This window comes from Carassius auratus, unplaced genomic scaffold (genome assembly GCF_003368295.1).
Source record: "Carassius auratus strain Wakin unplaced genomic scaffold, ASM336829v1 scaf_tig00216514, whole genome shotgun sequence".
Taxonomy (NCBI): Eukaryota; Metazoa; Chordata; class Actinopteri; order Cypriniformes; family Cyprinidae; genus Carassius; species Carassius auratus.
This window is the reverse complement of record NW_020528609.1, coordinates 131032-275210: the sequence shown is the minus strand read 5'-3', so window position 1 is coordinate 275210 and position 144179 is coordinate 131032. Positions and strand designations below refer to the sequence as shown.

At 38.9% G+C, this 144179-nt stretch overlaps 4 protein-coding genes across 5 annotated transcripts; 3 read left to right on the top strand and 1 right to left on the bottom strand.

Annotated features, from left to right (window-relative positions):
* Window positions 1–53296: 53296 nt before the first annotated feature.
* On the top strand, window positions 53297–109108 carry LOC113098318 (uncharacterized). The gene is made up of 7 exons (XM_026263347.1): window positions 53297–53975; window positions 54218–54547; window positions 54651–54953; window positions 60567–60584; window positions 72719–72745; window positions 108887–108967; window positions 109056–109108. Exons 1-7 carry the CDS (start codon window positions 53915–53917, stop codon window positions 109106–109108), a joined length of 873 nt encoding a protein of 290 aa, XP_026119132.1. The 5' UTR covers window positions 53297–53914.
* On the top strand, window positions 60254–64288 carry LOC113098317 (uncharacterized protein K02A2.6-like). The gene is made up of 2 exons (XM_026263346.1): window positions 60254–63211; window positions 63818–64288. The coding sequence occupies exon 1, from the start codon at window positions 61043–61045 to the stop codon at window positions 62888–62890; it is 1848 nt and encodes a 615-aa protein (XP_026119131.1). The 5' UTR covers window positions 60254–61042; the 3' UTR covers window positions 62891–63211; window positions 63818–64288.
* A 7087-nt stretch (window positions 109109–116195) lies between the features above and the next one.
* Window positions 116196–120083, top strand: LOC113098327 (uncharacterized). Of its 2 annotated transcripts, XM_026263355.1 has the most exons (11): window positions 116196–116355; window positions 116593–116716; window positions 116948–117179; window positions 117290–117566; window positions 117694–117871; window positions 117988–118064; window positions 118159–118339; window positions 118626–118874; window positions 118990–119161; window positions 119244–119392; window positions 119525–120083. In XM_026263355.1, exons 2-11 carry the CDS (start codon window positions 116683–116685, stop codon window positions 119692–119694), a joined length of 1719 nt encoding a protein of 572 aa, XP_026119140.1. In that variant the 5' UTR covers window positions 116196–116355; window positions 116593–116682; the 3' UTR covers window positions 119695–120083. The 2 variants fall into 2 exon arrangements, with proteins under 2 accessions (XP_026119140.1, XP_026119141.1); XM_026263356.1 differs by having other exon boundaries at window positions 116219–116716.
* Window positions 119684–121153, bottom strand: LOC113098328 (P2X purinoceptor 7-like). The gene is made up of 4 exons (XM_026263357.1): window positions 120757–121153; window positions 120492–120561; window positions 120255–120409; window positions 119684–119846 (listed from the first exon to the last, which is right to left on the bottom strand). The coding sequence occupies exons 1-4, from the start codon at window positions 120888–120890 to the stop codon at window positions 119684–119686; spliced, it is 522 nt and encodes a 173-aa protein (XP_026119142.1). The 5' UTR covers window positions 120891–121153.
* Window positions 121154–144179: the final 23026 nt, after the last annotated feature.

Here is a 144179-nt window from a genome sequence, read left to right as displayed (position 1 = left end):
AAACAAAAGTGCTGGAGGAGAGCCACACAGCTACCAACATAAAAGAGTGACTCAGTGAAGTGATGGAAGAATTTAAAATACCTGCAGAAAAGAGGGTAGCAGTCGATGACAATGCCACTAATATGGTGTTGTGCACAGAACTGATTTCTGATGACCCATCCTGGGGTAATGCGAAGGGTGTCCGTTGTGCAGGGCACACGTTACAGTTATGCATAAACGTGGCTCTTAAAACTGACCCCATATGTCGATGCATCGCTGCTGCTAGACGCCTTGTGGGGCATTTACCGCGCGGATGTTAGATATATTTGCTTAGCGGCAAATAAATAATAATAAAAAAATAATACAAATAATAAAATCAAGAGCAAGATCGCTTAAACTGTTAATACTGGCTATTGTAATATCAGCATCAGGTAAGATTACTCACGTTCATTTATGTACTCAGTTACATGTTTTAATTACATTTAATAAAAAAAAAAAGAAGGAAAACAAGTTAAACTAAAGGAACCACACATTAATATGGTTTTGTTATACTAGCCATTTAGTATTTATTGTGTAATAATACTAAGGCAATCATTCTGAATGAATGCAATGCACGCATACAGAGCGCGTGATCTCTGTGACGCCCAGATGCACAAATCAGACCCTCCTGTTAGTCCCGTCCGAATTGATACATGAAAATCACTTACATCAGGTGATAAGAATCGAAACTCAAACGTAGTTTAGAAAACTAGTCCCGTCCGAATAGTGCTTTAGACCCACGTTTTAAGAGCTTGTCATTCTTTGACCAACACGAACGAGAAGATGCGTACTCCACAGTGTTGGATCTGGCAGAAAGTTTATCTACAGAAGCTGCGCCAGAAAGTGATCATGACAGCATTAGCCCTGCAGAGGAGGGTGAGCCCGAACCGAAAAAGGAAAAGCAGGCTGAGATATCCATGCTGATGGCCATTGATGAGGAAGAGCATGCAGAAGAGAAGGATGAAATAAAAATGTACTTGGCAGATAAAACAAAGGTTGATTTGGGACCATTGGCATGGTGGCAAAAAAATGACCATAGATATCCAAAGCTCGCTAAAGCAGCTAAACGCCCCCACTGTATCCCTTCCACATCCACTCCATCAGAGCGCATCTTTTCAAAGGCCGGCTTCATTGTGAACAAGTCGAGAAGCTCCCTTCTTCCCAACAATGTGGACAAGCTGGTGTTCCTCTCACATAATATGAAAAAATTAAAATCGAATTGAAAGGTTAGGTAAGAATGCTTAATTTCCTTTTTGTAGTGTTTCTGTTTGCTATCTGTTAGGCTATTTAAAAAAAAAAAAACGGGTATTTTTTTATAACGGATAGGCTTTACAAATAAATAAATACATATTATTTTTATTTATTCGTTTTTATATAATGCAGAAGTTGTTTTTTATTCTGTAAGAAAATTTAGTCTGATGTTTGCAATTTGTTGTTTCAGGTCAAGACTGAGGTTCAGGTCCGTCGTCTTAATGGCAGTTTGCGGCTTTGCTCTGATATTTTTGACTTGTATTAGTGTTCTTTAAATTATTTGTTCCACTTTTTTTTTTAAATATAGTTGTTCTAAAGAATTTAATCAAATACTTAGGCTGTTGATTTGTTTGCTGCCTTCTTTTTTATTCTAAGTTTTGGCGTTGTGCGATGTGCCATGTGCATTTATTAAATTGTTCGTTGTAGTTAATTTTCCTTTTGAACAATATAAAAATTATATTAATTTTCCACTGTATTTTTATACCAAACAGCGTTTTTGCTACAGTATTTTATTTATTTATTTTTTTATTTATTTTTGCCTTGATTTGTACTAGGCCTAAGTTACTAATAAGTTTATTTATTTTAAAGAACGAATTTTAGTTTATTTTATTCAAAACAGTTTTTTTGTTTTTTTTTTACATGTAACTGTTACAGTTTGTATTTTTGATAATAAATTATTAAAATGCACAGGAAGTCTGATTGCTGTTTTTGTGTTATAATTAGCCTATAACGTTCTGGCCACTGATTTTTGTGTCAGTAAGCGCTGGATACTTGAAATGCTTTACTATTCTGTTTTAAGCGATTCATTTTCATTCGTTTAACGTTCATTTAGCATTTTCTGTCATATGGAAGTGTTAAACTTCAACTTGGACTATACCTTTCCTTGTATATACGCAAGTTTTTATATTAATATCATAAATGAACGATTATTCGACTAATCGCTAAAATGCAGGAGTGTTAGTCGACTAGGAATATCTTTAGTCGGGGGCAGCCCTAAAAAGAAACACATTTGTACCATTCCAATTTGTACCTTAATGGACATGATTTGTACTATGGGGAAACAAAATGTATCTTTTTCTTTGTAAAACTTGTTGGAATATAATATTGTTCTTTCATTAAAGATACACATCTTCTTGTTCTTTAAGGACAAGCCAAGACAAATATGTTCCTTCAAGAACTATTAAAGGCCATTTCCTGTTGAATAACATTCACATTCAACACCTGAACATTTTAATATCACTAACTGCAAATATATATCATATTCATAAAAGTGGCTTAACAGTAAAATATTTCTTAGTGTAAATGCTTCTTTCTAGATTACAGTAAAGACTTAAATTAACAGTATCACTTAAAAAAAGATTTCACAATACAATTAAATTAAAATGTTACAACACATAAAATCTAATTACACTAAAATGTTACATTATATCACAAAAAAAAAAAAAAAAACTTTCCCCACTTTCTACACAACATCCCTGCATTTATTTAACATATTCAAAAAACACCACCCTCCACCGCTCGGCAAACTTCAGATCCATTACACACACACACACACACACACAACACACACACAGGGCATCACCACGTCTTCCCTCAAGACTTGTGTTCAGACATTCCCAAAATTTGCATGGTGGGATCTTCCTGAACTAAAATGAAGAGTCAGTATTAGAAAAGACAGAAGTTAATTAATTACATTTATATCTCCACTGATTAGTTACAACTGTATCCTGAATATGTTTATCTTACTAGCGATTCTTTGTATGTAAAACCTCTCTGATTGTGACAGTTGTTCACTTTCTCCCGGAATATCACCAGATATAAACCAGAACAGCATAAAAAATCCACATCTAAAATTACATTAAGCATCTATGAAGCAAAAACTTTATTCGTTCCATACTCTGAAAGCAAGCAAAATCTAGAGATGCACTTACATATTCAGGATCCAGAACAGTAGTCTTTCCTCGTTAAAGTACTTCATGTGACTCCAGAGCTTTAACCTCAGTCTGATGAAGTGATGTGAGGGCTACGTTTGCACAAAACAAAAACATAATTTACTATTTTATTACTGAAACTTTGATCTTCAATGCACTTTCACAAGAGCGCCACACTGCATTCATGTTGTGTTCACACAAGAGACGAAACTGTCATGTTAATGCACTTTGGATAAATTATTTTGTAAGCAGGTGGTTAATAGTGTTAAAGCACTCACATCTCTTCATCAAACTGAGGTTAAGCCACAGAAGAGAGTGACGTGTATTACTCTGATGCCTTTCTTACAGTTCTGGACCTTGAATGTGTAAGTTGTGTTGGAGGAACAGAAAGCTTTCAGATTTCATCAAAAATATCTTCATGAAGATGAACTCCGCGCACGCGGAACAGCTGCGGGATCTCGATCTGCTACAGAGGCCTTCACCATCACCGACCCCCATTACTGCATCTCGCCCACAGCGGAGGCGCCACAAGCGGTGTGAGAGGAAGCAGAAGGGGAGATGCGCGGAGGTATCCGGGCTAGGCTAACGGCTAACCCACACAAGCCATCTATCCCCACCATCGTACTGGCTAATGTACGCTCATTGGATAATAAACTGGACTACATTCGTTTACTACGATCAACTCAGAGGACTGTAAGAGACTGTTGTGTTCACGGAAACATGGCTCAGCAACAGCGTTCCAGATGGTGCTATTCAGCTCGACCAGCTGACGTGCTATCGAGCGGACAGAGCTCTCATCGCGGGAGGAAAAACCCGCGGCGGCGGGCTTTGTGTTTACATCAATGACGTGTGGTGCCGCGATACTGTTGTGATCAGCAAACACTGCTCACCCCTGGTGGAGTTTATGATTATTAAGTGCCGGCTGTTCTATCTGCCGAGGGAATATACTGCTGTACTGCTCATTTCGGTGTACATTCCCCCATTCAAAATCAGCAGCAACAGGAACGACGCACTAAATGAACTGTACCAGCACATCAGTGAGCAGCAGACAGCACACCCCGATGCTTTTCTCATCATAGCTGGGGATTTCAACCATGCTGACCTTAAAGAGTGTTTCCAAAAATGCACCAGCACATCAACTTTCCAACACGAGGTAATAACATTTTGGACTTTGTTTACACCACACAGAGAGGACCTTACAAAGACCTCCCCTTCCCCCACCTCGGAGCCTCAGATCACATCACTGTTATGCTAATGCCTGCATACAGACCACACATTAAAGTCGCCAAACCAGTTTACAAACAGATTAAAGTGTGGCCAGAAGGATCATCAGAGATTCTTCAGGACTGCTTCAATACAACTGACTGGGACATGTTTAAACAGGCTGCCACATGCAATAACACCACTGACCTCCAGGAGTACTCAGAGACTGTAACTGCCTACATCAATAAGTGTATTGATGATGTAACGGTCACAAAAACCATCACTGTCCTGGCCAATCAGACCTCAGGCAGTACGGGTCGGCAGCAACACATCCAGCACCATCACACTGAACACTGGGGTCCCCCAAGGATGTGTGCTGAGCCCCCTCCTCTTCACTCTGCTGACCCATGACTGCACACCGTCACACAACTCCAACCTTTATTAAGTTTGCAGATGACACGACTGTGGTGGGTCTCATCAGCAACAAAGATGAGATAAACTACAGGAGTGAGGTGAGCCGCCTGGCCAAGTGGTGCAGTGACAACAATCTGTCTCTGAACGTGGAGAAGACAAAGGAGATTGTTGTAGACTTCAGGAGAGCACACACTCAGCACATTCCTCTGACCATCAACGGTGCGACTGTGGAGAGAGTGAGCAGCACCAAGTTCCTGGGTGTGCAAATCACAGAGGACCTCTCCTGGACTGAAAACACCGCAGCACTGGCCAAGAAATCACAACAGTGTCTCTACTTCCTCCGCAAACTGAGGAGAGCCAGAGCCCCACCCCCCATCATGTACACCTTCTACAGAGGCACCATCGAGAGCATCCTGACGAGCTGCATCACTGTGTGGTATGGCGCCTGCAACGCGTCCTGCCGAAAGACTCTGCAACGCATAGTGAGAGCAGCTGAGAAGATCATTGGTGTCTCTCTCCCCTCCCTCCAAGACATTTATGGAACCCGTCTCACCCGCAAAGCCCTCTGCATCGCAGGTGATCCCACCCACCCATCACACAGCTTCTTCAGCCTGCTACCATCAGAGAGGAGACTGCGGAGTCTCCAGGCCAGGACCAGCAGGCTGAAGGACAGCTTCATCCACCAGGCTGTCAGTAAGCTGAACTCCCTCCCGAACCTTTCATTGATTTGCACTATATCTGTCATTTGCCTTGCGCTGCTTTATTTAACTTTATTTCTAATTTTATTATATGTCTTTTTTATATCATTCCCTTATTGTATAGTTGTATCTACATTTTATATATGATCTAGTTATTTTTTTAGGCTTTAATGTAAATGTTAACTGTATGCACCGGGGTCTGAGAGTAACGCAATTTCGATTCTCTGTATGTATGTACTGTACATGTGGAAATTGACAATAAAGCAGACTTGACCTTGAACTTGAACTTGAACTAAGGTCTTATGAGTGTGAAACAACATGAGGGTGAGGAATTAATCACGATTCTCGTTTTTGGGTGAACTTCCCCTTTAGGGAATCCTGGAAAGACCTTACATCAGTCCCAGCATGCACTGGGCCATTTCCATGCAGATAAGAAGAGGTCATGCCATTGTGTAAAATAAGAATTCCCACATCTGAGTATTTAAGTATTTTACACGAGCAGAAGTATTTTAGCTTGCCCATGGTGAACAGACTCCTCTCAAGCTCGTGAACATTTGGATGAACCTTATGACAAGTGTTATAATATCTGTTATTAATACAGACACGGACCGGTACGCGCAGCTGCTTTATAATAGATCACATTTAGCTGTTGAACTGACGATATGTTAGGATACATGTTTGTGATATATCTACCTGACTTCTGGTTAAAACCACGCTGTTAATGAGATGTTTGAGATATATCATCAAATAAGAGCTGGTTACGGTCAGACGCCGGACCTCCGGTATGTGACGTGACATCTGTTTAAATCACATTACACACGTGTCACACTAGAGCTGAGGTTTGACTCTTCCTACACAGATGTGACAAACAGAATCTGAAAAATAAGTGCAAGAATATCCATTTTAAAGGGTTAGTTCGCCCAAAAATGAAAATTATGTCATTAATAACTCACCCTTATGCTGTTCCAAACATGTAAGGCCTCCTTTTATCTTCGGAACACAGTTTAAGATAGTTTAGATTTAGTCCGAGAGCTCTCAGTCCCTCCATTGAAGCTGTGTGTACGGTCTACTGTCCATGTCCAGAAAGGTAAGAAACACATCATCAAAGTAGTCCATGTGACATCATAGGGTCCGTTAGAATTTTTTGAAGCATCGAAAATACATTTTGGTCCAAAAATAGCAAAAACGACGACTTTATTCAGCATTGTCTTCTCTTCCGTGTCTGTGTGAGAGAGAGTTCAAAACAAAGCAGCTGGATTTCCGGTTCGCGAACGAATCATTCAGTTCACCAAATCGAACTGAATCGTTTTAAACGGTTCGCATCTCTAATACGCATTAATCCACAAATGACTTAAGCTGTTAACTTTTTTAACAGCTTATAATTCTATAATTCACACAATATAATTCTGCATGTGCTTAAATTAATAACATTTTGTTTTTAAGCGATCTAAATTATGACTACTCAAGAAATGTTATCATAAATACATTTGCATTTTATATCAGTGTAATATCCAGTAAACACATTTGTGTTCTGATAAATCATATAAACAAGCACACACACACACACACACACACATCACATCTGATTTATTGTGCTTCTAAAGCTTTAGATTCTTTAAATAATACATATTATTTAATTATTTAATAAAATACAAGTATTTCATAGCTAATCTATTAATTTATTTGATGTATATAACCTGTTTTTCACACAATCCTCCTTCAGATAATAAGTCATGGACTTCTGTGAACAACTTGTGAATGGAGAGTTATCAGATCGCTTGAAAACGAGAGTAAGTGTAGATGTTGAGAGCACAGTAGAAAGTTTTAGGACTTATATAAAAAAGTAAATTGCAGAAAATGCATATGAGGTCATGACTCATGAGTGAGAACATGGAAAAAGAGTTCTAGATGTGATTTTGTTATTGGATAGGACGAGGGACAGTGGAGATGTATGCATGAAGAGCTTGAGGAGGCAGCTGAGGATGAGGTAGAAGAAAGTGTAGTGACCGAGAATGAGGAGGAGATTACAGTAAACAGAGAGGAAGATGATCATGAACTGGAGTCACATGTGCAAAACTCTAACTACAGTGTGCACAGCAGCTGTTCATGTGACCAAACTCTAATTCGTTTTTCATTGCTTCAACAAAGTTTTGAAAACTCTACACACTTTAACCACAAGCTGCACAACACTGTGGATTTACAGCACTTTGTTCAAATGCTTACACACTGCTGTCAAAACTGTGAACCACACATTCAAAACAGAAGAGATTTCAAACACTGCAGATTGCAATTTCAGCTGAAAGGTGTCTTGTTTTAGACTTGTTAGTGAACACACACACACACACACACACACACACACACACACACACACATATATATATATATATATATATATATATATATATATATATATATATATATATATATATATATATATATATATCTTACAGAAACACCAAGTTACAATGAAACAGTTACTGTACCGTTCAAGAGAAAAAGTGAACGTATGTATATGTCCAGATAAGACGTCTGAGGTTACATACACAGATATAAAAAACATTTCAGAAAGTAATGAAGGTGGAAGCACTGGAAACACCACATTGATTTGTATTTATCACTAAAGCTGGATTTACAGTTTTTTACAATCGCGATGACAGTTTTTTTTCAATACCTTTAACAAGTTTCCTAAACTCTTAACACAGTTAGCACAACATCCATCTTTGTAGGTATATTGTGAATTGAAACACAAATATATTCCCTGTATTTTATTCCATTGCTAATGAGAAACAGCTTATTGCAGTTATGCAAATATATAAATCACAGCTGATTCCCATCTAGGAACCACACTCAGGTGTTGAGGTTTTTTCAATCACATGATCATTCTGTATACAGTAAAAGAGGACTTGTGTTGGGCTGATGATTTTGTGTGGAAAAGTGCACTCCTGTGTAAATGTGAGATTTTAGAAGATCTGTATCAAAGATTGGTGCCAGAGAAAGGGGACAGGTGGGAGAGCACTTGCCAATATATGTGATCACATGGAACAATGTTCCACCATTCCCAGATCAGATGATGTCTATTTTCCTTGGCCCGTACTCCCTTTTCCTCAACCCCAATGAGGGAGATGCCAGGATACAATGACACTTCCCCAGATGCCTTGCCAGAGAAGATATCAGGTGTGACGTGGATGAGAACATGTGGCCAAACTTTTTCTTATATTTTTCTTTTCTTTCCTTTTCTAGTGTTCTGTTGCAAATAAAATCCTTTAATGCAGCAATTCTGTCTGTCTTTGTTCCCCCATAAACCGTTCATTCTATAAAGCTACTCTACTAAACCCAACCAGCAAAAATGTAGAGAGGCTTCAAAAGAAACTACAGGGCAAAACACAATCTATGATCAATAGAATATACTGTCTACTGTATAAGGGCAGACCTGACACATAAAATAATGCAGTTTCTGTAAGGTCAGCTGATGATAGTTTTTTTTTTTTTTTTTTTTTGTTATGTGTTATGATTGACTAAATGTTCCTGTTGAAAGAGAATATGCGTTAGTGTTCTGAATAATTATTTGATTTTGAAACATGTTTGCAGAGTTTTGTTATACATAGTGTATTGTGTTAGTTTATTATTGTATTTTGGTTATTATTTTTGGGGTTTAGTTTACAATGTGTGATTTTGAGAATGAAATTAACCATTTTAACCATTTTTCAACCAATTGTGTGTTTTAGGTGTGTTTGTGCATTACAGTTTTTGTCAGTCGCTAACAAGCATTTGTCCAAGCAGTTGTCACATTTTCAAAACTCTAAACACAATTAGCACAGCATCTGTCTATTGTGGCCATACCATTCACAGATTTCATGTTGTTTTCACACAATATGGAGTCATTGAACACATTTCCACAATGTTTAGCTGATTTATGTTGTGTAAATTGGGCCAACCACAACTGATTCAAATCTGGCTTAGACTCAATGGCAAGGGTTATTATTTTCTATCACATTGACACTTATACAATAAAAGGAGGACTTAAAAGGAGGTGCAGGAGCAATGAGAGGATCAGGAGCAGTGAGAGATGTAGTGAGAGGAGCAGGAGCAGTGAGAGATGGAGTGAGAGGAGCAGGAGCAGTGAGAGGAGCAGGAGCAGTGAGAGGAGCAGGAGCAGTGAGAGGTGCAGGAGCAGTGAGAGGAGCAGGAGCAGTGAGAGGAGCAGGAGCAGTGAGAGGAGCAGGAGCAGTGAGAGGTGCAGGAGCAGTGAGAGGAGCAGTGAGAGGAGCAGGAACAGTGAGAGATGCAGTAGCAGTGAGAGGAGCAGAAGCAATGAGAGATGCAGGAGCAGTGAGAGGAGCAGGAGCAGTGAGAGGAGCAGAAGCAATGAGAGGAGCAGGAGCAGTGAGAGGAGCAGGAGCAGTGAGAGGAGCAGGAGCAGTGAGAGGAGCAGGAGCAGTGAGAGGTGCAGGAGCAGTGAGAGGAACAGGAGCAGTGAGAGGTGCAGGAGCAGTGAGAGGAACAGGAGCAGTGAGAGATGCAGTGAGAGATGCAGTGAGAGGTGCAGGAGCAGTGAGAGGAGCAGGAGCAGTGAGAGGAGCAGTGAGAGGAGCAGGAGCAGTGAGATATGCAGTGAGGGGAGCAGGAGCAGTGAGAGGAGCAGTGAGAGGAGCAGGAGCAGTGAGAGGAGCAGGAGCAGTGAGAGGAGCAGTGAGAGGAGCAGGAGCAGTAGCAGTGAGAGGAGCAGGAGCAGTGAGGAGCAGGAGCAGTGAGAGGAGCAGTGAGAGAAGCAGGAGCAGTGAGAGGAGCAGGAGCAGTGAGAGGTGCAGTGAGAGAAGCAGGAGCAGTGAGAGGTGCAGGAGCAGTGAGAGATGCAGGAGCAGTGAGAGGAGCAGGAGCAGTGAGAGGAGCAGGAGCAGTGAGAGGAGCAGTGAGAGATGCAGTGAGAGGAGCAGTGAGATATGCAGTGAGAGGAGCAGGAGCAGTGAGAGGAGCAGGAGCAGTGAGAGGAGCAGGAGCAGTGAGAGGTGCAGGAGCAGTGAGAGATGCAGTGAGAGGAGCAGGAGCAGTGAGAGGAGCAGGAGCAGTGAGAGGAGCAGGAGCAGGAGCAGTGAGAGATGCAGTGAGAGGAGCAGGAGCAGTGAGAGGAGCAGGAGCAGTGAGAGGTGCAGGAGCAGTGAGAGGAGCAGGAGCAGTGAGAGGAGCAGGAGCAGTGAGAGGAGCAGGAGCAGGAGCAGTGAGAGGAGCAGGAGCAGTGAGAGATGCAGTGAGAGGAGCAGGAGCAGTGAGAGGAGCAGTGAGAGGAGCAGGAGCAGTGAGAGGAGCAGGAGCAGTGAGAGGAGCAGGAGCAGTGAGAGGTGCAGGAGCAGTGAGAGGAGCAGGAGCAGTGAGAGGAGCAGGAGCAGTGAGAGGAGCAGGAGCAGTGAGAGGAGCAATACTGTCAAACCTGTTCTGTTCTATCATACCGTGTTTCTACTGTACCTCCTGCAGTAAAGGAAAAAATTAGATTTTCACTGGAATGCTTTTGAATGTGAACATTACTGTACATTTGGACATACAGTTCCTAACCAAGAAATTTAGTGTAAAACAGTGAATTGCATGTTTTGCATGCAAATACCTGTAAAACTGAAACATAAAAGTCTATGCGGTTTTTTTAATGTCAACAATAGCCAGTATTTTGAAACCTGGTGTACTTTGATTGACTGCATGTATCTTGTGAGGTGAAAACAAGTGTTATTCTTTGACAGAATAATTTAATTTTGAGTCAGATTTCCAGTGTTTTGGTAAAGTTGGTGTGTGCAGAGAAAGATGTGTTCTATTTTGAAATGAAGATTTATTATATATTTAACAAAATGTGTTTTTGAGAAGAAAATTATCCATTTGGCTGATTGTGTTTTGTAGGTGTTAGTCTTTGTTAAGAGTTTAGAAAAAGTATCTGAAGTATGGTTAAGCGCTTGTTAGCGTTTGAAAAAAACTAAGAGTTTAGGAAACTTTGTATTGAATGTATTGAAAAAACTGTCATAGCGATTGTAAAAAACTGTAACCTTGCCAAAACACGGTGCAGAGGAAGGAATGTTATAGGTCGAAGGGCAACTGTGGAGGTTCCAGGCCAAAGAGGGGGAAATATCACCATGTGTGCTGCAATGGCCAATGATGGTTTGCTTCTCAACACAGCACTCATTGGCTCATACAACACAAACTTATAGCTTTCCTAGAACAGCTCTATGATCAGCTAGTGCCAGCAGAACAGGGGGAGCTAGTAAGAAACCCCAAAGTTTTTATCATAGTTTGTGATAACGTCACAGATTGGATTTCAGCACATCACAGATTTATGGATTTGTACCTGCCTGCAGATTCTTCCTCAACCCGATAGAGGAGTTTTTCTCTGCCTGGAGGTGGAAAGTGTTTAATCACCACCCACATGGCCAAATGTCTCTTTTGGAAGCCATGCGTGCCGGATGGGAGGACACGAGTACAGAGGACTGGCAGGGATGGATAGGACACTTCCCCAGGTGCATGGCAAGAGAGAACATTGGATGTGATGTTGATGGAAACCTGTGGCCTGCTGCTTGAGAGAGGCAGGATTAGCTAATTTGCATTTACCTTAAAGAATTGTTGTGTTCTAAAAATGTAAATAAAACATTTGAAAGAATCATTGACTCTTGTTCCATACTAATACGAACACTGTATCAGTGCATTTTCTTAAAGAGACAGTCTTTATATTAATCGAACAACAACAACAAAGAAATCACTCACTGCTCGATTTAAAATCATCTTTAATTTATAGTTCAAAATGCAATGCTGTTTTACATTTGATTACTTTAATTTCTGTACCTGAAAACTAATGCAAGGCCTACCTAAAAAAACCCTGAAAGTCAGTTTATTTTATTAGTATCTTTACTCTATTGTATTTATTTGTGCTGTTGATGTAGTTAGAATATTCTTTATAATACGATAATATATAAAATTTTTTTTGTTTTTTTTTTAAATAAAGTTTTTCCAAAAACATGTGACGGAGGTGAAGAAGGAAGCAACAGTAGCAGTAACTAGTGCTGCTCGTGCTCCTGCTTTGAACAAGAAGGGCTGGACAGTTCAGCTTTTGAGTCAGAGCAGGAACCTTCAGCTAAAGTTTAAGCAAAACTAAACATGCTGGCTATACTCTTAGAAAAATATAGTACAGTCAGCGGAGGCTCGCGCTGCGGTGCCAGGCGAAAGTATAAAGAAAGCGGTTGTTTTACAGACATATATTATATGTAAACTATAGGCTATTTGATTGGACAGATATACCCCTCTCCCGCCCCTAGACACAATTTACTACACACAATAGGCTCACACATGGTGCATTTTAAATTAATAAATAATAATGAATACAAATATTGTTGTTTTTTTTCTCATATTTTGACAAATCTTCGCGATCGACTTAAAATGCTTCAAAGATTGACTTGTCGACTGCGATCGACGGGTTGGTGACTCCGGCTTTAACCATTCATTATGATGAATCGGCTCAAAGGAGTCATTAGGTCGTGATAGCGGACGTGTTGTGTGGGAATCTTGGCTGTTAGGACATTCAGAGTGAGGAGTAACATGCCAATTTGGGTTGATTTGGGAGGGGTCTGAGCCAGTCGGCCATGATGGTAGGACACGCTATCGGTTGCCAGGGGCAATGCCTTCAGAACTTCATAGAGGCGTGACTAAACATTCCAGAGCTCTTTTATTTTTGCGCATTTATTATGTCGGCGGAACAGAGACGGATCTACGAATACGAGAAAGTAATGAAGAAAGTAAAGCAATGCAGAAAGATAAGGCAAAAGAAAGGGGACCTTACAGGAACAAGCTCAAACCAAGCGCAAAACAGCGGTGTTTGGAGAAGCTCTCAGGCATCCAAAATATCGACCCATACGAGCTCCCTGCAGCGGCACAGAGACCTGGACCATTTACCTCCATGCACACATATGGACATTGTGAATTATATTGTTTGCGATGTAAGTCACCTTGCATTCACGCTGTTAATGGCTTTAATCTAACCAGGACATTTACATCTTATAATCACACATTTAACTACCGCAGCCAACCCAGAGCAGGTTTGTCCTCTTTGCAGCCCCCAACACAAAAATCTGGTACAATGTGTGTCATTGGGCTTAAATCAAACTAAACTAAACATACACAGCTTTAGCCTACATCAAAACATGTTGGAAACGGTTGTGTACATTGAACATCTTGTTACAATCTAGTGTCTACGAAACAATCACAGTTAATTAAGTTACTTTTTCTTCAAGAAGTGTCTGCTAAATGCAATGTGTAATTACAACACGCCAAAACGCATGTCAATAAACTTACTTTGGCCAGTACAACGCTTTTGTCATCACCTGCTGTAGATGGACCCAGCCACAGCAGAAAGCCTTGTAACTTTCCAAAGACTTGTGGTTTTTAAACTCCTGAATTGTGTAGTAACTTACACCAAAAGCTAGATAATTCACAATGTCCATATGTGTGCGTGGAAGTATGGTCCAGGTCTCTGTGCCATTCAGCTGCAGGGAGCTCGTATGGGTCGATATTTTGGATGCCCGAGAGCTTCTCCAAATACCGCTGTTTTCTGCTTGGTGTAACCTAAAAAAAACTGTATTCCATTGTTCCTATATGTTCCATATGTATCATGTGAGATACTGGAGCAGTTTGTAATGCAGAAGTAACTTCTAAACATGGTAAAACAGTGCGGGATTGCAAAAACCTCCTTTACTACCGAGTTAATAACACATGTAAACAATCCTGTTATTTATTACTTTTTTGCGTTTATTTAAAGTTATGTCAGCTGCATGTGTGGAATGCTTGTCACAAGTTTTAAGAAAAGATAAGGCTAATTTTGTTTTGACTGCAATTCACAGCGGTAATTCAGCAAAAATATTTTCCGAATGCACCACCTGAAACATGTATTCGGTCTTCTGACCATTAGCATCAGTTGATTTTGATGTGAGGGAGAGAGTAAAGACAGAACTGAAGACGGAGAGTGTGCGCATGGGGGAGGGGCGCTGTGCTCGTTCTGTCCGTCACTCCGTCAGTAGCCTGTTTCACTCACAAAACCCAATTACAGATCAAATATGGCTTTGAAGGGACAAAAAAAAATAGTTTTGGCGGCCGCCAAAAACTTTTCAATGTAGGAAAAACCCTGTGAAAACACAGACCTGATCCACACTGCTCCCCAAAGAATAAATGGTGTATCTCTCTAGGTCCCCGAATGGAGAACTCAACATAAGCACTTCCCCTCAACCTGCACACAGACACTAACATCCGTGAAACTTAAACATTTCAAACGTAAAACCATGCCCCATAAAAAGATCATACTCACTGTGTCAATCCAATCTCTCGCTATGACATACCTCACTGCCAGAGACAGACTTGGATTATACACAGTCTTACACCTCTCACGAATGGACGCTGTACTTTTATTGTGATACTATGACGGCAAATCAATGGCAATAATAACCTAGCATACAACTGATGCTTGTGCACAGTAAATCACTTCTGCGAGAGGAAAACTAAATCGGATGCAAGGAAACGGGAGGCCGCAAGCTCATTTCAAACTCTCGGGTGCTTGACATGTCCTCTGCGCGCATGATTATTCCCCACATCCTCGTGCTCGATCTTCTCATCTCTTCTTCTTCTTCTTTTCAAGTTTAATGCATAGACACTAAAAGAAATGGACACAGCGACCCCATTGGAACTCAACTGAGACAAAGTGAAGCCCATTTTTAGCATTTTTTAGCACTTCCGTTTCTGATGCACAGACTCAAACTAAGCCTTTAGACATCAGCAACCTGTCTGACAGATGTAAATCTTCTAAGTGGCTGTGCGTGCAAACTGCCATCGTTAATCTTGCAGAGACGGCGAGCTTGAGCGGGGAGTTCTTTGGCGAGAGTGAGCAGGAGTAAGTATTCTGATTAATTATTTTGTATAGTATTTTAAAATGTAACGCCAGTACGCCATATTAAGTTAATTGCCTGCGAGCTTCTCCTCCTGTCTGTACGGTAATGCGACAGAGGGTCGAGTGGTTATGATGCAATCGTTAGCCTATTTTTTACAAAAACTGTATATACGGGGCCATAATGTAACATAGAATGTAATGGAGCCCTTTATACATTGTCGTGTATCTTTAGAAATAAATAATGGACAAATGAAGTCTTTAAATGCCTCAGATGTAAAGTTATTCGCTGTCAAAGTGACGCCAAAATGAATGGGAGTCAATGGGATGCTAACACAAGTGAAGTTCTGCTACAAGATGGCAGCCCCCGGCCGACTTCAACTTCCGGTCGACTTCCTTCCCGCCTGGTTTAATGGCGGTTGGCAAACCAAACTTAAATGGTGCATTCCCGCCACCTACTGGATTGGAGTGTGGATAACGTTATGGTAGTAGTGACCTAAATTTTGTTAATTAAATGAGTGTTTTTTAAGAATTAAATAATTCTACGTATATTTTAAATTTCTTTGGCCCATTACCTAATAATGCTTGGATGGAAAAAAACTTCCATTTCCATTTCTCTTAATGCTTGAAATAATTTTAATTTTTCTTTTGCATAAGCCTCACATTTTAATAATACATGTTCTACTGTTTCATACATTTGTCACAATACCCAGTCTGGTGTTTCCCAATCTTGACCATACTTTGATTTAATAGACAATGGCCGATGCGCATTCTTGAAATTAAAACATCCTTCCTCCTATTTCCAAGTTTCTTCTTTCTAAACCAACTGTTCCTTGAATGTTGTATAAATGTCAACCCTTATTTCCACTGTCCCACTCCTTCTGCCATTTCTTCCTAATTTCCTTTGCTATTATACTTTTTATCTCAATCTTACTCAATGCAATATTAATATCAACTTCTGTAAATTTTATGGCCTGTTTGGCTAAACTATCCACCACTTCGTTTCCTACCACCCCCATATGAGCCGGTATCCAAAGGAAATGAATAATGATTCCCAATTTTCTGGTTCTAAAAAGACTTTGTAATATTTCATAAATTAATTCCTGTCTAGCTAAAGAAATACCTCTTGGAATACTTTCAATTGCAGATAGAGAGTCTGTGCACATGACTGATAGGATTGGCTGAACTTCTTCAACCCACTGTAATGCTAATATAGCTGCTATTAATTCTGATGTAAATACTGAAATGTGATTTGATGTTCTTTTCATCAAAGACTGGACATTGTGCAGTAGATGTCTGCAGACTTCCTATTTTCCAGAGGATCACACGGGAGAGATGATAGCTCAAAGCTGCTTAAAGGAAGCATTGTAACAAATGTACTTGAAATCATACTAAAAGTTTTCCAAAGTTTGACTCCAAGAAAGGCCCCGTTTTCAAAATGGCAGCTGCCAGGTCCTTAAAATTACCATTACTCCTCTGTATTCCTCCTAGACCAGAATTATTGGTGCCTGATACATGTTTTGGCCAATTGGTATTAAAGCAATTGGTTACATGCATATTTGTGGGAAAAATAAGTACAATTTCCCTTAAGTACAGGTACATGTAAAAAAAAAAAATAGAATATCATGGAAAAGTTCTTTATTTTTTTGTAATTTAATTTAAAGCAAACTTTTTATATTCTAGATTCATTGCACACAAACTGAAATATTTAAAGAGTTTTTTTGTTTGAGTTCTGATGGTTTCGACTTACAGCTTCAGTATCTCAAAAAATTAGGATATTTTCTCAAAGATATATCAAAAAAAGATTTACAAAACAGAAATGTTCAAGATCTCCAAAGTAAGTTTAATTATGCACTCAATACTTGGTTGGGGCTCCTTTTGCAATTACTGTCTGTGGCACTGCAGGTTGATTTGATAGTGGCCCTTTTGCTCCTCTGTATTGTTTTTCATCTTCCTCTTCACAATACCCCATAGATTCTGTGAGGTTCAGGTCAGATGAATTGATTGGCCAATCAAGCACAGTAATATCATGATCAGCAAATCACTTGGAAGTGGTTTTGGCACTGTGGATAGGTTGTCAGGGTTTTGCACTGTCACTTTGTTTTATGTTTTGTTTCTTGTGTCTAGTGTCAGGACATGGCATTGTTAATTGTTTTCTCGGCCATGTGCTCCTTTAGCCCCTCCTCCTTGTTTCCTTTTTACCACACCCTCTTGTTAGCCTGGTTAGTCTTATTGTGCTCACCTGTCCCTCCTGTATTTCTCTTCCTATTTATAGAGCCCCTTACCCTTTTGTGTTTGCTGGTTCATGGTCATTCTCACTCCCTCTGTCTGTGGCTGAATATATGTCCTTGTCTGATTGGTCTTGTGCCCTTGTCTAGTCCTTGTAGTTCTGTGTTTTTGTTTTGCTCTTTATTTTAGTCATTTGTTTGTTCTTGCTTTTATTTGTAATATTTATTTAGTTTTTCTAGTCTTGATTCTTGGTTTTGTTTGATTATTGGTTGATAAGTTGGTTAAATTGGTAATTTCTTATTTTGTTACTTAACCTTTTATTAGTTCATTGGCTTATCTTTCCTTGAGTTTAATTTGTGTTTCTGTGGAGCTTTGTCCTGTCTAGTCTTGTGTTCGAGTTCCTGACCTGTCCCTTTGTGTCCTACCCTGGATCTACCTACCTGGCACTTGGTCTGTTTCAGAGTCAGTGGTCAACAAGTGTCTGAGCTCTGCTCTATGGTGCCTTGTCTGGTCTTCTCCATCAGCCTGGTTTTGCTGCCCCCTCTGTTGCAAAGTATTCTGCCAGTTGTTTCCTGAAGCTTTCCCAGTGGCCTCCCCTTGCTGTTTTCCTGTTGTGGTGTCTATTGTTCACTTCACTACCCTCTTGTATCAGTCTGTTTTGTCAATAAAACCTTATTACCTCACACTGCAACTGGGTCCTCCCTCCTAGATCCCCGACATAGGTGATAAATTCCTGCTGCAAAATTAAATCTGCATCTCCATTAAGCTTGTCAGCAGATGGAAGCATGAAGTGCTACAAAACCTCCTGGTAGATGGCTGCATTGACTTTGGACTTGATAAAACATAATGAACCAACACCAGCAGACGTCATGGCACTCAAATCATCACTGACTTCAGAAACTTCACACTGGACTTTGGATTCTGTGTCTTTCCAGTCTTCCTCCAGGCTCCAGACATTGATTTCCAAATTAAATGCAAAATTTACTTTCATCTGAAAAGAGGGCTGTGAACCACTGAGCAACAGTACAGTTATTTTCCTCCTTACCCCAGTTGAAATGCTTCTGATTTTTTTTCTGGTTCAGGAGTGGCTTGGTTCTAGGAATGTGACAGCTGTAGCTCTTTTCCTGAAGATGTCTGAGTGTGATGACTCTTGATGCGCTGACTCTGGCTTCAGTCCACTCCCTGTGAAGCTCTCCCAAGTTCTTGAATGTTCTTTTCCTGACAATCTTCCCAAGTCTCTAGTCATCCCTGTTCCTTGTGCACTTTTTCCTTCCAGTCAACTTTCTATAAATATATTTTGATACAGCACTCTGTGAACAGCTAGTCCTTTCAGCAATGACCTTCTGTGGCTTACCCTCCTTGTGGAGGGTGTTGATGAATGATTGTCTTCTGGACAACTGTCAAGTCAGTAGTCTTTCCCATAATTGTGGGGAAACATTTTCTGAACTAGCCCAGGAGGTACCCAGTATTTATACGCATAATTAATAAAACTAATCAAGTTCAAAATGGAATATTCTATTTTTTTGAGATACTGAATTTTTTATTTTCCTAAGCTGTAAGTCGTAACAAACAGAATTAAAACAAAAAACTCATGAAATACTTCCGTTTGTGTGCAATGAATCTAGAATATACAAAAAGTTTACTTTTTTTAAATTAAATTACAAAAAATAAAGAACTTTTTTTTAAGTAGTAAAGGATAAATTTAGTTTGAGCAAATCAGAATCAGAATGAGCTTTATTGCCAGGTATGTTCACACATACAAGGAATTTGTTTTCGTTACAGAAGCTCCACAGTGCAACATAATGACAGTGACAGAACAAAAAACACAAGATGGAATAAAAAAAATAGGTAGAGAAGGAACACAAAAATACAAATTGACAATGTATGGCAGGTATATTACAATGAGCATTATGTATGTACAGGTGTTTTATGTGCAAACAATTTAAGTGTACGCTAAGTATGTGTGTTAGATAAATAAGTGAATGTACATGTAAATATAAATAGTGTTGTGTGTTCCACAGTTTTTTTTTTCAATTGTTCACTAGATGGATTGCCTGAGGGAAGAAACTGTTCCTGTGTCTGGTCGTTATGGTGTTCAGAGCTCTGTAGCATCGACCAGATGGCAACAGTTCAAAGAGGGAGTGTGCTGGATGTGAGGGGTCCAGAGTGATTTTGCCAGCCCATTGCTCACTCTGGATAAGTACAGTTCTTGAATAGATGGGAGGGTTGAACCGATGATTCGCTCAGCAGTCCGGACTACCCTCTGTAGTCTTCTGAGGTCAGATTTAGAAGCTGAGCTGAACCAGACAGTTACTGAAGTGCAGAGGATGGATTCAATGATGGTGGAGTAGAACTGTTTCAGCAGCTCCTGAGGCTGGTTAAACTTCCTCAGCTGGCGAAGGAAGTACAACCTCTGCTGGGCCTTTTTCACAATGGAGTCAATGTGAATGTCCCACTTTAGGTCCTGAGAGATAGTGGTGCCCAGGAACCTGAATGACTCCACTGCAGTCACAGTGCTGTTCATGATGGTGAGTGGGGGGAGAGCGGGGTGGGGGGGTTCCTGAAGTCCATGATCATCTCCACTGTTTTGAGCGTGTTAAGCTCCAGCTTGTTGAGTGCACCAGACAGCCAGCTCTTTAACCTCCTGTCTGTAAGCAGACTCGTCACCGTCCTGAATGTGTGCAATCGTTGGTGAACAGGGAGAAGAGCAGTGGGGAGAGAACACAGCCCTGGGGAGCTCCGGTGCTGATTTTACTGGTACTGGATGTGTATTTTCCAAACCTCACTAGCTGCTGCCTGTCTGTCAGGAAGCTGTTGATCCACTGACAGATGTAGGTGGGCACGGAGAGCTGAGTTAGTTTGGGCAGGAGGAGGTTTGGGATGATCGTGTTAAAGGCAGAGCTGAAGTCCATAAACAGGATCCTCACATAAGTCCCAGGTCTGTCTAGGTGTTGCAGAACATAATGCAGTCCAATGTTTACTGCATCATCCACAGACCTGTTTGCTCTGTAGGCAAACTGAAGAGGATCCAGAAAGGGCCCAGTGATGTCCTTCAGGTGGCCCAGCACCAGTTTCTCAAATGACCTCATGACTACAGACGTTAGAGCCACAGGTCTGTAGTCATTTAGTCCTGTAATTTTGGATTTCTTTGGGATGGGGATGATGGTGGAGCGTTTGAAGCATGAAGGAACTTCGCACAGTTCCAGTGATCTGTTGAAGATCTGTGTGAAGATGGGGGCCAGCTGGTCAGCACAGGATTTCAGACAGGCTGGGGTAACACAATATGGACCTGATGCTTTTTTCCAAACGTCCCAAAGCTGCTCGTGTAACAGAGTGATATGCATCCTTTATTGTGATGTAACAGTGATCCAATACATTACTGTCTCTTGTGGGACATGTAACATGCTGTCTGTATTTTGGCAGTTCACGGGAGAGACTGGCTTTATTAAAGTCCTCAAGAATGATTAAAACAGAGTCCGGGTGTTGTTGTTCTGTCTCTGTAATCTGATCAGCGAGTTTATGTAAAGCTGAGCTCACTTGCGCTTGTGGAGGGATGTAAACACTCACCAGAATGAATGAATGAAACTCCCGCGGCGAATAGAACAGCTTGCAGTTAATGAAGAGTGTTTAGAGATTTGAGCAGATCTTTAACACAGTTACATCTGTACACCACTGTTCATTGATGTAAAAGCATGTCCCGCGGCTGTGCGATTTCCCCATTGATTCTGCTTCGCTGTCCGCTCTGAACAGCTGAAAGCCCGGCAGATGGAGCGCGCTGGCCGGTATGGTGTCATTCAGCCCACTTTCCATGAAACACAGAGCAGCAGAGTGTGAGAAATCCTTATTTGTCCGAGAAAGCAGAAGGAGTTCGTCTGTTTTGTTGGGTAGAGAGCAGAGATTTGCCAGATGGATGCTAAGCAATGGCATTCGAAAAAATGGTATACACTGTGCTGCCAACAACATTACAATGAGTCAAGCAATATCAAATGTCAGTATTCTCTTCTGCCATCTTCTGAATTGCTGAACATTGTGAATTAACTTTGTTGGGTTTAGTATAATGCCACCTTTATACTCAAAAACATCTATAGAGGATGCATTGCATATGTATTACCTTAATCAAATTGAAATGAGTGACCATTTTAGAGGTTTCACACACAGGCCTCTGTTCGGGCTAATACAGGGTTGTTAATGACCAAAGTTGTACAACTACAATTTAAGTTACTTTTGGGTGCAATAACTTTTACATTGAATGTAAAGTTCTGTTTTAGCAAAAAAACAGGTACTGAGTAGGAGTTACATGACATAACATCTCTGGTTCACCCCAAACAATAAAACCTTACAGTATTCTCACAAAATCATGTACTTCATAAGTATGTAATCATGTCAGTGCAATTTAGAGAAGTCCAATGGATTCATAGACCCAGAAAACATGGGGTTAGTCACTAAGATTACTTCACTAAGTAAAATAATGAAGGAGTTAGGATATTTTAAGGGCTCCCTGTCTATCTTGGACACCATCTTGAAAATTACACCTTTCTAGTTTTCAAACTTTGGTAAACTTTTAGTATGTTTTAAGGACACATAATACTACAAAAACAGCTGAGAAACCTTTTGTTAGAATTTTTTTAGGGTTAGGTGTTTTATTTTCATATATGCAGCCGCCTAGAGATGATCATCAAGTCTGTGTCACAACTGATAATGCAACAAACAACATCAAGGCAGTGCAAATAAATGACTGGACGCTGTTACAGTGTTTTGCTCATCGTCTTCATTTAGCCATTGGTAAGTGTCTAATAGAAATTAATATCAATAATAGTTTTATAATTCTTTGACTTTTATTTTTGTTTTTATTTTATTATTCATACATCTTGTTATTAGGAAGTACCTATGTTGTTAATCTTATTAATAAATCTTAATCATAGAGATAAACGTTTTAAACATTTTTAAATGCATGCTACTTGTCTTGTGTAATTTGTCAGCTATTGCTACATTATGTTTACACATTGCCCTCTACCCTTTTAATCTATTTATACAGAGAGAGGTGTAAAAGTGCCTCAAGTTGACCACGCAATTGGGGTGTGCAAGAAAATTGTGAGTGCCTTCTCAAACACTTGGAAAAGACAGCGTGAACTGCCCATAGCTCAGGTGCAGCTAGGCTTGCCTGCTCACAAGTTTATCACTGAGAGTCCAATGTAGCAGAAATTAGTCGAACCAGACAAATCAAAGAGTCTATCAGAGCTGTGTGCATTGAAACGAGAGCCGAACTCCTCAGGAAGTCATAAATCAGTTCTAGTGCCACAAGAACCAAGCAAGATTACCAACCAACTTGTTCACACAACAGCTTTCAACATGAACACCACTAGAGCATTTATTTACAATTTCAATTCGAAGAAGAGATTGTCAAATTTGTTGTTCATAATTGAAATGCAACGCTGGACATCACATGGAAACCCATGAGAGTACTGCACAAGTCCCATTGACTTCCCCCATCAGGCAGAACCAGACTGAAATTCCTAAGGGGGAAGGGCTTTAAACCTTTGTCTTCACAGAAAAGTCCCTTTGCCAGAGAATGGCAAAGAAACTGCTTGTTGAACATTATATATGGACCAGAATGAACTCAAAAAGACTTATAAATGAATCGTTCCATTGCTTAACTCCATATTCATTTATGTGTCACCCACACATTTGACTATCATGTATAATCACTTATTGTGTATGTCTTTTGATAACTATAGGATACATAGTCATGTCTAGTATTGATGTAATCAAATTTTCTTGCTTGATATTGTCCTGACAATCATTTATTTGTAAAATATATCATAATCGTGTTATAGGAATCATGTCCAAAATTAGATCCTGTGAGGCAAGAACCACATGCTTGGTAAGATAAACAAATGATTTACGATACCCCCCCAAGACCATATCTGATTGGTCAAGGCAACATTTGAGGGGTGGCCAACAAGGAAGTTTAAATACTTTGGACACGATTAAAGTCTGCTTTTAGTCTACTTTTAGTTCCAGCCTTGCTCGTGCTATCAGTCATGCTATTAGTCATGCCTGCTCTTAGCTTGTAGCTTTGCTACCTAGCTTTAGCTTGTAGCATCTAGCCATGCGGTTAGTCATCATTGTTCTTTGAGCGCACGATGAGAAGGAACACAACCTAGTCTCGTCAAACTTTATTTCTTTTCTTTTCCGTTTGAGAGTTTCATGTTCTGAGTTAAGTTTTGTAACGTCCATTCAACTTCAACCAGTGAACACGACTCTGCACTTTCAGCCAACGCCCAACAACAACGGGCTTCCCAAGACGTCACTTCAGAGACTGAACTTCCAGCCAATCAACGACCTCGGGATAGCCCTTTCACCGAGGCTCCTTCTTCACAGGAGATGCAAGTAACTTTACCTCCAGACTGTGACCTTTACTGGTGTATCTAATATAATTTTAACCTCATTGAGGAACTCAATGCGAGCGCTAATTACGTGATTGATGGTTGTTCATGTTTATGCAATTTAACGTATTGCTGTTAACTTGGGATTCCATATTTCCATTCTCTTAAACTCATCTTTCCCTAACTTTCGACCTTCCTGCAACTTGTGTGAATGTGTGTGTGCGTGGGTTTATGTGTTAGATTAGTTTATATGTCTTAGATTTATCTAATAAAGCCTTATTCATAATGAAAAGAGAAGTATCTTGTGTTTTGTGCTTACAAGTTAATGTCTTAAACTGCCGATCTTGTTACTGTGCTAATTGATAGTGTTTTCACTATAGTTTGGATATTAGTATCCAGCGCAGATTTAATGTTAAACGGCTCGTTCACTGAACCGCAGGCGCGTCTCCGTGAACAGCCGTGAAACAGTGATTCTGTTCAAATTCCCTTTAAAATCTTAAATGATTCCCTTTGAGCTAAATTGACCTGTTTCCCTTACACCAACAAGATGGGGATCCATGCAACAAATGATTGAAAGGGTCATTAAGGAGGAAAAAGCCATAACATAAGTCCTGCAAGCTGACAAAAAGACCAGACATTTGGCTCTGACATGGCAGGACATGAACGTTCTTGAATCTGTAAATAAGGCATTATTTCCTCTCATAGAGTTTATAACCGTCCCCTTGATGTCACAATGGTATTAGTTACAAATGTTTTTATAGGGTGGAATCACTAACTATTTTTCAATACGATCTTCACAAGTCTGTAATAAAAAAAAAAAAATCAATGAATAAATACTTCTCATTCATTTGCATATTGTTTTATCTTTTCAGACCCTTTCATTGACACACACAGAAATCGTACGTTTTTACCCTCAAAAACCAACAGCATATAAATATAAGTCTTATCTGTTTAACGATGCTGACAACGACGTTAATGACAAAGACAATAATCCTGAAAGTCCATTCTCCACACTCTAATCCATGAATGTCCACGAAAGCTCATGTCCATGGTGTACATCCCACAATTTCCACGTGCAAACCGTGTTGATATCAAATCACAGTAAACCCAAGTCTTCAAAATCACTAGTGTGGCACAATCCGGTTTCAGGATCCACAGCAGTATTTCACATTGCCTCTACATTCCCTTCATTGACATGTTTCAGACAAGGTTTCAGACAGGCATGTAAAAGAGAAAGATGTCTCCCACAGAATGTGGAGTCCTTCTACAAAAAGAATCACATTAAATAGTTATATATAACTATATAAATAACAGTCAACATTTAAGTCGATATAAAAGAAACAATGCTTACTTCAGATTGAGCATGAAACTCTAAGTTTCCCAATCAGGACCAATGATTGTTTGGAGCCATAAGCCATGCTTATTGCTCCATTACCAGTCTTCTTCTTCTTCTTCTTCTTTCATTTTATTGGCAACCGCACTTAACAGTGCATTATTGCCATCATCCGGTAGCTTAGATCAGAAACATTCCTATCTCTTAACATTTCTAAGCAACCCCCCCCCCCCCCAAAAAAAAAATAAAATAAAAATAAAAGTAAATAAAACCCACTGGCGCTGCGTGTTCAGCTCCTCCAGCTTCCACCCCACTTCCCTTTAACTCCCACTTCCCATCCGCAACCTTATTTACCTCCAGATTTACTTACACTGTCTCACACTATACTTCATCCGCATCTTCTACCTCTCTCTATAATCCTATATACATATTAATCCTACAATCTATTCATTAAACCAGTATTATTCAAAAACTGAAACAACACATTAACCATACTATTTCCTATATCCAAGTCTAATATATTCTTTAATGTTAACTCTTTCCCTTCATTCTTCCATAATTCTTCTCTTAGCACTTCTCTTTCTTCATCATAACCATTACAATTAATAAACACATGTTCCACAGTTTCACTTTGTCCACATTTCTCACACAAACCCGTTGGATGCTTAGATATTAAATGTAATGTTTTATTCAAACCGGTATGTCCCACCCTTAGTCTTGTAATTATACTTTCCTCCCTTCTATTTCTCCCTCTTTTCCTACCTTTTCCCACTTTCTTTTGTATTGCATATAAATGTCTACCTTTACTCTCATTATCCCAATATTGTTGCCACTTTTTAATCATTTCCTCCTTTATTACTGATTTGATTTCTTTTAAACTATGTGATAACTCAATTTCTACCCTATCTTCATCTACTACTTGTTTTGCTAATTTATCTGCTTCCTCATTGCCTTTAATTCCCACATGAGCTGGGACCCACATAAACTGTACTTCTATTTTAATTTGTTTCAACTCAAAGAGATTTTGAAGAATTTCCATGATTAAATCTGGCCTTGATTCAGATTTTTGATTATAGATACTAACTATTGCTGAATAAGAATCTGAACATATGACTGCATTTTTTATTTTCCTTTCCTTAATTATTTGTACTCCTAGCAAAATAGCCATCAACTCACCTGTATATATTGACAACTGGTCACTAATTCTAGCTTTTTTCTTCACCATTAACTTTGGCACATTGACTGCCACTCCTACTCTCCTTCCTTTTTTGGAAGCGTCTGTGTAAATCTGTATACTATCTCCATATGTTATTCTTAAATACTCATTTGCTCTCATTACTTCCATCCCATTATTTCCTTCACTCTGTCTTATCTCCAGTAATGTTAAATCTACTACTGGCTGAGGAATAATCCATATAGGAGTATTCGGATATATTACTCTTGGTACACATCTATAATTGTTTATCCCCATCTCCTTAATATCTTCTTCTACCACCCACCCAAAACTCTTATGTTTCTTCATTCCTTGTTCCCAACTTTTTCCTAATATTTTCCTTGTTGGATGTACCTCATTCTGACTATTTAGATTTGTCCAATACACAGCCATTAACTGTTTTCTTCTAATATTAAGCGGCATTTCATTTATCTCTACTTGCAAAGCTACTATAGGTGTTGTTGGATATGCTCCACAGCAAATTCTCATCGCCTGTGCTTGAATTCAATCCAATTTCTCTAACTGTGATTTTGCCGCCAACCCATATGCTATACTTCCATAATCTAGTACAGATCTTATCATTGCTATATATACTGTTTGAAGCGCCCCTCTATCTGCTCCCCACTCTTGTCCTGCCATACATTTCATTATATTTAACACTCTTTTACACCTATTCACTATCTTATCAATATGTTCATTCCATGTAAGTCTAGTATCTAGCCACATTCCCAAGAATCTAACTGATGTTACTCGAGCCATTTCCCTGTTATATATCCTTAACTTCCATTCATTATCTACTTTCTTGTTGGAAAATATAATAACTTGTGACTTCTCCACTGATAACTTAAATCCCCACTTATATGACCATTTAACTACCTCATCCACCGCCTTCTGCATTTTCCCCATAATGAATTTATTGTTTCTCCCTCTGAACCACACAGCTCCATCATCTGCAAACAGTGATCTACCAACACTCCTATCCACCTTACTAAATATATCATTTATCATTACTAAAAAAAGTACTGGACTTATTACACTTCCCTGAGGAGTACCATTTTCTATTATTCCTTGAGATGATATAGCATCTCCTACTCTCACCCTTATTACTCTTTGCTTAAGAAAGTCATTAATCCAATTAAACATTCTTCCCCCTACCCCCATCTCTTCCAACTTAATCATCAGACCCTCCCTCCATAACATATCATAGGCTTTTTCAATATCAAGAAACACAGCAACTACTGATTCTTTATTTGACAGAGCTTTCTTTATTTCCGCTTCCAAACACATAACCGGATCCATAGTTCCTCTTCCTACCCTAAATCCACTTTGAAAAGGTGTTAATTTTCCTTCTTTTTCCAAAAAATATACTAACCTATCCGTTATCATTCTCTCCATCACTTTCCCTACATGAGATGTAAGGGCTATTGGCCTATAGCTAGCCGGCTTATTTGGATCCTTCCCTGGTTTCTTTATTGGCAATATCAATGCTTCTTTCCAACTATGCGGTAGCACCCCCATTTCCCACACTTTATTATAGAACTCCAACATTACTCTCAATGATTCCTCACTTAACTGCTTGATCATATAATAGCTGATTTCATCTTGCCCCGGAGTAGTTTCTCTCATTCTCCTCAGCGCTCGTTTTAGTTCCGTCATTCCAAACGGGAAATCCATTATATTATCTCCATCCTGTCTCTTTCCCAATAGATGAGGATGCTCTCGTAGTACTTCCTCCCTTTCCCTCTTAAACTCTTCAGTCAGATTTTCCGTACTGTTTACTTTTATAAATGTATTACAAAACAGTTCTGCTTTATCACAGTTTTCTATTGCTATAACTTCCCCTTCATTTAAAACAGGATATTCCATATCCTTCCTTATTCCATTCATCCTTCTGATCATACTCCATACTTCTCCTATTGATGTACTTCTCCCTATTCTATCACAGAAATCTCTCCAATGTTGTCTTTTTGCCCTTCTTACCACCTCTTTTACTTTTGCTTGTTCTCTCTTATATTCAATTAAATCTGTATAATTATGCAATCTTCTTACCTTCTTGTATGCTCTCCTTTTCCTTCTAATAGCTTCATCACACTCCTTATTCCACCATGGTACCATTTTTGTCTTTCTTCTTCCTTTACTCTTAGGAATATTACTTACTGCTGCATTTTTCATAACTCCTATAATTTTCTCATTTATAGCTTCTATGTCATCTACACTTCTTACTTCATTTATGTCTATACCCTCCTCCACCATTTTCACATATTCAGTCCAGTTAGCTTTTTCATAATTCCATCTCCCTTCTCTTCTCTCACTTCTTTTTACACAATTATTCATATTGACACTCATTTCAACCAAAACAGGAAAGTGGTCACTACCTATAGTACATTTCCTTAATACCTTCCAGTTAATTTTACCCCCTAACCTACTTTTTACAAGGGTTAAATCCAACACCGCTTCTTGACCTGTTCTCATGTCTACTCGTGTACCTCCCCTATCATTCATACAGATCAGATTCATCTCATCCATCAATTCTTCAACCACCTTCCCATTTCTGTCAGTTACACTTCCTCCCCACATACTACTATGGGCATTGAAATCCCGTTACCAGTCTACTACTTCTTCTTCTTCTTCTTCTAGTGTTCAATGGCGGTTTGGCAGACCAACATAAAAGGTGCATTTCCGCCACCTACTGATGTGGAGTGTACTTGGCTTTGGAAGAAAAAAGAAAAAAAAAGAAAAAAATAATAATAATAATAAAAAATAAAATAAAATAAAAATTAAATTCTATTTACTATTCCTGTTTTATTTAGATATTTAAATAATAATTCATGAATTCTTGATTGTCTTGTCCCATTTCCTAGTAATACTTTTATTGAAATTGTATCAACTCCCATCCTTCCTAACTCTTGACTTAACTGTTGTCTCTCCCTTTCATATGCAGCACATTCTAAAAGAATATGCTGCACTGTTTCTAACTCCCCGCAATTATCACAGTTTCCTGTATCATGCTTCCCTATTTTATAAAGACTATAATTTAATGCAGTGTGACCAATTCCTAACCTTGTGATAATGACTTCTTTTTTCCTATTTCCATATCTTTTCCTCTCATTTCCAACCCGTTCCTGAATTTGATAAAGATGTCTTCCTTTAGAGTCATTATTCCATATCTTTTGCCATTTTTTACTAATTTCAATTGCTATTAATCTCTTGATTTCTGATTTACTTAATGATACATTAATTTCTATTTGTGGATGCTTTAATGCTTTCTTTGCCAACTTGTCTATCTCCTCATTACCATCCACACCCACATGTGCTGGCACCCAGAGGAAGAACACCAATACCCCTAACTGCCTTGCTCTAAATAAACCTTGCAAAACTTCAAATATTAAATCTTGTCGAGATTTCAATTTTCCACTCATAAGACTAGTGAGAGCAGCCATTGAATCCGTACATATCACAGTTCTTGATGGTTGAACTTCTTCAATCCACTGTAGTGCTAATATGATAGCTAGTAATTCAGTAGTAAATACTGACACATGATCTGATAATCTTTTTGCAATTTTTTTATTAAATGTAGGAATGAATACTGCTGCTGCTGTTCTACAAGACTCTGGTTCCTTTGACCCATCTGTAAATACCTGTAATACTGAATAATATTCTCGATTTACATACTGTTTAACTACTAACTTAGTTGGTATGCTTATTTGATTATTTATTTCTTTATGTATTTGTAAGTCAATTAATGGCATAGGATACATCCAAGGGGGAATTGCTGGTATTGGAACAGAAGGGGCTATTAAATATTCTTTCAATCCCAAGCTATTTGCCTCCTTCCCTACTACCCAACCAAAGCTTGCTATTTCTTTGTATTCATACCCCCAACATTCCTTCAAAAGTACTTTTACTGGATGACTTTCCAGATGTCCACATACACCAGACCAGTATCTCATCCTCAATTGAAGTCTGCATTGTTCCAACGATAATTCTCCTAATTCAACTTGTAATGATACTACCGGAGAAGATCTAAATGCTCCACAACAAATTCGCAATGCCTGACTTTGTATTACTTGTATTTTTTTAAGTAAAGTTTTATTCGCAGAACTGTATACCATACTTCCATAGTCTATATTTGATCTAATCACTGCATAATAAATTCTTTTCAGTGACTGTCACCTTGCTCCCCAATCCGTACCTGATAAGCATCTTAAGACATTTATTCCTTTTTTACACTTTTCTATCATTTTCTGAATATCAAAGTTTAATTTATAATCCATCCACATACCCAGAAATCTCACTACTTTGACTTGTTCCAGCTGATTACCATACATTTTAATATTTAACATAGGATTATTTTTCTTATTTGAAAAACAAATTACTTGTGTTTTTACCACAGAAAATCGAAAACCCCAGCTATTTGCCCATTTCTCCACTTCCTTCACTGCTTTTTGCATTTTATTCTCTACAAATAGCCTATTACGCCCCCTTTTCCACAATGCCCCGTCGTCTGCATACAATGATCTTCCTATTCCAGTCTCAATATTACTAAATATATCATTAATCATTAAGTTGAAAAGAATAGGGCTGCTCACACTTCCCCGGGCAGTTCCATTCTCAATTGAGAGAATCCTAGAATATGCAGACACTACTCTAACTTGAATCGTTCTTCCAAACAAAAAACTTGAAATCCAGTTATACATCTTTCCCTCAATTCCCAAACTTTCCAATTTCATTAACAGCCCTTCTTTCCACAACATATCATAAGCCTTTTCAACATCGAAAAAGACTCCCACCAATATTTCTTTATTAACTTGAGCTTTTCGAATTTCCGCCTCCAAACTCAGAATTGAATCCATTGTATTTCGCCCTTTTCTAAATCCGCTTTGACATGCTGACGACATACTTTTACTCTGCATTTCATACGTCAACCTATTCATAACCATCCGTTCCATAAGTTTGCATAAATTGGATGTCAATGCAATTGGTCTATAACTAACTGGCTGGGAATGATCTTTTCCAGGTTTAGCGACTGGCACTATTACTCCATGTTTCCAACTCACAGGAATATTCCCTGAATCCCAAATTTTATTAAAAAGTCTTAAAATTATATTCAATGATCAATCTGACAATTGCTTAATCATCTCATAACAAATTTCATCCTTTCCTGGGGAAGTATGTTTAACCCCTACAAGTGCTCTCTTGAACTCAAATAAAGTAAATGTTGAGTCTACCCTACTGCCTGACGGAATCTTCTTTTCATATATATGCTCATTCTCTTTCACTTTCTGTTCCCTATACTTCTTCATATTATCTGTAATATTATCATTACTATGCACCTTTACAAATGCTTCCACTAACATCTCTGCTTTATCACTATCTTTTATCGCTATTTTCCCATTTCCTACTAAAACTGGAATATTAATATTTCTCTGGATCCCTCCCATCTTCCTAATCATGTTCCAAACATCATTTATTTCAATGTCTTCCCCTATTCTATTGCAATATTCTCTCCAGAACATTCTTTTTGCTATTCTTATTTCTCTCCTAACCATAGCCTGAGCTCTCTTAAAAATAATGTAATCAGTAAACAATACAAATTTTCTGGCTTTCTTCATTGCTTTATTTCTTTCCCTCACTGCCTTACTACATTTTTCATTCCACCACGGGACTGCTTTTCTACTAGTTATATTTTTCTTTTTTCCTATTACCTCCTCTGCCGTATTTCTTAACACTTTAATTACTTTCATACTTAACTCTTCTATTTCTTCAATTTCTCCCATTTCGTTCATATTGTTATTACACAGTTCTTTAAAAAGCTCCCAATTAGCTCCCTTAAAGTTCCATCTTGGCATTCTCTCCACCACATTTTGTACAATATCCACACCAATTTGACACCATATTGGATAGTGATCACTTCCCATTGAACTTTGCTTGCTTACACTCCATTCACATTTTCTAGCTAGATCTTCTGAAACTAGAGTAATATCTAATGCTGAATTACGCCCATTACTCACATCTATTCTTGTTATATTTCCATTATTAATACATACTAACTGTCCCCAATCTAGCATTTCTTCCACTATTAACCCATTATAATCTGTTTTAACACTCCCCCATAATGTATTATGTGCGTTAAAATCACCACATCATACTACCTTCTGATTAGTATTACCTCTTATTTTTCCATTGCAGTCTTACATAGCTTTTCACATGGATTATAAAAATTTATTAATTTTATACTTTGATTCCCTTCCCATACTTCCATCATCAACACCTCTTGATCCTCACTCACTTCTACATTCCTGTATCCCACCCCTTGTTTTATAAATGTTGCTACCCCACCTCCATTACAATTTTTCCTATCTTTCCTAATTAATTGATACCCTTGCAAAACAAAATTTAACTGAGGTTTAAACCATGTCTCCTGTATACATATAATATCTGGTCTTTTATCAAGATCAGAGATGAATTTTTTAAACTCTTGTCCATTAGCAATTAAGCTTCTCGCATTCCACTGAAATATTAAAAGCACCATTATGAACCTCCACATCCTGCTTGCGTATTTGTTAACTGCATCTTTAATTTTTCACTAATCATTTCCACAGAAATTCCCTCAATCTCTAGATATTTTTCAGATGCTTTTATTATTATTCTGATTCTTTCAGTCCAGCTTTCTTAATCCCAAAGTTCTCTTTAGTTTTTCCCTGAGCCGTTTCCATCTTTTGTTGAGGAATGCCTTTACCTTTATTCCCTGATTCCAAAGTATTTCCTACTTTCTTCACCGCCTCCGAATATGACAATCCTTCCTTTATTCTTAAATTTTGCACTTGAGCTGCATTTTTACTCACCTCATATCCTCCATATCCCGCACTATGCTCCCCTCCACAATTACAACACTTGGGATCAACTCCTTGCTCGCATTTGCCATATTCATGCTCTCCACTGCATCTCGCACACCTTTGTTTACTTCTGCATACAGCCACTACATGTCCAAATTTTTGGCATTTGTAACATCTTAGTGGAGGGGGTACGTAAAGCCTAACCGAGAAACTCACAAATCCTAAAAAGACTTTACTTGGCAGCTTATCCTCATCAAACTGAATCATCACTGATAGACTATCTCCCCTTTCATTGTTTCTATTACATTTCAGTCTTTTCACGCCAATTACTGTGCCTCCCGTAAGACCTTTCTTAATCTTTTCCTCTGTTACATCAGTAGGGATCCCTGTAATTACTCCTTTAACCCATTTCTTTTCTTCTTGAACTGAACAATTCACACCCTGTCCCATGATCGTTTTAATTTCTAGAGCCTTTTTCTGTTGTCTACTGTCCTTACAATATATAATCAATCTACCATCCCTCAACTTCTTCACACTTTCAACCAGTCCTATTTTTTCCTTAATCACTTTAGATAATTTCAGTGGATTAATGACACTGAAAGATCCAGCATCTAATTTCAACAATACCTTAATCTCTTCTTTCCTTCCCCTTGTCACGTGTAATCCATTCTCACTTTCAGTTTCCGATTCATTTCTTCTATTTTTCTTCCTTTTCCGATTTCCTACTGTACTCCATTCACTATCTCCACCTTCCGCGCCAAAATTTTCATCCTCCATTTCCGGATCGCTACCGGATTCTACTCCACTTCCTACCATGCACACTCCAGTCACAGATCAGCTGTCTCCTTGCCCTCCACCCAGCAAAGTCTACTACTTCTACTCTCTACACCAGTTTTATACATCAGAGTATTACTCCTTGTTGCCCCCTCATGGTGAGTAGTAGAGGTACAACGAGAAAAAAACAAGTTAACAGGTTTGACTGTTACAAGTTTACAGATGCCCTGTCTGGGGAACAGTATGTAAGCGTTTCGTACTTGAAACCCGTGCTTTATCTTTTTAATGAACAGGTTCTTAAGCCACAGGATGATGACACGCAGCTCACCAGGGACATTAAGGTGAACATTCTTGACTATTTGAATGAAAAATATGCAGATGAATCCACCCAGGAGCTGCTTGACATGGCTTCCCTTCTTGACCCTCGATTCAAAACCACATACATAAATGCAGAATGAGTGGACTACATGAAGACCAGAGCTGCAGCAGAGATGGAGAGTCTTGCAGCTGATCCAAAAAGGCCTGTTGAGGGAGTCTCAGTGCCACTAGATGAAGATGCTGAAGAAAATTCAGAATGTCCTGCTAAAAAACAGAAGAAAAAAGTTTGGGAAGCTTCTTCAAAATTTCTTCACGCCAACGGCAAGCTGTCCCCCAGTCAGAAGGGAGTCCATTGAAATGGATCTTAACAGCTATTTACAGGCAGTTGAAGTGGATGGTGAGACCAACCCCCTGGAATGGTGGAGGCAGCACGAGGCTAATTTTCCACGTGTGGCCAGCCTGGCAAAAAAATATGTGTGCATGCCTGCCACAAGTGCTCCATCTGAGCGTGCTTTCAGCACAAGTGGGAATATTGTCACATGCCGCAGATCAGCACTAAAACCTGAGAGAGTTGACCAGCTTGTTTTTCTTGCACAAAATTTGTAGTTGTTTTGTTTGACAGAATTTTTTTATTTATTATTTAAGTTATTGAAGTGTTTATATTTATTTGATATTTAAAATGTTTAAAAAAGAGTTTAAATTTATTTTGCTCAGGAAGTGTTTACAGTTTTTTTTTTTTTTAGAACAAGCGTTTAGATTCTGACATTTTCCCCAAATGTTTACATTTTTATACTTTCTGCAAAATTTGTTTTATGTTACTGAAGTTTTATTTATTTCAATGCTCCGAGAAAGTATTAATAATCTGTTCTGATATTAATAAAAAGTCTGTTCTCTTTAGACTACACACATGTGGCCTATTTAGTGTTATGGTGAGGTTAATCTAAAAGTTCACTCATTCACTACTAATGCTCTAAATAAAAGAAAAATTAATATAATAAAATGAGAGCCTATTCTTTATTTTTAAAGTGGTATTTAATATGTTAAGCAAGTCACTTTTGTTGATTTACCTGAAAAATTATTATTCCTTGATGTATACCGCTACCGTGAAATAAAAATAACTTATTCCATGAAATAAATCTTTGGTTATTCCGCCCGCCCCTATTCTCCGCATTATGTTTGTCTTTGTGTAACTGGATATCAATAGAAGGCATGGGAAAAAAACCAAGGAGGAATTGTTGCCAGAACCACACTGGTGGCAATATTAAAATCACTAATCCCCATGTCTCTTGCTTATCTTCTCACCTCTGCGCGCGCAAACAATTTTATTTTTGTCAGCCGTGGGACGGGGCTTGCTATTTTAGTTGTTATCTCAAATGTCATTGGTTATTCCCCTTTTCCTGAAGTCAGTATTGGATGCCTGTTAGAAGATGATTAATAATTCACTTGACTTGACACATGACTTCATCAGTGGACCAGATACATGTGAGTTATCATTTCATTGTTTTATTTATTTTTGCCTTTATTTAATGTCCTTTAATGCATTGTTTATAGAGAAGATGTTTCTAGATACTTGATTAACTGGAAGTCTTCTGATTGCTAGTGATTACAGACTGTAAACTGCCGTTTCCTCGCGTCCGATTTAGTTTTCATCTCGCGGAAGTCATTTACCTTATGCGCAAGCATCAGATGTATGCTCGGTTATTATTGGCATTGATTTGACGCCATACGATACAATCATGTTAATCAACCAGCCGGTGATAGACACTGCTGAACCTATAGTGAGTTCTTCCTATTCTCCAGCAGAGGGGGTTTTGCTAGCAATATTCATCCCATCACACATGCCATCAAACAAATACAAAGATTGATTGCAGCTAATTTTATGTTTACGAACAAAGCAAGCATTGGTTTCTTGCCTTGGCTTGCTAAAAGTTGTCGGGTTTTCCACCGTGACAATTTTGGTATAACCCACATACCAAGATATTTATAATAATTAACGACTTCAGTTTGTTCACCAGCAAAATATAATTTTTCATCTTTATTTAGAGAGCCCCCTTTTCTATAAACCATTAGTTAAATGTTCAGCTGTTCAATCCATATCATCAGCATATAGCAAGGTCATTACTGTCACACTTTCAATCTGATTACCTTTACAATTATTCTTCAGCACTGTTATATATTAATTTAAGAAACGATTAAATGCAGCCCTGTCTTACTCCAATGGTGCAGCTAAAATACTCTGTTAGATCATCGGTTCCTTTCACACATGACATTAAAGGGATAGTTCACCCAAAAATGAAAATTATGTAATTAATAACTTACCCTCATGTCGTTCCAAATCCGTGAGACCTCCATTTATCTTCTGAACACAGTTCAGTTCAAAACAAAGCAGTTTGTGATGAGTATAAGTTTGGAAAAACACGGGTTACAGGAATGCGGCATTAGCACCGGGTTACGGTACCCAACCCTATTTCAGTTACATATACATGTGTTAATTTAATAATAAACAGTTTGTGATCACTTGGTCTAGATTTTGTTTAACCATTTAAATGTGTACAAAATATTTTGTATTTACTTTGTAACAAAAGCCATTCTACCTAAACATTTTTTTTTTTTTTTTTTACGGGGCAAAATAAAATAATGTTCTCTATTATTTAAAAGCAAATGCAAACAAGGTATATACTGAATATCGTAAACAATTTTTTATAATATTGAGATATTGATATAAAAAAAATGTATTTTGCACTGATATTACCATCCCGTGTATCTATACGCAGATGTGCAGCTTTACTGATACTACACCTACCATCAGTTCACATCTGGAAGGATCCACAGAGAAAGAGTGGTTCACTGATGCATCCCGAGACACAAACCACTCTCATTTTTATAACCCTCACAATGAGCTCTGATAGATTTAAAGTTTTAGCATGGCATCAGCCAATAGCAATAAGTGTTATACCACCCTGCTACATGAAGCTTGTGTCTTACACCTTTTCAATGATGTATAGTTTATGAAGTTAATAGCCTTTTCTTACATATAGCATTAACTCTGAACTAATGTGAACAAAGAACGCTTCTGTGTGCTGACGTCGTCCCACAGGTTAAGAGACTTTAAACAAACACTGTTAATACCCATGCAGTTAACCAAATAAATAAATAAAAGTGTGCACATTGAGAGAAATAAACAGCAGATGTTCATGTTAACAACTTCTTTAACTTGAGCAAACACTAAGAATACTCCTACACATTTGTTAATAAAGTTAGTACAATGAAAACATGCATGTTTTAATGCTAGTGAATAAAAGGAAACGATCCACCCGCATGCCTTTGCTCAATGATGGTACCTGGACCAGTGAGCAGCGTCTCAGGAAGATGATGTCACTTCCAGGGAGGCGTGTCCAGGCCTGTTGTACACGCCCCCATCCCTTGACCCCACCCCCTGTAAAAATAGTCTCACAAAGAGAAACGTGCAGCGCAAAAGGGAAAAGCTCACATTTGACTGAAATAACAGCAGAGATGCAAATAAATTAGTAAATATGCCAATTGAAAATATAGACAGCAAAATCATTGCTTTTGTTCTGTTTCATTTATATTTTGCAATTCTTTATTTTTGTTGGTGTAAGGACCTCAAATAATTATTTGATTTGTTTCATGCCTGTGTTTATTGTAGATATTTGTTACTAATATAATTTAGAGGATAAATGTTGAACTTCTCAGAAATGATGTATACTGTTGAGGGCACTGTGAGAAGAAAAGAGTAGTGGGTAAAGAAGGAGAAAGAAGAAGGAGATTTAACACGTTTTGTTCATGTTAAAACTTTCAGCCCTATAATCTGTAACAGAAAACAAAAGAGAAAAACAACCGGGGCAAATAAATCTACCAGAAAAGAAAAGCTGTCGTTGTTATTGTCAAAGGGGACAACATAAAATTGGTGTTTCCGCCCGGTTTGTGACGGATTTCGTGAGGAAGAGAGCAGCAAATGCAAAGGGAAAAATTGACAGTTTGATAAATGTTGACGAAGAGAAAACCAAGAGATCATCCAGTGCAGTAGATGAGGAAACCAGCGAGGGGCGAGAAGGGTCTGTCTGCAGACTGCAAGACGGGGCGTAACTTGAAGTGGTTCAAATCACACAGAACCACGCGAGATGTCAAAACGAGATTTTGTCGGGAAGCTTTCGAAACCGCATACACTTTAATTAGGCACTTAATTTCAATAGGTTCTAACTTAAAGAGCGCTAAAAGGATACATACTCTACAGCCTAAATGCGTATGTATGAAGTATGAATGCAATTTGTATATCATCATCCTCTATGTTGATCATGTGACCTACAAAGTTAAAACAAGCACAAAAACTTAAAAGATATAAGTGACAGGTTTAATTAATGTATTTGTAAGTATCTTGATAATGAAGAACATTGCCCATGTTGTAGTCACGGCTGCCTTTTTATTATGTGATTGTAGTATAGCCAATACTGTTTGTTACATCCATAAATATTTCTGTGAGTGCCTGCTCTCTCTCTCTCGCTCTTTCCCTCCTTGGCTGTCAATCTCTTAGGCGCCTCCCTTGTCTGCTGATTGGCTCTGGAAGCTGTCCGTCTTCATTAATCAATGTGACACCGACCTATCCAGTGCCAGTAAAAGTTTCCACCATCAGATAAAAAGACGTGCAAGGAAGTGAACTGAAGACCTTTTTGCTTTCCTGGGGTTTTGCTGTTATGTTACTTGTTTCTTGATTTGATTTTTGTTTCTTTGTTTATGCCAAATTTCACTTAGTTTGTTTTAACCATTTTTCTTTTGAACCTTGCCTCTTTTTGATTTGCCATTTTGTTTGTTTTTGTCACCTTGTGACTTGGATGGCGTTGCATTTTGAGCTTGCTGAGCTTAGGCTCTAAGACGTTTACTCCTTACCCAAGAGGAAGGTGGATAGGAAAGATGTCGTCCGACTTCCATTGTGCAACATTTAGGTAACTCAATCTGTTTAGACACCCTAGGTAAGAGGTGAACGCCACCCTCTGTATGTTTTTTTTTTTATTTTTTATTTTTTATTAGTTTATTAGAGAATAGGGAAGTTTATGGCGCCTGGCGCTGAAGATTTGCTTTCTTTTTCTTTAGTTATGTTAGAGGTTTAAAATAAGTTAGTGATCTTGTTTTGTTTCTTTCTTTCTTTTGGCGTCACTAGCGTCCTCTTTCTCTTGGGTTGATTTGTGTTTTTGTTTGTTTTCTGAGTTGTAATATTTGTGTATATATTGGTTGTCTCTTTCATGATTTATATTCTTTTTGGTAGTTATTTGGATTTTCACGTTGTACAATAAATCACATTTGTTGGCAACCAGTGTCTTTGCATTGTCTCTTGTTGCCTCCATCAGTTTTACAGGTTTACCACAAAATGAATGTTTGAATGTTACTCCTTTTACCCCTAGACCATTTTAAGAGGGTCGTAACACTGTTGATTTTCATTTTGTATATTTTTAACTCCACCAATGTGATCGTTTATTAAGATTATTAGAAAACCCAAAATCGTTATCTCTTGAATATTTATTTTAAATAATTTTATGTGAAAAATGTCTTTCTAGTAAAGTATCTCATACTATGATGAACACATGAATTTTTTTTATTTACTGTTTTATGGGATTATGATTGTTTATTATTAGATACAACCTCTTACCATGATCTTTTATGTAATAATTTGGCAATAATAATAAAAAAGAGGGTTATGTGCACTAACTCCTCACAGCGACTCTGCGATATCTGCACAAAGGCTACCTCGATCAGCTGCTCGAAGATCTCACCTTTGGAGAAGACTGTTGATTTTATACTATAAAAATGTAAGAATTACCACTCGAAAATTAACATTAGCCCATAATGAATTGCATCTTTTGCCCACCCCAACACTTATATGCAATAATAACGATAAATGCCAAACAATATTTATGTATTTATTTTTTAAATTAATTAATTTTAGTAAAAGAGGCAAAAGGTATTTTCTTTCGTGACATAGCTATAAATGAATATATACTAGTTAAACAAATGCAGTTGATGTGAATACATAAATTTTCAGTCAAGCAATTAATACATGAATGGATAAAATATTTATATTTTTATTTACTGACAACAAAAAACATGTCTAAATGATTAAAATAATGTATAAAGTTAGCATCACAATAAATGCATACATGTACAAGTAAACAACACATGATACAAAGCTTCATTCAAACTTATTGTTCTAACAATAATGTATTTACAGATGGTGAACCCAACATCCTCCTGCCATCTGAACACAGCTGATACAGTTCTGCCGCTGCACTTCACAATCTCACTCATCTCAATGGGGATGTCGTTGAGCAACAGGATGAGGAAGACCTTTGTAACTGTGGTGGGCCCCAGAGAACAAAAACCCAGGATAGCCTAAAAAGCCACCTGTTACATTCAATAAACTCAAATTATTCAGTCTTTTTTCCCCAATCATAACTTGTAATTACCAATAATAGATTTACTCCACACATGGCCAAAGAAAGTCACCACTGGTTTTATTACCAACAAACAATAAAAGGGGAAAAAATGAAAATAAAAATTACAGCCACAATAAAACAAAACAAAAGAAAAACAGAATTATAGAAAATTTGAACAATTTCAGATTAGTCAACTGTTCAATTTCACTTATTTTCTCTTTGTTCCAAGCATATAATTTTAACCCATGAAATATCAATTATGTCACAGTTCGTGGTAACAGGGCTTTCAGCAGTAATTCACATTTACATTTTAAATACCAATTTGTTCATATAAGTAACACACTGAATAAGCAGTTCGTAGGAGTAAGAGGAACAAACAAAATCAACAAAACCATGTATATCAATCAGGCTCGATAACAGAATCAAAACTAAATAAAATAAACGTGTAAGTGTGTGTGGGACTGATTGCGCATTTGGTACTGTTTGTCAAGGACGCTGAAGAGTGCCTAGAGACCGCCGTGGTCTCAGCGATGATCCTTTTTTACGACCGGCTTTCCTGTTTGGACGACTGAATACGCTCTTTGGTGAAGGTACTTTCCGCCCGTTCACGAACTCAATATAAGCAGCGCGCCGTCTGGAAGCGTCAGGTCGACAGGAACACGAGCCACCTTCCCCACGGTAACTCCAAATCAGCTTCTCTCCCACACCTCTCACGACTGAACACTGGTGACGTTTTTTTTTTCCGTGTGTGAGCCTCACCCCTATATTTACTTCTTCCCTTAATTGATATGCACGCCTCCCGTTACGTCATTGATTTGTGAAATCAAAAGTGAAAGTAAACAAGTGGCCCACGGAGTTTTTCGTTCGCCACACTCTCCCCTCCTTGAGACGACAACGCAGAGTTGTTAAGAGGAAAAAACCCTAGAATACCAAGAATTCTTCATCCTCATCTGAGGTCTCATGGAAAATTTCCTGGAGTTTCTCTAGAGTACGATCCTCTATTTCTCTTGCAGTAGGAAAACAAGGCTTCATATTGCATGCATGCACAGTGCGCACGTCTTCTCTTGTGGTTTCCAGTGCAACTTTATAGTTGAGAGGCCCCAACTGTTGAATTATGCGATATGGTCCCTTCCATTTTGGTGCCAGCTTAGCACTAAAATTGCATTGTGAACTGGACTGAGGGAAGTTTCCTGCCCAGATGGAGCTCAGCAGGTGACATTCCAATTGTTTCCTGAACAGCGGTATTGAGTGCAAAACGAAACTCAGGAGGTCCCAACCTTTGTGATTTTCTTCTACAAAGGAGGCTATCATACACTTCAGAGTACGGTTGACCCTTTCCGTTATATTCGTTTGCGGGTGGTATGCAGTAGTTAATTTGTGGGTCACATTCCACTTTGCGCACAATTCAGTGAATAGCGCAGAGACAAATTGGGTTCCTCTGTCAGACAGAATGTAATCAGGCACACCCCAACGAGTCAGCACTTCTCTCCGCCAGATTTTAACAATAGTCTGAGCCATAGCTTGCCACATGGGAAATAACTCAACCCATCGAGAAAAGTAATCAACAAAGACGAGTAAGTACTCATGTCGTTTGGTGCTTTTTGGCAGTGGCCCCGTTATATCTACTCCCAGCATTTCATTGGGTCGTGATGTAGTAATGGGTTGCAGTTTTCCTGCTGGTTTTTTGTTGTCGCTCTTGAGAGTTTGACACGTTACACACCTCTTGACATGCATTTTTACATCCACCCACATGCCAGACCAGTAGGCAACGTCTTGTACTCAAGTCTTGAAAATTCCAAGATGTCCACTCATGGGATTGAAATGGTAATAATGGAGAATTTTGGGTACAAGCCTGCTAGGAATGACAACACGGTAATGGACTCGACCATCGGCCAGATGAGTGGTGCGATACAATTTGTCTTCCAATACTGAATACTGTTCCTTCACATTGAGTTTGTCCATTGCTAATGCCTGAAATATTTTCCTAATTTCATAATCATGCTTAATCATCATAAATGCTGCCATTTATCCATAGCCCACACCACATCAAGACATTCCTTTTCGGTGGTAGAATAGTTTTTCTCAGCTTTATTCAGAGACCTACTGGCATAGGCTATTACTTCCTCGCCTCCTTGTTCTTTGCGCTGAGTTAATACATCACCCAACCTGATGTCGCTTGCGTCAGTGTACACTGTAAAGGGTAGTTGGAGATCGGGGTGTCCGAGTATAGGGGGTGATGTAAGGCATGATTTTAAATGCTCAAAAGCTTGTTGGCATTGTGACATCCACTGAAATGAGTGTCCTTTCTTTTTTAGGGTGTTGAAAGGCTCTGCGATCTTGGAGAAGTCTGGCACAAATCGGATGTTACCACCCCGCCAATCCTAGGAAGCGCTGGACTTCTTTAAGATTATGTGGCACTGGATAAGTGCGGATTGCTTCCCCCTTACTTGGATCAGCAGTAATTGCCTGTCCGTTCACTACATGACCAAGGAAGGTGATCTCATGAATACAAAACTTGCATTTTGTTAGGTTTAATGTCAACCCAGCTGTTTGCAATTGTTGAAGGATGCTCTGGATGTCCAGAAAATGCTGGGCCATAGATGGTGAATATAGACTAAACATATTTTTCCAAGCAATTCTTTCAGGACTAGCTCCATCAGCCTTTGAAAAGTGGCTGGGGCATTCTTCAGACCAAAAGGCATAACATCGAAATGGTACAACCCCCCAGAGGTGATGAAGGCAGTCTTCGACTTGCTCTCAGGATCCATGGGTACCTGCCAATAACCACAGTTAAGGTCTAAATTAAAAAAAATGGCTGCACCAGAAAGTGACTCGAGGATCTCTGTGATGTTAGGAATTGGATATGCATCGCTCTCAGTGAGAGCATTGACCTTTCTATAATCAACACAGAACCTGAGACTTCCATCTTTTTTGGGGACTAAGACAACTGATGATGCCCATGCTGAATAAGAGGGTTCTATGATGTCAGCTTTTAGCATTTCTTTAATTTGTTCCTTTACTATGGCTTGCTTTGCAGGTGTGAGCCGATATGGTCGTTGTTTAATGGGTACGGGATGACGAGTGTACAGACAGTGCTGAAGAACAGTTGTACGTCCAGGTCGTCGAGTACACACTGTTCGATGGGACTCCAAGAGGTGGCGTAGCTGAATTTCTTCATCGTGGGGTAAAGTTGCTTCTTTTAAGGCATTGTCAATTAATACTTGATCCTCTGTATCAGTAGGGTCCACATCTCGAGATGCCCGTAGAGGTTGTGGAGGAGGAACAGAACTTAGTAATGAAAGATTGTGTTGGGAACTCCTAGACTTCTTTGATGTTCGTTGGCATGGATCTCTACTGGCAGGTATACTTGCTTGTCCCAGTTGGAAGTAGTATTCCTCCTCAGGAGCACATTTGAAGGAGTATTTTCTGTCTGCGACATTAAGTTGGAGGCCACTCAGGAAAATGAAATCTAATCCCAACACTGCTACATAAGTAAGGGATGTGGAGGTAAGCACTACAGCCTTCATAGAAGTCTTTGTGTTATGTAGGGTAATCTGCACCTTTATCCACCCCAGGGGAACTTCAGCCTCGCCGTTTGCTAGGTAAAGAGGCCCCAAGTTCCATGGATGGAGACTATCTTGGGGTATAAGAGCCTTCCATAGACTCTCATGTATAAGAATATAGCTAGCTCCAGTGTCCACGATAGCTTTACCTTTCCAGGTGCCAATGGTGATGGGGACTACTAGCTGTTGGGGTACTGTGAATTGTTGGTTGTTACCAAGCTGGTTAGTTCTAATGCTGGAGGTAAGAGATTGGAACGGTGGAACGGCTCCAAGAGGTGATGGCACAGTGGCTGAGACAGTGCTGTGGGAGGGTAATCCACCCTGTTTTAGATTTTGGGGTGGTCGTTTTTGGTGAGATGGTGGAGACTGATGGGTTGGCTGACTTGAAAGAGATGTAAAATAAGGACAGTTCCCTGGGGAATGATGTCCTTTACACCGCCAGCACTGAACTTGGGACTTGTCCATAGAGCGATTCGCTGGAGGTCTGGGCAGTATAGACTGTTGTTTAGGGTGTGAGCCTCCATCATACCAGAGTTGCTGCTCATAGTCCTTTTCCAATTGATGACCTAGCTCCACCAATTCTTACACGGTAGACACTCGACTGCGGAGTTGACTGGCAAGGTGAGGTTTAATTTTTTTAAAATCATTTTTACAATGTCGCATTCTGTTAATGTGTTCTTCCATCTCTTGCATAATGCTCTGTAGGAAAAGGCAAAATCTCTAATAGGTTCTCGTTCTCCTTGAGTCCTAGTCCTGACTCGCTCTGCCAACTCGTCCTCATAGTCCTCTGAAAGAAAAGCAGAGCGGAAAGCTGCTTCGAATTCAGTCCAGGAGAAAGTAGACTTAGTAAAGCGAGCAACTTCCCACCAGTCATGTGCAGTTCCATGTAAGACTGTGCGAAAAGTAGCCAGAAGATCCACATCTGATAAGGGGTGTAAGGCCAAAAAGTCCTGACATTGAGTTAAATAATTTAAAGGGTCTGCGTCATCAGATGGCCTTCCAAATGTGGGGAATGTTAGTCGAAGATGGTCATTTTTTGCTTCCGTAGCAGTAGAAGATGTGGTGGTTTGCACTTCTGGGCTGGGTGGTGCGGAGAGGGAGATAGGTGTAGATATGGATACCTCTTTTGATTGATCAATCTTCTCTTTTCTTTCCTTTTCAAATTGTTATATCAAGTCTGATTGGAATTTTTGAAAGTTAGTGCCAAACTCGTCCATTTGTTTTTTACACTGATGAAGCTCTTGGTTGACACCATCTTGACTAGTCTGCAGGTTCCTGTGCATAACTTTAAGATCTTTTTTAATTTCTACCTGAAGCTGTTCAACCAAGAAACGTACCTCAGATACAAGGGAAGTCTTCACATTTGTCAGTTCATCTGTGATCATGCATTTGGTAGCTTTGGTCCATTGATCCATCTCGCTTTCTATGTGTTGCTTGTTATCAGAGATGCACTGGAGTAATTTTTGCTGGTTGCCCTCCATCTTAATTACCATATTTGAAATGTGTGCTGCATATTGAGATGACTTGTTCTTTACCTCCCTGGTAAGCTGAGTCATTGCACTTTCCTGTTTAAGGCTAGCCTCTTTTAAGGAGTCCAAATCTCCTTTAACTTGTTGAGTAAGATGTTGAATTCCTCTGCCAGGTGTAGGAAGTTCACAAGGCAAATCCTGCAAATCCTGCTGTCCCACAGAAGATGGAGAAAAAGATTCAGGTGATGAGCAAAGCTGCATACGGTCTGCACTGGGAGATTCCCCGGGGAGGGTTTGTGCTGAAGCGCTAACAGTCAAGGGCAAAGTGGAAAACCGCACACTGGTTATATACACAATATTCAATAGGGGCAAAATAATAAACAAAAAGGTTAAATAAACAGTTCCACCAATATTAGCATTTATTAATTTCTTACAGATACACACTTTCAATTAGCTCACACAATTGTTTCAAGTGAGAAAGGAAACAAAAACTTTAAAATAATAACTTCTCAAAAAAATGTTCAAATTCAAAAATCAATCAGCACCCAAATTCAGGGGTTTGCAAAAAAAAAAAAAAAACAGGCTGATTTTTTTTTTCACATTTAAGTCATAATTCACACTTGATCTGTGGGTTCAAGGTCCCTATTCGGTCGCCACTCTGTAACGGTGGTGGGCCCCAGAGAACAATTTGCGGTTAACTTTGATAAATAAATTTAAATCAACATGTTCGGGCGCCAGACAGGTATAGGCCTGCCAAAACAAAAACCTAGGATAGCCTAAAATAACCACCTGTTACATTCAATAAACCCAAATTATTCAGTCCTTTTTCCACAATCATAACTTGTAATTACCAATAATATATTTACTCCACACACGGCCAAAGAAAGTCACCACTGGTTTTATTACCACCAAACAATAAAAGGGAAAAAATGAAAATAAAAATCACAGCCACAATAAAACAACAAAAAAAGAAAAACAGAATTATAGGAAATTTGAACAATTTCAGATTAGTCAACTGTTCAATTTCACTTATTTTCTCTTTGTTCCAAGCATATATTTTTAACCCATAGTATGTCAATTATGTCACAGTTCGTGGTAACAGGGCTTTCAGCAGTAATTCACATTTGCATTTTAAATACCAATTTGTTCATATAAGTAACACACTGAATAAGCAGTTCGTAGGAGTAAGAGGAACAAACAAAATAAACAAAATATGCACGCCTCCCGTTACGTCATTGATTTGTGAAATCAAAAGTGAAAGTAAACAAGTGGCCCACGGAGTTTTCCGTTCTGCCACACCTTGATGACGGCTCTCTGAACCACACAACCTTGAAGCTAGAGCAGGGGAACACGTGCAGGACAATCTGACTGCTGTGTCTGCTCCAAACAATCGTGTGCCTGCACCCCATGAGCATGACTACCTGAAAAACATTTACACAGAGTTTACAAGTACATGCATTGATTTATTACTTTTGTAGTGGGCTTAACCACTGAAGTGGTTCAAATTTATAAATAAATTATACATTTATCCAAAGTGACTTACAGTGCATTCAGACTAACAGTTTTTACCTAACATGTGTTCCCTGGTATTCGAACTGAAGATGAAGACACCACAGCAGCATCTGGTCCTGATGAGACAGTAAAGGACAGGTGGAGTGATGGAGTGTCTCATCTGTGACTCTCGATCATTTCCAGGATGATGCTGTGCTCTTCTCCATCATCAGTGCACACACCAGTCTACAGACATTTTCATGTCCCACAAAAATACACATACACAATACAAAACGTCATTACATTATTCTTTTCCTTGCAGGTCCTGCTCCACCACAAAATATCTGCAGCAAATGCACAGAAATCAAGAATAAGAAAGGAGGTGTAATGGTTGTTTAAAATTACATTAATTAAAATTAAATAAAACTTACGATTTAAAATGTTTCATTTATTTTTGTAGTGTACTCACACAAATCCTTTGATGTTAGCATTCCTTCATCAGTGTCTCTGCAGCAGATAAACACACGTGTGTCTCATCTGTCCCTGTAACATCCAGACAAGAGTCAGTCTCCTCTGTCATATATCTCTGATATACTGCATTTAAATTTTGAGCTAATAACTGATGTAACTCACTTTTTATCCAACACAAATGTTCCTTAAATTATCAATATTGCAAAATGGACAAAAAAAATAGATAACTTATGTTTAGTTACTTTACATAGATTTGTTTGTTTACATGACTTACACTCATCTATAGCAGTGTTGACAAAAGTGAATTCTACACAATATCACACACACATCACTCAGACACATGTTTCATGTCTGTTAGATGTGCTCATCTACAATACTTATCAAACATTATCCAGTCAGATGATGAATAGACATTTAGTAATAGTCTTCAAGAAGTATATATGGTTTATGTAAATCCACTATTGAGTCGTGTACTTAATGGAGCTCCCCTGTCAGTTATGCTTTATAAAACATGTTTACAGCGAAATCACAAATATGCTATATTATGTAGGTGAAACCTGGGGATAACGTCTTTAGACCTTTTGCTTATATGTTGCTTACTTTACGACTTAGTCTTAATTAATTATTAACTCCAAAAATAATACCACTGTATTAAAATGACTTATACACTTCAATTTAAATAATTATTTCGGGGGGAAAAATATTCTCGGCGTTGTCTCTCACAGCAAGCTGTCATATTCATCTTCTTTCCAGTTTAACGGCGGTTGGCATCCAGTTTATTGTGCATCCAGTGTACAAAAAGAACTCAAAATAATTGGACAAATTGGTGAACCTGGTCAGAGAGACAAATTAAAATGTACCAGCCTGGACAGACAGATTCACAGGGCATGCAAAAGGGGTTATGATGAGGGAGAAATTGTTGAGGCAGTCATTTAAGCCATCATCCCAGGTGTCAATTTGAGAAGTTATCTGGAGAGTAGAACAGACTTAACATTGCCTGTCCTTAAACAAATTCTCAGGGCACATTTTATAGAAAAGGATCCAACAGAATTGTATCACTCACTCACACGTGCAGTTCAAGAACCCAAGGAAATGCCTATCCAGTTCTTAGTTCGAGCCAGGGATCTCAGACAGAGGGTTTTGTCAGCATCTAAAAAAGTGAAGACAGGATTAAGATATAATTATGAACTAATCCAGAATCAGTTTCTGCAGACAGTTATGACTGGCCTTCATGATGACAGCATACGCACAGATATAAAACCCTAATTGGAAAACCCATGCGTAGAAGATGAAGTGCTTCTGGAGAAAATGAACATGTCATATAGTCTGGAGCTTGAAGCTTGCAAAGTTCTCAACCACTCGACCAAAAATAGCCAAGGTGGCCATGGTGATGGAGGAGGAACAGGCACATGCTGAACAAGATAAAGGTGTCATTATAAAAAAAGAGAAAGCTCCAAAGCCTAACAACCTGATGGAAAAGCTTGATGCACGAGACAAAGTGATTTGTGAAGCAATCCAGAGCCTTACGTCTCAAGTAGCGAGCCTTGCTCAAACATCACGGCCTCAGACAATCAGAAACAGTAACCAGAGATTCACTTAAAATCGATTTCAACCTGTTCGAGCAAGCACCAGGCACTGTACCCAATGTGAGCAGTCCAACCCAGAGGGAAGATGTGAACACTGCTACAAGTGTGGCAGCAGTGAGCACTGGGCAGCGGGTTATCGGAAACTAACTGTAACCAATGTGACGTCAAGCAAGATTGAGATTACATCAGACATCATTGAAAGCTTACCAAGAGCTTGCTTATCTGAAGCACCATGGTCGAACAAACAGGAGAAAACAGCCAGTTTGGTGGGACGCAAATGCTTGGTGAAATGTTCTCTTGGAGTTGTTAATACATCAGTGCTTTGGGACACAGGGTCACAGGTTTCAATTGTGGGTTCGGAGTGGAAGAAGAGACATCTCCCTGACACAGAGGTGAGACCAGTGAGAGAGCTACTTGAGGAGGGAGAACTCAACCTGACAGCGGCAAATGAGATGAGCATACCATATGAAGGTTGGATGCAAGTGGAGATTTGTCTGTCTGGAAACACTGAAACTGAAGGAGGGGGAATACACCTGCTGGAATCAATTCTCATTGCATCCAGTGAATTGGAGAAACCCATAATCAGCTTTAATGTGATTGAGGAATTGGTCCAAGCTAACGCAGCCCAGCAGATTCCTTTGAGTTTTCTTGTGAACACACTGAGTTCATCTCTGGAAGTTAGCCCTAGGAAAGCAAAAGCCGTTCTAAGGTGCGCGAAAGTGAACGTCAGCTGTGGCAAACTGAATAGGACGGTTACCCTTGGAACACACGTGATGCTGGAGCCCAATTCAGAAGTATCCTGGCCGGCAGGTGTAAAGGTAAACAAACAGCTTATACAGATGCCTCAAAATGATAATGTCAACATTACAGTGATGGTGGAAAATACCACGGAAGAAGAAGTGACACGTACAGCACGGACTGTCCTGGGGTGGCTGCATACAGTGGATGCCATCCATCAGCTGGAAGTGAAACCCCTGCCTCCGTCTGAATCCCAATTTCAGGTATCAAAATGTGACAATGACTCAACTCCAGAGACTCCGATCAGGGTTCAGGAGAGTGAAGGATGGGACCCTCCAGTGGACCGCAGTCACTTACCTGGGGAACAACAGGAGTGTGTGAGACAGCAGTTGAGAGAGAATAGTGGAGTGTTTGCTAAGGATGACTGGGATACTGGATGTATTCAGGATTTTACAATGGACATTCGTTTGAAAGACAACATCCCTGTCCAAAAGACGTACAAACAGTGATAATAACCCATTGTCATATGTCATGAAAATGGCAAAGCTCAATGCAGTGGGGTAACGGTGGGTTTCTGAGCTGGCAAGCTACCGTTTCACTTTGAAATATAGACCAGGAACGGCAAATCGAGATGCAGATTTCTTCGTGTACTCAGGAATGTGAGCCAGAAGTGCTGGGATCAATTGGGGAAGTCCTAAAAGCACAACGATGTGCAGAAGTGGACTGGATATCTGCAATCACTTGCAACATAGATGTCTTACCAGAGGAGCTGAAGTGATCCAGTCATCAGCCAAGTACTTGATCTGAAACAGAAACAAATCAATCTCAAACACAAACAAAAATTGAGGGAACCGGAAGCTGTGAGACGACTCTTACGAGAATGGCATCACCTGCAGATTAATGAGGAAGGTATCCTGCAAAGAAAAATAATGGCGCCAGAACTCAGTTAGTTATTCCATAAAACTTAAAAATGATGATATACAAGTACTTACATAAAGATATGCCCCACCTAGGTGCCGATCGCATGGTGGCAGCAGCTCCTGCATGGCTCTTCTGGCCGAAAATGAGAGAAGAGATGGAGCATTATGTCACGAGAGTGTGGCGATGCCTAAGACAAAAGAAACCAAACCTGATCAACAGAACTCCAATCCAGAGCACTGAGACAACAGCTCCATTTGAGATGATTTCGATTGATTACCTGCACCTGGAGAGAAGCAGAGGAGGCGCAGAGTATATCCTCATGGTCATTGACCATTTTTCAAAATTTGCTCAGGCTTAAGACCGCAGCCTGGAAAATCTTTGAAGATTTCATCATGCGCTTTGGTTATCCTGGAAAGATCCACCATGACCAGGGGAAGGAATTTGAGAACAGCCTGTTCCAAAAGCTACAGAGTTACTGTGGGATTAAGCATTCACGTACAACTCCCTACCACCCCCAAGCTAACCTGGCAGAGAGGTTTAATAGGACATTGTTGGGGATGTTGAGGACCCTAGAGGAAACAGAGAAGTCGAATTGGGCAGAACACCTGAACAAAGTTGTCCACGCCTATAATTCTACTGTGCACGAGTCAACCGGATTTTCTCCATTCTTTCTCCTTTTTGGTCAAGAGCCAGTTCTTCGAATTGATCTGGTGCTCCCCATAAAGCAAGTAAAGAACACGCAGTCTCACACCGACTACGCTGAAAAGTGGAAAAGGTCTATGCAAGAAGCATACGAGATTGAGAAAAAGAACATGAAGAAGGCTGCTGCAAGGGGGCAAATAAATTACATGGAGTTCTGTCCTGGAGCCAGGGGATCATGTGTTGGTGAGGAACCTTTCGGAAAGAAGTGGCCCAGGAAAACTGCGAGCGTTCTGGGAAAAGCCAAAGTATGTGGTAAAAGAAAGGAGAGGAGATGGCCCGGTGTATGTAGTCGGACCGTTGGATGTGACTGGAAGGGAAAGAGTGCTGCACCGGAACCTTCTATTGCCTTGTCTTTACCTGGTTGAGGAGCAGAGGACACCTGATGTTCGGCTGGAAAGAAAAGGATGTCAGAGGAACAGTTCAAAACAGGGAGCACAACCACGACGAAATACTCACCATGAAAGCACCGACAGTTCCAACGATGAGGAGGTTGACTTGTGGGTTCCAATGCAGAGAGCAGGAACATATCTGGATCCATGTGCAGCAGAATTTCACCCTGGAAGAGGGGAGAGAAACAGGAAACCTGAAAAGGAAACTGACATTAAAGAAATCGTTGATGAATCTGTAAACATACCTGACTCGGATAAGTCAGATGAAGAAGTGCTGGGAGATCTTCAAGGGGAGCAGGAGCTGGAGGAAAGATTTGTTGGAGAAGCCGAGCATGAATATATTGATTTGGCATCGGAACCTATCAGGAGAACTTCTGCCAGAACCAGGCAACCTAGGAATCTGTACACGTATGACACCCTGGGTGAGCCCACGCTTCGACCAGTGAACTGGAGTGTTTGTGGTGGAAATACTGACGTGAGAACCTGCTGTGTACAACCCCAGCTTAGCATCGATGAATCTGATGAACCTGAATCTGTATCCTTGATACTAAGTAACACTAGTGAGAGTTGAAAAAAATTAATGTTCAAAGTAATAATTTTGTTAAGTGACTTAAAAACAGTTAAGGGTTTTGTAAGTTTACAACCGTAATAATGCTCTAAAGCATAGGTTATAGGTTGATAGGCTGGATGAAACACTAAGAGATTAATGCATTAATTAATCACATTTGAAATGTGTTAATACATTGTGGAGGTGTAGGTAGTTGTGTCCATTTGTCATTGCAGGCCCACCAGCGAGCCTAAAGACAAGACATCTCTCAACATGCAACTAATCTAAAAGTTTAGATCATTGTTATTATGTCACAGTTGTATGGAAGTAAACTATATTGTTAAGCTGAGAAAGCATGTACATTACACTGTAATTGAAACTTACATTTTCAGTATATACCCAGAGATAGTAAATTAAAAATGTTTTGTAACATTTTATTTTTTTTAGTGGGGAGGGTGTAAGGACCTCAAATAATTATTTGATTTGTTTCATGTCTGTGTTTATTGTAGGTATTTGTTACTAATATAATTTAGAGGATAAATGTTGAACTTCTCAGAAATGATGTATACTGTTGGGGGCACTGTGAGAAGAAAAGAGTAGTGGGTAAAGAAGGAGAAAGAAGAAGGAGAGTTAACACGTTTCGTTCATATTAAAACTTTCAGCCCCATAATCTGTCACAGAAAACAAAAGAGAAAAACAACCGGGGCAAATAAATCTACCAGAAAAGAAAAGCTGTCGTTGTTATTGTCCAAGGGGGCAACATTTGCAAAACTTAATTTTATTTTGCAACGCTTCACTTCTTTTGCAAGTATACGTGGCCCTGTTTTCACATATATCATATACTTCATATATTCACACTCTTTGCAGAACCTTTGCTCTGGATAGTAAGCCTTGCATCTAGTGTGACATTACATCTTTCCTGTGTTACTTTCAGAGCTGTGATCTCACTGTTGAGGTTTGAAAGTGAGACTGAAGGAAATTAACTATTTTAGTCTTTCCACTTCTTTGGTTTAGCTGGTCGAATTTTGTGTCAGTCTCAACATCTCAACTGCAGAAGCTGCTGAGGATCTGGAAAGACTGAGAGAAAGAGAAATGGCTGATACCTGTCATTTGTTTCTGCTGGGACTAGCAATTCTCTCTTCACTTCTCACAGGTTAACACATTATTATATTAATATATGTTCAAGTGTTTTACTAGAGCTGGTATTGAGTTAGTTTGAACATTATTGATTCTTCCTGACGTTGTTCTGATCTCAGTCACATCTGAAATACTGTTTTATTCCTGAATGCACTGATATCTGATACTGAGAATGACCTGCTGTCACAGGGGTTAGTTTATGAAGCTTCATTTATTAATATACAGCATAATGATCACTCAAACGTTCTTGTGTTTCAGGAACCAATGGAGTGAATGATGCTTATGTGTTCATCAGTTCTGGTGAAGATGTCAGTCTGCCCTGTAATAATGCTTTTCATGACTGCAAATCAACTACATGGCTCTATAACAGACTCAGTAATTCAGCAGCAGAGGAACTGATTCGTTTAGGGGAAAAGAAGAAAGACACAGAGAGACATGAGAGACTGAGTCTTGGGTCCAACTGCTCTCTGAACATCAGGAACATCTCAACAGAAGATTATGGATCTTACATCTGCCAACAGTGGACTGGTGACAAGAGAGACCAAAAACAAACAAATGACACATGTGTTTATCTGCTTGTTCTTCATGGTAATTTAATGATTATGTGGTCAATTTAAAAAGGGCAAATTCTTGATTTAATCTCTCCTGATAATTGAAGAGTGTGTGATGTGTGTGTCATTCTGTGTTTCAGTCTCACAGACTCAGATCAGTTCAGGTCTCTCTGTGTCTCTCTCCTGTCGGCTGTATTCATATCCTCGCATCTCTTGTGATGAATGGATCCGTTCTGAGGAAATTCAGCTGTTCTGGGTGAATCCGGCTGGTGTTAATCTGAATATATCAGACTCCAGATATCAGATATTACCCTCATCAGATCCCTGTATCATCTCTCTGACTACAACACTCCTGAATGAAGATCACAACAAAGAGTGGAGATGTAATGTTACTCAGAACAATCAAGTCAAGACCTCAGTCACATACACTGACAAGAGTCCAGGTGAGAAGCTTAACTCAATTTCAGAAGGCCCTCTGATAGAATATCATATTCACAGATATATTGTGGAGAAAAAGCATACTTTATTGTGTTTGTAATTAGTGCTGTCAAAATTAGCGCGTTAACGCATTCGATTAATTTGAATGTAACCCACCTAAAAAACGGGTTAACCAGTTAATTGTATTTAATTATTATTATTATTTACTCATACTTTATGTTATGAGTAATGGGGCTTTTATTTTGAAAATACTTTTTACTTTGTGGGAACCCGGAAGTAGCGAACTAAAATAGTTCCGTTCGCATAACACCGCCAAAATCAGATGGAGCTCTGATATGGTTTCTTCCACGAGTTAAGAAAAAGTGAAGAAAAGAAGTTCGAGAGCCATCCAGAAATCGTTTTTATCTGTCCTGGCTTCTATTGGAAATCCTCTCTTGGTAAGCTAAAGTGTTCAATGATTGTGTGAGTGGAAAAAAACCACGAGGTGGTCATGCTAGCTCCAATTAGTGATTATTCAATATTTTCTGTTGTTTTGAAGGAATGTAACATGATAAAAGACATTTATTTCATGGTTTAAGGAGAGATGTAAACTAAATTGGCATGTATTACGAAAATATGCTTTTGTAATATTTTTACATTGTGGTATATATGTGACAAAAGGTTAAAGTTGCATACAGGATAATGTAAAATATCATTTTAAGTTATTCAAAGTGGTTAAATCAGCAAATGCTGCAATTCATATAAATGTTTTTGAATTTAAAACTGTAATTCATTTATTTTGATCCAACATCTAAAAAATTCTATGTGAAAAGGGATTAAAAGCAGAGAGAAAAAGTTCATTAGTGCAATGTATTCCTATAATTACATTTCATTGTAATGACATAAGGTTAAAATGGTATATTCTGACTTTGATAGTTAAAATAGCTACTGTTTCTTCATGTGAACTATGCTATGATATTTTCTGAACAGTGATATAATGTTGTACAACACTTCAAGAACCAGTTGATATCATTGATTTTGGACTGAACCTGTTCTATATACAGGTCAGGTTTTTTTTTATGAGGGGAGCAGAAGATCCAGAAGCTCCAGTCCTTGAATCACATCAAGTGAACCATTGATCCATAGATGGCGAGCCTTCCCAATGAGCCGTGAACTTGTACCACAGGATTCCGGAAGCTGTGGTAGGATTGTGTCAGTTCACCGAACCGGCATCAACAAGGTTTTCCTTTTTTTGAAGTATTTACCCTAGACTTTGACTATTCTTTTTTTTTTTACTGACTTGAACTCTGGAATTCCTAAGGACGACTTCCAAGGAACATTTTCAAGAAGGACATTTTATTTTATTCAAAATTTATTTTGGGCCCATAGGTGTTGTGTACACAATTGTTGTGAAGTGTTTGCTATATTTGTTAAACTAAAGTGTTACACATATCAAAACGTTAAACTGGTGTTGCTTGGTTATTACTGTACTTCTCAGCTCCTACGAACCTAGGGTGTACATCCTCAGAAGTGGGTTACACGGTAAAACTTGGCGAGCCAGCAGCCAGGAGCTTTGAGTAAGTAATAACCAGGTGTAAATATTTTTTTTTTGTTTTTCGAAAATGGATGTGATTAAGAATGAAGGTATTAAGGTCCCCAATGCCGTCATTGTATCAGGTCTGACAAATACTGATTTAGACGAAGAGATTTATGAAGATTTAAAGCAATTTGGGTCTGTTAACAGAATTGTCAAGGTTTTAGACAAAACCTCTGAGTTCTATGGTAAAGCCTTTGTAGAATATGCATCTGGTGCTGCTGTGGAGACACTTGAGAAGGATTTACCTCTTGATAGAACCAGTGATACAGATGACAATGTTGTCTTCCACGTTGAAGCTTTATCCAGTGTATACTCAAGTGAAAAAGGTACCGATCTTACCAAAACATTTCTGTCTGACCTCCAAAATATTGCAAAACTAAGTGGAAAATCTTTTGAAAATCTGCTACATGACGAGTTAGCACGAATTACTGGATTACTGAAAGAGCGAGATGAGTCTGGCAGACCTCAGGGTACAGTCGTGGCACCTGCTGAAACAGCCACAGATTCCGTTTCCCCTGATGACACTCAAATGGATTCAGTCAATGATGAGCAACGTCCTCTTGACCCCCTTAGCCCTCGTTTCAGACCTATGGCAAATGCTATGCCCATTCAATTGCCAGTATCTTCCCTCTTGCAAACTGCTGAACAATTTACTCCACCTGAGGTGCAGCGTGTAGTGGTTGAACACATCGTCAAAAGTTCTGACCTCTCTTCGCAAATACACGCATCAGTAAAAGTTAGACCTTTTTCCGGCAAGGTTCCTTGCCCGAACTTTGAAGTCGATTATGAGACTTGGAGGAACAGTATTGAATGTCACTTGGCTGATCCTACTGTTTCCAGTGCACAGCTAGTAAGACGCATTGTTGATAGTTTGCTTCCTCCTGCCGTTTCGGTTGTCAAGTCGCTTGGTTACCAAGCAAATCCAAAAGCTTTCCTTGATCTGCTTGACTCCGCTTATGCTACAGTGGAAGATGGTGACGAACTTTTTGCACAGTTTTTAAATGTTAACCAGAACTCAGGCGAAAAACCTTCAAACTATCTCCAGAGATTGCAGACCCTTTTGAATAGAATTGTGAAAATGAAAACCATTTTGCCTCAAGATTCAGACAAGCAGCTCTTAAAGCAGTTCTGTAGGGGCTGCTGGAGCAATGTGCTGATTAATAACCTTCAGCTTGAGCAACGCAAAAAGAATCCGCCCACTTTTCCAGAGTTTTTACTCCTTTTACGCACAGAAGAGGACAAACAAACTGCAAAAGCAAACAGGATGAAGCAACATCTGGGATTTCAAAAACCAAAAGCTCAAGCTGCAGTGCAAGTGCATGAGGCATATATGGGAGATACATACGATCCGCCTCAGTCTTTCTCTTCCGAACAACCAGCTATGAAAAGACTTCAAAAACAAATTGTCGAACTGCAGGCTCAAATTGCTGCTTTATCAAGTTCCAAACAACAGACGTCACCTACAAACAAATCTGTAAAGAAAAAGGAAAAGGAGAAACGACAAGAGAAACCTGTTAATAAAAAGACATCAACATCAAAACTGACTTCAGAAGCCACATCCACAACAGTTAGATCAAAGCCAAGGCCATGGTACTGTTTCAGTTGTGGCGAGGATGGGCATATTGCCACAAACTGTGATGATCCTCCCAACCCCACTTTAGTGTCTGCAAAAAGAACTATGTTAAAAGAGAAACAACAAGCTTGGGAAAAAGATCATCCAATCCCTGATAAACATTTAAACTGAACAGTGTTTCTATTGAGGGACAAATGGAAACAAATCAACCTGAAAGTCCCATAATTGAATCAAAAACCAAATCGGAAGTTAAGTTAAAAGAGCACAAAGTGACAGAAACCAGGACCTTACCAAAAGGGCTAGTTGGTAGCAAGAGCACCGCTAACGTTAAAGTTAATGGGCTTGAGTGCAATTCACTACTTGATACTGGGTCTCAGGTAACAACTATGTCAGTGTCGTTTTACAACCGTTACCTTTCTGATCAGACCATGCACCCAGTAGCTGACTTACTAGAGATTGAAGGGGCGAACGGTCAGTCAGTGCCCTACCTGGGGTATGTTAAAGTTACACTCCAGTTTCCCAAAGAGTTCATTGCTAGTCAGCCTGAATTAGAGACACTTGCTCTCGTAGTGCCAGATGTTAGGTCCAACAGTCTCACCCCGTTGTTAATTGGAACTAACACTCTCGATCCCCTGTACGAGCAGTTTTGTGATGATAATACATTTCGAAAGAGTGCTTACTGTGGCTACCACCAGGTCCTGAGAACTTTACAAATTAGACACAAGCATAGTTTTAATGGCAGATTAGGTCTCGTCAGCTTGAGAAATAACGAGCCAAGTGTAATCTATGCTGGTGAAAAGATAGTGCTAGAGGGATATGCAAATATTCACAATGTAAACAATGAAAGATGTGTCTTACTTGAGCAACCTACCGTGTCATCCTTACCTGGGGGAATTTTTGTCGAATGTTGTCTCCTTAATGTCCCAAGAGACACCCCATACAAAATACCTGTAGTGGTAAGGAATGAAACTGATCGAAACATTTGCCTTCCTGTTAGGTGTATAATTGGTGAACTTAGTGCTGTTAAGGAGATTGTTACGACTCAGAACACCACTAGTTGTAGTAGCCACCAGCATTCCACTAGCCAAACAAACAAGCAGCCAAGTTCAAACCTAACCTTCGACTTTGGAGAATCACTTCCCGAGGAGTGGAAAGCTCGTATGACAAACAAGTTGAACACATTCTCAGACATTTTCTCTCATCACGATCTCGACTACGGACATGCAACAAAAGTGAAACATTCAATTAAACTCAAGGATGAGACACCTTTCAAGCAACGCCCACGTCCTATTCATCCTCAGGATTTTGACGCAGTGAAGCGTCACCTGCAGTCTCTCCTTGAAGCAGGGATCATTCGCGAATCACAGTCTCCTTTTGCATCTCCAATAGTCGTAGTCAAAAAGAAGAACGGTGATGTCAGATTGTGTGTAGACTACCGACAATTAAATATGCAAACAATCAAAGATGCGTATGCATTACCGAATCTTGAGGAATCCTTCTCAGCCCTGAGCGGATCTCAGTGGTTTTCAGTAATGGACCTGAAAAGCGGCTATTACCAGATTGAGATGACTGAGACTGACAAAGACAAGACAGCGTTCGTGTGCCCTCTAGGGTTTTGGGAGTGGAATCGCATGCCACAGGGGATCACAAATGCGCCCAGCACTTTTCAGCGTTTAATGGAAAAGTGCATGGGGGACATCAATTTGCGTGAGGTGCTCGTGTTCTTAGATGATATTATTGTCTTTTCCAAAACGCTAGAGGAGCATGAAACCCGTCTCACGAACGTCCTGTCCCGCTTGCGAGAGAACGGTTTAAAGTTATCTCCTGAAAAGTGCCGTTTCTTTCAAACTTCGGTTCGTTACTTAGGCCATATAGTATCACGCGAAGGAGTTGAAACCGACCCTCAAAAGACAGAAGCACTTAAGACCTGGCCAAGACCTCAGACTTTAAAAGACCTTAGGTCCTTTCTTGGGTTCTCCGGGTACTATAGAAGGTTCGTGGAGGGGTATTCTAAATTAGTGAAGCCCTTAACCAACCTCACAGTTGGCTACCCTCCCGTGCGTAAAGGCGCCAAGATAACCAACGTTGCCACCAAGTACCATAATCCCAAAGAACCTTTTGGAGAAAGGTGGACCCAATCTTGCCAAGATGCTTTTGATCAGATCATTGAAAAGTTAACATCCGCGCCTGTCTTGGGTTATGCAAATCCGAGATTACCTTATGTTGTTCATACTGACGCGAGCACAACAGGTCTGGGCGCAGCATTATATCAAGAACAGGATGGCCAGACCCGCGTCATTGCGTATGCGAGTCGGGGTCTCTCGCAGTGTGAAGCCCGCTATCCAGCCCACAAGCTGGAATTTTTAGCTTTAAAGTGGGCCATTACCGAAAAATTCCATGACTATTTATATGGCAACGTGTTCACAGTCATTACTGATAACAACCCTTTGCAGTATGTTCTAACTAAAGCCAAACTAGATGCTACTAGTTATCGATGGTTAGCAGCCTTGTCTACGTTTACTTTTGACATCAAATATCGCGCCGGCAAGCAAAATCAAGACGCCGATGGCCTGTCAAGGAGGCCACATGGTGAACTAATCAGTGACAGTGCATCTCAAGAAGAGAGTCAAAGAATACATGACTTTACCTCATACCATCTTGCACCTGTGAACGTTGTCCAAGCCACATGTCAACTCCACACAATTTTTCAAAATGATCCTGAACTGTCTCCATGTTACATTGAGTCACTTGCCGTGCATCCAGATGCTATTCCCTCAGCATTTTCTGATGATGAAAATCTTAGTGGTCTTTCAACCATCCCTAAGTACAATGAGGCTGAGATAGCTGAGTTGCAACGAGCTGATCCGGTAATCAGTGTAATCATAAAGTCATGTGAGTCAGCAGAACCTGTCCCTGATGGTAATAACTGTCCTGAACTCCAGCTCATGCTCAAAGAAATGAGTCGATTTGAAATAAGAGACAGTCTGTTGTATCGGAAGAGACAGTGTGACAACAAAACCATCTACCAGCTTGTTTTACCCAAAACATTGAGAACCCCCGTGCTCTACAGCTTACATGATGAAATGGGCCATTTAGGAGCCGAAAGAACTCTTGAGCTAACTAGATCTCGGTTTTATTGGCCAAAAATGTCTTTCGATGTTGAATCTAAGATTAAAAGCTGTCCAAGGTGCGTTAAAAGGAAGAGCCAACCCGACAAAGCCGCACCTTTAGTCAATATACAGGCAAGTCGGCCGATGGAACTGGTCTGTATGGACTTTTTGTCCATTGAACCTGACAGTCATAATTACAAGGACATTCTGGTCATAACTGACCACTATACAAAATATGCAACTGCTATCCCAACTCGAGACCAAAAAGCCCTAACGGTAGCCAAATGCCTTTGGGAACAGTTCTTTGTCCATTACGGGTTCCCTGAACGTCTTCACAGCGACCAAGGCCGCGATTTCGAATCACAGGTCGTCAAAGAGTTGTGTGTTTTGGTTGGTACTAAGAAAGTGAGAACGAGCCCCTACCATCCTCGGGGAAACCCCGTCGAGCGGTATAACCGCACGTTGCTCAGCATGTTGGGTACGCTCAAGGACAAAGAGAAAACTAGGTGGCGCGAGTACGTCCGACCCCTTACTCATGCATACAATTGCACAAGGAGTGACGTCACCGGGTTTTCACCCTATGAATTAATGTTCGGGCGCCAACCTAGACTGCCCATAGACATTGCGTTCGGGTTACCAGTTAAGAACAATCCGGGCATGTCTCACTCACAGTATGTGAAAAACCTTAAAACATACTTGAAAGAAAGTTATCAGTTAGCATCCGCTAATGCAAAGAAAATTGCTGACAAAAACAAACGCAGATTTGACATGCGAGTAAGGGAGTCAACACTTGACACAGGTGATAGAGTTCTAGTGCGAAATCTCCGTTTTCGTGGTAAACATAAACTCGCCGATCGGTGGGAGTCCACTATTTATGTTGTACAAAAGAAAGCTGGAGATATACCTGTGTATGTAGTCTGTCCTGAGGGTCAGGAGGGACCCTTGCGCACACTCCACCGCGATTTACTGCTCCCTTGCGGATTTCTATCTGAAGAGGATGAGAAAATGGCAAAGCCAAAGCAAGCCTCAAAACCCAAAACAAGACAAATTCCCGTCTCTCCAGAGGAAGATACCCTTGATTTTGACAGTGATGATGACTACATTCAGAGCTATTACCCCACAACAATCAGGACAACCACAAGGGTTATTCAACCAAACAATGTGAACTCTAACATGCATGATACCCAGGAGAATCTCTCCAATGTTGAGGAATCTGAAAACTTACCTATGGACTTACCTTCCGAAATCCTGGATCAACCTGTGGAAAAACCATGGACAAACCAAAATGGAAACTTAGTGGAAGTGACACAAAATGAACTGAAACCTGGAGATGAACAAGAAAGTGGACTTACCGAAATGGAACATGACCTACTGGACAATTACTCTCATACCGAAACTCCTGAGAAAGTCGAACAGTCCAAAGATATTGAACAGAGACAATCTCCTGAAATGGACAATGCAGAACAAGATGTCAGTTCTTTTGAGCTAGCAGACTCAGATGCTCCAAACAACCAGACTGCTGACCAAATACGCAGATCTGAACGGTTGAGAAAGCCAACTGTTAAGTTTACTTATCCACAGCTTGGTAAACCTTTGATTTCATTCGCACAAACTATATTAGATGGGTTTAACAAAGTTTTGGTCGAAACATTTGAAGGTGCTCCTGTCCTTGCAATAACATGAAGGGACTCATGTTAATTAAGAGGGGGAGGGTGTAACCCACCTAAAAAACGGGTTAACCAGTTAATTGTATTTAATTATTATTATTATTTACTCATACTTTATGTTATGAGTAATGGGGCTTTTATTTTGAAAATACTTTTTACTTTGTGGGAACCCGGAAGTAGCGAACTAAAATAGTTCCGTTCGCATAACACCGCCAAAATCAGATGGAGCTCTGATATGGTTTCTTCCACGAGTTAAGAAAAAGTGAAGAAAAGAAGTTCGAGAGCCATCCAGAAATCGTTTTTATCTGTCCTGGCTTCTATTGGAAATCCTCTCTTGGTAAGCTAAAGTGTTCAATGATTGTGTGAGTGGAAAAAAACCACGAGGTGGTCATGCTAGCTCCAATTAGTGATTATTCAATATTTTCTGTTGTTTTGAAGGAATGTAACATGATAAAAGACATTTATTTCATGGTTTAAGGAGAGATGTAAACTAAATTGGCATGTATTACGAAAATATGCTTTTGTAATATTTTTACATTGTGGTATATATGTGACAAAAGGTTAAAGTTGCATACAGGATAATGTAAAATATCATTTTAAGTTATTCAAAGTGGTTAAATCAGCAAATGCTGCAATTCATATAAATGTTTTTGAATTTAAAACTGTAATTCATTTATTTTGATCCAACATCTAAAAAATTCTATGTGAAAAGGGATTAAAAGCAGAGAGAAAAAGTTCATTAGTGCAATGTATTCCTATAATTACATTTCATTGTAATGACATAAGGTTAAAATGGTATATTCTGACTTTGATAGTTAAAATAGCTACTGTTTCTTCATGTGAACTATGCTATGATATTTTCTGAACAGTGATATAATGTTGTACAACACTTCAAGAACCAGTTGATATCATTGATTTTGGACTGAACCTGTTCTATATACAGGTCAGGTTTTTTTTTATGAGGGGAGCAGAAGATCCAGAAGCTCCAGTCCTTGAATCACATCAAGTGAACCATTGATCCATAGATGGCGAGCCTTCCCAATGAGCCGTGAACTTGTACCACAGGATTCCGGAAGCTGTGGTAGGATTGTGTCAGTTCACCGAACCGGCATCAACAAGGTTTTCCTTTTTTTGAAGTATTTACCCTAGACTTTGACTATTCTTTTTTTTTTACTGACTTGAACTCTGGAATTCCTAAGGACGACTTCCAAGGAACATTTTCAAGAAGGACATTTTATTTTATTCAAAATTTATTTTGGGCCCATAGGTGTTGTGTACACAATTGTTGTGAAGTGTTTGCTATATTTGTTAAACTAAAGTGTTACACATATCAAAACGTTAAACTGGTGTTGCTTGGTTATTACTGTACTTCTCAGCTCCTACGAACCTAGGGTGTACATCCTCAGAAGTGGGTTACATGAAATATTTAACGCATTAACAAAAAATAACGCAATTAACGCGGTTGCAGTTTTTTTTCTATTTCCGGTTGTGGCCTATGTGTGTTCAACGTGCAAAGAAATATGGATAAGACCAAGGAAGGACTTTTAGACGGAAAGTTTCAGAATAAAACTCTGCCGGATTACTCTTCAGTCTGCCACAAGAAACATTACTCTTCATTTAGTCAGCCACAAGAAACAGCAACATTAAAATCATGAACTCAAATGTCATTGTTTAAAAAAAAAATAAAAAAAACAATGACTGTTGTAACAGTGCGTAAATCAGACCTTTCTGTAAAGCTAACGTTAATGAGCTTAAACGAAAATAACGAAATAATTGTGTAGCGGAGTATTTTTGTACACAGTGCCGCGAACTGTCAATCACTCCTGTACGCGTGCATCACTCTCCTCCTCGCAGCTGCAGCAACTTGCGCTCTCTTCATCAAGCTTTAAAACAAAAAAGGGGACAAAAAGATCATATTGTCTTTGTGCATAGGCTATAGATTAATTAGATAAATGAATATCTAAATTTGTGTCTTGCCATCTACGGTATTTTTTTAGAACTTAGAAAAAAGATGCTGCAGCCAATGAGCAGCCAGCGGGGGCTGCAAGACGACTCAACCTCCGCAGACAGTTTTTAGTTTTTAATGTTTATCAGACAATAAATACTCAAGATTTTGCTTTAGTATAATTTTCGGGACAATTAGGGCCAGATTCGGGAGTCGGGACAACAGTTTAGATTTCGGGACTGTCCCGAATTTTTCGGGATGTCTGGTCACCCTTCCTGAAAGAGCTGCATTACTTCATTAGCTTGAGTCTGACCTGCAGTGATAGGATTCAAATTTGGTGAGGTGTCAGTCAGCGAATCATCTGATTCTGGTCTTGTTCTTGCAGTATTCAGAGTCTGAAGCCAAGAGAACATATTAAGTGTTGTTGTTAACTGTATTTGATTTTTAACCGAACCGAGTGTGGTGTACACTCACAACGAGTTTCACACACCTTCTCCGGCCACGTTGAGTTGTTGACACTTAACAGTGGGAAAAGCGACACATGCGCTATTCACTTGTATAACTTAAGGGTGAATGGGTAATGTAGTTTCTGCTCTGGGTGGGATGAATTAGGAAGCTTGCATTGTGAAGGGCGCTCTGAAAATCGGCAGTGCAGGTAAAAGATTAAAACCTCTAATTAAAACAGATGTCCAAATGAGCGTACCGGTACACTACAAGCACGTTCTGGGCGCACGGAGAGGTGGCGGTACGCTCAAGAGCTATATTTGGAAGTGGCGGTACTGAGTACCAGTGCGTACTGACCCACTTAAAGCACTGGCAATGACTATACTTTGGAATTTTTTTGCAGTCCACTTAGAATTCAACATGGAAATCATTTTTGTTTTTTATTGGCATTGATTGTTTTGAAATTCTAATGGCACTTACATGCCTGTGTTTTTATTTCTGTAATAAATATGGCTTTCAAGCCAACAGTTCATTTGGAGGATATTGATGGTTTATTGCAGGTAAGTTGTTTACATGAGAAAATCTGTGTTACAAGTTAAACAAAAATTCCAATAAACAATCATATTTTGAATTTAAATAGTTTCTTTGTCTTGAGTTTACATTAATTATTTACATTTTACATTTACATATCCAAAACGTTTCAGTCTTTTAATTGCGATTAATCGCGATTAATTTTAAAAAATTGTGTGATTAATTCGTTAATATTTTTAATCGATTGACAGCACTATCTGTAATATATTGCCTGTTTTGATAGTACTTTGCAAATATACTAACAAAAAATGTAAAAATCTTTAAATATATAAAAAGTATATTAGCATCATGCTTTTGCCTATTTTCATAATACAACTTTTAACACACTTTAAAATAATTGTAATTTAGTATATTTTCTACAAATATATTTTACAAAAATATGCTTGAATTGAAAGTTTTTATAAGTATATTTATTTGCACTTTACTTAAATATATTTTATGAATATTGTTTAACTGTGTGCTCAAAATGATCATTGTAACAATGGATTCAAAGAACATTATTAAATAACCTAAAGTTGTATTATAGTTTAAGTCACATTTTTGAGTAATTTTTAAAGGTCCCATGATGTGGATTATTTTCTTTTTTTTAAAATGCTTTTTAATGTTTCCTGAGGTGTACTTATATTGTTAGTATGATTTTTACATTTAAATTTAGAAATAAAAGGCATTTTTATATCCTGATTTAAGTCTTCTGGCTTGATTGCTCTGTTTGAAGGGGCGTGTCTGGGAGACTCAGAGTAAACGACTGCTGTTGTGATTGGCTGACATCTTTTCATTCGAAATGCGTATTACATGGGGAACCCCTCTCAAATAATTTTGCTACGTTTTTTTTTTTTACTATTACAGCTGTCAAGATTAACAAATCATGGAAGTGCTGATTATAGCATTATTTTTTAGATCTTTTCCCATCACATGAATCACTGCAGTGAAGAGCAGGCATTAATGAACACTGTTACTCACTGTTTGTGGTGGTGCTGTCGAATCCCTATTGTAAAAGTCTATTTGTAATGCCTGTGCTGACGTTGCAACTGAATTAAAAGTAAAATCTAAATTGAATACATTTTCTAGTAATGTTCGTCTCGTGAACGAATCGGTTGAACCAGTTTACCAAATCAAACTGAATCGTTCACGTCTCTAATAAGCATTAATCCACAAATGACTTAAGCAGTTAACTTTTTTAATGTGGCTGACACCCCAGCTAGAATTTTTTTTTTTTCTAAAAATTTTCTAAGAACATTACCATGCATTGTTCTAACAATGTTTTTAGCGAGTGTTTTTATCTAAAAACATTCTAAAAATGTTTATTATTAACATTATCACTAACATTCTAATTAAGATTTAAGCAGAGGATTAGATGTTGATTTTGATGTCTGTTTAAAAGTAATAGTTTGGTTTGATGTCACCATAATGGTGGTAAGTGTTGGCTTTAGTTGTGCAATTTGACACTTGATTTGTCAGTGTTGTTCTTTAACTGATGTGATGTTTATTATGTCAAAAATAGCAAGAGAACTTGTGGTTAGATGACGCTGGTTGCTTGTAGATGATTAGGACATCACAACATGTGTGGTCTGGTTACCTGGTTTCACCCAATCTAATGTATGGTGTTAGTTGCATTATATTTATTAAAGTGACTCAATGGGTCAACAGCCTCAGACCCAGCTGAATTTAAAGCAGATAATTTCAAGGATCTGAAAAGATTACTTTTCTTTGTCTCACAAACATCAAGATTCAGTGTATGTTTAGACACACAGAGACCTCAAGAATTAGTGTATGAATCTCTACAATGGTGACATGCTTCATGCCGCAATGCATTCTGGGTGCCATAGATGAGTTTTGTATGATGTACCCAGAATACATTGCAGCATGAAGCATGTCACCATTGTTGAGATTCATACACTAATTATTGAGGTGTCTGTGTGTCTAAGCACTCAATGGTTCATGAACAATGTAACTTAAAAAGAACAGACAAAAATACATATGATATAAGTTTGCAGGATCTTATGCGATGCAACACATTTGCTGTAGCCACTACCCAGATAGCATACATATCCGGGCCTCATCTGGGCCAACTATGGCACATCTGGCTCAGTTCTGGTAGCGGCAGAGGTTATATGGGCCATCTCTGGCCCACACACATCAAGCCGGTTTTAGTTTGAGTTGTGGCATTCTATTTATGGGCCAGATCTGGTCCGTGTGCAACAAACCGGCTTTAATTTGAGTCGTGACTTGCTGTGTGTAGGCCAGATCTGGCCCGTGTGCGACAAACCGGCTTTAGTTTGAGTCGTGGCTTGCTGTGTGTGGGCCAGACCTGGGCCAGGTTGAGTTCTGGCTTGTTGTATGTGGGCAAGATATGGCCTATACCAGGTGACCAGATGTGCCATTTTCTGAAGACACGTCCTGGCAGATCACCTTACTTTACCAGTCAGTAGTTCTAAAACTATTTTGAGTACTGGACGCCCATAATATTTCAGGACACTTAATATAAATACATACACACATTTATTTGACCTACACGGACCTGTTATGAAGCTGCAATGTTATTCGATTTTTTTACATTTTTGTACCATGTCCTCTGGTGTGACACCATGTCCTTTGAACTTTTTCGGAACCACTACAAATTTTTTATGCTTTGTTGTGCATTAATATGACACCCCTAAATTATATATATATTTTTTATTAAAAAGTGCATGTTAAGCTACATAATCCTAGAATATTTTGCAAATGTGTCTTGCTTGCCACTAATGACAGGTTAGCTTGGATTAGCAAGGTCATTAATTGACAGAAAAGGCTGAAACGTCCTTTGGTGTGATAAAAAAAAAAAAAGTCCTCCATTGTGACACCATTACTGTCACACCACAGGACAAAGTTTCTTTAAAAATAATTTAAAATAATTAAATAATATTTGTTTAACTCCTTTTTTATACTTTTAAATGCAATAATTACATTCATTAAATTAAGCTTTAATCATAAAACAAAAAAATTATGAATCTTTAGAATATATGACAATTTCACTTTTTTAATAAATAAAGTTACAAAAAATGAACTTTTTTCATGATATTCACATTTCTTCAAGATGCACCTTATACACACACACATACACACACACACACACACACACACACACACATATATATATATATATATATATATATATATATATATATATATACACGCATACATACATATATGAGTGTTCGTAAAAGCAACAATACAAAATCTTAAACTATAAAAGTGCCACTTTGTCCCACTATTATGTGCAGGCCTGGCATTTTGCACTGGACTATAGAACTACAAAATGAATTTTAAATTACCAATATCACGATTGAATGACATTTTGAATTATGTAGTGATCTAATTCTATCCACCAAGAAATTGTATGTGAATGTGTGAGACTTATGGTCATGGTTATAGGGAAATAACAAGAAGAACAAAGTGCAGTAAACTGTAAAACTGTTTGCACTACAAACCAGTACGTTCATAATTAAGACAATACATTAAAAATAACATGGTAAGATACAGCAGTTTGCAACAGTAAACAGCAAAACAAGCAAAACAATCAAATTTATTTTGATTTATGTAACGTAAGCGTGTGACTTTTAATTCGTGACGTGCTTTCATGGGCGTGCGCGCGGACGGGATGGAGTTGCCAATGGGGGGCCAAGATGGCGTCGTGGAGGATAGACGTGTGAATTTCTGTTCTGGCGGTGGTGGTAGCAATGTGATTAATCAGTTGACTTTAAATCTTTATACTTGTTTTGCTGTCTTCAAAGGAAAGTTTCCGCATTGTGTTGCATTGTTTTTTTTTCTCTAATGGGAAGAAAGAGACGCGGTTTATCTAAAGTTATGGATGTCGATGTCGACACCGAAGTTGAACTAGTTTCTGAAGTTGGCCTGAGCAATAGGTTTGATGTGCTAGCTGACCCTCCTCCATCGTCTGATGCGATTCGTGATATGAAACATTGTTTGGCAACACCCTTTCCAGCATCTCCTGCAAAAAGTCCTCCTTCTAAAAAAACTAAAAAGAAGAACGAAAGCGGTGATTTTGCTGACATTTTGAATGCTATTCAAGAGTTGTCCTCTAAACAAGATGCTACTTTCCAGAAACTCCTCTCCATCGAGAACTCGACCGATGCTACTACGAAAGCCGTTGACAACCTGTCTTTGGTGGTGCAGAAGCTTGTTTCTGATGTTAATGAGCACTCTGAAAAGATGTGCAGAATTGCTAGAGACATTACAGAGCTCCGATCTTCAGACAAGGACGTGCGATCACGGATTGAGCAGCTTGAGCGGTACAGTCGTCGTTGGTGCTTAAAGGTGCACGGGGTTCCTGAAACCAAGAATGAGAATCTGCAATCGATTGTTTTGAATATTCTTGACCATGTGGCTCCTGACATCTGTGGCAAGCTCAGTGACGCACTTGACGTGATGCACCGTGTCGGGAAACGGAACCAGGATGGTGGTCATCGAAGCATAATCATAAGATTCTCAACGCGATCAGTCCAAGACATAATTTGGAAGGCTGCGAAGGACAACGCATACTTGAAAGAATCTCGCCTGCGTACTTCAGAGGCATTGATCCCTGCAGATGCTGCTGCGCGTGCAAAGTTATGGCCTGCTGTGAAAAAGACAAGAGAGGAGGGTAAGAAGGCATCTTTCTCGGGGCCTTTTGCGTTCATCGACGGTCAGAAAATTGAGGCCTTATAAACTTCAGACTGAACGTTTAGTGATGATATCTGTGTTCGCGAGGATTTAAGGAACTGCTAAACACCCTCAAGTTCTTTAATGCACTTTAATGTTGCTTTGCTGTTATGTGGAAGACACTACTGATTGATCACCTTCTACCCTGTTTAAGGAAGTTCAAGTCAACTTAGCCAAAGGACTGTTGAGTTTTCCAGCCGTTTAGCTGTGAATTGTTGCACTGCATTTTGCTTCTTTTGTTCGCTATGCATTCTTTTGAGTTTTCTTCTTTTAGCTTAGCCTCTCTCAATGTTCGAGGTTTAAGAGATCACACAAAAAGGAAAGCCTTATTTTTGTATTGTAAGCGTAGTAACGCAGATTTTGTTTTTGTTCAAGAAAGTCATTCGTGTGAATCAGACTCCAATTTTTGGAGATCACAATGGGGTAATTCAATCTTTATGAGTCATGGATCTAACCGTTCTGCTGGTACACTAATTTTGACGCACAAATTTAGAGGTGACATTTTAGAATGTTATTTATCTGATGAGGGTAGATGGATCATTTTAGTATGTAAAACTGAAAATGTGGTATTCATTTTATGTAATGTTTATGGGTACAACTCACGGAATTCCAATGTATTTATGTTCAAAGATTTGGGAGTAAAACTCATTAGTATACAAAGTCGTTTAATTAATGCTTATTTGATAATAGCTGGAGATTTTAATGAAACTCCTGATGATGTACTAGATAGATTTCCTTGAAGAACCACCTCTAATGTACACAATAATCTTATTTTATGGTTATGTGAAAATCTTTCTGTTGTAGATGCCTGGCGTTTCTTTAACAGTGGTTGTAGTGGTTTTACCTGGTCCAACAAATCTGGATCCTTTAAGGCTAGAATCGATCTTTTTCTTATTTCTCATTCTATTTTGAAAGATGTTATCTCTGTTAATCATCAGTTTGCCCCATTTACTGATCATATGTTAATTCATTTGGACCTTAAGCAATATAGGAAACCAAGTAGCACAAGAGGTTACTGGAAATTTAATAATTGTCTATTGGAAGATGCTCCTTTTAATGATTATGTTACTCATCTAGCTAAAACTATGTTTACTAAAATTGAAGGTGACCCTTGCTTTAGTTGGGAGTTCTTCAAATTTAAAGTTAGGGACTTTGCTGTTAATAGGAGTAAACAAATTAAAAGAGATAAAAATAATAAAGAATTTGAGCTTATTCACAGGTTAGGTGTATTAAAGCAGAAGAATAATCCCAGTAAAGAAGATGAGGTAGAATATAATGTCTGTCAAATGAAACTTGAAAATATGTACACAGAGATTGTTAAAGGGGCCTTCATTTGTTCCCGTGCAAAATGGATCGAGAAGGGTGAGAGAAACTATTTTTTCGCTCTTGAGAAAAGAAATCATAAAAAAACCTCCTTCTCTGCCCTAAATATTAATGGTGATTTATGTACAGATCCAGGAATGATCTCAACTTTTGTATACAACTTTTATGAAGAATTGTATACTTCTCAGTTTTCTCAAGATAAATGTGATTCTTTTCTTTTGAATATTTGTGATAAAGTTTCAGGTATTAATGAGGATTTTAAATTATTATGCGATTCTGATGTATCTATTACTGAAATAGAAGAGGCACTTAAATCTATGAAAAAGGGAAAATCTCCAGGTACTGACGGTCTGTCTGTTGAATTTTATTTACATTTTTGGGATCTATTAAAGCAGCCTTTATATTGTTTGTTTAAAGAATGTATTCGCAAAGGTGAGATGATGCCCACAATGAAGCAGGGACTAATTTCTTTGATTCCCAAATCAGATAAAGACCCACTTTTAATTGAAAACTGGAGACCAATATCATTGTTAAATGTTGATTATAAATTACTTGCTTTGATATTTGCTACTCGTTTAAAATCTGGTCTTAATAGTATAATTGGTGAAACACAAAACGGGTTTATGAAAAATAGACACATTAGTTCCAATATAAGACTTGTACTTGATCTCATTGATTATTCAGAGAATATTGATTCAGATTCTATTATAATGTTTTTGGATTTTTATAAAGCATTTGATTCATTAGAGCACCAATTTTTGTTTAAATCTCTTAGTGTTTTTGGCTTTGGAAATAAATTTATTAAGATGGTGAGAATGCTTTATAATGATATTAACTCTTCAGTTTTGGTTAATTTGCATACCACTAAACGTTTTAAGTGTGATAGAGGAGTGCGTCAAGGCTGCCCCATTTCCCCATTTCTTTTTCTTTTGGCTGTTTAATTGCTATCACTTAATATTTTACAAAATCCCACTTTGAAAGGTATCTCTGTATTTGGTAAAGAATTTAAAATATCTCAACTTGCGGACAATACTACCTTATTCCTTAAAGATCAGAATCAAATTCTTCTAAGTATTCAAATTATTCAGTCCTTTTCTGAAGCCTCAGGCTTGTATTTAAATTTATCAAAGTGTGAACTATTTTGTCTCTATGATACCCAACAAACGTCAATTCATAATTTTCCAGTTAAAGACTGTATCAAGTACCTGGGGATTTCTATTACTAAAGATGGATCAATTCGTCAACATCTAAATTTTTCTCCTAAAATAAAGAAAACAAGAATAATCTTTAATTCTTAGCTTCAACGAGATCCATCCATTTATGGCAGAGTTTTAATATCTAAAGCAGAGGGTTTGTCCCGTTGTGTTTACCCTGCTTTATCTTTATTTGTAAGTGACAAAATTGTTGTTGATATAAATAAAATGTTGCTGAATTTTATTTGGAAGAATAAATCCCATAAAATTAGGAAATCTGTCTTGTCTAACAGACGTTCTGAAGGTGGATTAGAAGTCTTAGATTTCAAAGAATTAGTTAGTTCATTTAGAATTAGTTGGTTAAAAAAATGTCTCCGTAGTAATGATTCAATTTGGTACTACATCCCCAATACTATATTTCGTATATTAGGTGGTCTAGATTTTCTTTTAAAATGTAATTTTACTCCATCTAAATTGCCGATTTCTCTCTCAAACTTTCACCAACAAGCTTTACTTGCTTGGAAATTGTGTTATGTACGCAACTTTTTCCCCCACAAAGAAATTCTTTGGAATAATTCATGTATTTTAATTCGTGGAAAGTCTCTTTTTATTGAAAAGTGGTATGACAGAGGTATTGTCTTTGTTTTGGATTTATTTAAAGATGATGGTACTATACTGGATTATAAAGAATTTATGATTTTGTATAATCTTCCCCTGCCAGCTAGATCCTTCAATTCTGTTATCAAAAGTTTGTCTCCAAGTTATGTACATTTATTTAAGACATACCTGAGTTATAATGAGAGGAAAACAATTATGCCCAAACTTTTACTGGATGGAGTTTGTTTTCTTGATAAAAAATGTAACAGTAGATATATAAAGCGAATATTACATTATTCAGTATATACATCCCCTAGATGTAAATTTTTCTGGACCAATTTTTTTGATAATATTCACTGGAAGAGAGCATGGTTACTCCCTGAAAAATTTTGCATTTCTAATAAAATTAAAGAGGTACATTTTAAAATTTTGCATAATGTTTATCCAACGAACTCTCAAATTGCTCTTTTTTTGGATCTTCCTAACTTATGTGTGTTCTGCAGAGTTGAAGAAGAAACTTTACTACATTTATTTTATTATTGCAATCAGGTGAAGTCTCTTTGGGAGAACTTAAGTTGTTATTTATCTTCTTTTATAAAAGGTGATTTAAAATTCTCTTTGAAAGATATTTTTTTCTATTTTTCTGTTAGTAACCATGTTGTCGATCTTGTTGTCAATTTTTTTTTTTTTTGCATTGTACATTTTTTATTCATAAATCAAAATTTCTCAATACGTTACCTAGATTTGATGTCTTTCTTGCAGAGATTTTACTCATTGTTAAATCTCTTAAACACATTGATAATAATAAGAATAACAAGTTTATTAAGGCTTATGATGCTATTATACTGAAAGAATGATTTTCCGGTTTCTTGGTTTTTGTTTTTGTTTTGTTTTTTGTGTCATTGTATGACAATGCAGTGCTATTTTGTATTTGTATTTCTTTTGTCTTGCAATAAAAAAAAATAAAAAAAATAAAAAAAGGATGGAGTTGCCATGGAAATGGAGCGCAACACTGCAAATGTCACGAGGAAACACCCTGTTTCTCGCTGATTTCACTGTTTTCAGGTGAGTTAAGTCCATAAAATCACACAAATACTACTTATAACTGATTTTGACACTTCTCTTACTTGTATTTGACTCACTTCTGTTGTTTATTTACTTTATAGTAATGGTTTAATGTCTTCGGAAAAGTCCGTTAGCGTTTCTACCATTTTCAGACGACGTATCGTCAGGTATGATAACTCTATTGTGCTCTTATTTATTAAAGTTTGGGCTTTTAATCAAATCTTCATCTGTAGATGATAGCTTTTGACTGTTTTGTTGATAATCTTTCAATGGATGATTGGAAATTGCTTAATTTATTTAACCTTAACATTTACACTTTACTGTTTATCGATGACGTCACGTTATCAAGGAGCGCGAAAATTGGCAGAAAACTAAAGTTGTTGTGATCTTTTATGGTAAACATAAAATTGTTCTGCGATTTAAAGAGTGACAAAATAATCCTTCTACAACAGAAGGGAGTGTCCAAGTTTTCAATATTTCTGAAGGGAGCTGCTGACAGAGATCTAGGAAGCGCTGAAAAGGTTAAGTAACCTAATATGCATTTTTTTCACAACATATATCGCAATGAATCTGTTATTTTATTTATTTATTTTTTGCATCTCACCTGCTCTAGCTTGTTTCTATCTAATAAACCTGGAACTGCAGACTAAATATTGTTGGCTCTGTGTCAAATTGCTTGTTTTGTTCCTAGATTCTTCAGTGCTGATTCGGAGTGAACCTACTGTAAGACAACATCTCCAAGATGCTATTGACCACAAGACTAGTACAGTAAGTCAAACCTCAAATATACAGTACACTACTGTTCAAAAGCTTGAAGTTGATACAATTTGTAATAATTATCTTCTGCTCACCTCTGTAGTAATTATTTAATTAAAATATGTAAAAAGAGTAATATTGTGAAATATTATTACAATTTAAAATAACTGTTTTCTATGTGAATACATTATAAACTAATTTATTCCTGTGATGTGCGGCTGTACTTTCAGCATCATTCCTCCAGTCTTCAGTGTCACATGGATCCCTCAGAAATGCTGATTTGCTGCTCAAGAAACTTATTATCAGCGTTGAAACAGTTGTGCTGCTTCATTTTTTTTGTGGAAACTGTGATGCATTTTATTTTTCAGGATTCACAAATGAATACAAAGTTCAAAAGACCTGCATTTAGCAGATGCTTTTATCCAAAGCGACTTACAGTGCATTCTGGCTATCAATTTTTACATATCATGTGTTCCCAGGGAATCGAACCCCCACCTTGCGCTTGTTGCTTGCTAACACAGTGCTCTACCAGTTGAGCTACAGGAACACTATTTGAAACAGATGATTTTGAACAATTTGATGCATGTAACACTAACATTCAAATGTTTGGAGTCTATGTGACAACGAATCCAACAAAAAAAAATCAGCACAGAAATGTTTCTTGAGCAGTAAATCATCATATTAGAATGATTTCTGAAGATGTGTCACTGAAGACTGGAGTAATGATGCTGAAAATTCAGCTTTGATCAAAGGAATAAATGACATTTTAACATAATATTCACATAGAAAACAGTTGTTTTGAATTGTAATAGTCACAGTGTTACTATTTTACTGTAATTTGATTCAATAAATGGAGCCGTGGTGAGCATAAGAGATTTTTTTATAAAGGCATAAAATATCTTACAGACCCCAAACTCTTGAATGGTTGTGTAAATTACAGTTATGATGTTCCTCCCAGTTAAATTTTATTAAAATGTATTATATGTTACTCTGGCATATGCAGTCCATTCTATAGAGACTGTGTCTGTTCCCCAAAAACAGACAAAAAATAATATGTTTAGTAAGGGATCTAGAAAAATTATTTCAGTTTAAACCTACTAGATTAAAAATAGTACTCAATGTACTCCATTGATGAAATAGTAAAAAGAGCACATTGCCTGAAATGATATGAACAGCAGCTATGCTAATCTTTCTCCCTTTGCCTTCCTGTTTCTGCAAATGTCCATCCCAGGGTTATTAGAAACTGCACAGCACAGGACTTGCAGGACTTGTGAGGACTTCAGATGATACCAGTACTCAAAAGACCTTAGATGATGGCAACTATAGATGGACATACAAACTACCGCCACTGCAAAAAAGGTAATGTTAATTTGAAAGAGCTGTGTCACAGTATCAAGGGCTCCCTTATCAGTTCTGCTTTCAGTACTGGAGAGTAAAAGATACGTTTTTTTGGTTGATGTTTTTTGTTTTATGTTTTTATTAGTACATATACGTTATCTTGCACATTTTATCTCCCCAACAGATTCTAATTTGAAAGAAGTTTATAATGCATGTTCGCTACTCCCAATTCAGAAGACTGAATCAGCCTGTGTATCTGAATGTTTCTCATACTCACTCCTCTCTGCCGCGTCTGAATTTGGGATTTTCGTTAGCTGTCAGTTATAAACATCAAAATTAAAACAAATAAACATTTGAAATATATCAGTATGTGTGTAATGAATAAATATAATATACAAGTTTCACTTTTTGAATGGAATTAGTGAAATAAATCAACTTTTTGATGATATTCTAATTATATGACCAGCACCTGTATATCATTGCTCTTTTGTTGATTTTGATTGCTTCCATTGTCCTCATTTGTAAGTTGCTTTGGATAAAAGTGTCTGCTAAAATGTAAATGTAATGTTAATGTGTATTTAACTATATGTATAAATATTTATCTGTATTTTTTATTTTGTAATAATGTAAATGTATTTGTTTTATATCTATACATGCAGTTGGATTCATGTATGTATATTTATTTGTCACATTTTTATATTTTAATAAAGCAGTTTAGACTACATGAGTGTTTTCTTTATTCTGGATGAATTACATATTCTTTTGTGTCTAGAAAGGGTAAATATGGGCCATATCTAACCCAGAAGTCAGCCACAACTGGGATGGATCTGGGCCACATCTCAGAAATGGCGTGGTTGACATCTGGGCCAGGTGTCGCCCATGCTATTTGTGAGATGCGGCATGGATCTGGTACAGTTGTGGCTGACTTCTGTCAGACAAAACTGGGCCAAATCTGGCCCAGATGTCACCCACACCATTTCTGAGATGTGGCCCAGATCTGGTTCAGTTGTGGTTGACATATGTCAGCCAGACTCAGGTTGAGTCATCGCCGTCATTCCGCGTGGTATGTGGGCCAGAAGAATATGGGAGATGTGGGCCAGAACTGGGCCACATGTCATTTGCTATCTGGGTAATATTAAACTATTATCATAGATTAGACTCTAGATAAAACCAGTTGATCAGATAATTACATGATGAAATATTTAACATCAACAAGTGACCAACATCACTTTGATTACATTTTTTTCCACTGTTTTCGCCGTAACAAATATAGTAACAGCAGTCAAATCAAAAGTAACATTGAAAAGAGTCATACTGCCTAAGTACTGATCACCATAATGGTGATGTCAAACTACACTTATTTTCAATAAACCATCAACACCTCTGTTAATCTCAATAAGAACTTGTTTACATTTATGAAAGAAATAAAGTCAATCTTGTTTATAATAAGTGAAGTTGGTAATACTGTTTTTGGAGTTATTTATGCTGGAGTTTAACATCAAACAAAAGTTGGGTTTACACTTTCAACCAACATTTGACTCCTGTGCAATGTAAGTCAATCAATCAATCAATCACCTTTATTTATATAGTGCTTTAAACAAAATACATTGCGCCAAAGCACTGAACAACATTCATTTGGAAAACAGTGTCTCAATAATGCAAAATGATAGTTAAAAGCAGTTCATCATTGAATTCATTGATGTCATCTCTGTTCAGTTGAAATAGTGTCTGTTTTAATTTGCAATCAAGTCAACGATATCGCTGTAGATGAAGTGACCCCAACTAAGCAAGCCAGAGGCGACAGCGGCAAGGAACCGAAACTCCATCGGTGACAGAATGGAGAAAAAAACCTTGGGAGAAACCAGGCTCAGTTGGGGGGTCAGTTCTCCTCTGACCAGACGAAACCAGTAGTTCAATTCCAGACTGCAGCAAAGTCAGATTGTGCAGAAGAATCATCTGTTTCCTGTGGTCTTGTCCTGGTGCTCCTCTGAGACAAGGTCTTTACGGGGGATCTGTATCTGGGGCTCTAGTTGTCCTGGTCTCCGCTGTCTTTCAGGGCAGTAGAGGTCCTTTCTAGGTGCTGATCCACCATCTGGTCTGGATACGTACTGGATCCGGGTGACTGCAGTGACCCTCTGATCTGGACACAGACTGGATCTGGTGGCCATGGTGACCTCGGAACAAGAGAGAAACAGACAAATATTAGCGTAGATGCCATTCTTCTAATGATGTAGAAAGTACGGTGTTATGTGAAGTGTTCCGGTTCCAGTTTACCTAATTAATGCAGCCTAAAAATCCTTTAACGGATTTGGATATTAAAAGCATATTAGTATGTTATGTGTATGCCAGGTTAAAGAGATGGGTCTTTAATCTAGATTTAAACTGCAAGAGTGTGTCTGCCTCCCGAACAATGTTAGGTAGGTTATTCCAGAGTTTAGGCGCCAAATAGGAAAAGGATCTGCCGCCCGCAGTTGATTTTGATATTCTAGGTATTATCAAATTGCCTGAGTTTTGAGAACGTAGCGGACGTAGAGGAGTATAATGTAAAAGGAGCTCATTCAAATACTGAGGTGCTAAACCATTCAGGGCTTTATAAGTAATAAGCAATATTTTAAAATCTATACGATGTTTGATAGGGAGCCAGTGCAGTGTGGACAGGACCGGGCTAATATAAGTCCACGTCTAGTGTGATGGGAAGCTTTATTAGAATGTTAGAGGATAATGTCTCTGATAATCAGTACACTGAACTGCGAACAGTTTCTTTTGAATGCGTTCGTTTTGAGAACTGAGAAGCTGATGATATTGCACGTAAGTGATTCAGCGTGAAGCAGACTGATAAATGGCAAGTCTGAACTGAACCGTTTTTTTTTTTTTTTTTTGTGAACTGATTTGATTCTGTGCTAATGTTATGAGTGCGGGTAAACCGAAAACTTGAATGAAGGGCAGCCTTTTTTCAACTGGTTTATTGAATCGAACTGTCTGAAAGAACCGATTTGCAGAAAAGAACCGAACTTCCCATCACTAACATTTTCACTTCATCATTTTCAAAAGCATCTGTTTCCAGTCCATACTACAATGTGAAAATAGCATTTTCAAATTTATCCACTCTGGAGAGTGTTTAAAAAGGATGGAAGGCCAAAACGAGAGGAAAATATGCTTTTCAACAGGAATTTTCCCACAGGAGCCCTTTCTGTCTTTCCATACTGCCACAGCAGAAGCCGCTCCCACAGGAGCCCTTTCTGTCTTTCCATACTGCCGCAACAGTCTTTGCTCCCACAAAAGCCTTTTCTGTCTTTCCATACTGCCACAGCAGAAGCCGCTCCCACAGGAGCCCTTTCTGTCTTTCCATACTGCCGCAGCAGTCTTTGCTCCCACAGGAGCCCTTTCTGTCTTTCCATACTGCCACAGCAGAAGCCGCTCCCACAGGAGCCCTTTCTGTCTTTCCATACTATCACAGCAGAAGCCGCTCCCACAGGAGCCCTTTCTGTCTTTTCATACTGCCACAGCAGAAGCCTTTTTTGTACTTTCTCACTGCTGCAGCAGTGTCAGCTCCCGCAGGAGCCTTTTCTATCTTCCCTACTGCCGCAATAATTGCATCTCCACAAGGAGTCGTCATCTCTCTCTTTTAAGTGGAAGCTTCCATGGAGGTCAAATTCTCTTCCTAGACACTGCCACAGTAATTATATACCAAATCACGTCTGTTAGGATGAACCGGCAGCCAGGTGTAAATAAGACAGTAGGGAACAAATTGCACAATTCAGAGGTGTTTTAATCCCCAAGGTGCAAAAATAGTTCTCCAGAGTGTGCAATGTAGCAACAGTCAAAAACAAAGCAAAAAATAACAAAGCAAAAAAAAGTTATTTACAATATACAAACAAATGTAAGTTTGGCTATGCCAATATCTAGGCCCAAAAATACAGGTCTAATTAAGCCTCTCCATACAACCAGCACTACTCTAAAATTAAGCCCAGCTTTTTGTGGAGTCGTAAATGTGCGTATCTGGCTGCTGTCCTGGCTCGGGAGTCTTGCCGGGCTCAGAGTTCTCTCCCTGGACAGCACGCCAAATATGCATTACCTTTATTTAATTATAAGTAAATGTGAAATCATGATGTTTCATTAACAAATTTCGTAAGGAGCATGCAAAGATAATTAATACAGGCATCATTAGTGATTACACCGTTTACCAATCAGCTCAAGAGAGAAACACCTATAAATAATCAATACGTCCCACCTTTCTAAATTCTCTCTCAACTTTCAGAATCCCTCCTCCACCACAGCCAAGTTTCTACCCTAGCTAACTCCCCTAACTTGGGGGAGCACTTTGGGCTGAGCCTGATGCCGAGCTCAGACCCCTCTCCCCGGACAGCATGAAAAATAAGCATAACTTTTATTTAATTATAAGTAAATATGAACTCGTGAAGTATTGGCAGAATGAATAACATTACATTCCAGTTTGCCTTTGATTCAGAGTAATTATGCTTCAGAGTTGATTCTGGAAAGTTCCAGTTATAATAGACTTTCTTAATATGGATTACAAAAAAGATCTTTTATTTTCTCTTGCACTATTCTTAAAGTTGCTTTGGGTTTGTGTAAAGGTGTATTGATTTATTATATATTTATTAAATTATATTTATTTGGATGTTTTATTAATAAAAATTCAATTAAATCTCAGTAACATTTAGCTTATACAACTCTGAAAGTTTTTCCAAATTAAATCCAGTTGACCAACAGCTCTGGAAGACATGATGTGAAAAATATTGCAAGTCTTGAGAAGTACCACATGGTTTGAAATGGACACATATCATGATTAATCGGCACTGATAGTTGATTGTTGGAACAATCGGTTATCGGCAAAAATCTATGCCGATAGTTTTCCACGTTTCATCCTTTGCTGGAGCGGCTAATAGTTTCCCGGTTTGTGTTCATTTTGTGTCCATTGCTGGAGCGGCTGAGAAGGATCTGTTTTCATTATACAGTGCGAGAGCAGCCTCAAGTGGCTGAAATCACTGACAGCACGTGCTGTGTGTTTAGACACGTGATGCTGCACGCTGACCAGAGCGATCTACAGACAGAAAATCCTGCCGCACCTCTGAGCGCCATTCATATAGTTGTCCATTAAATAGCATTATATTCACCCCAAATCATTGTTAATGTACATAATGAATTGTATATTGAGCATTATCATCAAAACATTTGTCTTTCTGTGGCTCTAATAAAGTCTGTATGCTTCATATATAAAGCTATAATGTAGATCGCTCTTTCCGTTTGCTTTGTTTTTTTAAACACTGAACTTCAAACTTCTCTTTACCTCATTGTTCATTCTTGAAGTAAACTTGTGTCTGTTTGGGGATTAAATTAACGGTTTTAGACCGCTGCTCGAGTTGAACGAGATGCGTCCGGAGTGTGTGTGATACCGGTGAGTTCTCCTAGACTCAGCGCTGCTCTCTTATTTTGATTACATAATCATTAAGTGTTCAAGAATAAAAGCAGTTAAAGTGTGAGAGTAACATTGTGCTGATATAATCGTAGGGCCCTATGTTTCCCACGAGGAAGAAAACATGAAATAAACATTTTTTAAGTATAATCACACAACATTTCTTCCATGTTTTAATTTTAATAGTAAATCCCCTTTGCTTGCCAAAAAAAGTTTGCTTAATTTTCAGTAATTAAAAGAAAAGTAAAATTAATGTATCATACCTTGATTTAATAACAATAAATGGTTCAGTATGTTGTTTTTTTTCTAATAAAGCGATTACATACCTCCCCAGTCTAGGGAATGGGAGGAAGTAAAAGAAAATGGAGGAAAAATGGGAGTTTTTCCCTTCTACTGACTCACACAACCACGCAAGTAACGTGAAAACAGAATAGAATTTATTAAACACAAGGAAGCAAATATAACTTCAGGAGGGGTCCAGGCCAACATAAAACCTACTAACTCCCAAAAACAAACCTAACTAACCTACAAAATAATAAAAAAAAACAAAACAACAACAAAAGATTACCCTAACTGATCTTAAACAGGAGAAAAAGCATAATCAAAATAAATGGCAACCACCTCCCTAAAGCTTCCCATGAAAACAAAAATAAACCTTAGTTCTAACAACAAAAGAAAATAGCTCAAGTTTGGGCTGAATAAATCCTCCCACAAGAGGACCACTAGAAATTAATCAACAAACTTATAATCACAACAAAATCAGCTACAAACTCTAGTGACATCAGCAGAAGGTACTCTTGCTCCAAATTCCCACACTCCAGACATCGCAACTCTGTCTTTTATCTTCAAGCATTTCCTCTTGTGGGCCAATCAGGATAGGGCAGTCATCATAAGAATCATCCACTAATTGGTGTTCACCTGTTAGTCCTTGTCAGCACTTGAGAGGGCGAGAGAAAAGAACACACAAGGCACATACACAAGAGACAGTCCCAATTAAGTAGGCCCTGGGACGTAACACCTCCACCACGAGATTTCAAACTAACAAAAAGTGTAAACAACCCCCCCCCCAACCCATTAGTACACTTAGTTTTCCACTGAATGGACCCTGGACAGGGCATCGGCCACAACATTCTCCGAGCCTTTCTTATGGCGAATATCCAGATGATATCCCTGCACCATCAAGGACCACCGCTTCAACCTCTGGTTGGAATTAGCCATTTGGGACAGGAAAACCAGGGGGTTATGGCCAGTGTAAATGATGACTGGGTTACTATGATCTCCCAAGTACACTTCAAAGTGCTGCAAGGCTAGTAACAGTGCCAATGCCTCCTTTTCAATAGTGCTATACCTCTGCTGGCACTTTGAAAACTTCGAGTAATAGCACACGGGGTGGTCAATTCCATCACGGTCCTCCTGTAACAGCACTGCTCCAGCTCCAACAGCGCTTGCATCCACATGTAGTTTAAACGGGAGGGCAAAATTTGGAGCAGACAACACTGGTGCATTACACAAAATATCCTTGGCAGCATTAAAAGCATGAGCACATTCTGGAGTCCAAACAAATTTCTTATAGGTACTAAGAAGGTCTGTAAGGGGGGAAACTACAGAGGCAAAGTTTTTACAAAAACCTCCATAGTAGCCGGTCATCCCCAAAAATCTACGTAGTTCTCTTTTGGTGGTAGGAATAGGAAATTCAACAACGGCAGATATTTATTCCTCCACAGGACACACCTGTCCCTGCCCAACCTTTTTACCGAGATGGGTAACAACAGCTTTGGCAAAATCACATTTGGCCAGGTTTAAAGTTAAATTGGCAGCAGCCAACCTATCAAACACACAGTTCAACTTTTCCACATGATCCCTCCATGTAGGTGAGAAGATGACAATATCATCTAAGTAGGCTTCACAATCTGTAACCCCGGACAATACTTCCTGCATAAGCCTCTGAAATGTAGATGGTGCATTTCGCATACCAAAGGCCATGATCTTATACTGCAGAAAGCTGTCAGGAGTCACAAAGGCAGGAATCTCTGATGCTCGAGCGGTCAAAGGAACTTGCCAGTAACCTTTGAAGAGATCCAACTTGGTGACAAACTGCGAATGAACCCACCCGGTCAACACAATCCTCTAACCTTGGTAAGGGAAAAGAGTCAGGCTTAGTGATGGCATTTACCTTGCGGTAATCTGTACAAAACCGCAAGGAAGAATCTGCCTTTGGCACCAATAAACAAGGAGAACTCCAGGGACTCTTGCTAGGTTCCGCCAGTCCATGGTGCAACAGATACTCCACCTCCAACCGCATAACTTCTCTCTTCTTCGGGTTAACCCTGTAAGGATGTTGCTTAATAGAGACAGACGTTCCTACATCGATATCATGAGATAACACGGTGGTTTGTTGTGGTACATCTGAAAATAAAGTGGGATGTTTTCCAAGTAGTTTAACAATATCACTACTTTGCTCCTTAGAAAGGTTTACAAGATTAACCTCAAGGTTATTTAAAACATCAGAATTCTTCAGGCCAATACATGACATCTGAGCATCATTTACTACCAACCCATTTTGCTCAGGGCAGTAAGCAAGAGGCATAACCGGATGAACAATTTCAACAGGAGAAACATGTACAGGCTTGGATGACTTTGACTCATTCCGGTCAACATAGGCCTTCAACATATTGACAGGACACACCCGAGTCTTTCGTCTCCGATCAGAAATTCGGATCACATAATTGGTTTCACTTAGCTGCCTATCAACAATGTTAGGTCCAACAAACTTAGTTTGCAACGCAGACCCTGACACAGTGAGCAGAACCATCACTGAATCTCCAGACTGAAAGTTACGAGAAACACTTTTCTGGTCATAACGAACCTTCATTCTAGCCTGAGCAGCAGCCAGATGTTCTTTAGCCACTTCACAAACCTTCTGAAGACGTGCACGGAAAGAGCTGACATATTCCTGCACGGTCACTGGTAATGAAGGTTTAGAGACCAACTGCTCACTTAGCAATTTTAAGGGTCCACGAACTGTGTGACCAAAAACAAGTTCAGCTGGGCTAAACCCTAATGACTCTTGCACAGACTCACGTGCTGCGAACATTAACAAAGGCAGCCCTTCCACCCAGTCTTTGCCAGAAGCAAGGCAATATGCACGAAGCATGGACTTGAGCGTTTGGTGAAACCGCTCAAGTGCACCTTGTGACTGGGGGTGGTAGGCACTTGAGGTTTGATGACTTACTCCAAGTTCGGTCAATAGGCCTTTAAACAACTTCAAGGTAAAATTAGTCCCCAAATCAGTCTGTATGATTCTAGGCAAACTGAAGACAGAGAAGAACCTTACTAACTCCCTGGCAACAATGTTAGCTTTAGGTGATCTCAGGGGAACAGCTTCAGGGAACCGTGTCGCCGCACACATCATAGTCAGTATATACTGATGGCCCGATTTAGCCCTCTGCAAAGGGCCGACACAATCAAGAATCAATCTCTCAAATGGTTCTCCCATCACCGGAATTGGAAGTAATGGTGCTGGGGGAATCATTGCTTTAGACTTCCCAGCCACCTGACATACATGACAAGACCGATAAGATTCTGAAACTGTGGATTTCATGCTCGGCCAGAAGAAATACCTTGAAACCCTTTTGAAAGTTTTAGTAATACCCAGATGACCTGCAAGCACGTTCTCATGAGCCATTTTTAAAACCTGGTTTCGATAGCCAGAGGGTAAAACTATCTGAAATAGTGTATTCCAGCTAGCCTCATCACTGGAAATACTAGACTTCCACCGTCGCATCAAAATACCATCATCCCAAAAAAAAAAAAACACAACCTTCGCTTCAGGCTGGTCTACTTGATCAACTGCTGCATCCGCACAGTTCCTCAAGCTCTGATCAGACTTTTGGGCAGCCGCCAACTGTTCCCTTCCAACTCTTAGAGGACCCAGTTCACTGGTTTGATTGAACTCAGATCCTGGACTCAAATTACTCGGAGTAATAAATAACTTGCATTCCTCAACTTCTAGAGAAGAATTCATAAATGACTTAGCCGGAAGTTTGAGGATGTTATTGACTTGTCTCTGAGCACGAGTCCCTACACATGCAGGAAAAACTGAGGGGAACAAACTAGCAACATCAGATGTTGAAGATACAGGCTTCTCGATAACCAGTGGGTTAGAAAAAACCTTACCACCAGCCAAGTCAATACCCAGCACAAGACCAACTCCCTCCACAGGCAGCTCTGAGCGCACTCCGAGCTCAACAACTCCTGAAACAAGATCAGAGGTTAGACAAACGGTGTGGAGGTAACCTAACACATCCCAGTTCAATGCCACGTACTAAAATATCGGAGCCAGTATGTGTTGCAGCAGAAAATGGCAACACGCTCTCCAATATAATAGACTGGGCGGCACCTGTGTCCCTGAGAATTGTAATTGGTCTTAACTCAGAATCAGCAGATAACGAGACAATACCTGACATGAGAAACGGCTGGTACACTGAAGCAGCACTCATGCTTTCACTAACCTCAGAAGGGTTGACAAAAGCAACACTTTTAGCTTTCCTAGACGAATTTTTCTGCTTCCAAGACCGGAACTCAGAAATCAAATGACCTGGGTCAAGACAATAAAAACACACACGTTTGTCACCCATACGTTTTGAATCATACTTGTGAGAACACTACCCAAACCAAATCAGTAACCGTATCCTCAGCAAGAGATCGGTTTCTACTCCGGCGCACGGAAGGAAAAATACTTCTGTGCGTTAGCACAAATTCAGTGATAACAGCAGCATCCGACAGCTTAGTTACCTTCTCATTTAAGTGCACAACAATATTCTCCGGCAAACAACCTTTAAAGTCTTCCACCAGAACCAACTCTCGAAGTTGTTCAAAAGTGGACACTTTACTGGAACAACACCATTTGTCAAAGAGATTCCCCTTCTCTCTGGCAAATTCTACAAATGTTTGTTTGGCTGCTTTTACATAGCCCTGAAACGTCTGCCGGTATGCCTCAGGTACTAATTCATAAGCTCTAAGCACAGCAATTTTAACAATGTCATAATAATAATGACTCTTCTATAGGCAAGGAAGAACAAACTTCCTGGGCTTTACCCTCCAAATTACATTGTAGGAGTAAAGCCCACATATCCTTTGGCCACCTAAGCTTGACAGCCACACGTTCAAATGTAGTGAAATAGGACTCTACTTCAGTTTCACAGAATTTTGGAACTAACCAGATATACCTGCTAACGTCAAAATCTGCTTCCCCTGCTCCATCACCAGGAGTCAAAGCAGCTGGAGCAGACAGAGATGTACCCGGAGACCTCCCAGACAAAGGAAAAGGGGTAACTGGAACATTATCAGACAAATGCGGTGGAGCAACTAACCTACGCTCTCGTTCACGATCAATCTCTAATTCAAGCTCCCGCAACATCTGATTATCATATTCCTGCGTTCTAACCAACAGATCTAATTCTTTCAATTTAACTGCCAATGGAAGCCCACCTGACGTCACTTCAGGCACAGGAACTGACTTTACATCAGAACCCTCAATAACAGGGGTCTTAACTCTATTACCAGCTTCCTCAGACTCCTCAGGTAAAATTCCTTGCTCTACCAAAACCTTTTACAGTTCAGCTTTAATAATACGCTTGGACGCATGTCTGGAAACTGAAATATTAAAAAAGTCAACCACTTGTAACAAGTCATCTTTCCGGCACTTGTCAAATACCTCAACAGTGGGACAAAGAGTAAATGAGACTAACTCAAAAGCCATACTCACTCAACGTCTTCTCCACCAAAAGAAAGCAGCCAAACAAGCTGACGAGACCCCAATTTATTACATACCTCCCCAGTCTAAGGAATGGGAGAAAGTAATCAAGAAAATGGAGGGAGTTTTTCCCTTCTACTGACTCACACAACCACGCAAGTAACATGAAAACAATAGAATTTATTAAACACAAGGAAGCAAATATAACTTCAGGAGGGGTCCAGGCTAACAAAACCTACTAACTCCCAAAAACAAACCTAACTAACCTACAAAATAAAAAAACATATAAAAGATTACCCTAACTCCCTAACTGATCTTAAACAGGAGAAAAAGCATAATCAAAATAAATGGCAACCACCTCCCTACAGCTTCCCATGAAAACAAAGGAAAACAAAAATAAAACTTAGTTCTAACAACAAAAGAAAATAACTCACGTTTGGGCTGAATAAATCCTCCCACAAGAGGACCACTATAAATTCATCAACAAACTTCTAATCACAACAAAATCAGCTACAAACTCTAGTGACATCAGCAGAAGGTACTCTCGCTCCAAATTCCCACACTCCAGACATCGCAACTCTGTCTTTTATCTTCAAGCATTTCCTCTTGTGGGCCAATCAGGATAGGGCAGTCATCAGAAGAATCATCCACTAATTGTTGTTCACCTGTTAGTCCTTGTCAGCACTTGAGAGGGCGAGAGAAAAGAACACACAAGGCACATACACAAGAGACAGTCCCAATTAAGTAGGCCCTGGGAAGTGACAAAGCACTTAGTTTTTGTTCAGTATCCATTTTAAAAACTATCGGTTAATTGATCGGTATCGGCCAGTGTGGTCCAACCTAGCTTTTGGCATTGGAAAAATCAAATATCGGTCAACCTCTAGTGTTGATCGTCTTTGAAGATGAAGAGGTGATGTCAACCAAGTCTAGGGTCAGTGCACTGCTGCTGTTTTTGCACTTTATGCCTTAATTTAGAGTTAATGAAATTCTTAAAGCAGCTTTACAGAAAATAGATGTGTCTACATTTTAATTTATCCTGATCTGTTCTGTAAATACTGCACTCTTCACCTTGAAGAGTGTTGTATCATGTGATTTATAGTGATGCAATGGGTGTACTCACTTCTGTTGTATACTGTGTGTTTGACTGATACACTGGAAGCAATATTTACGTGACGTACTCTCACTGCTAATCATGATGTTCATTCTGCTACTGTAAGTAGTATGGGTTTAATACAATATATTTACAGTCTGGTAGTAAAAAGAAAAGTTGTATGAATGCCCTCAGACCTTACCTCTTTTACTTTTACTAAATCTTTTTTCGTGGCATTTCCACTAGGGTTGTAATGGTATGCGATTTTCATACCACAGAATATATTAAACAATAATATATTACTAATATAATAATAATAATAATAATAATAATAATCATAATAATAATAATATATTAAACAATAACAGTATATCATTTTACGGTTCTCACAGTATATATTAAACAATAGCTCTTATCAGTAACAATGACTCTTAAAAGAACAAGAACAGGTGAGTGAACAAATCTTACTTCAGGATGTAGTAGATAAAACGGCGCCACTCAGAGACATGCAGAAAAAGCAGATTATTTATATAGCTGTCTATTTGCACATAAACATTCACAGACACACATTATGTCTACCTTTTGACTTATCCATCCATCAGATTGAGTGTTTTATTTAATATCCTAATTATATTATAAATTCCATGTTCACAACTCCACCAGGATTCCCTCTGCATCATGGAAATCATACGGATTTTACTTATAACTTATTAATGTGACACACCTTCATCTGTACGCAGGGATGGGGTCAGTGAATAGGTATGAAGATGTTGGATGTATTGCCTACATTTGCAGCCACTTTTAGTCCACATTTTTGGCAAATTGGGTCTGTCCACAATGACAACCCCATGTTTTTTAATATCCAAAGTATTCCCATACTGCAGACATTGTTTTTCCAGCGGGGACGGAGATGAGATATAATCTATGTCTCTTTCTCTGCTGCACGTGCGTTCAAATGAGTTCAATTCTCAGGGAACACACATACTGGTTTAAAAATGTATAGCCTGAATGCACTGCAAGTCACATTTTTTGGACATGTATAATTCGAATTTATTTATTGTTTTTTTGTTCGAAATATTGGGTCCTATCATACACCCGGCACAATGCGACGCAAGGCGCAGCGCAAGTGTGTTTGCTAGTGTCAGTCCCATCCAGTACTATGTCTTTAATTAGCTAATTAAAAGTGAAAAAAAGTGACGTGACATTCAGCCAAGTATGGTGACCCATACTCAGAATTCGTGCTCTGCATTTAACCCATCCAAAGTGCACACACACACACACACACACACACACACACACACACACCCAGAGCCGTGGGCAGCCATTTATTCTGTGTATTTATTGTAATGACCTTAGCTTGACCTCAGTTTGTTGTTCAACACTCTTACAATGAAACTGAATTATAAAGGTAATGTCGAGTGAATTCTGCATTTTAAAAACTTAAATATAAGTGTGTACTTAATTATACTTGGAATAGCTTCACTTTAGCACAAACAGGTATATTTAATACAACTTTAATTAGAAGTCAGACAACTAAAATATATTTAGTACAAAATTAGTTGTTCCAGTTTAGCAGGCTTTAAGTATAATAACTTACAGTGTGCCACAAATACATTTAGTTATAATAGTAAGCAAATATGAATAAATTGTGCTTAAATATACTATTATTTTACTAGGGCAGCTAAACAGCTGTTTATAGATAGAATTAGCCTCGATGGAAACACCACTCTTTATGATTTTCTTCATCTGATGATGGAACACAAACTTTGAAAAAGCTCATTAACTTTGCATGCCATGCAGTGATTATGTATGAAAATGTGATGCTCTACAGTTTTATGATGCATCTAAACATTCATCTTCTGCAGCTCCAGATTCAACACTGATTCCAGTCAGCAGCTCAAAGACGACATCAAGCCGAACTACAGCTGCAGCTCCAACACAAGGTTCATGATCAGTCTCACACACCAGCAGTCTCTCACTTCAGTGCAGGGCTCTGATAGAAATGTATCATGGTATAATCTGTTGTCTGTAGCATCTGAGGGGATACAGGGCTCTTTTTGCTAAACAGACTTTTAGAGATGAATGTTTATTAAATGTTTTTGACTATGTATCTGATCTAAAATTCTCCAACTTCTACAGATAAACAGATCATTACCTCAAACTCTGAGATGACTACAGCTGCACACAGACCTGTAGTTACTACACAGAAGAGTATTTATTTAGGTATTTATGCATGTCTTATTTCAGTGCTTTACAGTGACATTTACAGTATAACTTTAGAAACTAATCTACATGTCCAGCTTTTCACAAACCTTGTGTAGGACAAATGTATTTGAGATAAACTTATAGATTGCAGAAAGAATGATTATAATGTGATGTTTTTATGCATTCAAATATTATTATTGCATTTCCTCAATCTTAGCCCAAATCCATCCCCCAGTGGTTTCTCCTAGAATCAGTATCAAGATATAAACAGTGTTACGTTAGAGCCGCTGATCATGAGGTTTGAATCTCTGAAACAAAAAATTGGAAGAAAATGAAATAAAAAAACTTGAATGAAATGTCTTTGGCATTCAGCTAAGAGCACAGCCGAACCCAAGACTCTCATAGTGGGTGACTCTGTTATCAGAAACATTAGCAACAGGACTACAACAAAATGCTTTTTTCCTCAAGATGTGAACAAGGAACTTCAGAATATTCTGATGAAGCAAAAGACTGCAAATCGGATAATCATCCATGTGGGGGAAAAATGATATTGGGAAAGAGCAGTCAGAACTCCTTAAGAAGGACTTCAGTGAACTCTTTGAAACACTTCGAAGACTCAAAGTTCAGTCGTTTTAATCAGTGGACCATTCCCAGCAAGATGAACAAATATGTTTTCATGGTTGCTTGGGCTGAACACATGGCTACAAAGATCTTGCAATATAAAAGGAGTGAATGTCATCGACTACTTCAGTCTTTTCTGGGGCAATAGAGAACTGTTTAAACTGGATGGCCTCCACCCAAACAAACGTGGTGCTAGAGTGTTTAAAGGCAGTTCATCATTGAATTCAGTGATGTCATCTCTGTTCAGTTTAAATAGTGTCTGTGCATTTATTTTCAATCAAGTCACCGATATTGCTGTAGATGAAGTGACCCCAACTAAGCAAGCCAGAGGCGACAGCGGCAAAGAACCGAAACTCCATCGCTGACAGAATGAAGAAAAAACCTTGGGAGAAACCAGGCTCAGTTGGGGGGCCAGTTCTCCTCTGACCAGACGAAACCAGTAGTTCAATTCCAGACTGCAGCAAAGTCAGATTGTGCAGAAGAATCATCTGTTTCCTGTGGTCTTGTCCTGGTGCTCCTCTGAGACAAGGTCTTTACAGGGGATCTGTATCTGGGGCTCTAGGTGTCCTGGTCTATGTGATCCACCATCTGATCTGGATACAGACTGGATCTGGTGGCTACGGTGACCTTGGAATAAGAGAGAAACAGACAAATATCAGCGTAGATGCCATTCTTCTAATGATGTAGCAACTACATAGGGTGTTATGTGAAGTGTTTCCGGTTCCGGTTTACCTAATTAATGCAGCCTAAAAATCCTTTAATGGATTTGGATATTAAAAGCATATTAGTATGTTATGTGTAAGCCAGGTTAAAGAGATGGGTCTTTAATCTAGATTTAAACTGCAAGAGTGTGTCTGCCTCCCAAACAATGTTAGGTAGGTTATTCCAGACTTTAGGCGCCAAATAGGAAAAGGATCTGCCGCCCGCAGTTGATTTTGATATTCTAGGTATTATCAAATTGCCTGAGTTTTGAGAACGTAGCGGACGTAGAGGAGTATAATGTAAAAGGAGCTCATTCAAATACTGAGGTGCTAAACCATTCAGGGCTTTATAAGTAATAAGCAATATTTTAAAATCTATACAATGTTTGATAGGGAGCCAGTGCAGTGTGGACAGGACCGGGCTAATATTGTCATACTTCCTGGTTCTAGTAAAAACTCTGCATTTTGGACTAGCTGTAGTTTGTTTACTAAGCGTGCAGAAGAACCACCCAATAAAGCATTACAATAATCTAACCTTGAGGTCATAAATGCATGGATTAACATTTCTGCATTTGACATTGAGAGCATAGGCTGTAATTTAGATACTTATATACTAAAACATGAAAGCTCAGCAATTATATGCTTTCCTAAATAAAAAAGTCTTTAGGTTTGCTTTAAAAGTGTCCAGTCTCTGTGTGACTCGCAACTGGACAGGAAGATGGTTCCCAAGCTGTGGGGCTGCAGAGCAAAAAGCTCGACCCCCCATAGTACAAAGCTTGGTGAAAGGAACTTGAAGGAGCATGCTTCCTGATGATCTGAGGGTACGATTTGAAAGTTGCAAATTGATCAAATCTTTGAGATATGATGGTGCCTGGCCGAAAATACATTTGTGAGTTAACAAAATGATTTTGTATTCAATCCGGGTAGAAACAGGGAGCCAATGGAGTGATTTCAGAATGGGGGTGATATGTTCAAATTTCCTTACTTTCATTAGGATTCTAGCCGCGCTGTTTTGGATGTACTGCAACTTTTGTATGTCCTTAGCAGGAATCCCAACAAAAAGTCCATTACAGTAGTCCAGCCTTGAGGAGATAAAGGCATGGACAAGTTTCTCTGCATCTGGAAGAGTTAACAGGGGGCGGAGTTTGGAAATTTTTCGTAGCTGATAAAATGATGTCTTACACTGATGTTTTATGTGGCCGCTGTAGGTCAACTGTGCATCAAGCTGAACCCCCAAATTTGTGACTGAGGAGGAGAGAGTAATAATCTTGCCATCAAGGAGGAACTGAGATATAGGAAAAGAACGAATCTGATGGGGGGTACCAACAAGGAGTCCCTCAGTTTTACTACTATTTAACTGTAAAAAATTTCCATTCATCCATGCCTTTATCTCCTCAAGGCATGCGGTGAGGTGAGAGATGGCTTCTGAGGGGTTAGGGACAGTTTTGATATAAAGCTGCGTGTCATCAGCATAGCAATGGAAGGACAGCCCATGTCTGCTGATGACGTGCCCGAGAGGTAACATATAGATGGTAAAAAGGATGGGACCAAGAACTGACCCCTGCGGAACACCACATGTAACGGTGGACAGCCTGGACTTACATCCTCCCAACATAACACATTCAGTTCTGCCAGACAGGTAGGACTGGAACCACTGCAGTGCAGTCCCAGAGAGTCCAACTGTATGATGGAGTCGATCCAGGAGAATAGTATGGTCCACTGTGTCGAAGGCCGCAGACAAATCCAACAGAATAAGCAGTGATGGCGATCCTGCATCAGCTGTCATCAGTAGGTCATTTGTCACCCTGAGCAGTGCTGTTTCCGTGCTGTGGGCTGAGCGAAAGCCTGACTGGAACTTCTCAAACAGATTATTACGTCTAAGATGGTTCTGAAGTTGGGAAGCAACTGTTTTTTCCAGGACCTTTGACAAAAAAGTCAGGTTTGAGATAGGTCTGTAGCTTGCAAGCTCCTCTGGGTCTAATGAGGGCTTCTTCAAGACCGGGCGGATAACAGCTGCTTTAAGAGAGGGTGGAACATGACCAGTTTGTAATGAAAGATTAACTAACTTTGTAATGATTGGACTGACAATAGGAAAATATGACTTAAGCAGAACTGTCGGAATAGGGTCCAATGTGCAGGATGTTGATTTCATTCCTCGCAGAATTTCATCAATCTGGCTGCTTGAGAACTCAGTAAAATATGGGAGAGATGGCAAACTCCCAATTAAAGGATTTAAGGCAGGTGAAGGTAGGGGATATGATCCAGGCATTAAGGAGCGGATGTTGCTGATTTTTGATCTAAAAAAGTCAATAAAATTATTACAGCGCTCCTTAGTCACTTCAGTGAAAGAAGGCTTTTGTGGTTCCAAAAAATGGCTAATTGTGGCAAACAACTGCTTAGAATTACCTGTATTTTTATTGATTTGATTTGAATAAAATTGACAACGTGCGTCTTTCAGGGACTTAAAATAGGTCCTTTGATGGTAACGAAATGCAAACTTATGGACAGTGAGTCCCGATTTCCTATAATGACGCTCCAAGGCACGGCCTGCCATTTTCATTCTACGTAGTTCTTGTGTATACCAGGGAGCAGAGCATACAAAAGTAACTTCACGTGTCTTAATAGGAGCGTGGAGGTCAAAAACACTGCTCAAAGATGCATTATAGTGGTCCACCAGTTCATCTACAGTTGAGATGGCTGGACAAGAAATTTGTTTGAGGTCTGCAGTCATAGAGTTTTGGTCAATGTGTTTCCAGTTCCGGAAGGACATTTGACGCTTGAGTCTTGTGGTAGGCAATTGAAATGTGAAAGCCATAGAGACCACCTTGTGATCAGACACACCCAGATCATAAACATCTAAACTCTTAATAGGGACAGAGTCAGTAATAACGAGATCTAAAGTGTGCCCCCTAGTGTGTGTTGGGGCCTTCACATGCTGCTGAAGACCCAGACAATCAAGCAGACTCAAAAACTCTCTTGACAGCTGGCAAGAGGGGTTATCCACATGAATATTTACATCACCAATAATAACAATGTTGGATGACACTGAACAAAGTGATGTAAGTAAGTCATGTATTTCCGTAAGAAATAAAGAGTGTGATTTGGGGGGACGGTATATGAGCAACACTGTCATTGAATGAGGAGGTTTGCATTTAAAGGCTAAGCATTCCATGGAAATAAAGTCAGGCAGTGGCAGGGGAGAAAGTTTCAATTAAGCCCGATGGATGACGGCCAAACCACCCCCTCGACCAGACCTGCGGGCTTTTTCCAGGTAGCAGTAGCCCTGGGGGCAGGCTTCATTAAGCACTGAATAATCCCCTGGTTTGTGCCAAGTTTCGACCAGGCACATAAAATCCAGCTTTTTATCCAATATATGATCGTAGATTAGAAGAGATTTATTTGTAAGAGATTGTGTATTAAATAATTCCATAGTGGCGGAAGACAGATCTTTTGGTCCAAGTCTCTGTAAGCTCCGCAATACACTGTAATCCACTCCATGATTTCTATTTCGCCCAGCACTAGCGGCTCTCAGAGGAAAAAGAGGCGGGTGGTTGCTACAATGTCCAATAACGCCAGAGCTCTGATGACGTCCCACAGGTGCGACACGTGCAGTCGTTGACCAGATGGAAGGAACTGAAGCAGCATTATGCTGGCGGTAAACAAACTTATTGCGGGAACTTCTATGGACATACCGGGGTCGACGGAGAAGTCCGAGCTGTTTTATGACAGGAATGCAGGGTGGAGGTAACCACTGGTTGTAACTCAGCAGCTGCGAGATGGAATATTTGACGATAATGCTGGACGCCATTAGAATTTGCCCAACATTAACAGTGATCATTCAGCCGATGCTCGTTGTCACAGTTTGGTCAGCAGACAAGGTGATACAATCCACAGCCAAATCAGACATAAATCCATCCAAATGTTGACCAGTCAGCCAAGCACCGTAACAATCTTAGCAGTTGTAGCTTCGCTAAGCTAAGTGATATACTCGCAAAATAATTTTAAAACTGCGATTTTAAAACTAATAAAACAAGTTTTTTTTTAAATAAAGCAAATAAAACAAATAAATACTAGGGCAGAGGTGGAGAAGCGGCGAACAAAACAAACGCCTGCGTCCTCTCCCACTTCCCCTCAATGTGCTAGATGCTAGAAATGTGGCTTTCTAAGGAAAAATTGCGATCAAATAGCACACCTAGGTTCCTAACTGATGACGAATAATTGACAGAGCAGCCATAAAGTCTTAGAAAGTGTTCTAGGTTATTACAAGCAGAGTTTTTAGGTCCTATTATTAACAACTCCGTTTTTTTCAGAATTTAGCAGTAAGAAATTACTCGTCATCTAGTTTTTTTATATTGACTATGCATTCCATTAGTTTTTCAAATTGGTGTGTTTCACCGGGCCGCGAAGAAATATAGAGTTGAGTATCATCAGCATAACAGTGAAAGCTAACACCATGTTTCCTGATATCTCCCAAGGGTAACATATAAAGCGTGAAGAGTAGAGGTCCTAGTACTGAGCCTTGAGGTACTCCATACTGCACTTGTGATCGATATGATACATCTTCATTCACTGCAACTGATGGCGGTCATACAAGTATGATTTAAACCATGCTAATGCACTTCCACTGATAACAACAAAGTGTTCAAGTCTATGCAAAAGAATGTTGTGGTCAATTGTGTCAAACGCAGAACTAAGATACAATAAAACTAATATAGAGATACACCCACGATCAGATGATAAGAGCAGATCATTTGTAACTCTAAGGAGAGCAGTCGAAGTACTATGATACGGTCTAAATCCTGACTGGAAATCCTCACATATACCATTTTTCTCTAAGAAGGAATATAATTGTGAGGATACTACCTTTTCTAGAATCTTGGACAGAAAAGGGAGATTCGAGATCTGCCTATAACTAACTAGTTTATTGGGGTCAAGTTGTGATTTTTTGATGAGGCTTAATTACAGTCACCAGGGTGTATGCAGGAATCAGAGATGAATTTACTACCTTTTTTACCACCTCCACAATATTTTTCAGTTTCATTTGTCCTTACCTTAACCCTAGCCCTTGAGTTATCCTAGAGAGGTAGGAAAGTGATGAGAGAAGCAAGAGATGAATGGACAAGAAGGGACAGAATTAAGTACTGTGAGATAAAGATGGAGGGGAGAGGCACAGTCACAAAAGTCTCAATTGTGAGGACTTCTCTTCAATTCTTCCCTCCAGTTGGCGGAGCTCTTCTTTTTTTCTTTTTGCCTTCTGTGAAATGTGTTGGACTTGATGATAAGTTCAGCCATTTTGGACCTGGCCTTTCCCTCAGCCTGCTCGGCCAACTTGTCTACGTCATTTTCAAGTGACATTTTAAAGTCACAAACATGGCTTAGTACCTCATGCTGGGTTCTGAGGTCCAAAAGCTCCTCCTCCTCTGCCTTCCTCTTTAGAGCATGTGCGGCACTTTCCTTTCTTTTTCTTTCATTCTCCAGGTACAGTCTATACTGAGATCTTGCAGATGAGACAGAGGCAAGGAGCTCCTTTGTCAGAGGCACTTTTAAAACATCCCCATAACTGCTGATCCGGTCACAGACTAATCGAAGTGATTCCAGCGTTCTATCCTGGAGATGCATGTTTCCACCTCTTTATTAATTGAAAATCCTCTTTCAACAGTGGCTTGACCATGGGATAGAAGATAGAGACTCTTGCAAAACCGTAGTAAGTCAGGGTAAGGCATGCTGAGGTTTGTGTAAAGAAACACATCAAGGCAGTCCTTCATTGATTTAAAGGCCAGGAAACGCTCATTGTGGAGTATTGCGAGGGGGTGTGTGGTGATGGGATATGTGAGTACACAGCATTGACTGGAAATGAAACCATGACCAGTTACAAATTTAAAACAATTCTAACAATTTAACTGGAGTAAAAAAGAGATTTGGTATATCATCATGGCTGTGGTTCAGTTTTAGCCACAATACCAAAGGCCTGGTGGTGAAGACAACTAAAGTTTGGAAGGTAACCATTAACAACCACACAATTACGACAGCTATATTGCTTACCACAGAGGTGGATAAATCATTCTCATTGTTACTCATTCATTTTCTACCGGTTCTAAGTAACTCTATTTATGCCAACAGCACAGTTCACACATGATATTGAAATTATCTGAACAGTAATTACCTTGATGGCAGATTCAGCATCCAGGCCGATGTCCACACGTTTAAGAGGGGACCAGTTCTTCTCCTCAGATACCTGGATTGTGATAATTTGCAGTGAGCTTAGGTCCTGTAAAAGTTCCCTTTTAACAAATCGCCGCAGAAAAGCTTTAAAAGTACAAGAAAAACTATTAGCAATCAAGCCACAGCTGTCAACTAATACAGTTTAATCACATTCAAATGAAGACAGTAACTCTACAGTAATTACATTTCTTACCATCAGGATCATTCAGATCTTTAGCAAAAAAGGGCAGCACAGGCTCGTCGGTCTGATATTTGGTCAGGAAGATGTTGAAGCTTCGTGCTACTGACAAGAAGAACTGGAGCTTTGGAATTATTAAATCATCATCCCACGCAGCCAAAATGGTATCATATGATGCAGTGGTGTGGTTTGGCACCTTTTTCTTCTGAACTGCATCAATGTATGTTAAAAGCATGGGCCAGATGTCGACAGCTCTCTCAGCCACAGGGACATTTTCCACCCATCTGTGGCCACAGAAAGATCAGGGAAAGGTAGACGATCCTGTGGTGGCGGTGTAATCTTCTCGTGTATGTTGATCGAGCCATTCGGTCACTAATAAGGCCCGTACTCAAGACCCCAAATTTTGAAGTCTCCCTGATAACAGGCTTTCAACTAAATGAAAAGGATGAGCAGAGACCAAGCCACAGGCTACAATTTTTTATTTATCACTTAATTATTAAAACACCTTGAGCTCAACATCAATAATTAAAAATAACCCGTTGATCAATGTGAATGAATCAGCCCAATGGGCTTCGTGAATCAATACACATGAGCCAGCCACTCCTACACCGGCCAAAGACACACAAAAAAAAGAAATCTAATACACACAAAAAGTTCACAAAAGCAGAAACTAAACAAGGAGGTTTCTTTCTTTGGAATTATGTCTTGACATAACACATTTCACAGCTCCATGATAAAACAAAATAAAAAAACACTTCAAACCAATCAAAACCAAAAGTACAATTCAAACCCACTCTACATCAACCAAATAAACCAAAAAGAAGAAAAATAAACCACAATCTCAACTTATTATTGGAGCAGCATCAATGTGAACCAAGACAAAGAAATACAACCAACCCAAATAATATAAACTAAATAAATTGGTTAATAAAACAAAACCTAATAAATAAAATACAATTAAGCAACTTGAACTGAAACAGACTCAATTTCAATCAAACTCCATTGCACACACACACTTGAATACAAAATACATAAAACAACAAACACGGAGTTACCAGGGAACACCAGGTGGTGCCAGAATCAAGGCCACGGTTTTACGGCACATCCAAGGTGCGCACAAAAATCCTGCGTCCCAAAACTGGAAACGGTATTTAAGCCACCACAGCAAAGCAGCATCTAGCAACTTCTGTAAAACAAATAAAGATGTTTTCATTTGCTTCCTCCCCACTCCTCTCCCATTTTAAAATTCACACCAATAGGGTAAGGGAAAAATAGAATTACCTTTGACGTGCATAATACTCACATGCTCACAAACAATGCCCGAACGGAACCGACTAATCTAAAATTACACCAAACAAGCATATTAAATCAAGCATGTGAATTAAGTTAAATTCCCACAAACACCCATATTTTAAGTCTATAATTCCCTTCCATCTATAATTCTCCAGCTGAACAAAACCTACCTTTACAGACATCCCAACCTGCAAAAAGTCATTTCAGGGAGGTATCCTTGGCAGTTAGACTGAATAATATGCAGATGAAATGAAACTTGACAACTCACCTCAACATGCCTTTTGCAATCATTTAACCCGCCATGGGCAATGCTTGAGCAAGACTGTCATTATGTTTTACATCTATAAGACAGGGGTACACCCCCGTGTACTTTTTTTTTTGTGGCACTATCCCTCTGCCATGGTGCTCCTGTTTCTAGTTAGACGTAACTGATTAATTTTGTTCGGCAGAAGAGATAAAAGCCCGCCCACACAGACAATTGATTGGTTGATTTGCAGAAACAGTCCAATCAGATGCTCTCTGTCTGACATGCGCTTCGCACACGCACATTAGCACACACACGCAAGGTCTCTCGCTCTCTGCCTTGCGCGTGCTACATGGTTTGAAACATCATATTTGAAACATTGTATCTGTTTCGCATGCGTGCTTTTGCTCGCTCGGTCTAGATTCCGGGAGATATTAATTAATTTGCGGATCTCAGGGAGCCGCTTTCAATATGCGGGAGACTCACGGAACTTTCTGGAGACTTGGGATGTCTGCCTTTACCAAGAAGTGAAGGAGATACAAGACCTACGCAAACAGGTCACATCGATAAAAAGTCATGAGGAAACAACTTCTTCTTCTTCTTTGTGCTTATATGGCGGTTCGCATTCTTAAAAAGAGCATTACCGCCATCTACTGTGGTTAATAGATCAGAGACAAAATACACTAGACTAGATCACCACTACCAGAACAATCAGGACTTGTGCTTTCAATGTTGCTGCGTGTTCAGCTCCTCCATCTACGGCAAAGTCCATCTCATTCCAGAGAGGGATGCTGTTACATAAAAAATAAATTGTATAGTAGTATAATAATTTAACTGTATTAAACAACTTGTATACATTTATAACCCATCTATATTCTATGGATCAAATTGGTTCTTCTTAAAAACTTTATTAACCTGCCCCCTTCTACTGAATTTAAAATTATCCTTAATGTTAATTGCTGATAACCTTCCATCTGCAGTTCTTCTCTTAGCTTACTTCTTTCCTCTGAATATTTATTACACCTAATTAGAACATGCTCCACTGTTTCTCTTATTCCACACCATTCACACAAACCTGTATGATGTTTCCCTATTATTTGCATTGTTGAATTAAGTCCTGTGTGTCCCAATCTTAATCTAGAAATAATACAGTCTTTCTTCCTTTTTCCACTTGACTTCCTCTACCTACCACTGGTTGTATTGAATGTAAATGTCTACCCTTTTCCTCATTGTCCCAGTACATTTGCCAATTATTATTTACAATCAATACTTGACCTTTTATTTGTAAAAAATATATATTTAGTTTTCTCCACCGAAAATTTAAAACCCCATTTATAAGACCATTTCTCAACACTTTTTAACACTGCTTGCATTTTATTAACAATATATTATATGAGGAAACTACATCTCACCTGTGTCTATATAGGCAATTGATCACCTGAAATACCCACCCACCTTATGCAATCAGTGCGACATTTTTAAAGGGCCATGCAGACTACTGTTAAAAGGGCAATCCCACTACAATCTCTATGGGCAGGAACATTGTGGAAGATGTAGTGCATAGCTCGCAACAGTTTGTCTACCTGCCATGTTGTGAATCCTGCCTTCATGGCATTGTGGAGGGTGTGCAAGCCACAGCTCTTAACACTGATGAGTTGTGCGTCCCCATGAAGCTCTGAATGTTTGTTCTGAAGGATCTTCATCAGCTTGAAATTGACATTTGGGCCATCCATACTGACAGACAGCAGGTGTCTCAAGTTGAGTTGTGCAACACACTCCTGTGAATTGACACAAAAAAAAAAGTTTATAAAAAAAAATAGAGTACCGAAGCGTGACATGCTTAAGTCATGCTAAAGTAAAACTGTGTAGTCACAAATTTGATCATGTTGGTATGAATATATGTTGTAGTATGTGATTCCTACTTTGTTAATAAAATATACAAATGTCTTGGAAAAGTAATTTCTAAAAAATAGATTAAGAAAGCCACCGCTCTGGTGAATACAATGATTAGATTGATTTGTTTAGATCCAGTGAAATTGCTGCATTGACAACGCTACGTCATGGTTTTGGTACTCTGTTATTCTTAAAATACAGTAGATAGACAGTAAATACAGTCGCAGTAAGTATCTGTCAATCTTTTTTTTTTTTTCATTTGTAGTATTCATATTTCAGAAATATACCTAACAAACACGACACACACAAAAGAATAGGCTACTATTGGGAAACAGTGTTCACTCTGAAGGCTAAAGGATAGGCTAACTATGACATAAAAATGTTCAAATGGGGATATAACGACAATAAGAAAGAACAAACAAGAAAATATCAACTTACTTTAATGCTTTACAGCAAGTCTTCAGCCCTTGCATGTCCAAGGAACTGCGACCCAAAATATGAAAACGTCACGCGGTCGTCTTTCCAGAACCGAACGTGAATATCCATTTGCTTCTTCGCCGACTGGTTCAGAGACTCATCAAACATTAGAACATATGGTCCAGAATCACTGATGCTATTTATTAGAAGCTTCTTAAAATGTGGAGCAATGCCGAATCCAAGTATGTACGCCATTTTATCCTTGCCACATGCAAAACTTTAGGCTATTTCGGAGTCACTGAACATGTTTTGGAACAATTCCCCAATGCCCTGATTCGAATTACATGAACGATTGTTGGCTGCGGTGTTCAGGCACCAGAGAACCTCATCCCTGAAGGCTGATGTTTGTGACAGTATGGTCTGCACTGGTTTGCTGCTGAGGTAGTGCGACGACAGCTGACCTTAATTTGGCATTATTTGCCATGATCTATGTACTGCTGATGGCATCACAAAACATCGAAACAGGGAGCTCTCCCCCCTCACGCAAAGCCGCTGCTGGTGCATGTTCCATCCACTGTGTGACTTGATAGCTGTAATGCCGTTCCAGGTAACATTTATAGTTTTTCTGTAGACAGTGCAAAATGCTTCCCGGTCATCCCCCATGACGGGCTTAAGCCAGTCTTTAAATGATGGGTCGTCGACCCAAGTTCGCTAAAACTTACATTTCCCCATTGCACACTGTAAATTTGGTAGAAAAATGTGGCTTATATCAACTGAGGCAAAAAGGCAGAAAATGTTATTGGCGTCGCTGATAGCCTATCAACCACGCATGATACTCTACGTAAGTTAGTTTATTTCTACGTCAGTGCTATCAACTCCCACTCACTCAGGGTCTTGTTTTCTAGGGGTGTGCATTGGCACTGCCCTCACGATTCGATTCGATTCGATTCGATTACGATTCACCAGGTAACGATTCAATTCAATTTGATTCTATGATGTATTGCGATGCACCAAAATTCTACTGCACACAAGGCAAATTTTTCATCAGTACTGAGGCAATACAAGCAGATATTAAACAACATATTTTATTGGTTGCTATGTGTCTCCTGTATCTTTGACATAAAAGTTATTAAATTAAAATGTAATTAAATACAATTAAATAAAATGTAATTAAATAAAATGTAATTAAATCAAATTAAATGGTACAGGGTTTTGGATATGGCACTTTCAAATCTGAAAAATAAAACAATCAAAATCACTGATTTCAACTGTTTTTTTGTTTTTTTACACACAGTAAAATAGCAGCTCTAAGACAGGGCACTTCCTGAAGTCCAGTACGAATATTAAAATAATAAGTAACACTATTTTAACAACAACATAAACTCATAAACCGCTCTCGTCTGCAGCACATGTGATACAATCTTCCAATCCTCGCTAATATAATGTGATGTTATGGTTACATAGAACTCTGTTGCGACTGAAGTCCAGGCTTGTCTAGTTTCTCATTCACTTCATAAAATCCGAAATGTGCCCAGATGTCCGCTTTCCAAGCTTTGGGCGTGTTTTTAATAACCCGTCTATCACGGTCATCTCCCTCCGCCTCAGCCATCTTGCTTGTTGTTGTTGTTGTTATTCCCCCGGAACCGGAAGTATTTGAAACTTCACAACTTTATTGTCCGCCAGAAAATAAACAGTGACATAATCGATTATGGCACTTTGCCACATCGATGCTGAATCGTTCATGCCCCGCATCGAGATGAATCGCCGAATCAATTATTGTTGACACCCCTATTGTTTACCGTATATATTTTTAAACTAGGCTAGATGAAGTTAAAACATGGAGACACAAATATTAAGCAAAAAAATGAAAATTGTTGTATATTGAGGTAGTGATGAAAAATTTACTTTAAGTCAAATTGCTTTGTTTCCTTTTACCACCTTTCAAGAGCCTTAATTTTGGTAAATTATTTTTACTACCGCGCAGAGACCCTGAGTCAGTTTGAAGGTTTTGGGGACATATCCTCATGACAATGAGGAATTAATAATAGTCAGAAGAGGATCTATGACTTCTGGAAGCACCTCTTTTAGGAGCTTACATGGAATAGGGTCTAACATACATGTTGTTGGTTTAGATGATTTAACAAGTTTATACAATTCTTCCTCTCATATAGTAGAGAATGAGTGGAACACACACACCAGGTCCAAGTCATCATGTGGTTGACATCCTACAAGGAGACAGATAACACCATGCAGCCACAACAAGCACTGCTGATGGACACCATCCCGGCTGAGCCCTGCCCACAGAGCTCCTCACAGACAGACTGGAAAACAGCAAGGGAAGCCAGGACAACATATCATAGTCACTGTGAGCACAACAAGACGACTCACTAGCTAAGGACTTTAGAGTTCTTTTGTACTCAACACAAAACGTCAGTGAATAAAAGTCTTGAATCCAAAGTTCCTCATTGTGCTCCTCACAGAAATTTGAGGAAATGGTGTATGCTGGGACTAAACTCTCACACTCATTCGCTGCAATCCCACAGATATATATAAAAAAAGGCCCCCAACCACCAAAGCCTGTGGGCCCTGCTCCTGCAAGAGCTCTCCGACCGCTGCCACAACGCCAGGGTCCAAACCCTCTATCTGATGAAGGTGAACCAAAAACAACTGATAGCAGCTCTCAGTGATATGTGTCGGGTCCCCGCTATAATAACAGCAACATTCACAAATGTTTCCAGAACAAGCAGGAACCCAGTGTGCCTGTAGCTTTCTCTATTTCAGTTTTATCACGTGATAGAAAGTCTAAGGCCTTCTCAAGCCGAAGGGCAAACTCATCTAATCTGCGGCCTATTATGCATCAAACTAAGATTGATGTTAAGACACAAAGCACTACCATCAAGTTAGCACTTTTAAACATTTGTTCACTAAAAAATAAATCATTTCTTATCAATGACTTTATAACCTCAAACAATCTGGATTTTATGTTTCTAAATGAAACATGGCTAGAAGACGTGCAGTGCAACAGTCCTTAATGAAGCAACCCCTCCTAACTTCACTTACATGAGTGTTTGCAGGACTGTTAGAAGAGGTGGGGGTGTAGCTGCTCTATTTAAAGATGTCTATCATTGCAAGCAAATGTCATTTGGTCAGTACTTGTCTTTTGAATATCTAGGGATTGTGCTGAAAGGTGCTCCACGCATTCTGTTTATTATTATTTATTTATTTACTCTCCAAAATACTCTCCAGTTTGACTGTTTTGCAATTGCAGGGGATTTTTATATTTACATAAATAATTCAGAAAACAAAACTACAAAAGAAATGATAACGATTACAAAGGTGGACACACTCTAGATTTTATCATCAGTAGGGGTCTAAACATTTCATCCATTGTTACTAAGGACATAGCATTATCTGATCACTTCTGTATTTTCTTTAATATATTGATCTCTGCTACCACTGAATCGAAATCTGTCTCTGTCAGAAGGAGATGCATTAACGAGAACACTAGTGTACTATATATGGAGGCTATATCTTTAACACCAAGCATTTCTGCAGACTCTGTTGATGTTCCCCTTGATTCCTTCAACTCAAAAGTTAAGAATGTTATTGATGATTTTGCTCCGATCATAGTCAGTAAGAAAACAAACAGACAGAAATCAGTTTGGAGAAGATCAACAGCAATTCAGACTTTGAAAAGACAATGCAGAAAACCCGAGCAGATGTGGCGGAAGACAAAACTTTAAATTCACTATAGCATCTATAAAGATACAGCCTTCATGTTTTTAATGTGAAACTAGCAACAGCTAGGCAGAATTTCTTCTCAAACCTTATAAACACTAACTTAAACTACGCTCATACTCTTTTTGCCAATGTTGAGAGACTGACAAACTCCCCCAAGTCAGATTCCCAGTGAAATGCTATCAGACAGCAAATGCAATGAGCTCACTTCCTTCATTTCTGAGAAGATCATCAATATCAGGAAGGTGATTGGCACATCCTCAAGCAATGCAGAGGTCAGACAGATTTGGCCACTGTGAGATAATATAAAAAATATACTATGTCTACTTTTGAAGCAATTGATAGCAAAATTTTGGAAGAAATAGTGCAGGACCTAAAATCGACAACCTGCTATCTTTACACACTTCCCACATCTTTTTGGGACATTTCCAAACTCCCTGAAAACTGCAGTTGTTAATCCCCTCCTGAAAAAGAGCAATCTTGATAACACCATTTTGAGCAATTTCAGACCAATATCTAATCTTCCTTTTATTGGCAAAATTATAGAAAAGGTAGTTTTTAATCAGATGAACAAATACTTAAACTCAAATGGATACCTGGACAATTTTCAATCTGGTTTCTGACCGCATCACAGCACAGAGACAGCACTCATTAAGATAATAAATGATATTCGCTTAAATTGTAACTCTGGTAAAATATCGGTGCTGGTATTGCTAGATCTCAGTGCTGCGTTTGACACTGTCGATCATAACATACTACTAGAGAGACTGGAAAACTGGGTCGGGCTTTCTGGGATGGTATTCAAATGGTTCAGATCATACTTAGAAGGGAGAGGCTATTATGTGAGTATCAGAGAGCATAAGTCTAAGTGGACGTCCATGACATGCGGAGTCCCACAAGGGTCAATTCTTGCACCGCTCTTGTTTAGCTTGTATATGCTTCCACTAAGTCAAATAATGAGAAAGAACACAATTGCTTCACAGCTATGCTGATGATACCCAGATTCACCTAGCCTTATCTCCAAATGACTACAGCCCCATTCACTCCCTCTGCCAATGTTTTGGTGAAATTAATAGTTGGATGTGCCAGAATTTTCTTCAGTTAAACAAGGAAAAAACTGAAGTCATTGCATTTGGAAACAAAGATGAAGTTTTCAAGGTGAATGCATACCTTGACTCTAGGGGTCAAACAACTAAAAATCAGGAATCTTGGTGTGATTCTGGAGACAGACCTTAGTTTCAGTAGTCATGTCAAAGCAGTAACTAACTCAGCATGCTATCATCTAAAAAAACAAGAATTAGATGTTTTGTTTTGAGTTAAGACTTATGCCTTTAACACCAGCAGGGTGGACTATTGTAACGGGCTCCTCACCGGCCTTACCATTAGACAGCTGCAGCTCATCCAGAACACTGCTGCCAGGATTCTGACTAGAACCAGAAAATCTGAGCATATCGCACCAGTCCTCAGGTCCTTAGACTGGCTACCATTTACACTTATGATTGATTTTAAAGAACTTTTACTCATCTATAAATCATTTAATGACGTAGGACCGAAATAAATTTCAGATATGCTCACTGAATATAAACCTAACAAACAACTCAGATCATTGGGATCAAGTCAGTTAGAAATACCAAGGGTTTACACAAAACAAGGGGAGTCCGCCTTTAGTTACTATGCCACCCGCAGTTGGAATCAGGTTCCAGAAGAGATCAGATGTGCTAAAACACTAGTCACATTTAAATCTAGGCTCAAAACTCACCCGTTTACCTGTGCATTTATTGAATGAGCACTGAGCAATGTCTTCATGATCATTTTACTTTCTTTTACGTTAGGCACTTTGAATTACCATTGTGTATGAAATGTGCTATATAAATACACTTGCCTTGCCTTTGAATGCAGTTCATATTACACCACAGATTTTACTCTTTGTTTTTAAGGTTTTAAATGGGCTAAACTTTGTTTAAGGTCATCAAACCAGAAACTGTTGAAGATTCACATGTAACAGTTAAAAAGGAAGGGAGACTTGCTTTATCTATTAGGATAATCACTACAGAATTTCTGTTTAAAGTAATACTTAAGGCTTATAATATTTGAGTTGTCCTGAGCTTGTTGTCCCTCTATATGTACTTCACCATTGTGTTCAATAGACAACAACTGTTGTTGAATCGTGCTATATAAATAAACTAAACAAACAAACTACACTATAGTTTATCAGCCTTGCCTTCAGTCATTTACGGTTTCTCTTCTTCCTTTCTGTCCTCTGTCCTGCAGTGATTGTGATTATTGTAGATTTTGCAGTGTTTGCTGCTCCTACTGTGATACTTCTTCAGATCATCTGTGCAAGAAGAGCAGGTGAGTTTTTGAGATGATTCACGTTGATCTGGAACAATCTGCACTCATGAAAGCTCAGTCAATGCTTTTGTGTTGAATTATTTTTCAGGGAGGAAGGACTCGCAGCACCCAGAGGAAACTGAGATTAATACAATAGAGTAAAATACTCTACAAATAACAGATTACTGCAAGATTTATCTTCATGTCAATGCTATGGATGTTTGCATGCAACTTTAAGGAATATTTTCCATACTGTACTGAATCCTTTAAATATACTATTAAATACAGTGTCAACATGATCATTTTCTAAACTTTCTAAACTTGATTCAGCTAATCATTACATTTTACAGAATGCTTTCTAAAGTTTTTAATAGTCCATTTTATCTGATGACGCTTCAAATTTATGTTAATTACATACAACATATTCACAGATATATTTTGATGTTTTTTTATTTTGTCACTTATTTCAATGCAAAGTCTTACTTGTATATGACTATGTTAATGACTTTCCTCACATAGATCATGCTTCAAAATGTGTTGATGTGAAATATGTGGAGATATAAAACCACAATTTACAAACCACTTTTTTATCTTCAAATATGTGCTAACTGAGCTTATGCTTGAAATTTGCAATTGAGCATTATGAAAATTACTGGCTCTCACAACAAATTGCTTTTAAAGTTTTTTTTTTTTTTGGCTACATTACCAACATGAATCGTGGTCAAACAGTTGGTCTCACTTTCAGAACTCACTCAGACCAACAGAACACTTCATATATGTCTCCAAAAAAAAAGCTTGATTCATCATTGTGCTGCATTTATGTGTGTATAAATGAGGTGCAGATGTGGCAAGTAGAGGTGGGCAGATCGATACTAATATCGATAATATCGATACCAACGTTGGTATCGGTATTGATCGATACCAACGGGAAAATATCGATACTTAAGTTTCAGTTTCTCTCGTTTTGCGACCTGGCCGTGTTTGTCAAAATGCTGCTACTGTCACAGAGCAGAGCAAGCTCTCAAGAGTGCTGCTCGCGCTCGACACTGCTCTCCTCTTCCTCTCCTGTGTCGTACCGTCACGTGACTCACCACTAGCGCTACTTTCTTTTACTGTCTATGGCTACCACCAGCAGTCAGGCGCGCGCACCGCTCAGCCGCGCATTTCTAACAGCAGTCAGTCAGAGGCGGAGAGAAAGAGGAGCGTTGTATGGCTGTATTTTCAGGCCGATCTACCCTTTTTGTGTTAGCTGTGAAAGTGATACTAGTTTCTATATTTAAACTACACATAGATGTGCACCAGACTTAATTATTTTTATTATTTATTATTTTATCAGTAGCTGATTCTCCAAGAGCAGTGGATATTACAAGGCGCCTATCAGAAATGATTGTGAAGGACCTGCAGCCTCTTTCCATAGTGGAAGATGTCGGCTTCAGGAATTTTGTACAAGGAGAATTTGTTTTACATAGTGAAGTAAAACTTTGTGACTTTGTTTTAGAAAAAAAAATCCTGAAAAGAAGTGCACTAAAGAGGAGAAACATTTTTTTATTAACATGCTACTTGAAAAGAGAATGTTTTTACATTTTTTTTTTTATATTTGTGAAGTAATAATTTTGTAACTTTGTTGATTTAAATAAAACAGAAGTAACCAAAAGTTGTTTCTGAACAAAAGCTTTTGTAGTACTGATTAATAACCCAAAATGCAAATCACAAAAACAATTAAAAGTCATGAAAATTCATTTAGATTTAGGTTGAAGACGCATCCACCTTAATTATTAAAAAGTATTGGTATTGGTATCGGTATCGGCGATACTGGCCCTGTATTTACTTGGTATCGGATCGATACCAAATCTAGCGGTATCGCACACCTCTAGTGGCAAGGTGATTGTGATGCAGTGACTCATGGGGAATGTAGTTCGGGTGTGGTGCAACAGTATGAGAGGTGCTAGTGTCCAAGTGATGATATGGTGAAATCTAGGGCCTCATTTATAAAGCTTGCATAAGCACAAAACAGGGCTGAAAACATGTGTACGCCAGTTCCTGCGCAAAAGGTGGGATTTTTAAAGAAAAACTTTTTGAAGACAAAGCAGTTTGGCGCCACTGATGGTGAGTTGAGTTACTGATAAACGGATAAAGGGAATTAACCCTTTGCAAAATGCCAAAATTTACTTTGACATATTTCAATATTTACAATATTTACAAGTTGCTCATAGGTCCCGGTTACAACAAAAAAATACAAATAACATTAAATCACCATTATGGGTCCTAAAGATACATACATGAATGTTTAGTTTAAAGACATAAAAGGAACTATATGCTGAAAGTATGTACATTTAATTTCTTTCACTTCCATTCTTAAATGGATGTAGGCCTATCACTCATTATGTGATTAATATGATAAGGTGTAAATGATTAAATCTGATTGATGAAAACATAAATAGCCTACTGCAGCAACACGTAAGTGCATATTGTATGATGGATGCGCTGGCACTGCTGGAAGACTATGCATGCCAATGGCAGACTTCGGAGGGAAAGAGTATTCAGGGACCATGAGGATTTTCTAGCCCATGATGATGAGTGGCTAATAAGCCGCTTTAGATTTCCTAAAGCCATGCTCTTGCATCTGTGTGCTGATCTTGGCCCAGCATTACAAAGACCAATAACACGGTACCGCGCCATCCCGGTACCAACCCAAGTACTTTCAGTTTTAGGATTTTTGGCAACAGGGACATATCAGCAGGAAATAGGTGACGGGTAACTGAGTGTACTTTTTTTTTTTTTTCCCAAATGTAATCGGCGCAATCGACTGCACTCATATTGCTATAAGGGCTCCATATGTAGATGCATTCATTTATGTGAATCGCAAACATATCCATTTAATAAATGTGCAAATTATGTGACGCCAACTTGACTCTAAGGAATATTGTGGCACGATGGCCTGGTTCTACACATGACTCTTTTATTCTAGCGCACAGCAGTGTAGGGAATCGACTTAAGGCAGGTGCCGTTCTAGATGGCTGGCTTCTGGGTAAGTAAATGCATATAATTGTTTTTACATAACAGTTAAAGCCTATTGTACAAATCATCTGTTATACTTTACAGGTGACAGCGGTTACCCGCTCGGGCACTGGCACTCACCCCATTCTCAAACCCTTGGAGCGCAAAAGAAGTGCGCTTTAATGATACCCATGCTTGTGTGCACTCAGTAGTTGAGAGAGCCATTGGTCTCCTCAAGTGTAGATGGCGTTGCCTTGATGCTTCGGGTGGTAGACTTTTATATCAACCAAAAAAGTATGCCAGATCATCATGGTCTGTGCTATTTTACTTTTGCACTAATGAATGGTATCCCTTCCCACACCCCCCTCCCCAACAAGAAGGACATCATCACGGAGCAAGGCTCCGTCAGGAAGTAATGTGCCATTTGTGAAGAACAACAAAGGTTCATTTTTTAACAATATCTTTTAATGTAGATGCAATGTCAACCAGCACAACCCTTATTTTCTTAAGTTCATCTGCGATTAATTGCATTAATGGTGTCTCTCTGTGTCTGCAGAACAGCCTCAGTCAGCACCCGGTCACTTCCAGCCGTGTCATACGGTCGGGACGCACTTGTGCTGGGGACCTTGGGAAACTCCATAGCCCCTGCAGACTCTGCGCTGGGAGTTTCGTCACACTGGGCTCCCGCAGACTCTGCAAGAATAAGGACTAACCGATTGTGTAATTTATTTTGATTAATTGAGCACAAGCAATAAAGTTATTTACCTGGTTCCCCTGTATCCAGCACATCTATGTCTCCCTCCCTCTCAGACACAATGCCACACACACTGATTTGGCCGAGAATCGAGGCCATTCAGGTCTCCATTGGGAATGCCTTTTCCCCCACCAGTCCCACACACACTCTGTCGGTGAGAGACAAGCCGTTTTCTTTGCTCCCACCTTAAGATCAGATCACTTCTTTTTTTACATCTGGAACCGTCCTGTTTGCCAAAGCAACTGCATTTACCGCAGCAGTAATGTGTTGCCACTCTAAATTTTTTTTATTGATAATTCCACTGCTGTGGCCACCAAACAATCTGGCGGGAATCTTGTGCAGTGGTGTTGGGCTGGCGGCCATCTTGTACAGTGGCGCTGGGGTTTCAAAACTGTCCTCTGCCTCATCCACAGTAAAAGAAGAGCCACACAACAAAAGAGCATATTCTATGAGATCCCTTAGGCGGCCATTAGATTCCCCACCAGGTAACCATGATTTAATAGGTTCATTGAGTCCAAACCAAAACAAGTCCTTAAAGCTTCATCATTTAAAGGAACTTGATACACTAACTCACAGAACTTCTGAACATAGTCCTCAATAGATTTATTTCCTTGTCGTAGATTTAATAGCTGGTCAAACGGATCCATGGTTATGCTGATATGGAAACTGGAACTGATACCTCGGTGACAAGGGGATACAGGGCTGCTGGATCCTGGTGTGTGCTGGATCCTGAGACGTTCGGACCCAATTGCAGAATTTATTAAACAAAATGGTCAGACAGGCAGAGATCAGGAATGGCGTCAGGTGTGTCTGGGATATCCAGAATCATAACCAGAAACAAGCAGAGATCGGGACAGGCATCAGAGAATCAGAATCGGAATACACAGTTCAAAAGGTCAAACACGGGTATAACAGACACAGGGGAAAAACACTCAGAAATGTATACGGAGCTTAACAAGACTTCACAGTGAGTTAGAGTCAGTGGAGCGCAGGTTGATCCAAAATGAGCGGGAGCCTGCGGTCACCCGCAGTTACCTGCGGTTAAGAGTCATCCAAAAATATTTTTAATGATATTCTGGTCGTGGTCTGTCGGGTCATTTGAAATAAAGATGCCAATTAAACCTTTGTAATTTATATAGTACTAGACACAATTTTGAAATACAAAGGCCTACACTTTATTGGCTGAATAACTGGCACGAATAGAGTGACCACCTGTCACGCTTTACGTTGTACTGTACAGCAATTTTACCTTTTGTCCCGCCTCATGCAAATTGAGCATCTGTCCCGCTTTTTCATTCGACCCTGCCTAATAAATACACGGATACGTCCATAGGCGTATTTTTAACTTATGTCCAATAGTTCAGTGGAGAGCAATAAAAGCGTTAGTCGATAGGCTGAGTCGTATATCAGTCAAACCTGGTCAGGTTAAGCTGCAGCTGTGGCCACGAAAAAGAGAAAATGCACTTTTAATAATGAATGGACTACAACATACTCTTGGTTAAGAACTGTAGATGGCGAAGCAGAGAGAGCTTTTTGCATTTTATGCAAAAGCAGTATTTCTGTGGGACATGTAGAATATGACGTGAAGCGACATGCATGTGAGTACCACAGAAAAAAAGAACTTCATCATGAAACATGCAAATCGGTGCAATCGTTATTCAATAAACTAAATGACACACAGGCTGACAAAGTTTCGGCAGCAGAAGTGACTAGAATTTATCAAGCCGTACATCACACACATTCATATCCCTCTACCGACTGCTGTAAGTAAGCCACAGTAAATTTTCCAGATTCTAAAATAGGTAAGAAAAAAGCTATAGAAACTTTGGGTGATATTTTGGGTCAGGTAATGTCTTAATCTTTTAGTCGATGGGTTTAATATATAGTCGATATATTACATAAAGCTTGAAATGTCTACTTCTAAACAATAATATTCAAACCAAAATAAATAGGCTACACTCTGATTATGTAATCCATATGAAATATGCATTTCTCGCTGGCGTTCATGATGAGTCCACATCCTCAACTTCATCTTAGCAACGACACAGAAAACACCAGGGCTGCGTTCAGCCCCGACAAAACGTTGCACAACGTTTTTTAAACAGGAACGGTGATGCGTTGAACACACTGTTCTGATGACGCAAGAGTTGCAACTATGGCAGCTGAGAAGGCCATTTTTTTGTGTTTCTTACCTAATTCAGACTAAAGCACATCTATTAAGCCTAACATACTGACTTTATTTGTAGTTCATACGGTTTTAATACCCTGTATTTTCCTTCTCATTTTTAGGAAAAGCACTTAATTACCACTGCTTATAAATCGACTGGCGCCGATACAGGATGGCTGCCTCCGTGACGAGCTCCGCATATGTTTTTGTGTTTTTGTTAGTTTGTCCTGTCTTTAGTTATATTCCTGCCATCAGTTTCACCAGGGAAGAACTGCTGAACATTCGGCAGAACGCACCACAAGATGTTTTACCGGATTTCAATTATTCAGATGTTTTAGTGAACGTTGTTATCGGAGGAGCGGCGGCGCTCATCAAACGCTTCAGGACGCGCAGACGGGGGAAGCGAGCGGGAGCGCTCGTCAGACTCAGGAAGCGTGGATTTCGAACGCCGTTGCCTAGCATCCATCTGGCAAATCTCCGCTCTCTACCCAACAAAACGGACGAACTCCTTCTGCTTTCTCGGACAAATAAGGATTTCACACACTCTGCTGCTCTGTGTTTCACGGAAACCTGGCTGAATGACACCATACCGGACAGCGCGCTCCATCTGCCGGACTTTCAGCTGTTTAGAGCGGATCGTGACGCAGAATCAACGGGGAAATCGCGCGGTGGCGGGACATGCTTTTACATCAATGAACAGTGGTGTACAGATGTAACTGTGTTAAAGAAGACGTGCTGCTCAAATCTCGAAACACTCTTCATTAACTGCAAGCCGTTCTATTCGCCACGGGAGTTTCACTCCTTCATTCTGGTCAGTGTTTACATCCCTCCGCAAGCGCATGTGAGCTCAGCTTTACAGAAACTCGCTGATCAGATTACAGAGACAGAACAACAACACCCGGACTCTGTTTTAAAGGGCACCTATTATGCAAAATTCACTTTTACATGGTGTTTGACCATACATGTGTGTTGGCAGTGTGTGAGCAAAACCACCCTAGAATGATAAAAATCCACCTAGTGTTTTTTTTACAATCTCAATAATTCATGAGCACTGTCTCAAAACGCCCTGTTCTAAGACTGCTCTCACTGTGACGTAGAATTGAGCTAAGCCCCACCGACGTGGTTTGATTGACAATCTGGTTTTGGCATAGAGCCCGCCCTCCGTGATCTGTACACCATCCTCCATTGTTTCAACGACAGCCGGTAATGTCTCCTAAGAAACATAAGTGTTCTGTTGTGGGATGTAATAATGAACATAGTAGTTTTCACTTACTTCCGACATCAGAGCCACTGAAAACGCAGTGGATGGATTTTATTTATGAAGGAAAGGCGCCACTCAAAATTCCAAAATACGTTTATGTTTGCGCGAATCATTTTTTGACTGACTGTTTTGAGAACGAGGGTCAATTCAAAGCAGGTCTTGCTTCAAAGTTAATCCTCAAGTCTGGATCGTTGCCTACTGTTCGCGATGCAACGTCACCTTCAGAAGAAGTAAGTGTATTTCATGTTTTTTTAGAAAATAGTCATTTCAGTCGATGTCAGCCAGTTCAATAACAAATGCGTCTAAAGTTGTTGTCGTCGTCGTAGAAAATCTGACTGTGTATATAATGTAAACCTTGTTTGTAAAGTGTGTATCCACACGTATATAATTTTTTAAAGATATTGTATTAAAAACCGTGTATGTTTTCTGTAAAGACAAGACATCAAAATTGCTATGTTTATACAAAGGCCAGCACATCGACACGAAGCTGTAGAACGAGGGATATTGGCGTGCAGACAGAAACATCAAAGCTATGCAGTGTTGGTACACAACTGTCAATGAGGACGCTTCAAACACACCACAGGAGTGTCTGTATGTTTATGTTTTTAACTATATTTATATTATATAGTATACAATATAATATTATATAATTGTATTAGCTAATTGTATTTTTATATGCACATTTCGAAATTCATTTTCTGTAAAGTTGGTTTAAAACAATGTATTGTGAAAAGTACTATACAAATAAATTTGAATTGAATTGAATAGCCACGATAGAGAAAGTGAATCTTTGCTGAAACTTTGCTGAATTATATATTCCAGGTGTCCAGACAGAGACAACATTGTCAAGTTTTGATGTTAGCACAAAATTAGTTTCTCATACAGCTGTTGCGTCTTCCACGCCCCTCAAGACTTCATCAAAAAGACCTTGTCTGGACCTTGAGGAAGATGAAGATATCCTGCAGGAATGCTCTTCAATACTAACACAAGAGACTGATGTCACATTTAATCCTGCAGATGCAGACACATCAATAACAGAGCCAAAAGACTTGTCGTAAGTTTATATTATATTTTAGAATAATGTTTGTTTTAATTATAGCATATCTAATTTTTCTGTAGTGCTTATGTAAATTAATGTTTTTTTTTTTTTTTTTTTTTTTTCAGAGCTCAAGAATCCAGCCCTATTCAAAACATTTGTAAATATATTGTCTATGAGACCTGCATCATGGAACTGTTTGATGTGTGCCCGGTATGTCATAGAAGCTGTCATATAAGATCACAAAGGATTGGAACATTTCTACGTGTTGAACAACTCTGCCACCATTGTCAGTTCTCACGGAAATGGAACAGTCAGCCGATTTTGGGCAGTACTCCAGCCGGAAACCTTCACCTTTCTGCTGCTGTGTATCTCAGTGGTGCTTCATTTTTCACAATTGAAAAGGTATTTGTAAATGAAATAATCAATAGCTTTGCAGTTACATGAGACTAAAAATGTGTAATGTAAAAAAAAATTATGTTTATTCATTTATTAATTTACTGCTTACCAACTCTTCTCTATGTGTTGTCAGATATTTGCAGCTATGAAGTTACATCTTTTCAAGTACGACACCTTTCGTCGTCATGCACGAATGTGCATTGAGCCTGCTATTGTTTACAAATGGAGAAACTGGCAGGATGAGATGCTACAGCTGTTGGCTCAAAGGGAAAAGGTCATTGTTGGAGGAGATATGAGGGCTGACTCACCAGGTACATTGTGGGACAAATTTACATTGTTTTTTTTATAAAGAAAAAAATATATAGAATTTTATCTTATAGACAGGGCACATTGTGTAATAAGAGATTATGTATTTTTGTTTTTGAAGGGCACTCTGCCAAATATGGCAGTTACACAATGATGGACCTGGAGACAAACACCGTTGTTGATGTACAACTCGTCCAGGTAAATGAGCAGAAACCTTTGATTCAATGTCCTGGAAAACTTGAATATTTTATTTTAAACGCAAAAAAATAATTATATTTTAATCAATTTTCAGAGTAATGAAGTGGGAGGAAGTTACCACATGGAAAAGGAAGGTTTGAAGAGAGGTCTTGACTTTTTGGATGCTCATGGAGTGACTCTGGACTGCATTGTGACTGACCGACATCCGCAAATACAAAAATTCCTCAGGGAACGCAATGTCAACCAATTCTATGATGTCTGGCACATAGAGAAAGGTAAATAACCTTACTACCATCATATCATTTTCTAAATTTTTACAGACTAATAATTGCGCTGAAACTGTTTTAGCGGATCATTATGTGTTAGCGGATTATTTATATATATACTGTGTGTGTGTGTGTGTGTGTGTGTGTGTGTGTGTGTGTATATATATATATATATATATATATATATATATATATATATATATATATATAAAAACACCACCATTACATTATATGTAATGACACATTGCTCTACTTATTGTGTGTTGTCATGTTTGTATTTAATTGAAATCTCCAGGAATTTCAAAGCAGCTGGAAAAAGTGTGCAAGCTAAAGGGTTGTGAGAAAATACGTAAATGGTTGCATAGTATAAAAAACCACATCTATTGGACTGCTGCATCATCAAGCAGTGGACCTGAAAGAGTGGCTAAATGGATGTCTATGCTAAACCACATGCAAAATAAGCACACACATGAAGACAGCAATTTTCCAGCATGTCTACATGGAACAAGGAGAAGTCGAGACACAAAAAAGTGGCTAGCTGCTGGTATGTAGGCTAAAGAAGCAATAGTTACTTTTAAAAAATGTATACAGATCATATAGCTTGCCTTTTTTTATTTAAAATTACATATCATACTATAGTAACACTTCCAATAATTTAGGAACACTGCCATATCTCAAGTTGGAGAAAGTTCTCTCCAACAAGAGAATTGTGAAGGATGTTGCCAAGCTAAGTCCACACTATCAGACTTCTTCTATCGAGGTTTTCCACAGTGTAATACTACGGTTTACACCAAAAAATGTGGTTTTTCCATTTCTGGGAATGTTGTGCAGGTAATGTTATTGTTGTAAAAATAAATTTACTTTTACATACACTGTAGACATTGAATGTTGAAAATGTATTTATTGCTTACAGACTATACCTGGCTGCACTACATTACAATGAGAATGCCGGGCGTCCTCAAGCCACGACAGCAGCTGGTCGACCGGTGTTCAAAGTGACCTTTCCAAAGGCCAAGAAGGGAGAATACCGGGTCAGAGAAGTAAAGACACAAGCAACATTCAGTATGTATAAAATGAGTTTACTTAACAAATTTACTACAAATGTACATATCTTTTTTGCATAATTTCTTACAAGCTATTAGAAAACTCAATATTTGACTAATTTAAAATAAAATAAAATGTTATATTGCACAGAATATGTGGATGACCTGCTGGACCTCATATTTGATAAAGTCTTTGTGGATCCTGCACCATATGTGGATGATGTTTTGAGGATACCAATACCACCAGCATTGTGCGCAGAGTATGACCGGCCAGAGAAGGAGGAGGCCATCTCTAGTAGGGTATCTCGGTTTAATCAATAGGTGGTCGAAAACCTACATAACTACCCTGGGCATCAGGAAACTCTCTTCGAATCCTCAGGACCACACAGGATGGAATCACAACTCGAACTTTTCGTCCAAGGAAACCCCAGCACCAGCTCACAAAACTCCGATAAGCTAAAAATCTGTAACGACTAAGGCACACACACACATAGCCACGTTCTCAAAACAGGGTTCAAGGATTTTTCTGTGTTTTTTTTCTTTCAAATATCTATCATTTGTTGTCTGGAGTTGAAATATTTGATATTTAATTGATCATGGTTCAATTTTTTTTGGAGGAATGTCCTTTTATTAAAATTATTTAATTTCTAAACTTATTTGTACAGTTCAGTGTCTTTATACATAATGTAAATAAAAAAATGTATATGCAAGTTGTTGTGAAATTATTTAAAGCTATAATATGTTTTGTTTTCACTATAATTTCCTTATAACCCGGGAAAATATTAGACTAAAAATTAATTCATCAAAAATTTATAAAAACATTTCTAATATTTAGAAGAAATTGACATTTTTTCTTAAATGTGCTAATCATTAACACTCACTGTTGTACTCCACGAAGTCGCAGGGGACCATAGTCAGCCCTGTAAATGTTAAAAGCGTTTTGTAACGAAAACACATTTAAACAAACTGGATCCATTCCGGGATGGTCTACCATACATGATGGAGTGACTTGAAGTTGTTGCATCCGTCTTGTAACCTTTGATACAACAAATAGCGTATGACAGTTTTATGTCACTTATTATTTTTTGCAACAATTACAAATGTAAATAAATTAATACCTGTTCTATCTCCCTGCAGCATATATTTTCTGGTTCTGTAGCCATCTTCTCACATTTGCCACATAAACACCTGTACGACAAGTAATGTCAACATGACGCAATCGTTCCCTCGCATATAATTTCGTTTGTACTTAGCAAACGTTATCACAGTATTTGTGTTTGTAGTTTAAAAAAATTGCGCGAACGTTATCACAGTGCGTGTTGCACATCCATAATTGCAAAGGGTACGCGATTAAAATATATGTACATAAATGTATCAAACAACCATTCAGAGACGTCCTGCTCCATTCTCATTTGTGTTTCTTCTGCCGGAGTCTCTTCATCATCTGGGTCTGATTCTGGTTCAAACATATACGGCTGAATGCCATACAAAACAGCGGGTCTCCCACTCTCAGCCATTCTGCTTCTACCGATACCGATCGCTCATTGTAATAGGTGTGCCAGTTACGCCCTCATCCAAAGGCAGGGCGGGGATATGCAGCTCATTTATATTTAAGGTGGTACACACCAAAACAGCTCTTTTTAAAACAGGCCCCAAAAATGACATTTTCAAATGGTTATAATAAATTAACTGTGGGGTATTTTGTGCTGAAACTTCACAAATACATTCTGGGGACACCCAAGACCATTATTATATCTTGTAAAAAGGGGCATAATAGGTGCCCTTTAATCATTCTCGGGGACTTTAATAAAGCCAATCTGTCCCGTGAACTGCCAAAATACAGACAGCATGTTACATGTCCCACAAGAGACAGTAATATATTGGATCACTGTTACACCACAATAAAGGATGCATTTCACTCTGTTCCACGAGCAGCTTTGGGACGTTCTGATCACCTTCTGGTTCATCTTATACCGTCCTACAGGCAGAAACTAAAATCAGCTAAACCTGTATCAAGGACTGTAAAAAGATGGACTAATGAAGCAGAGCAGGATTTACAATCTTGTTTTGACCTCACTGATTGGAGTGTTTTTTAAGCTGCTGCCACCGATCTGGATGAACTCACAGAGACCGTAACCTCATATATCAGTTTCTGTGAGGATATGTGTATTCCTACAAAGACTCAACTAATTTACAATAATGACAAACCGTGGTTCACTGCAAAACTCAGACAGCTCCGTCAGGCCAAAGAAGATGCTTACGTGAAGGGGGACAATGTCTTGTATAAACAGGCTAAATACACATTGGAAAAGGAGATCAAAGTGGCAAAGAGGAATTATTCTGAAAAAATTAGGACTCAGTTCACTTCCAACGACTCCGCATCAGTGTGGAAAAGTCTAAAGAAGATCACCAATTACAAGACACCACCCCCCAGCACTGTAGAGAATCAACGACTGGCAGACGATCTGAACGAGTTTTACTGCAGGTTTGAAAGAACACCCATCAGATGCCCTGAACGCCTCCCCACACAACCATTCACACCCTTCACAACTCCTGCAACCAGACCCAAATGCCTCTCCAAACAACCATTCACACCATTAACAGCTCCTGCAACCCATCCTGAACACCTCTCCAATCAAGCACTCTCACCATTCACACCTCCTGCATCCCCCCTCTCAGGTGGGGCACCTGCAATTCAGATCAGCGAGGATGCGGTGCGCCAGGTCTTCCGGAAGCAGAAAAGGAAAAAAGCACCAGGCCCAGATTGTGTTACACCAGCCTGTCTGAAATCCTGTGCTGACCAGCTGGCCCCCATCTTCACACAGATCTTCAACAGATCGCTGGAGCTGTGCGAAGTCCCTTCATGCTTCAAACGTTCCACCATCATCCCCATCCCTAAGAAACCCAAAATTACAGGACTAAATGACTACAGGCCTGTGGCTCTTACATCTGTAGTCATGAAGTCATTTGAAAAACTGGTGCTGGCCCACCTGAAGGACATCACCGGGCCCTTGCTGGATCCTCTTCAGTTTGCCTACAGAGCAAACAGGTCTGTGGACGATGCAGTAAACATTGGACTGCATTATGTTCTGCAACACCTAGACAGACCGGGGACTTATGTGAGGATCCTGTTTGTGGACTTCAGCTCGGCCTTTAACACGATCATCCCAAACCTCCTCCTGCCCAAACTAAATCAGCTCTCCGTGCCCACCTCCATCTGTCAGTGGATCAACAGCTTCCTGACAGACAGGCAGCAGCTAGTGAGGCTGGGAAAATACACATCCAGCACCCGTACAATCAGCACCGGAGCTCCCCAGGGCTGCGTTCTCTCCCCACTGCTCTTCTCCCTGTACACTAATGATTGCACATCTAAGGACCCCTCTGTCAAGCTCCTGAAGTTTGCAGACGACACCACACTCATCGGCCTCATTCAGGACGGTGACGAGTCTGCTTACAGACAGGAGGTTAAAGAGCTGGCTGTCTGGTGCACTCTCAACAACCTGGAGCTTAACACGCTCAAAACAGTGGAGATGATCGTGGACTTCAGGAGAAACCCCCCTGCACTCCCCCCACTCACCATCATGAACAGCACTGTGACTGCAGTGGAGTCATTCAGGTTCCTGGGAACCACCATCTCTCAGGACCTGAAGTGGGACATTCACATTGACTCCATTGTGAAAAAGGCCCAGCAAAGGTTGTACTTCCTCCGCCAGCTGAGGAAGTTTAACCTGCCACAGGAGCTGCTGAAACAGTTCTACTCCACCATCATTGAATCCATCCTCTGCACTTCAGTAACTGTCTGGTTCAGCTCAGCTTCTAAATCTGACCTCAGAAGACTACAGAGGGTAGTCCGGACTGCTGAGCGAATCATCGGTACAACCCTCTCTTCTATTCAAGAACTGTACTTATCCAGAGTGAGAAAAAGGGCTGTCAAAATCACTCTGGACCCCTCACATCCAGCACACTCCCTCTTTGAACTGTTGCCATCTGGTCGACGCTACAGAGCACTGAGCACTAGAACGACCAGACACAGGACCAGTTTCTTCCCTCAGGCAATCCATCTTATGAACAGCTGATAATAACGGCGAACACACTACACTTTATATTTATATACACACACACTTTATTTATCTAACACACATACTTAGTATACACTTAAATTTTGCACACAATATATATGTACATACATAACTTCATTTTGTAATATACCTGCCTACAATTGTCATTTGTATATTGTCATTTACTATCTACTTATTTGTATTTTTTATTCTTTTATTATGTGTTTTATGTTCTGTCGCTGTCATTCTGTTGTACTGCGGAGCTTTTGTCACGAAAACAAATTCCTCGTATGTGTAAACATACCTGGCAATAAAGCTCATTCTGATTCTGATTCTGATTCTTATTTCTATACCAAATGTCATACACTTGCAATGAAGCTAAAAATATAAACAACTACATCATTATGTTGATATCCTATATTTTTACAATAAAACTTACGACAAACATGTCTTCTAATATCCTCAGTTGTTGCGCATACCGAGCTGCAACGAACACATTTGCACATTATTTGGTAGCACTTTATTTTACAGTCCTGTTCCCCATGTACATACTATGTACTTATTATAGTAATTACAATAACTATGTAATAACTAGGTACTAACCCTGAACCTACCCCTAAACCTAACCCTACCCCATGTAGTTACCTTGTATTACCAGAACCTTTTTAGATAAGTACACTGTAAGTACACTATAAGTACATGGAAGTACACGTACTGTAAAATAAAGTGCAACCCATTATTTTCCTTGAAGCCATTGTGCAAGTTCACTTTAATACCGCGAGCTTTATATACATGTTGCTGCTGATTGGACTGCAGTTCTGACACACCCACCAAACAATAGAAAACGCATCTCAAACCCCGTTGCACACCGGTGCACGCCGTTTCCAGGAAACATGACGTTCAACACGGAAACCGTAGCAAAACGTTGCGCACCGTTTTGAACTTGAACATGCCCCAGTTTATTACTAAACAATTAAATGTCTCCTTGCTAATTTAGACACATTCATAATCATTACTTTAACCAGTGTGGCAAGGAAATTGGCTGATGAATGAGGTGCAGGTGTAGCAAGGTGATTGTGATTAAGTGATTCATGGGGAATGTAGTTCAGGTGTGGTGCAACAGTATGAGAGGTGCTAGTGTCCAAGTGATGATATGATGACATCTGGTGGTTGATGGGTGGAATGGTCCTGAGTGGAGTGCCCTCTACCGAAGTTCATGGACACTCCATCTAATGATCGTGACAATAACACTGGCAACAATTCTCATTCAGAAAACATACATTTCATTATTAACACACTGATATAAAAAAACACTAACAAAAAGTAGCATCACAGTTTATCTTTGAAGATATTAAATATCTAATCCTAAATATTTTACTAAGATTTTATAATTCAATATAATTCCTGCAGAAATGGACAGAGTTTACCATTGTATTGATTTGAATGTGCTTTAATCAGTTTTGAAAGCAGTGTGTTAGCTACTGAAAAATGTGCTGAATATATATAATGTTTTGCAGGTTGTGGAGCATGAATGACAAAAGTGTTAGAGGAGTTTGAGAAATGTGGTCACTTAATGTGTTTAGTCTGAAAGAAATAAAATAATATTTACAGTTTGTTTAGCATAGTTACATAGAAGCAGTTAAAGGGGAATCAAACTGAGAGATACTGTAAGAATTAGATTATTATTTTTGAAGTGCACTTTAAAAATTAAGGGCTCTATTTTATTGATCTAAATGCAAAGTGGAAAGCGCACGTCGCAGGTGCACTCAGGGTGTGTCCAAATCCACTGTTTGCTATTTTAACACCCGGCACATGGTCTAAACGGGTTGTGCCTATTCTCTTAATGAGCAATGGTTGTTTTATGAGCGTAACATTCAATAAACCAATCAGAGTCTCATCTTCCAATCCCTTGCCATGACGTATTTGCTATTTATATGGCAAAAGTTGACAAGCGCAAAGACAGAACACGTCTTCGAGATGAAACGGAGCTGCTCCTGTGCGAGCAAATAGATAGCCTAATTCTGATACATGTGATGAATATCCATTATGATATGTAGGCATTTATTTATATATATATATATATATATATATATATATATATATATATATATATATATATATATATATTGTGACGAGTCAGCTGCCTCCTCCCTGATTGTCACCGGCACCCCGTCCTAAATCGCCGCCCTTCACCAGGCTCCCGTGTGAGAGGAGGGGCGCTGGACGAGTCAGGGCTGGCGGCGTGTGATGGGGCACACCTGAAGGAAATGGAGCCTCATCACCGCCGCTGTTTAAAAGCCCAACGCGCCTCTCTCCCCATCTCCCGGTCTCTTCCCCATGCATGCACGCTGGTGTCCTCGTGGGTCCAGGAAGGGTGCGTTGAGGGACTCCTATGCCACTGAAGACATGAGCTGCCATACCCGCCATCGGTATGGGAACCGCACCCGTTTACAAGCCCGACGGGCCAGGATGCTGGGCTGTCCATCCCCTACCAGCGCCGTGGCCAATGAGAGTGATGCCGGACTCCGCCCCTTACCTGGACCCTTCCTCCATGAGCACTGCCCGACCCACACAAACCCAAATTGAGACTGTGTCACGCATAATCAATGCTTGCTCAAAAAAGTTGGTCACTCATCTATATCTGGAGTCACCAACCCGTCGATCACAAAGATTCTTCGAAATCTGAGCAATAATGGTGCGAGCCTCCGGTGTGAGTTGGGAGGTGCGAGCCTCCGCTGACTGCCCGTGCACCTCCCGAAACAGATGAGACATTTATACTTGATGCAACTGTTTTAGACTGAAAACCAGATCATACAACTGATTTAGACGCGGGTGCCGGTGTGACGAGATGTACTAATATCCCTCTGCTCGGGCATGATTGTTTTAGGCCTGTAATTGATTAATTATTGAGGTAATAGAGATGGTACGGTTCGCTGAAAAAAACCAAACCGTTCGGTTCACCACACACGGTTCGGCACGCGCGTCAACTTAAAACTGACAAAGCATCTGTAATATGGCTTGCTATAAATGGCACATAAAAAAACAGGGTTCAGCTAATAAATGTTTCTGTTGATGCATGCGCATTAAGGCTTCCCAGACATTACAAAAACATGAGAGAAAAAAAAAACCCTGGACAAATCATTCACTCTTGTTCAACGCGAATGCTGTATATGAGCAGTAATTTATTCCATCATCACCTTGGTGCTGATATCTGTGTTTAAACTAAACTCATTTAAGCTTTGTCAGTTTAAACATTTAAGAGCCAGAGGAAGTGAGTTTGCGCGCGCTGTGAGAAGATTTGTGCATGCGCTCATCCGAAGCGCGCAAATATAAGCTCTCTCTGAAGTATTGTGTTTAAATGGACAAATTCACACAAAAATCATGTCAAAATGCCTGTTTTGGTAAGTACCCTATCTTGGTTTACATTTGGACTTTGGATGTGATCTTAAGCTCGAAAAGGTTGGTGACCACTGCTCTATATCCTCGAGCCCCAGGCAGCCAAACGAACATTACTTCACAGTTCAGCACAGTACTGTTGCCACACCCACCCCTCAGTTGAACTGCTGACTAGGTTGTTGTCAACTTTTTCGTTGTTGTCATGACAGTGCACGCACGTGCATACCAGACACACTGGGAAGGAACTTTTAGATGCACGGTTTCCAATTCGAAAAATGGAGAAAGAGACTCTGAGGCACCGCCATCATCAATTAAAAAAAGAGTGGTCACCCTACACTAAAGTCTACAAACCCGATTTCAACAAAGTTGGGACACTGTACAAATTGTGAGCAAAAAAAGAATGGAATAATTTACAAATCTCAAAAAATTTATATTTTATTCAGAATAGAAAATAGATAACATATCAAATGTTGAAAGTGAGACATGTTTGAAATGTCATGCCAACACTCTAAAAACGGCTGGGTTATTTTTTCACCCAAAATGCTGGGTTGAGTCTGTTTGGTTATTTTATCTATTTTTAAACACTTTTGGGTAGTTTCAATTTACCAGGTGTTGGGTTAAACCTGCTGGGTTGCGTCGCTGGGTTGTTTCAGGCCAGTGCTTGGTTATTTAACGCGCCTTGAAGATGTTTAAATCGCTCCCTAATTGTCATTTTGGAAGAACAACGGGGCAAAGCCGCGGCTTTCAACTGTTTTAAGGTAAGTTTATTTAATGTTTTTATTAATAATTACTTTAAATTGGCAGAATTATAACTTTTTTTGCGGCAACAATACTGTTAAACGTCTACAGGCCAACATTATTTACGTTAAATGATGAACTGTTTACCTCAAATGGCCAACCTACGTTACGTGACTCGCATAATCGTGTTAAGGTATCTGAGACGACAGATTAATACAGTTTTATTAAGTTTCAGACAGTGACGGATGGCTGAAATATGCGAATACCTGTGAAAATAGAGGAAAAAGTCGTTTCTGACACTGAAAAGCGAATTTAACATTGAAGTGAGTCAAATGAGTTCAAAAAGTGAATACGACTTTCTGCTCTAATGTAAACGCCTGCAGTTGTCCATATCGACATGTAAATCATAGAAATTACGTACAATATAGTTGGACTGCAGGTCTAAAAGAACCGACGATCCAGTTCAAATAAACGGGTTCAGTAATCCTCGAACAAAGTGATTCCCGGAAAAGAATCAACGTCTCAGGGCATTTCAAACTGCGCGCACACACAGCGATTGACGTAGGCCGCGTTAGTGAAGTGATTTGATGCTTTTGTGGTTTATAAAGTCTTTTTACATACAAATTATAATTAAGAATGTGCACATGGATACATTTGTGAGAGAAAAACTCGTCGAGTGCAGTCTTATTGAGGCGTCTAACGGTACGTTCGTGTTTATTATACATTTTACATAATTGCATGTCTGTTATAATCAACTAACGTTAACCCTCACGTAACTTAAACACACATATATTTGTATTTCATGCTATAGTTAAAGCTAACTTTGTATAAAGTCTTTTTACATAGAAATTATAATTAAGAATGTGCACATGGATACATTTGTGAGAGAAAAACTCGTCGAGTGCAGTCTTATTGAGGCGTCTAACGGTACGTTTGATATAGCCAGCATATTAACATAAAACTGTGATTTAAAATGACTGGAACATCCCACCTTTCAGCCAATCACTAGAGCATATTCTGCTTCTGTAGACCAACTCATAGGTGAATTTAACAAATAATCATGATGGGTAAATTTCATGATTAACTTCACACAGTTAATTGAACTGTATCACTGTTATTAAAACAATGTGTATTATTTTTTATTTGTTTTACTTTATTTTAAAGGTTGGAACAAACATGGAATTCTTTAACCGAGCAGAGTCCACAAAACCCCATCCAATTGTCGTGGCGATTTAAAAATGCCAGCAGATCTCTCAGGCATTGATCATAATCAATGGACAGGTAAGGATATTCTGCACTATTTTCAAAAGGAATTGCAAATTGTATATTTAATTGCATTTTTCCACATGTGGACGCATACATTGTGACATAGTCCAAACCCAATTGAAAAGCATTTGAATTTCAAATGCTTTACAAAGAAAGCTGTCAATTTGTGTCAAGCGTGGGACTATACTATGGGGCGTGTTTTTTATTGGGATATATTCTGTAGTTTTTACCCCAAATCTCTCACTGTATGCACTCTGATGCACGTCAGCAAAACAACATTGGAGTTCTACTCTTATTTACCTATTTGCATCCTAACCTATATTTTATTCCTCAGGTGAAAAGCATTTCGTTAATGGTGAATATTGACCAATAGTACCATGTGGTTCTAACTGTTAGCAGGGGATAGTAGCTGCATTTGGGGTAAAAATGACAGAATTATTTATTGTGTGAGGTGCCAAAAATATAGGGAGATCTGGGTTGCACTGTCTGTTCTTTAACACTCATCTCTCGGAGTGGCAGCTGCCTTTAGTAGTGCCTTAACCTCCATTGTTGAAAGCATTTGGCACAATTGTCTTTGAGTGACATCACCTCCCAATACAAACACTCTCCATAGTATGGTCCCACCTCTGGCAAAAATTGACAGTTTTCCATGTGAGGCTAAAGTAAATTGCTAAAGTAATTGCAATTCCATTTAAATTTGGCAGGTAACGTGCAACACAGTGAAAAAACAGACATGGTAATTAGTAACACCTCATGTACTTGTTCTTATGTTGCATCTATGCTAACATTAGTCTGCTTCTCTCTTATTCCGAGGCCACCGTAGCCACTCGTATCCACTACGTATCCAGAGCAGATGGTGGATCAGCACCTAGAAAGGGCCTCTACTGCCCTGAAAGACAGCTGAGACCAGGACAACTAGAGCCCCAGATACAGATCCCCTGTAAAGACCTTGTCTCAGAGGACCACCAGGACAAGACCACAGGAAACAGATGATTCTTCTGCACAATCTGACTTTGCTGCAGCCTGGAATTGAACTATTGGTTTCGTCTGGTCAGAGGAGAACTGGTCCCCAACTGAGCCTGGTTTCTCCCAAGGTTTTTTTCTCCATTCTGTCACCGATGGAGTTTCGGTTCCTTGGTTTTCCTTAGTTGGGGACAATTAATATCAAGCAATATCATCGACTTGTTTGCACAGAGGGACGATACATCACTGAATGAATGATGAACTGACTTTAACTGAAAACTGAAAAGGTAGTTTTTGTTCAGTGTTTTTGAAAGTGTTTTTGTTCAAGATTTGCAATTGTGTTTGGATTTTGTTACAATTTGTCACATGTGGAAAACGCAATTGAAAATATAATCTTGCAATTCCTTGTCCTTCCGTTGACAGGCTCTATAGCAGGCTACACTGCTCTCAGGTGTAGATCTTTGCTTCAGAGCTTAAGTCTTTGACAATAGTTCACCCAAAAATGAAAATTGTCAATAATTATTCACCCTGGTCTGAAAGCTCTCGAATATCATCGAAAATATCTTAACTTGTGTTCTGAAGATGAAGGAAGGTCTTACGGGTTTGTAACGACATGAAGTTGAATAATAAATGACAGAATTTTCATTTTTGGGTGAACTATATGTTGAACTACCCTAAGCAGTGCACATCTACCTACATAGGAGTCTTTATATACTTGATATAAATTTAAGGACATCTTTAAATGATTTTACATTTAAATTTAAAGAATGTTAATTGTCAGTGTCATTTCACTGTGTATTTAAATAGCTAAACATGGCAAAATGTAAACGGTTAGACAGGTCATTCAGAAATAATTTTTAACCCACAAATGGTAAAAATGACTCTAAATTGGGTTTTCTAAATAACCCAGCATGTGTTCTGTCCAATATTTACCCAGCGCTGGGTTGCCAATTGGGTTATTTTTAACCCAGCCATTTTTAGAGTGAAATATTGGCTCATTTTGGATTTCATGAGAGCTACACATTCCAGAGGTTGGGACAGGTAGCAATAAGAGACCGGAAAAGTTAAATGTACATATAAGGAGCAGCTGGAGGACCCATTTGTAACTTATTATGTCAATTGGCAACATGATTGGGTATAAAAAGAGCCTCTCAGAGTGGCAGTGTCTCTCAGAAGTCAAGATGGGCAGAGGATCACCAATTCCTCCAATGTTTTGGCGAAAAATAGTTATGCAATATCAGAAAAGTTTTTTAATAATTATATTTTCTAGTATATTAAAATAAAATAGAAAAACATTAATTTGTAAGTATTTCACAATAACACAGTTTTTTAATGTGTTGAATGCAGTCTTGATGAGCAGAAGAAAAAAATATAATTACTGATCCCAAATGTTTGAACAATGTCATTTGTGGTAAATTTCAAAATAAAAGGTTTATTAATCAAACAGGGCCTGAGTTTGTTCTGAAACAAGAAGAAGCAGTAAAGGTACATGATTGTTTTGTTGCCGGAAAAATTGGAAACACAATTCATCACTGAAATACTTCCTAAACATTTCAGCTTTCCTTTAAATAATGAGCCAACCAGACAGAGATTGTGGAACTCGGATCAAACGCTGTGTAATCACATCTGAGGGATAGTTTAGAAATGTCTATAATATAGTATATGGGCTATGATTAGAGTAAGAAAAATCATCTTCAGTTCATCTTTTCCCACAAACTTTACTCTTCTGTTCTGCTTCAGATCCTCTTCATGCAAACCAACAAGAGAAGAAGAACGAGACACAGTCTGCTTCACATCTGCTCTTTCTTCAAACTTTATTGATCAGATACACAATTAATAAGATACATAAGGGAGGATGAACAGCAAACTCTGTATTAGTGGGAGAGCATAGCTATTGAGTGACTAATGTATTATTGCAGGCAGCACTTCAATTTTAATGATGAATCAAGACTAGCGTTTAATGCTTTAATAACAGTTATGGTTACAAAATTATGTTAATGATATAGTTGATATACATTTACGTTTTGCTCATTAGCAGATGCTTTTATCCAAAGCGAGGACAATAGAAGCAATCAAAAAATACAAAAGTCTCAGTTAGCCTAAAACGCAGTACACGTAGCAAGGGCTTTTAAATAATATAATAAATAAAATTAAAACATAGAATAGAGAAAGAATTGTGCAAGTTAGTGTTAAAAGTTATATATATATATATATATATATATATATATATATATATATATATTTTGTATTTTTTTTTGTATAATAAATAAAAAGAAAACAGATTGAATACAAAAATAGTAGAAAGCTAGTTAGACTTTTTTTTTAAAGAATAGAATAAGAATAGTGAGTGCTAAAGTTAGAGGGTCAAATAAAGAGATGAGTTTTAAGCCGATTCTTGAAGATGGCTAAGGACTCAGATGCTTGGATTTAGTTGGGGAGGTCATTCCACCAGAAGAGAATATTTTATTTAAAATTTAAAAGTGACTTTGTGCTTCTTCGGGATGGCACAATCATGCAACGTTCACTTGCAGAACACAATCTTCTATAGGGCACATAAGTCTGAAGTAATGGATTTAGGTAAATGGGTGCAGAGCTAGTGGTGGTTTTGGAGGCAATCATTAATGCCTTGAATTTTATGCGAGCAGCTATTGGTAGCCAGTGCAGATTGATAAACAGAGGTGTGACATGTACTCTTTTCAGCTCATAAAAAATGTATCTTGCTGCTGCATTCTGGATTAATTGTAAAGGTTTGATAGAACTGGCTGGAAGACCTGCCAAGAGGGCATTACAATTTTCCAGCCTGGACAGAACAAGAGCTTGAACACAGAGTTTTGCAGCATGTTCTGAAAGAAAGAGCTTGATCTTCTTGATGTTGAATAAAGCAAATGTGCAGGATCGGACAGTTTTAGCAATGTGGTCTGAGAAAATCAATCATAACTCCAAGGTTCTGGTTGTTTTTTATAGGAGTTATGGTTGATGTGCCTAATATGATGGTAAAATTGTGATGAAACGATGGGTTTGCTGGAACCACAAGAAGTTCTGTCTTGGCAAGGTTGAGTTGAAGGTTATGTTCCTTCATCCAGTAAGAAATGTCTGTTAGACAAGCTGAGATGCGAGCAGTTACTGTCAGATCATCACGATGGAATGAGAGGTAGAGTTGAGTGTCATCAGCATAGCAGTGGTATGAAAAGCCATGTTTCTGAATGACAGGACCTTATGATGCCATGTAGACAGAGAAGATAAGTGGTCCAAGAACTGAGCCCTGAGGCACCCCAGAAGTTAGATATTGCAATCAAGCAAGATAAGTATTGAAGATTTGTATTCCACTCTTGCAAGTCTTAGGGCTTCAGCAACTGAGAGGAAGGCAGTCTGAGTTGAATGTCCACTTTTAAAGCCAGATTAGTTGATGTCAAGGAGGTTGTTGTGTGTGAGAAAGACAGAGACTTGGTTGAACACAGCTTGTTCAAGTGTTTTTGCAATGAAAGGAAGAAGGGGAACTGGTCTGTAGTTCTCTAAAAGAGATGGGTTGAGGGTGGGTTTCTTAAGTAGTGGAGTTATACAAGCCTGTCTAAATGATGAAGGAAAAACACCAGTGTGGAGGGATATGTTAATGATGTGAGCGAGTGTAGGTACAACTGCAGGAGAAATGGCTTGAAGGAGATGAGATGGAATAGGATCTAGCGGACAAGTAGTAGATTGAATAGAAAGGATGAGTTTGGAGACTTATGCGTCAGAGAGTGAAGAGAAGGATGTGAATGGGTGTATATACAGATTACAGCTTCCACACAGAGCTAAAGGTGTGTCGGTTAGCAGATCTCTTCCTATTTTCCATCTTAATGGACCAATATTGGTCACACTAACTATTACTGTAGCCAGTTTCTCAGAAGCAGTGTTAAAGTCTGTGCATTCCAGTAGATAATGAACACTGAGCTGCTTGTCCATCCAGTCTTCTCAGCTTCAGCAGCACAGTCTCTAGTCTTCCGGTGTTAAGAATAGATACTTCATCATATATTTTAAGATACATCTGCTTACACAGTAGTAGATAATAAGTAGTAATTTACACCAAAATACAATAAGTATACTGACTATCCCTTACTATTGAAAGATACAGTAACATGTGAAATAGAGAGTGAAAATAAGAGGCACTCCTCACAGGGTTTTTGAGGAAATGTGTGCGGTTCATCCAGTCCAGGGCCTGCTGGGAACATGTGTGTCTCTCTCAGACACACTGATCATCTGTTTGACTGCTGCACTGGCCAGCACTGATCTGAGGAAAGACAGCAGAGCAACACAAAAACAACAAACATATTATTATTCACATTGTAGTATGTCATGTAGGACTCTAGTATAGATAGTAACTCCCCAAGCCCCAAAATTTGTTATTTGGCTAATATATATATATATATATTTTTTACTAATAATAATAATAAAAAAAACTTTCCTCCATATCCATCAGATGACTTGGTAGGCCTTGGCATACTTAATTTATTCTTAATAATATTGTGGAAAATGAGCTGCTCTATTAAATGACTGAAGATCTAGATCTTATAGTTTTGAATCCATGGCCAAAAATATTGGCATCACGTAACTCCTGGTAATGACAACATTTGTGATCTCATGATAATTTTGGAATTATTAATTTAGATCTAGCCCTAAAATAAGAGCTATTAACCAAGATGGAGTGACCAGCAACACAGCTGTCATTCATATTTTTGATCTTGATCACTGTGTGGCCCTTTTAGAGAGCTCAGTAACATACAAGCTCATCAGCTTTGTCTTGAAATCTGAGCCTAAAGCCTCTCTCTCTCTCTCTCTCTCTCTCTCTCTCTCTTCATTGTTCAGCATCATCAATGATCTAATTATGCATTTACACTGAGTTGGTTAAAGCAGTAACCCCTCTGCCAAGTCCAGTCCCAGTTTCAGTTCATTGTTGAGTCTAGCAAATGATCCACATCCCCTACTTTTATTTTAATAATAACAGCTGGACTAAGTCTACTGAAGGAAAGGAGATACATAGAAATAACATTGGTAACCAAACAGTTTCTGGTCCCCAATGACTGATGTTTTGTTTTTTTACCTTTAGTTGAGACACATTTTTCAAAGTATCTTTTGTGATCAACAGAAGAAAGAGCTTCATGCAGGTTTAGAACAGCCTGAGTAAATTATGAATAATTTCATTTTTATGTGAACCATACTATTAAAGTGACAGACACAACCAGTGGCAGACTGGGACAGTAAATCAGGCTGGGAATTTGACTCCACCCCAGGCCACCTCTGTTGCTGCAGTCACCACCCAATTCATGTGTCTACCAGACTGATAAACTCTTTGGTTCATTTAGTTGTTTGAATTGGGTTATACTTAAAAAATAAATAAAAATCCTTAGACTATGGACAGGCAAAATAATCAAATGAAGTATCAAGGCATTCACTGTCTCTAACATCTTTCCCTTAATCCCCCTCTCTTTCACTCTGCACATTGAGTTTCTCTGCAATATGAAATAAGCACTTTCAATAATGTATATTAATTATGAAGCCATCAATTGTATGCCCCAATGATCAAAGTCCTACTACTGATGACCTTATAAATCATAAAAGCACATATATGTTTTTCTAAGAGTATAGCCAGCATGTTTAGTTTTGCTTAAACTTTAACTGAAGGTTCCTGCTCTGACTCAAAAGCTGAACTGTCCACCCCTTCTTGTTCAAAGCAGGAGCACGAGCAGCACTAGTTACTGCTACTGTTGCTTCCTTCGTCACCTTCAAAATAAATAAGCATTGTACACTAGGCTACATATTGTAGGCTAGAAATGAAAAATCAATTTCTGGTCAATTTTGGCACTAAAAAAAATACTGTATCCCCATTATGTAAAACAGTGTGCTAGTGTGTCATTAAGATGCTCTTTTAAAACATCTATCATCATATACATTTATAATATATGTATATATATGTGTATATATATATATATATATATATATATATATATATATATATATATATATATTTCTTTTTTTTTTTTAAATAGATTTTATCTATTGTAAGTCGCTTTGAATGAAAGCGTCTGCCAAATGATTATGTAAATATTAGGGTGGAACAGTTCAACTTTTTCACAGTTCGGTTTGTTTCATGGTTTTAGAGTCACGATTTTGGTAGTGTTGTACTGTATGTGCTATGTTTATGGAAAAACTACAGTTTCAAAAAATATATATTTTATCATATCATTAAGAATATTCTAACTACAAGAAACAGCACAAATAAATACAACAGAGTAAAGATACAAAAAATAAACTGATTTTCAGGGCTTTTTTAGGTAGGTCTTGCATTAGCTTTTAACTTAAAGATTATTCTTTATTAAAGTTAAAAAAGCTTTTTAATCAAGAGCAGTGAGTGATTTCTTTGTTGTTGCTGTTCGATTAATATAAAGACTGTCACTGTCAGTGACAAGAGTCAATGATTTGTCCAGTTTTGTTATTTGTTTTTTTTTTTTCTCATCGCTGTTGCAATGTCTGGGAATCCAGAATGCGCTTCCATCAAGAGAAACATATATTAGCTGAACCCCGTTTGTTTTACGTGTTATTTATAGTTAACCATATTACAGATGCTTTGTCAGATTTAAGTTGAACAGCGGTCCCAGCACGTGACGAATTTGTGTGGGGTGAACTGAATGGTTCGGTTTTTTCTGTGAACCGTCCCATCCCTGGTAAATATAAATGCAATTCTGACCGACCTGCTCCCTTACTTGCTGAGTCTGTGGACAGGGCTTTTCTCCTTCTTATACGTTCCGTCTCTGCTCATTCTTTGCGTTTACTGCTCCATTTTTTGCGAGATTTTCTAAGATAAAGCCTGCCTCTGGATATAGCCAATTAGGCAGTGCTTCACTGATGTTTGGTCGTGTGGTGGTGTCATTTTCAATCCGTGATCGCCTGATTTGTAGATTCATAAAACCGTCAATTAATTAGCTGTTGCATACCAGCCTATTGCACGTCAGGCTGATCGACTGCACAGCGGCAGGCCAGAATGACCGTCAGGCCACCGGGAAATGTCCCGGTGCTCATGATGGCCAGTCCGCCTCCGTGGTTCTACAGGTATTGGCCTATTGTTTTATTAACATTTGGTTAGTCTGTAAATATTATATTCCATTAAAAGAGCTTGAGTAGACACAATTATTAAATTTTTAGACATGATTAAACAGACAAATTAATATTATAATTTATGTTAGTTATATTTTGAAGTTATATTAGTTTAAAATTCTTAACATACAACGGTTTAAATGTATTTATTTTTTTCAATTTTTAATGATTTTTAAAAGAACTTAATTATGTAAGGATATGTAAATATAGGATTAAGTGTGAAGTTGGTAAACTAATTATTTAATGGGGGGGGGGGGGATAGGAATAGGATCATGGGGTGACTAAAGATTCCCACCCCTACTCAGTAGTGAGGATTGTAAATTTAGCACATGTGCTGCTTAGGAAATGATGAAGTCCTTCTGCTTGCATCAGTGCTCAGCTAAACGTGTTGGGCTACTGTTTGAGCATCTGTTAGTCTGTGATGCTCTTCCAACATTCAATCAATTCTCCCAGTGTAATCAGTGTCTTCAGTATCAAAGTGTCTTTTTAATGCCATCCACAGCCTTTTGTCTTAATAGATGTTGTTTTCTTGGTAACTGCACTTCTGGTCTAATTATAACCCTAACTGGAATATCAAATTTTACTAAACCTTCACCAGTATCAGGCTGAGACCACAATCTAGTTGGTACCCATTCTTCCATTCCTTTCAGCTGTCCAACTGTTCTTGAATCTATTACTTTACAGAATCTATTATTTCTATTATTTGAATCTATTATTATATTTTATTATTCCATAGACAGACTTGGGATGGCAGAGTTAATTTTAAACCGTTTATTAACAGTAGTGCAGTAACTCAGGCGACTGAGATTAAAAATGTAAGTTACAATGAAAATTAATGAGAGTATGACAACCAGCAGTAGGCGCTTTAGGAGTGGCAGAAATAGTGGTTTCCTCAGTAACAACTGTAAACAAAGCAGTGGTCAGATCATAAACACTACTTTATCAGGCATTATAGGAAAGATAAAATGAAAATGACATAACACGTTCTCAGACAAGCTCAAGCGATGAGACCTGTTTTCTAGGGCTGCAACAAATTATTATTTTGATAATAGATTAATCTAATGATTATTGGGTTAATTAATTTTGCTAATTAATCAATTGAAATGTATTGAATATTCAGATTTTGCAATAGATCTAAATATTGAGTTATACATATTCTAATTATAAATAAAGTTAATCACTTCAGCTTTTGGAAGTGATATTATGTAATTAATTATACAATTAATTTATACAAATAAATATGTTTGGCACACAAATCAAGATGGAAGAAAAACAATCATTTAATTACCTTAAATATGTTTTTGTGGGTCATATGGATAAGAAACAAAATAAAGATTAAGTGATAAGATATTTTATTTTTTGTATAATCTAATATGCACAACATAATCTTAAAATACCTTATTGGGTTTACACTAATAAAAAACCTTTATCATTAGCTAGCTCCGCACCGGAGAGCTGCTTTATAACAGAAAATCAATTTGTAATTCTAACTGAAAGTGACACTGATTCTGGTTTTACATGTTTAATAATATGTAAAGCTGCTTGATTTAAGGCTATCTATAGTACTAAAGTACTAAATGAATAAACTTGACATGACTGGACTGGAGGACTGAACTACTATTAGTCTATTAACAATCTTCTGAACGCAGATCAGCACCCTCGGAATCAGCTGCATTTCTGTCTTCTCCTGAATTTCATCTGGAGAGCTGAATTACAGTATCGTGCTACAGCGCCACACTGGTCAAACCACATTATTGTAGGCTCTTACATTCGATCACATGACATTAAACTACTACTCGACAACAAGTTGTCGATAATGTCAACTAATCATTTGGCCAGGTGACGTTCAACATATAATCTAAAGTAATACTGTCCTTGCAGGTTTTGATGAGATTGTGGATGCTGGGTGGAGGAGAGCACACACCTCTTGGGGACCGGTAAGTAGATAAGTAGTGAATCCACAGGTTGGTTGATCCAAGGGAACAAATAAAGCACACAAACAACAAGGAGGGAGCACAGGAGACACAGACGGAGCAGATTCTTGAAGTCATGTGAGATCAGTAACCTGGTGCCACACTCTAATCAGCTAATTAACTCAAAACACCTGCAAAGGCCTTTAAATGGTCTCTCAGTCAAGTTATGTAGGCTACACAATCACGGGGAAGACATAGAGCTCTGTGTCCAAGCACATTAATAGAGAGGCGAAGGGAAGGAAAAGATGCAGTAGAAAAAAAGTGTACAAGCAATAGAGATAACCGCACCCTGGAGAGGATTGTGAAACAAAACCCATTCAAAAATGTGGGGGAGATTCACAAAGAGTGGACTGCAGCTGGAGTCAGTGCTTCAAGAACCACTACACACCGACGTATTTAAGACATGGGTTTCAGCTTCGCACTCCTTGTGTCAAGGAATTCAACAACAGACAGTATCAAAAGCGTCTCGCTTAAAAAAGGACTGGACTGTTGCTGAGTGGTCCAAAGTTATGTTCTCTGATGAAAGTAAATTTTGCATTTCCTTTGGATATCAGGGTCTGGAGTCTGGAGGAAGAGAGGAGAGGCACACAATCCATGTTGCTTGAGGTCCAGTGTAAAGTTTCCACAGTCAGTGATGGTTTGGGGTGCCAAGTCATCTGCTGGTGTTGGTCCACTGTGTTTTCTGAGGTCAAAGGTCAACATATAGGCATATACCAGGAAGTTTTAGAGAACTTCATGCTTCCTGCTGCTGATCAACTTTATGGAGACGCAGATTTCATTTTCCAACAAGACTTGGCACCTGCACACAGTGCCAAAGCTACCAGCACCTGGTTTAAGGACCATGGTATCCCTGTTCTTAATTTACCAGGAAACTCACGTGACCTTAACCTCATAGAAAATCTATGGGATATTGTGAAGAGGAAGATCCCAAGAATGCAGAAGAGCTGAAGGCCACTATCAGAGTCACCTGGGCTCTCATAACACCTGAGCAGTGCCACAGACTGATCGACTCCATGCCACGCCGCATTGCTGCAGTAATTCAGACAAAAGGTGCCCCAACTAAGTATTGAGTGCTGTACATGCTCATACTTTTCAGTTGGCCAAGATTTCTAAAAATCCTTTCTTTATATTGGTCTTAAGTTATATTCTTATTTTCTGAGATACTGATTTTGGGATTTTCCTTAGTTGTCAGTTATAATCATCAGAATTAAAAGAAATAAACATTTAAAAAATATCAGTCTGTGTGTAATAAATGAATATAATATACAAGTTTCACTTTTGAATGGAATTTGTCACAGAAATTGTTTTATGATATTCTAATTATATGACCAGCACCTGTAGATTGAAATTATCACAGGCAAGACATACTAGGGGTGGCACGGTGTCACTGTGTCTGGTTTGTGTTCCCTGGGTAACCACTAGATGTCCTTCTTCCCTATGGTGTCTGTCACTTTCTGAAACACATTCCCCACAATCTCTGTCTTCTCATTGCACTTAGCTGTCACTAATCATTTATCATTGCACTCAGCCCATTCCCCATTAGCGTTTGTCATTTGCCTGTGTATTTATACCCTGTCTGTCTTAGTATGTGCACGGAGTCCTTGTATAGTTCACGTCAATTTTGAAGTCTTGTTCTTGCTCTTGTGTCTTTGTCTGTTTATGTTGTTGGATTGCTACTCTGGTTTTGACCCCTGCCTGGACTGTTTACGATTTGGATTACCCCTAATAAAAGACCTGCACGTGGATCTCTCTGTGTTTTCCTGTATCCTGATCGTGACAGAAGGACTCAGTCTACACGAGATCCAGCGGTATGTCGGAATATGTTTCTTCCCAAGCTACCGAGCGGGAGAGAAGCAATCAGTTTGAGGGAACCCACCTGGTCATGTTTCGCAGGACCAGGGGAGGTCACCGAGGAGGGAGTGGTCAAGAGGAGGCTCAGCATCGCTCTCCACCATGGCCCCCCTTCAACCCGGGGCTTATGTGGGACAGATCAGAGCCGCCGTCTCACCATGGCGGACCGAGAAGGGAGAGGAAGCGCACGTCCGCCGAGCCAGCGACACTGCCCAAGATGGCCACCGGTCCAGAGTCATGGCACAAGACGGCTGCTTGTCCAGTGCCTCTGCACAGAATGACAGCCACAGTTGACCCTCCAGAGTCGAGTGAGGCTCCTGTTGACCCTCCAGAATTGAGTCAGGTCCTCGTTGACTTTCCAGAGTCGAGTCAGGTTCTCGTGGATCCTCCAGAGTCGAGGTAGGTTACCGTGGACTCTCCAGAGTCCAGTCAGGTGCTCATGGACCCTCTAGAGTCAGGGCTAGTCACTGTTGACCTTGCAGAGCCAGGGCTAGTCACCATTGACCTTCCAGAGTCAGGGCTAGTCACCATTGACCTTCCAGAGTCAGGGCTAGTCACCGATGACCCTCCAGAGTCAGGGCTAGTCACCGTTTACCCTCCAGAGTCAGGGCTAGTCACCATTGACCCTCCAGAGTCAGGGCTAGTCACCGGTGAAATTCAATGACAAGGTCAAGTCACCAGTGTTCTTCATGGGCAAGGTCAAGTCACAACATTTTTGTTTTACATTTGATTACTTTATTAAATTTTTTGTACCTTAAAACTAGACCTACCTAAAAAACAACAACTGAAAATCACTGTTTATTTTTTGTAATTTTCACTCAATTTATTTGTGTTGTTGCTTGTAGTTGGATAGAATATTCTTCTTTTTTTTAATTAGAAAGTATAGTTGTTCCATAAGCATAGCACATACCGATCTGTACCGAAACCGTGACTCTAAAACCGTGAAACAAACAGAACCATGAAAAAGTTTAACTGTGCCACCCCAGCACACAAAATCATAAGATATGTTTTTTTCTTTGGAAAATGTTAGGATTTTTCAGCTTGTTTCATTGTTAATCTAACATTATTTACATACAAAATAAAACATGAAATTTAATTTAGAGTTTCTAGTATCTTCAATACCACGACTTAGGTGCCCTTGAGCAAGGCATCGAACCCCCAACTGCTCCCCGGGCGCCGCAGCATAAATGGCTGCCCACTGCTCCGGGTGTGTGCTCACAGTGTGTGTGTTCACTGCTCTGTGTGTGTGCATTTTGGATGGGTTAAATGCAGAGCACAAATTCTGAGTATGGGTCACCATACTTGGCTGAATGTCACTTCACTTTCACTTACTTTACAGTTATGGCAGGATCTGGTAGTAATTGTCACAATGTAGAAATATACTTCATCTTCTTCTAACAAAATGTTAGGTGTAGAATAAGATTACTGTTATTCTACTCTATTATTCACAACGAAGGAAAAATCAAAGGGATAGTTCACACAAAAATTATAATTAGCCCATGATTTACTCACCCTCAAGCCATCCTAGGTGTATATGACTTTCTTCTTTCAGACAAATCCAATCAGAGTTATATTAAAAATTGTCCTGCCTCTTCTAAGCTTTATAATGGCAGTGGGCGGGAGTATCTGTTCAACAGTCCAAAAGAAGTCCAATAAAGTGCATCCATCCATAATAAAAAGTGCCTCACACGGCTCCGGGGGGTTAATAAAGGCCTTCTGTAGTGAATCCATGCATTTTGTAAGAATCATATCCATATTTAAAACATTATAACCACTTTTCTGTAGAGCTGTAGCACGCAGAAGTCATTCCGGGCAGATGACCTAGGATGTATGCGTAGCCTACAAAACAAAACAAAAAAATACCATTAAAATATTTTGTAAATTTAAGATTTTAAATAAAAGCTTGACACTTTAACTTTTTAGTAACACTTTCCAATAAAGTCTAATTTGTTCTCAGAATATAATGATTTACATTATATTATTGCAGCATTATTTATTCATCTTTTTTAGTGTTCAAATTTATAAAAAGTTCAATTAACATTAAGATTTATAAATATTGTACAAGTATTAATCATTGTTCAGTGCACATTTATCAAGAGTTTTAGTTTCGATTTGTCTCAAATAATCCAAATATCCCATTTTGCTGATTAAAATATCCTTGTTTTTTAGAAGCAGAGATTAGAGACAATGACAATAAAATAAGTGTTTCTCACCTGTCAGAACATACACTGACAATCACAGGAACCACAATCACAGGAACCACAATCACAGGATCCACAATCACAGGATCCACAATCACATGAGCCAGAATCACAGGAGCCACAATCACAGGAGCCAGAATCACAGGAGCCAGAATCACCAGGACCATAATCACTGTGGCCAGAATCACAAGGGAAGCAATAACAGGGGGCGCGCTCTTTCAAAGGCATTTCAGGCGCCTCAGGTGTCTTCTCCTCCACAATCAGTTGTTTAGGTTTAGGACTCATAGTTATTGTATGACAATGACATTGGCATTTACTGCAATCCTTTTGGCATTTACATCCTTCTTTGCTGTTCTCAAACTCCATGGTAGATTGTAGTGGTCCGCTTGAACCTGTGAGCAGATACAGAAATATTCTCAACTCTTACAGGAAATCTTGTATCTTGTGTGAATCAGGGTGTGGATTGCATTAAAGCTCTCTCAGGATTGCACTGAGCATGTGCATTATGCCTCTCTATCTCTCTCTGTCAAACACACACACACACACACACAAACACCTCATAATGTTACTTAGACTAAATTATTAAAACATTCAAGATGCACTTTAGACCTGTAAAAGAGAAGAACCAATTACACTGGAGAAAATGATGTTATCATATCATGCTATCATTGCTCATTTCCTATATAAAGTGCTGTAATTGTTGAGAGTTGTTCTAATGTGTCTCTCGACTGGCCGCTAATAAACATTCATACAAAAACATACTTGGGGCGCGGGGTCTTCTCTCATAAAAAAGAAAAGATTCTCATATATTTGAAACCAGTATATAAATTGTTTTAAATATGTTGAAAAATATAAAAATATTATTGTGTCAAAAGATTACAATATAATGAAAATGTAAGGAACAGTTATCTTTCATATCCTGAATAATATGTGACAATATATGTCCTATGTTAACATGCTAGTAAAGAAATGTAAAGGAAGGTTCTGATGAAAGACGAGACATGCTAACAGTGTCCAAACAGTCCAAAACATCATGTAGCTCGATATGATACACACTACACACTACTCATAGGATAAAGAACCAAAGCTACCCTACTGAAAAAGTAGCTAGTTCCACTACATTACTACCAAAAAGCAGCTACACTGTAAAAAAAAGTCTGTAAATTAAACAGCAATATACAGTTGAAATGCTACTGTATTAAACCTTATTTCATAAAACATGCGACAACTGA

What these genes read in the sequence shown, in the direction of transcription:
- LOC113098318 (XM_026263347.1), top strand. Translation starts at nt 53,915, where the DNA reads ATGGCTGATACCTGTCATTTGTTTCTGCTGGGACTAGCAATTCTCTCT. An exon ending in TCTCTCTTCACTTCTCACAG is followed by an intron (nt 53,976 to 54,217) that starts GTTAACACATTA and finishes CTTGTGTTTCAG; the next exon opens with GAACCAATGGAGTGAATGAT. An exon ending in TTATCTGCTTGTTCTTCATG is followed by an intron (nt 54,548 to 54,650) that starts GTAATTTAATGA and finishes TCTGTGTTTCAG; the next exon opens with TCTCACAGACTCAGATCAGT.
- LOC113098317 (XM_026263346.1), top strand. Translation starts at nt 61,043, where the DNA reads ATGCTCAAAGAAATGAGTCGATTTGAAATAAGAGACAGTCTGTTGTAT.
- LOC113098327 (XM_026263356.1), top strand. Translation starts at nt 116,545, where the DNA reads ATGTTTTCTGTAAAGACAAGACATCAAAATTGCTATGTTTATACAAAG. An exon ending in AACACACCACAGGAGTGTCT is followed by an intron (nt 116,717 to 116,947) that starts GTATGTTTATGT and finishes TATATATTCCAG; the next exon opens with GTGTCCAGACAGAGACAACA. An exon ending in AAAGACACAAGCAACATTCA is followed by an intron (nt 119,393 to 119,524) that starts GTATGTATAAAA and finishes TATATTGCACAG; the next exon opens with AATATGTGGATGACCTGCTG.
- LOC113098328 (XM_026263357.1), bottom strand. Translation starts at nt 120,890, where the DNA reads ATGGCTGAGAGTGGGAGACCCGCTGTTTTGTATGGCATTCAGCCGTAT. An exon ending in GAGCAGGACGTCTCTGAATG is followed by an intron (nt 120,562 to 120,756) that starts GTTGTTTGATAC and finishes CTTGTCGTACAG; the next exon opens with GTGTTTATGTGGCAAATGTG. An exon ending in CGACTTCGTGGAGTACAACA is followed by an intron (nt 119,847 to 120,254) that starts GTGAGTGTTAAT and finishes TGTGTGCCTTAG; the next exon opens with TCGTTACAGATTTTTAGCTT.